Source organism: Astatotilapia calliptera, chromosome 7, assembly GCF_900246225.1.
Source record: "Astatotilapia calliptera chromosome 7, fAstCal1.2, whole genome shotgun sequence".
Taxonomy (NCBI): domain Eukaryota; kingdom Metazoa; phylum Chordata; class Actinopteri; order Cichliformes; family Cichlidae; genus Astatotilapia; species Astatotilapia calliptera.
Genome location: NC_039308.1, coordinates 65235174 through 65379352, shown reverse-complemented (window position 1 = coordinate 65379352; position 144179 = coordinate 65235174). Strand labels below are relative to the sequence as shown.

Below are 144179 nucleotides of genomic sequence, written 5' to 3'. Positions count from 1 at the left end.
GGTCTAACTGTTTACATTGTGTCCAGGTGTGGTAGAACTTGATCAGGTCCTACAGGTACTTCTGACAACCAGCATGTTTGTCGGTGGCTTCTTTGGTTTCATACTGGACAACACCGTTCCAGGTACTGCTCTTTGTTACTGTTCTGCATGTATTTAATTCACCATGTTTAAAACACTGAAGCACAGAGCTGAGGTTATGATAAACATGGCAATTTAATGAAACTGATGAAAATGATTTTCAGAATGCTTTTAGGGTATTGAGTATTGTGGACATATTCATTTAGTTTAGTGATTATTCAATTAATTAAGAAAGGGTCAGAATGAAAAGTAATGTGAAAAAGAAAGTTTACACAAGACTCTATGACTCTACAGTGAGGACTATGAGAACTCTGAGGTGAAATAATCATTTCCTTTCTCACCCTCATCATTGTGGAGGAATGTTGACCCACTCTCCTTTACGGCATTGCTTGAGATTATTGAGGTTTGCAGGTATTTGTTTATGCACAGCCCTCTTATGGTCTGACTGTAAGGGAGCACTGAATTTCAATCTGCTCAAGCTCTAAAGTTTGATGGGTCTTTACAACACCTTGATTTTTTTTTTTTTACCTATTCTGGTTTAGATTTGGTGGCGTGCTTGGGATCATTATCATTGTCATTGTAGCGAGGGTCTACTTTCTCTTTCACAGGACTTTAAAAATGAAAACAGCAAAATAAGTAACATTTTTTAACCTTCCATTAGTGTCTTTCACTTCAGCTAAATTTAAAAGAACAATGTTTTAGAGATATTGTATTAGAGAATCAACAACACAGTGTTGTCAACATTTATGATAAACAAACCAAATCAGGAAATAGAGATAATCCAGAGTCAGGTTTTTTTAAAAACATTGAACATGTCCAACAGGATCGAAGCATGAACGAGGTATCCTTGCCTGGAACAAGGCTCATGAGGATGACTCCAGCAACACACTGGAGAGCGGAAAAGTCTACAGCCTTCCCTTTGGCATCAACTCTCATCTGTGTTCTTCCTCCTGGTTCCGGTACATCCCCTTTTGTCCTCCTACCATGCCCAACTCCTCAGATGGATGCGGGGCAGTTGCTAATTCCGTGGAACCTAAACAGCCATTGGGACAACAAGAGCCTGCACAAGTTATTACTGGAGCTGGCCTGTGAGCGGTGCACTCACTCCAGCGTGCCATTTTGGGGATTTTTCCAAAACCAGTTCCATCACAGGCAGCTCAGTTTGGACCTTGTAAAGGGCACTCTAATATAACAACACGGTGCAAAGTATTTAAAGGACCTTTTAAGGTGACGTTTGCAAATTATATCCTGCACTGGGAGGTACATGATCAGCCACAAAGTTACAACCACTTAGTGGGTAAGTGATCGTTTCATTACAGTGCAATGTTCTGCTGGGAAGCCTTCGTTTCTGGCATTCATGGGGAAGCGACTTTCGCTCGTTTCAACCAACTAAACATTGTTGTAGACGAGTAACACTTTCCTTTAAGGAGGAGACTGTTTTACCACAGCGTGAGAAGTGGTTTTAATGTTGTGGCTCATCTTTGACTGGGAAGGTAGTATAGATAGACTTTTTTGTAAACTGGTGATACTGGTGATATGATAATTGTTGATGATGTATATCTTAAAAAACCTGAGCAGTCATCTGAATCCAGACCTGCAGTTCTCATTGGTTCAAAACTTGATGTTTTATTCTTTCATATTAGTCTCGAAATGCCGTCACATCTGGGTGCTAGTGAACAAACGCTGAAATGACAGGAACATGATTAAATCCACAATGTTTAATGCTACATTCAAGATATGAATTTGTTTCATATACAGTACCTCATGTTTGGATGAACATTTGCTGTAACAGTTAATATTTTACAATGATTGTGTTTATTTTCTTTCTGTGCACTTTACGAATTCATGCTGACGTTTACTGACAGGACATTTCCATCAGGATCTGTCAGCCATCCAGCTGCAAGCTCCAACACTTCAGCTTTTCATCTGTGTGCATATTAAACAGTGAGTCATTGTGTCACAGCACCACTGCTTACTCAGTTTCTCAGTGTCAGATCCTTCTTGATGGATTTGTATAGGCTTACAAAGGACTCTGCCCACACGTCTCTTTGGTATTCAGTAGCGGAGCTGACCATCTGATGGGCAGTGTACACCAAAGTCAAGACAGTGCGCTCAAAATCGTGCTGATGCAGGTAGCCAGTATGATTTGAAAGACCGGATATGAGCCTCAATATGTCTGTTAGCTTTTTCGGAATGATCTCTTCGCAGATGAAATCCAGGTTTCTTGTCTTTTGAAGGGAAGCTAGTTCAGCATCTGTGACCGAAAACGCTCCACTGGATTCAAACTGTATGCCAGACATCAGTATCTGTATTTAGTGACAAGAAAAGAAGTAACTGTTAATAGTTACATTGTCAGTGTTTGCTTTTTACTCATAAAAACTCAAAGGTTTGTTCTTTTACCTCAAACAGCAGGTGAGCATCACTGATGGAGCTGATGAAAGTGGGGTTCACCGCAGCTGTCACTCCTCTTTTTATACTACTTGCAGCTGGAAATAAGGCTGGTGCACCAAGAGACACAGACAATGAGAATCAAGGGTGTTATGAAAGCATGCGCAGTTTCACATCTGGATTATTTCTATGCATCCAAAAGACAGTTTAAATCTTTTCAGCTGGAAATCCCTGTGACAAGTAAGCAATAATCCCTGCATGGTACAATGAAATGCAGATTTTACTGTGAGGTGAAGCCTGTGACAAATGTGAAATCCAGGTTCATCCAGCTCACAGCAGCAGATAATCTATAATAGGTGTTTTAAAGTCTGTGATCGGTAACCTTTCTTATGAATCCTATCAGCAGACAATGAGACATGACCTCAAACTTCAAAGGAAACAGAAATCAAAGGTGGAGTGGCACATGGATTGTACAACAAGTTCCAGATGATTGTACAGAGCTGTATATGGGATTCCTTATGCTTATGATTTAAGCCAGGATGTTAAAAACAAGTTGATGGGTCAAATGCAATTCAGAAGCTCTCGTTTTTTAACTTGAATATGAATTTTACAAAAGCAGAATTGTTCCTTTGCCTTACTTTTAACTGCTTTCCCTCAGAAAAGGCTCACTAATTAGGATTAAACTCAGCGAGTCTAATGGAAACATTAGGTATCTGACAAAACTCTGTCCAGGTGTTGGTGCCACATGTCAGTGTGTAAAACCACCAGAGTTCGAGAGCCTGCGTTGTAGGGTGATGTGAAAATCTCATGAAAAACAGAAAACAACATGAAAAGTCCAGGAGGTCACTGGATTAAAACACTGAAGAGCATGAATGACTACACAATAATTCTATCAATCTAGATTACATGGTCAAAGTGGTGGACCCAGTGAGCTGACAGTGATGGAACTAACATGTTTAAAAGGAACAAAGTTACAGTTTTCATTGTCCAGTCTCTCACATCCAATAATGGTGTGGTTTTATTAATGCCTAAAAGTGGAGTTTCTGCAATTCCGAGATCCAGGTGACAGAATTTCTTTTCCTAAAAGCATGAAAACAGGAGGGAACCGTGCAAAAAGACAGACAGCAAACTGCTCCGGCATGCAGTAATATCGGCAGAGTGGTGATTCAGTTCAAAAAATAAAAAAGGAAGCACATTAAGAAATTCATTGCTATTGATACGCCAGAGCCACTTACCCAGTGCCAGCACGTTCACAGCATGTGTTTATTTCAGCAGATGAAACGAGATGATATTTTAATAGACTTTAAATCAACCGAGCAAGTCGGTCATTATGTTAAGCTAACGATCTCCATTAATCTCAGTTCAATAAGGCCGGCGAGAGCTTGCATTATTGAACAGGATAGCGTTTCCTTTTTAGTAACTTCTCCAATTCACAGCGATTAAACACTTTCATGAAACATATTACTCTGAATTACATGTTTAGGTAATTACGATTATGTCAGGACATAATTCATAATTAGCTGCATAAAATAGTAATTAAACGCCAGCATATCCAAACCTGTTTTCACTTTTATGTTCTGCTGATAGAAGATATCACAGCAAACACTGTTTTCTCTTCTTTCTCTCTTATTGCACAGTTTTACATGAAATGTTTTCATGTACATACATGTTCCTAGTTATTAAATAGCATATATTAAATGATATAATTATATATATATTATATTATATAAGCAAATTATTAAAATTAGCATTTTTTCAAGCACGTGAGGTTGGATGAGGTTCCACTTGCATGGTTTTTACTGGTGCTGCGCCATGGTAAGTTATTCATCTAAGACTTTAACTCCAAAAAAGATCCTGGACTTTAACTGCAGTCTTAAATCTCGATGACCAACTTTATTTCTGTGGCAGCTTCACATCGCAGCGGGAGGAAGTTGTTTGAAACACTGGGATAAATGCCCAAAGCGGTGTAACATCATAACACTAAAGTGCACATGGTGCCCATGTTTATCAGCTGATCTTAAAAAAGAGCCCAATAAATCTAATCCTGATGATTGCAGCTTCTCATCCCTACTTGCTTTCATCCTTGCCTTCATGTCAGTGACCCACACTCATCTCTGCTTTTTAATCGCTTTCCTAGAGTGGCGTACTTTTTTTTGAATTGCAATGAAATCAAGATTTACAAAAACACTCAAACTCCACAGGCAGAAAGAATCATCTGTCACAAGCTGATCTGATCATCTTTGCTGTAAGCTTTTTATTATTCACAGTGTTTCCTCCTTCTCTCAGATCAGTTTACAGCTAAAGCCACTGTTTCCCATTAGAAACAGGTGCAGCTGATCTGTGATCCCAGAGCAGCCGCCAACATTAAAACATGCTTTGACTAAAAATAGACATTTAAAACTATTTAACTCACATATTAGGTGCTGGATTACAGAACAGGTGAGGAACGAGGATCACTCTGTGTTCAGCAAAGATTCCCAATACTCAAAAAGTATTTGCAGAAACTGAACTGTTTGCTTTTCTGTAGCAAACTTACATACATGCATTTTGAGTCTTACCATTAGCCTGATGTTGTGTGGCACCTGCCTCGATGCAGCAGCAGAAAAGAGCAACTATAAGCATCTTCCAGGGCAGCATGGTTGCCTGATGTTGGTTGCAAAACTGCACAGAGGTCTCTAAATTTACTGAGCATTTGGAGCCACACACAGCATCAGACGGCACGCTTTATTCATCACTCGTGTTCTCGGATTCGGTCTGCCTTCAGAACTGTGTTTTCTCTCCACCTCCTCTCTCTCTTTTGCTCTCATGAGCAGGATTACAATGCTTCCATCTGGTTATCATTAGGTTCAAAGGCACCCTCTTATTTTTGCACCATTTTTCTGGTCTCCCCTATTTCTTGTACATGTGGACAACTTTGATGTGTTTGTCTCGTGTCCTCTTCATGGATGCAGCAGCGATTTTCTTTGTTCAAATATGTTCTCACTGAAATGTCACAGAAAAACTTCGTATCAAATCTAAAATTCTCATCTGTATTTAGTGTAACCTTTGCAATTCATGTCATGATTTAGCTGCAACCAGAAAAGCATATGCTGATTTCCAGTATGCACAGTGTTCACAGGCTCTTCAGCCTTAGAAACAACTTGCCATGTAACAAAGTTGTTGTCACTTGCTGTTAAATGAAGAGTTATTTGTTCATCCAACTGTCTCTAGAAAGAATGTGCTTACATACATATATTTTATAAAGTCATGAGCTATGTATTTACCACCAACAGTTGGTGTACCTCAGCTGGAGCATATGTGACGGTGCCAGGATGAGCACTGAACAGCTTGGTCTCCGTTCTTCAGTATGAGAAATGTAAAAAGTTCACACTCCATGAACATGAAACTCTGCTACGTGATTATTTCTAACTGTATAATGTGTACACCCTGAAGTCCGCACTGAAAACATCTGCAGAAACCACAAAGAGGCACTTTGTTCACTGCCTGGCACCGTTCACCTTCTACACAAGCCTGAGGAACACGAACCAAAAATACAACCGTGTAAAATATCACTTATCTGTTGTAGCGCTATTTTAGTCCCAATTTGTTCCATGTAGGAGTTCAAATTGATGCCAACGCCTGAGCACAGCACAAAGTTCTGGTATGCGTCATGTTAGTGCAGTCGAATGTGTTTCAGTGGCAGAGATGTGGCGGTCGTGTTGCTGCAGAGGAATGCAGACACAGGCTGTGCTGAAGCTGGTAGGAGAGCTATGACCTCTGTAAGACCTCCAAGAACCACAGCTCTAGAACTTGAACAAACATACGATTCTTTCACATTCAATAAAAAATGTTATTCTGGGCTGTACAGGACCCCAAATAATTTGCTTTCTTGCTGTACTCAGTGAGTGACTCAGAGGTAGATGTTTAGTGTTAAGACAAATTTGGCCTTTTAGATTATTAGGAATAAAACAGATAATTCTCTGCAATGGCAAAGAAAAGAAACAGGATTGCCAGACATGCCTGAGGACTGACGACATCCATCACACGACAGGGAAAGAGACTGTCCAGTGGTTGCGACTGCAGTATATTATGAACTGTGCACCAAGTGACTTCACATCTCTCCCAGTAGCATCGCACGTGAAGTAATACTGACCTTTCATGTTACCATTTTGAGCAACACAGATAAATACTTATCTGGAAAACAGTAAAAAAGCATTGCTGCAAGATGTAATTCTTGGAATTTTAATATCACAGTTATGCAGTACCTGTTACTGGTGACTCGGGGATTTAAAACAGGGATTTGGCTTGCTCCCACAGCTTTTTAGGTTAACAGGTGATTATAAATGGCTCATGCATGTGAATGGTTGTCCTTCTCTATGTCCATGGTGAACTTTGCCGCCTGCCCTGTGGCAGCTGTGATAGGCTACAGGGCCCTGGATTGCTAAACTGGATAAATGGAAGAAAACGTGCAGGACTTTGGCTTGCATTGGAGTATTTTTCTTAGTCCAGGGGGATTCCTGCTATTACCAAAGTAAAATAGCTACGTGAGTCTTTTTCCATGGATAACAAGGCAATGAGGTCTCTGTGTACTATTACACAAAGGTGTCCATGAAATGTGTGAGCCTCAATAGTGGTAGATTCCTCATATGTTTAAAAGAGCCATCTTTGATTTTAACAAGGATTTGTTGTCTTCCTGCTATGAAAAGAAGAGTTTGTGTCAGTAGATATTTTTGAATTGTATTTATAATGTTTTGAAAATGATCATAGAAAACAGCTGTTTTCTAACACCACCAAGCGGTACACAGAGCGCAGCGGCATATCACAAGATGGTCAGATGAAAGAAGTCTCAACATTATATCTTATATTTGAGAACTAATAGATCAGCAGCTCTCTATAAGGAACGCCTCATTGACAAGAGAAGCCATGAAAATGGCCAATAGAAGGTCAGAAAACTGCTCATTACAGCTGTAGCGAGAAGAAATGACTCTTCGAATTCACAATCTGAGCCCGAAGTGATCAAAGAGTCAACATAACATTTGATACAGGAGTGTTTAATGCATGAGTGTATTACTTTGACTGAGGCTGCAGGTGGTGGAGTTTGGCTCTGATATCAGCAGACGTTGCTGGTGGTGTTTTCACGCTGTGGGGATTATTCCATTCAAACTCTTTGGGGCACAATCAAGTTTCGTGTACCATGTTGTGACCGCCATTCCAGTACTACTTCACGATTCGATGGCAGTAATCAGATTTGAACTGAGAAGACTACCTTTGGGATCTTGTATACTTACAGCACTAACAGCATGCTGACAAATCTGTCAGCATGAACTGGAAAGTTTCCTGCACAAAATTCAGCCATACAAGAATAAATAAATATGTGTTTCCATCTGTCAGATCGTATGACACAAAATATTTACTTATATTCGTCTAAATGTCACTAAAGATTACACCGTAATCATAGCTGTACCAGCCATGTTTGTCCACTAGATGGCACCGTATGCCAGCATCAATTTCCAGCTAGCGTCCTGCCACAGAACGACGTCCAGATAAAACGTTGACCTGTTTCCTCTGTTTTTATTTTCAGTTATGTGAAAACATTTGCATTTGCAAATAATTTTTGCAACTTTCATTTTATTTGTTGTCACTTGCAACAAGATATTCAGTAAATTTCTTCTCAAGTCTTAAAAATGTACATTTGTAAAAATGTCTCTAAAAACACAGTGTTGATAATTTCACATTTTCACATCGACCCATCAGCATTTTCTCTTTTCGGTTACTATATTCAGCATATCACGGGCAGTTGCCACTTCACAGCCTGGCAGCAGACATCCCAGCTTTTTCACAGACCATCTGTCATCACTGTGCTGTATTGTATGCTGCTGTCCTCAAGCCAAACCCATTTTATGATCCGTTTAGCCACCCTCCTGTTTTTAAAGGGATACTGACTCCTCATCATTTCTGTCTTTTGGGACACTCTCCTGGCCTTTTGCTGCAACGGTAATACATCACCAGCCATTTAATTCAACTTCCATCTGTTTGTTATAGACACAGACCATAGGCACGACTGTAATTAGCTGTATGGAGAAGTTCAAAATCCCCTAAAATGCAGTTGAAATGTGACTTTTTGGGACAGTCTGCATCCAAACTACAAAAATAGCATTGTGGGAACAGAGCGGACTTTGGATTCCAGTGGGAACACAATTACCATACTTTGACAAATGACCTATGTTGTTGCATTTGGGTTTGGGTTGCAACAAATATCCACTCCCATCATGAACAACAGCTGGATTGTCTCAGAATAAAGAGAATACATGTGATAAATATGCTATCCTGGTATTCTTTCTCAAAGCTTAAATGCAATGGGAACAAACAGGAGACGTCTCTTGAATATAAAATAAAGTACAGATAGTAGAAATGTGTGTACTGTCTTCTTTACTAAAGCTGTGTCATTGTTTTGGGTTTCTGATAATAACTGCTTATTTTGTCTGTTATTTTTCTTGGTTACTGAGCAATGACAATTTCACTTCTTTTTCATCCACCGTCATCACTCTCACATGATGAATTCTCCACACCAGCTCTCCCTCTCTTTATACAGTACCTGTTCATGCGAGCGCCTTTTTCTTTCCTTGAAACATGCGCATCAACACAGCCTCGATTAAAGAGCTAAACTTCAGATCCAACGTGATTTTTGGTGTCCCGCATTTTGGCTGTGGTCCCCGTGGTTCCTACAAGCTGAAGGTGTCCCATGGAACAAAGCTCATTGTATGCATATGAACATGTAATAAATCATGTACTATTTGCATATAATTTTATTTTTAGCAACAAAATTAGAGTTGCTTTACAAAATCATATATTTTCACATTGATGCTAAAAAAGTTACGCTTGTAACGCTTTCCTGACGTGTTGCCGCCACATGGACGCACTCTTGCACAAGCGCACTAAAACCATAAAATCATCAAGCCGCTATAAAACCATCAGGTAATATTTTGGCATTTCGATAATCTAATAAAAATTTCAACTAGCTGCTAATAAATTAGAAATGTTCTGATCTTTTTTAAATCTCCAGTTTTTGAACTTGCAGTCGGTATATGTGGCACATTAACGCTTCCTGAACGCACCGACGTGTTATGGTCTCAGTCATGGAAGAAAGATGAAAGAAATATGTGCTATTTTTCATAGATATTTTAATGCGTACATATAATAACATACATTTTACATTGACTGCATGACATCCATCTAACATTGTCAGATCTAAACTGCAAGAAAATCTTTGAATATGTAATTCTGCATAATGCCTGTTGTTTCATTCGAAGCTTTTATGCAACAACTTGCGTCTCGCATGCTCAGCCTGCAGACAGAAACAGTCTGAACCCATCGTGCCTGAATCCCTCTCTTATCTCAAGGACGACAGATGAGCCGTCTGCAGTGGCGAGGCCTCGCACCCCTCGTTGCTCACATTCAGTTCTTTGAGTCTTTGTTAGAGTTTGTGGGTGTGTGTACTTGTATTAGAATATCCCGTGTGTGTCTGTAAATCCTTAGCTATATCCACAGTCTTCACTTATGTAAATCCTAGGTCTTTCGTTTTTTTCCCTCTTCCTCGCCATCCTCTTATCCTCCTCTTCCCTCTTTATGCAGCTTCCCCCTCATTTGTCTCGACCTTGAAATTGAGAGCACTGACATATATGCAAAACTATTTTTTTATATTTTCACACTGCTTAGGGATGACAGTTTACAACCGCATCCCTTTGAAGTAAGTTCAGTTCCACTGCTTTCTTGTAGTTAAGCTGTAGTAATGGCTCAGTAATCTGAGCAAGTGACCGTAGGGCTCATTTTCAGGTTGCACAGACGCCTGCAGTTCAAGGCCATTACCTCACTTATGACTGCAGGTCCTGCTGGGAGCTGGGAGTCTGCATTTCACCCCACTGCCCATAATGGAAAAGATTTCTTTAATCGTTCTTTTAATCTTTTACTGCCCATAACAGAAGATATTGAACAAGAAAACTGAAGGAAAAACTTCTCACAGACGTCTGAGCACACACATTTTCTCGATTCCCTCCCTCAAGCTCACTTAAATGTCAGTAGGAGCTCATCAGACTATATGTTTACCAGTTTCTTTGACACTGTGATCAATCTTCTAATGGACCTTGATTCTACCATTAAGGCTACTGTCTTGCTGTATAAGGTCTTTCACAGGCTGATGGGGACTGTGTTAGCCCCTTCAGCTTTAATTGTTTTCTTCAGCCTGTCTTCTGCACTTTTCTCCACTTAACCTGAATTTTGCTTTCCAGCCTTTTTCATCCTTCTTAGCCATGCCAGAGCCATGGCTGCTGGGATGCAATATAGAGCCACTGCTTTGCACAAATACTATGTTGCAAAGATGTTTAAGAATTCAGATCCCATCTCACCAGAGGTCTAAGCCAACATTTCCACTACTGCCATTAGCCTGTTAATAATTTTGACTTTTCAGAAAGATTTATCAACAATAGCTAATGCTGACGGACGTGGGTTACTGACCTGGTAGCCTGGCTGGCCCTGGGTGGGTCCGGGATGGGCGTGAGGTTCTGGGGGCTGGCCCGGGCCGGGCCTCGGGGGCTTGGGTCCTGGTTGGTGTGTTGCCGGGGTTGTGGGCGGGTGGGTGCATGGGGGCCCGGCCCTGGAGCGGGGTGCCGCTGGTGCGTCGAACCGCCTGGGGGGCTCTTCAACTGGTGGGGGAGATGGTCACATCTTGCTGGAGCTTTCCTCTCTTCAGGAGCTCCCTCTGCAGGAGGGGGAGATACAGGAGAGGTGGAGGAAGATCTCAGCCTGGGCGTTTACTGTCTTATGTAGTCTGGAAGATGAGTGGATGGTGGGGTGGGTGCAGTTTTCTCTGTGGTGGGGTTGGGTGGACTGTCCCGGGCTCTGTGGGGCCGGGAGGCGCTGCTGCACTGGGCCCCGGTCTGGATGGGCCTGGGCCCCCTTTCCCTGGCGGGTCGCGGAGTGTGGGAGTGCCTACTGGGGTCAGCGGGGGAGCTGGCCCCAGGGAGGGGTTACCTGCCCCTCCCTTCCTTCCCTCCCCATCTCCAGCTGCCTCCCTCTTCCCGCTCCACCACAACCACCCACACATGCAGGGCCTTGGAGTAGGGGTATGCCACCAGGGTGCAGAGGAGGCTACCCCGTTCTCTGCGACCTGCTGGAGCGGGAGGGCTAGGTGGAGTTGGCCGTCCGACTGCGGTCTGGGGTGTGGGGCCTCCCTGCTGCTGCGGAGTCGGGGTGGTCTGCCTCTCCCCACCGCAGGGAAAAGGGTAACACCACCTGGGTCTGGGTGCAGTTCCCCCCTCCAGGGGCAAGGGTACCTAGACCCGGGGCGTAGAGTACGCTTGGGGAGTGTGATCGTGTGTACAGTGTCTGTCTCCACGTTGGTTGAGTGTGGAGTAAGTGCATATGAGAGCATGAGGGTGGGAATGGATGTTTGTGTCTGTGTGTGCCTGTATGTCTGTGTCTATATGTCAGGTTGGGTATCAGACGCCACCTCTCTGGGGACACCTCAGGCCCTCCAAGGTTTGGAGGCCTATCTCCACCCACCACCACTTCCCCTGCCAGTGGCGGACTCCCTCAGACGTCGGTGCGTTGGTGGTTCTTTGTGTCCGGGGATGGGCGTCCAGGTACACACCGGCTCACTCCTTGGCGGCCGCTTATCGGGGCCTGGAGCCTGGGGCTCGCTCGGGCCACTTCGGAGGTGGGGTGCCCCCGGCCTCTCGGCCTGGGGCTCGGTCACTCAGGCACGGCTGGCTGCCGGCGGAGCTCACGGGCGCGTCACTGCAACTCCCCCTGGCTTCTGCTCCGCGGCTGCTGAGTGAGCCCTCATCTGGGACTCTCCTCAGCTCTTACTGGGACAGTGGCGCGGCTGCCCCTCTGTTGGTCTTCCTTGGTCTCTTGTGTTCTGGGGGCCTCTGGATGTCTGGAGTTTTGATCTCCTCCATACCTGCTTCACACCCTGGAGGACGGGGCTGTGGCCCCCCCACACTCCCTAGCAGATCGTTACATGGAGAAACCTTTGGAATACAAGCGCGCTGATCCACACAGGTATGCACACGGGTGTTCACTGCTCGTAGACCCAAATTACACCTTTCTTGGCTGCTACTTCGAAGCACATCTGTCCTGCGTGCTGCACAACAACATTGAATATTTAGTATTTACTGCTGTTTACACTTAGCTAGATTAATGCGATGGTGTTGTGTTTAGTATGTTGCTTTGTTTCTTTTTTTTTTGTCTTTTTTGCTTGTTTTCTATTCTTCTCTCAACAGGTGATCCAGGAGATTTTTATTTTTTTTCTCCCCCCCTTTCTCACTGTCCCTCTCCCCTTCTGTTTTTCCTTTCCTTCCTCTTTCTTTCTCCCTTTCCTATCTCTCACTCATGTCTGTCCCGTCTGTAACATCTGAAAATAAAATATAATAAATAATAAAAACAAAGATCGACCAAATGGACCAATACGGCAATGCCACGATGATCCATTTGGCAAAGTAAATCCATTGGGTATCCTTGTTGGTCTTCAGACAACAATTCTGATGGCTAAAGAACCAAATGGGACAGGCAGAAAAAAAACAAAAAACAAAACAAAAAAAACAACAATAGTTAATGAGCCGACTTTTCATTTATTTATTTATTTTTAAAAAGCCCTTCGTGGTTCCCAGATGAAATTGAAATTTGTGACAGGCATTAAGGCATCTCTAGCATGGTTGTAATCTCCGAGTCATGTTAGGTTATGTCTTCTTTCACTGTGTGTGTCCATCTGAACATCTTCCTGTGCGTCAGATACAGGCTGACCTTGGGTTATTAAAGGACAAGCCTGACTTTGTCCATCTGTTAACACAGACCTGCTGAAACACAAAAAACACAAATGATCCAACGCTAGAAGGACTGGGAAATAAATGTGAAATGATTGTTTTCAAAGCTGTGCCCTTGGCAACGAAGCTTTATGCTGGAGTGAGTGGTATATATCAACTTAAGATCAAAACCTGCAAGGAGAACTTGCAGTGTATTCTGACAGTGAACAGGACGTGAAATGAAGGTTAGTTGTAAGTGACTGATGGTGTTGCCCGCAGCGCTGTCATTGAGTAATTGACCTGAAGTCATTTGAGTTGTTAGTATTGAATTAAGCATCTGTAATGAAATCATAGACCCAGGCAGTGCTAAATGTAGGGATCCATCTCTAATGCAACGAGAGTGATGAGGTTACTGCTGCACTCGGGTTCCTGCTGTGTGTGCGAGAATCCAGGGTGGTTTCAGCGAAAGGCACAGATGCAGTTACAGATGACATCTTGAATATATTCTTTAAAAATAACTTCTGACTTTTATGCTGAAGAGCTGCAGATTAAGATGCTTTCACAGCCCAAAGGAATACAGTCATTTTTCATGACTTGGAGAAATCAGAGTCATCATAGACAATGTTAGAGTGCTTGTGTTGATGCCACTAATACAGAAATGCTCGACCTGCTTAGTTTTACAGTATTTAGCTGAAAGAGAGAGGGAGCATACACGCGTACAGCTGTCACTTCACAAACTTGTTCTAACTGTATATTCAGTGTTTTATCTTTAAATTCATTCAAGTTTTTCAAGGTGAATGACAACAATGATGAAAATGCTCTACTGGGATGACCGTGCTGGTCTTGTGGCATTGCTTTACTGGAATCAGATTTGTGCTGTTTTAGGGATAATTTCTCATTCACATGAAACTGGGTCAAAATAACTTTTCTGTCTACGGGAATGCCGGCTCACTCTTTCTGTGGTCTGACCTCTAACTGTGTCACGCAGTCAAAGGAGGGTTAGTTCACTCTGAGTCTGTATTTAGTTCTTTGGTTTACTTGCCAAAAATTACCATCTCGAGTAACCTGTTAAATTTCATATCCTCGGGGAGCCCCCGGTTGCACATTGAACCTTTACTTTGTCTGATTTAGCGAGGCAGAAATAGCGTGCTATAAACAATAACAGATGGACACCACGGACAGTGGGTCTCCTACTGAACGGACAGCAGTGTGACTAATGGTTTGTCGAGGGTAAAAACAAGGATGTGAGCAATACACTGACTGTAAAAAGTGGATTTTTACTGTTATTGGAGTGCTGACGAGAAACACATCAATGCCAAGTCAATGAAAAAGATATCCACCACAACTTTACATTTAAAAAGCACAATATTTGCTCTAATAAGGGATTTAATTAAAGTGCAATTGGAAGATCCAGATTAAAGCTGGAGCATTGCTGTTTAGTTGTAGGAAATACTAAAAGTATTTTGATACAGGTGGGCCAACAACATGTGCAACATATACGTGACTAAAGTGTTACTGTCTGCAAAGCAATATTTCTTTGTGTAATTTCCTCATCTGCTGCAGTGTCTCATTAATCGTGCAGTCGGACCGGTTGATAGTTGCAATTTTAAGTGGATGGAATTTAAAGTAGGGAAAATGGTTGGGATTATGTTTGAAAAAAGGAATGCTACGTAAAATAAGGCCCAGATCGTCTAGGCTGCTGTAATCACGAGTGTTATGCTATTAGAATACACTGCAGATGTGGATTAAAATAATAAATGAAACCAATTTAGCAGCGTCTGACTGTTCCAGAACAAAAACAGATCACTGTGCACGGTGTAATTACATTTTACGTTATTACTTTAATCACCCGATTTTTATACTTTTGAAGGAATACTGCTTTTCCAAACAAAAACGTGAAGAGGTTCATGTGTGTTTTTGTGGCTTTGATGGTATGCTTGATGAGCTCGATTAACATCCAGTGGGGAATTGTGACCTTTCCTCGCTTGCTGTGTCTACACGGATATTAGCAGGCCCAGAGAGTTCCTCCTTTGGTGTGGTAGGGAAAGGTGATATGTGAGAGCAGCTGGTTGGTCTTCACAGCCAGCGTGGACTCCAGCAGCTGATGAGAATCTGTGTATGAGAGTCACTGAGTGTCATAATCGCATAAATCCACCACACTGCTGGGGATCACCCTGTGTTACATCATTACTTCATACTTTCCCGTGAGATGTTTCCTAGCGTGTCTGATTAAAGGCACAAACACAAATATCTTTCTTTGAGGGCGTCTCTAAACACGTTAGCAGTACATTTAATGAAAGAGCAGAGTTAATAAGTATTTAAAAAGATTTAAGGACAGCGTCAGAGTGTGTATCCTGTTTGAAGTGCCAATCATCCGTTGCTAAATTACTATAAAATTGGTCTCTGAAGAGGTCTTGAGGAAGCAGTTACGCTGGTTTCACTGTCTGTTTGACACAGACAGCAATAAAACTCCAGACCTCACACTGCTTAAATCAAACGTTGCCACAACGTGACTTTTCACAGAGTGCATGCTGGGATTGATACCAGACCCCATGAAATGGAATAAGTGGGGAAGAGAATGGGTAAATAAAGGAATTAAATTTTGCCACATTTCTAAGGCAGCGGTGGTTTTTCTTTTGTCTGTTCACTTTAAACCTCAACACACTGGAGACAGCGCTGGTTAGGGAAACAACAACTTGAAATCTTACCTTAAATATCAACACACCTGCACTTTTGAGGTGAGATTTGCATAATTGGCCATATTACAAAGTGTTGGACAGGTTCACATCGATGCAACCCTCCTCCACCTGTTTCCTCTTGACATTGCCTCAGAATTAGTGTCCATGCTTCCTCCCACCACGTTTATCACCGGTTTCACATCACATTCATTCAGATCATAAGCATGTTTCTTCTTATAGGGGCGGTTGTAGCTCAGGAGATACTGCAGGTCGTTTACTAATCGGACTGTTGGTGGTTCGATCCCTGGCTCCAGTCTGCATGCTAAATATCCTTGCGCAAGATACTAACCTCAAGTTGCTCTCCGACGCATCCATCGGCGTATGAATGTGTGTGTGAATGTTAGTTAGAAAGCACTTAAGTATGAATGAGGCATGTTGTATAAAGAAAGGCGCTATGTAAGAATCATTTACCATTCATTCCCTCATGACTCGGACTAATAGCCAAGGTCTTCTTCTTTTGCACATCATGTGAATTCATCCAGTTAATCTTAAAATATGTTTTTCATCTTAACTTCTCTACGATGTCAGAATCGACCCCAAAGCTGCTGAGTAACTTAAGACTTGTCAACTGCATCATGGCACTAAAGGAAAGGTTAGGGGATCATATATCCATCATTACAGCACTCCATCGAAAAGTTCTTGTGACCGACTGTATCACTGCTGCAGACTGACCAAAGGACAAACCCCATCACAACCACAGAGTGCCATGCAGTATTGAGCCATATAGAGAGCCAATGAAAGAAAGAAAACAAACCAAAGAAGGTGCACATTTGAGCAGCAGTGCAACATGAAGAAATAGTAATAGAGTAATAGAGTAATAGAGTAAGAAACAGAGTTAAATCAAATGGATCCGTCCCGCTCTTCCTCTCTAGTTTACCATGTAAAGTATTGTCAAATATTGCTGTTAAAGGCAGAAAATGTTAGAACTGACTCCTCTGAGATTAGTGCTTAGTCCATCTCAAACAAACAAGATAGTCCACTATGTATTTAGCTTGGTGCACTCCTTGTTATTTTATGTATGTCCAACATATATCACTTTAATATATGTGCTATTGCAACGCATATTTTGCAGTAAATTAAAAGTTACACAAACTGCACATAGGAAGGGAGGAACAGTATATCTGGTCATCTCACTGGCTCTTTAAACATAGTTCCACAAAGACAAATAAGACAAAAGTGCTCACTTTGTCTGCAGTCGTTTGCTGTGCATTCCCAGAGCAGTTAGTCTTTGCAAATGATTTTTTAGAGCGATGGTGACTTTGGTTTTTGTTGGCTTTACTTAGAGACAAATGTGGTGCATATCCATTACAATTTAAGGTCATTATATCATCATAACAATTTCCACATGTTTAAAAACAATGCAGTCTCACCCTTTCACCCTCACCCTCTAAATCGGCTCATTTAAAAACGGCAGACGATGCTTACGTGTTGGAAAAAGGCTTCACATGCATATTTGACATACACATATATTGCGAGTTCATTTATTGAAACAAATCTGTGCTTTTAAGTCTTAATTGTCCTCCGGTAAAGTTGCTTGACCTTCCCTTCCCGCTGGATGTGGCAAAACATGATCAACGCTGCAGGCAACAAACTCTTTATTACATCCAGCCATGCTTCATCTGTTGTGAAACTCTACTGTAACGTTCCCCTGCTGTGCTGAACTCTCCACACCATTTCTCCCCAAACATGATGAGTCTTACCCAAAGCACATTAGTCTTAATTAAGCTAAAGTGTTTTCTCTCATCTCACTGCATCCTTCCTCTGCTCACCCCCCCCCTTTCACTCCTCCCCGTTCCGTCCCTTCCTTATTCACCCCCCTTTGTCCTTCCAGCAGAGCTTCATCACATTTAATGACTTGGTCTCATGGGAGGTACAACCAGTTTACATTCATTTATTCACAGAAAAAAAAAAACCCACTTTCAATTCACAACACATTGGGATTCTGCCAAAGCGTTTGCAGCGACTCTGATGTAAATCACTGGCTATGTATGTAAAGCCTGGTGCAGCTTTTTGGGCTCTTTGCAGAGCATCACAAATAAATACAGAAAACATGCAATGTAATTTTTTTTTACATTCCTAGTAGATACTTTCTGCATTGTAAGTAATGCAGGGGGAGTAACCTCTGTCACTGTAAGTATCATGACATATTTTGTTCAGTTATTACTTGGATTCCAAATAACTTGAATATAAACACTGATTTTTATTGTTAAAAGATCCTATATACATCGCGTTTCTGTAGAAAACAATAAATCCCATTGTCTGTAGTCTGTAGTTTAAAAACATTTCAGTGCTGTGTCTGCCAGCTTCCTTCCTGCCCCTGACCTCAGAGGTCAGAGCTGCATAATGAGCCTCGCTCTCCAGTTTCTCCCTCTGTGTTGTCCATCCTGTCACTGTGTCTCTTGCAAAATAGCACACTCTCAAAGTTGTTACTGTTATGCTGCTTGCATTTATAATTAGCAATAAAATCAGGCATGACGATGACTTGTAGCAAAGGGAAACGGCAGCAATGTCAGTAATTACGACGACCCGCACACACATTAAAGTAACATACCGAGCCGAGCGCGCTACCACTTCAGAAGAATGTTTGTAGCTTTAAGGCCATTTACCCAACAAACTATCACCAAGTCCTGTAAACATCTCAAAGGTTTTTTGAAATAATGAAATCATCTCGAGCATCAAAGAGACTGTTAGCTGTTTGGGAGACCGCGGTAACTTTGGGTTGCAAAGTTTGGCAAACCTCATTAATGCTGGCCAGATGGAAACCCTGTTTTTAAAGCCATAAACTGCGCTGGATCAATAGTGTCTTTATTTGTATGTACGTGGCCTGTCAGCAGGTTCTCTGTGTTGTTTTCTTGACAGTCACTTTTGATTTAACACATAATCCATTTTCATACAGTGGAGTGAATTTAAAACAGTGAAGCTTACATGTTATCCTGAAAAAAAGATTTGCAGGGGAAATTCAGGCAGTTTTAAAAGTCAGTGCACACAGTGTGATTAGATTCTGGAGGATTTTTTTTATTCACAGCGAAACCAGAGTTGTAGCTTCATGTAAGGTAATGATCAACCCTGCTTTTACTGTATTTCTTATGCTGTAATCTGCTAATTCTTATTGGTGGCTTCAGATTTCTTATTGTCTGAAAAAGAAAGAGAGGTTTGCAGTCCAGCCTTACTCTATAGTTTTTCAGGCTTCTGAGAATATTTCACAGCTACATGCAACATTGCATGATATGGTGCTTCACTGTGAGTGTTAGAATGAGATGTAAGGAAATTGCCATCAAAATAAAATCCACAAAATAAAACGTGCAGAGGTTTTGTTTGACTGTGTTGTAAGCTTAGCAAAAGTATAAAAAGGAACCTGCACACTGGGTGGGAGAGCGGGTTTGTGGTGTGAGGGGACACAAACAAACAAACAAAAATTCAGACTGATAATGAAAAGATCAGACAAAGGAAGGGAGTGGGCAGTGTGTACACAGAAGGCTAATTGCAAAACTGAACAATGGCGAGGGCAGAACAGAGGACGAAAGCATCGCAGGTGGAAACAAGAAGCAGACAATCAACAGAAAGAAAGCAGCAAAACTAAAATGAGGTAACACAGAACAGCAGCTTTCAAATTAAAACAGGAAATGACCAAAAGAAAACTTACACTTAAGTAAGCTAGCACTGAACAAGAGGTCAGGGACAAGTACACAAAAAAAAAGTACAAGCATATAAATGAAACATAGATTAAAACACAGTGAAGAGACTGAAACAGCAGTGGAGAATTCAAATAAAACAAGAATTGTTGCTCAGCATGAGTAGACGTGTGGTAACCACCACAGGGATCCATAACTCAACAATCAGCACGAAACCCTGGCACCGTGAATGTTTCACGGACTGTGAAAAAGGCCAAAAGAATTAAATAATTCGATTTAATTATAAAGGACAGACTACACGGTGGAAGACAATGACCATGTGAGCTGTCAGTCAGGATTATACCCATATGGAAAAGATATATATAAATCTTATAAAGTTTGTGTCTGTCTTGTGTGAAACTTGTATGAAAAGCATACAAGAGTGAAAACAGATATAAGATCCCTTGAAAAATTATATAATGAAACTTGTATGTTTTGGATACTTACTAAAACAATATATGAAAGTAATGAGAAAGTGGCCACTTTCATGAGTAAAGTTTTTACTATTTCTTTTCCATATGGCTAGACTTGCAGTTCTAAACATGATAAATATATGGGGGAGAAAATACTGATTAATCCAAAAAAAGAGTGTATTTGAAGATATCAGTGCGATTGTGTTTACAGTAGCATGAAACACACATGATGTGCAGTAATTTAAACAACTTTGATGCAACAAGGAGAAATCAAATCACCCAGATGAAGATGAAACTTCAAGAATAGGAAAGAACTCAGTGGTTTCTATAACAATGCATGCACATGTCTGGAATGTCTGTGGAACGTTCACAAGTAATGCTTGCTGTCCCACTGTGCTGTGGCAGACAAACCCCTCCGTCCCTCAGTGGCCCTGCAGAGCCGCTTTTGTCTATAATAATTGTATTCCCTGCCCATGTTTTTCCCCCCCAGTAAAAATGCTTGGTGTAGCTGCACAACTCATCACAAGCTCACAGTGTAGGTTGAGGCCTGGTGAACGAGGGCAATAGTCTGCTGGTGGATGTATGCGCAGTTACAATGTGCAGCGTAACTGAAAAATGACAAAACCTTTGCCTTCAAGGTTGTGTGAGCGGTAGTGCAGATGCCTTTGTGGGACTCTATGAACAGCACGGCAGCTGAAGTCAGAGAGGTGCAGCACATGCTGAGATGTTAAGAGGAATAAGCTGCTGATGAGGATTATTCTAAAGGAGGTTTAGAGAAGTGGGTGGGCAGATGAATAAATACGTTGTTTGTATTTTTTGAAATAAAGGGGCTAGTGTTCTTTCTGAAACCCCTCCTGGTGGAAAACTATGAAAAGCCTAATCCAAAGCAGAGCTTTTAGTACCACAGTTGGCATTTCCCCTCATCTTAAAATGATCACATGCCACTTTCAGTTTTTTGTCTGCACTTTGTATATCATCTCTCACCTCAGCTGGATCAGGCTGGAGGTCTGGCACCAGCCATCTTGATAATGAGGAGAAAATGAGAAGAGCGGAAGCTATGAAAGGAAATATCCCTTCAAAATGCACCCCTTTCTTCTTCCCCCTCGCCTCCACTCCCTCCTTTCTGTCCCCACTCCAACCTCTCAACCTCTATTCCCGGGCTACACACCAAGCCGGGCCCTCCATGGAGATCAGGAAGCTGGTCTGGGAACTGGGAGCCTGCTGTCTCCAAGCCAAAGGCAAGTGGGTATGAGATGTCTGCCTAGGAGAACGTGGACACTTTCCCAGCTATGAGCCAGAGTTAAGCTGACAACCATGTTCAAGAGACCTGGGGGAAATTACAAAGTCTGAAACCCCGAGTGCAAAGGGGCACAACATGAAAATCAGCACCCAGTGGATGAGCATAATAACACACATTGTGCTCGCTGGTCCCGTCATTTGGGAAATAATTAAACAAATCTCTCTCTGGCGCACAGAAAATCTGGGAAAGATTTGTTGGGCTTATAAGTTATTTAGGAGAATTGGTAAACCACAATACAGAACTTTAAGAATCCAAGTTTTGCCATAATTACAAATGCAGATCATCGTTTGTTGTTACCCTCTTTATGCACAGTTATGAAATATGTTGCTCATAAAAGTCGCGTGAAAGTATTTATGTCTGTGGTGCCGATACACGATGTCAAATACTGCTGAATCTCCTTCTTTACACCAAGGAGTTGACTTACTGACATTATTCACTGCTTTTCCAGTGTAAAATAATACCATATGTAATGTGAAGATTTCGTAATTGTTACTGTGGCATTTTCTTTTCTTGGATCCCACAAAAATGTGCATTTTGCCTGAAGGAGGGAAAGTCTATTTTTGCGTGAAAGTCCAGTAATCCTCAGCCGGTTTGATCTGAAAATTAGAAGCTTGTGAGAAGTTTTTCTGTCTGATTAGCAACGAGGGAACAAAAGGTGTGTTTTATTTCTCAACTGTGATTCTGTGAGGAAAAAGAGCATTATGTGTACTCGGTAACAGGCAGCTAAATGAAGCAACCAATGGTTGAGCTGGTTTCATGTAATTGAAAACATACTGTTCACTCACATTCTTGTGGGTAGGAAGAGGCTGGTTTTTAAAAGGCCAACCTCTCTCTTTTGTCCTGTTTTTCTTATATGTCGAGTGTGGTGCAGATATAAGATTTAATAGCTTCCAGTCTGTTCTCACCCCGTAAGCCCCTTTAGGATGTTTTTAACCACACTGCCATTGCTGAACGTCTAAGAAATCAGTTTTGCATTGAAAATTATTCAAGTGCTATTATGATTTTGTTTTGTATTTAGTCCAAGGGTTTTCCATAAAACATCTTTTGGATTTGAGTTTTAACTTACCGTTAAAACTCAAATGTGAGCCCTGTGGGAATTTGGGGTTGATTTAGAAATAGCCCTCAGACTCATGACATTTGCAGATCATTTCAAAAATCATTCACATAACACAAGAGACTCTAACATTCACTGGATCTGACAATTTGTTGTATGGTTTTTGGTTTGTAATGGACGCTCTTCTTTTTCTCCTTCCTCGATTCTGGTCAGCTAGTCAAAAACAGCAGCGCACTCACATTGGCCTACTTAATTTAGTAATCTGTGGCTGTTATTGTTGATGTGTGGATGCCATGGAGAAACTAGTGCACAGTTAGTTGCTTGGTTACAGAACAGCATTTACACTTTTAGGTTTCGCTCGCTCCGTGTCGGATAACCTGTTGTGCAGTTTTCGTTTTGTGCCTCGGTGTTTTTGAAACCTACACTCTATTTGTCTTGTTTGAGAATTTTTGTGGCAAAGCTTCTCCATTTGTTTGCCTGTGTGGTTTCTGTGTGTTTTTTTTAATTCTGCCTTAAGCAAATAAAGCTTGTGTTGTGTTTGGCACACTTGCTTCCTGTCTCATGCATTTTGGTCCGTTCTTTGAAATGAACCTCAACAAATTGAATTATACTGATGTTTTAGCTCCCTGAAACTCACTGCCTCTGTCTCCAAGAAGCATCCAAGGAGATTTGATTTTAGATTAAGCATTGTCATTTATCTTTCAGTCCACCAGAGTCTATGATTGCTCTCCAAAGAAGTAAAGGTAAGAAAATGTTACAAATGTTAAGGGTACATGCTGCTGATGACGCTATAAACCCTTTTAAAGCTTAAATGGATGATAATTTATGATAAAGTACAACTGGCTAAATACATTTTTGACAGAATTTATGATGCATAATTACACCTCTCTCTCTCCTGTCTAACTAGTGGCTAAACCTCAGCTGAAGTGGTCTGACAAACAAGACAAGACATCGAACAAGTAGACCTACAACAAGACAAGCCATCGCATGGCATCTGACTACATTATGTTCTGCTGCTGAACTATTATTCATACTCCAACATGTGTTTTTGCTGGCATGCAGTATGTGGAGAGTTTCTTGGGAGTTTGTGTTCAAAAGGGTGCCATCAAGTTAAAACACTGACTATGCCAAGAGTTCCTTTTCCTCTTGCACTAGTTTTAGGTTTATTCAGTCTGCAAAGTTGGTTAGAAAAAGCAGAGATGGCTAATGTGATTGTGCTTGCCTTTAGCCGGAGGTTGGTCTGTCCTTCCCTTGGCGCAGGGCTTTGTGCCCTTGTTGACGTCATCTGATGAGCTCTGGAGATTGTACCCACACAGTCAAGCTACAAGGTTCTCCAAGCATTATTCAAGGGTAGTTGCAAATGAACGAGATTGCATTTGGTCTTTGTTTATGTACGGCAAGGTGGTTACATGTTAATGCATCAAACGTTTACTTCCCTAATTTCTCATTTTTTCTAAGTGCACTCTATTGTGTTATCCTCTCCCTTATTTTCCCCTCTAGCAGTCAAAAGAATTGACGGATTATCTCATTGTCCAGCGAACTGACACTTGCTCCCTTTTTTCCCTCTGTGGCCCGCTTACCCGAAAACTATAATCAGCTTTGACTGAAAAATATCAGTGCGAAGTGCAAGACGAGGGTAAGGTGTCACGGCTGTGTTATGGCAAAGATATTAAAGAAATCTGTCTTCATCTTTATCAAGGAAGAACTGCCAACCTTGCATGCCTTTGCTCTTATAGAATATTAGTGGTTGATTGATGAATATGAGAGTCTTGACACACACTCATAAAGCAAAAAGACCATTTTTTGGTTTGAAATAATACAGTATTTCCAGAAGTGATGTGGAGCTCATGTAATATGTGCCGACATAAACTTTCAGATAGCTGAAGCAACAAAATCCCATTTCAACACAGACTCTGAAATAAATAAGTAAGTGAGTAACATGTAACACCCAAGTTTCTCACTATTTTTGGAATATATTAACATTTTTGCGCAATAAAAAAAAACAAACAAACCAAAAAAAGAACTTCAGCAGTTTGACTACACAGAGATCGAGAAAGGATGACGAGATCTATAATTTACAGTGTTCTGCACTCTTTTGCAACGGAAGCAGCAACACAACAAATCCATCTCTGCCATATATGGACTAATACATAATTCATGAACATATTAGAACAGAAAAAGAGTAAAGTGAAGACAGGGTAGAGCAGTAAGCACGATCAGATTAGCGCATAATGAATCATTATGCACTGATGGACTGGTGCAAGAGGAAGCTGGAATGAGGCCTTTTGACGTAGCCTGTCAGGCTGGAGTCTTCAGTTACTGTGATTTGCGAATTATCTGAATGTTCCTAATATTTCAAAGCGTCTTATTGAATGACAGTGACATCCAGGGACGGGTGCAGCGTCGGGAAGACTTCTGAGGAGATTATCGTATTAAATTCTTGATCTGCAGTGAGACTAAAACCAAAAGCTAAGACCCCACTGGAGCATGTGTACAAGATAGAGTTGAGTAAAAATGCTTGATTTGAACCTCAATAAGGGAATGTCTCAGTTTTACTACCAATCCAACACTTGACTCCATATCTCCATAACCTCTATGTGTCGAGATATATCTTTAGAGACTCGTAGTAATGTTTAAGCATAAGAAGCAACAGAGTTTCTCCTTATGTGTTGCTATAACAGAGGGAAGCTTTGAGGATAAATGAAGGCACTTTATTTGTATTTGACTTCTACAGGGTCATGGAAGTAGGGCAGTATTTATAATTATAAATGTCTTTTTATTTCGTTTATTGTATAGAGTCGGGCAACCATTCTTTCTTTTATATCCTTTTCTTGGGAAAACAGCTGCAAAACTGGACTATTACTTAGATCTACACAAGATTTACACAAATCTAAGATTGCAGTTTTTATTGGCTTTAAATAACGTATTACTTTGTATTATATTATATTACATTCAAAGTCCTTCTATCCATTTATTTGGTCCGTAGGTGAACCTCGGACAGGTCGCCAATCTGTCACAGAGCTCATCTCAGTAACGCAGCAGTACAATCTTCTCAGAGCATGTTATTATACTTAATAGATTAGCATTTATTATCCTCGTTGACCCTCTGCTGCTGGAAACTGTAACACCACTCACATCATTGTAAACCACATGACCCTTGGATGTAACGCTAGAATACAGAATGAGAAACTTTCCTCACCCACAAACATCGTAAAGGGACAGAAGAAAAACATGCTTAAAAGTTTAAGAGTTTTAATATAGACTGCAGGTTGAACCCCTCCCAAAACTGGAAATTCTGACAGACCGCAACATAATTGGGATTTGATGAGGGATATAATGCAATATTATTTAAGGAACATTACTGATTCAGGTTTTTAATCAATTTAATACCACGAGGAGGCTTATTCTTTAGCTTTTTTCATTGGGTGGTTCTGCTTTAGCTGCACAACAAATGTTGGCAACTTCATGGAGCCTGGATAAGTCATCTTTGAACAATTTAAGGGTAAAATCAGATAAGATGAAAGTTGTGGTGGTTGCAATGGATTTTTACAGCAACTGTATTAAGAAGAATTTCTGTGGGCCACTTTACTTCACTTCTAATTTCACATGACTGATTTAAATCCTTTACTGGTCTGCTTGATTGGATTTAAAAGATTGTAAGTAAAATTGTGCTCCAGGTAAGTATATTAGCACTTTAAAATATAATTTGATCACACGTGTAACCTAGGTTACGTACACAGACAGTATCAATGTTACATAATAGTTCTTACTTAGAAAAACTGTGCAAGTGTCACCAAATCTGCTGTTTTTTCTCAAAAGCAAATGTTCAGCAATATTTAGTCGATACCACAAACCCACTCAGCATTTATCCTACTTATCATCATTTTTCCATCTCAGCATTTTAACACAGTTACTTATTACTGTAAATGGCACTGACACAGACCACACTTAGAAATGGGGTTAATTCAATATTTATGAGGTATATGCAAAGATGGAGTATCTTTAAAGATAATGCGAGCCATGTGTTCTTCATAAAACATCATGCTCGAGATGATCCAGTAGACTTTCTCCTGTATCGGGGAATTTCTCGCTTCTTTTTCCTCGCCTGCAGCGAGCACCTACCGTTCATCTTCTGTAAATGCGGCTATACGGGACACAAATATATGTGAATTTGCTGAAGGGGAACTTTCAGCTGCAGAGAATACTGCCACTAAGGTGTAATTACTCTTCTGGAGAGCTTTACAGCTTTGACTTCAATCAGGCCTTGAGGTGTTTGATGAGACTTCAAGCAGCTTCCAGTGAAAGCTTCACAAATGTGATGATACTCAGACTGCATGAAACGGAGGAGAGGAGCTTTGTGACACAGGTAGTTTGGCTCATTTCTTTTCATCCTGTCATCTTCTCTATTACAGGCATTTTCACTGTAATCTAAAAACACTGCCCTCTTCTTTTCTTTGCAACATTAAAAATAAGCCGACCGTGCTTTTAGTGCCAGTCATCCAAGGGTACCGCTGTGCCGTTTCACAGCTGCTGCCCATTTCCTCTTGTTTAGGACTCTTCCCACTTCACTTGGCAACAAAGATCTGCTGCATCGTCATTGGCTGATCGTTGAGTTATTATGTTGCATTTTGTACTTGTTAGAAAACTTTAATGATGAAGTATATACCTGCATATTTAGCTTGCTAAGGCCAAATGTCTTGAAGTTGGAATAATGGCATCGCTAAATGAATTAAAGGTAAATTCACAGATATTAAAACAAGCCCACATAGTCAGCCAGCAGCTCGTATAAAAATACTGCAGCAAGACACTTGTGGCAACATCTCTGCTGTATTTGAGAATCTAATATTACACTCACAGACACTGTGTGATAGCACCCGCAGGCTAAGACATGCTGAGAAGCTCATTAATAACCAACCTGCAGTCACTGCGATAGATTTCAGTGCTAAGACAAAGAGAAGTCTCAGTCGCTGTGCTCGTGTGCTACCCGTGCAATGTTTTCTATGAGCACATTTAACCCTTTCCCTCATTATGAATAAACTGACAGCTCATGCCGTGACTGTGCACAAACAGGGCATGACTTACAGACCACCTCGAGGCAGATGGTGATTCTGTTAACATCTGCGTCAGGCTGCCCCTGCTGTAAAATATATTTCCCTTCAAGGCCTTAGACATGACTGTGCTCAGGAGCGCTAACATGCCATGTAATCACACGGAGTCTGTGAATGTCATTAGCCTCCCTTTGAAATGTTTGGGGAAGGAGGAAGCAGGTTTTAGTTTTTAAAAACAGGTGTGCGCTCGTTTACTCCTTCCTGCTCGAAAAACTAAAGAACCCAGAAAACGTACAGATTTTAAACTGCAGACTGCAGTGTGACCCGCCTCTTTGCAATACACACACTTAAACTCGGTCACAGGAATAAATCAGGAAGCACGAATCCAGCACTGTTTCTCATTTATTCATCCTGTGGTGAGGTCTTAATCAAACCGGGGCAGACGTATACCATACAGAATATGAAACAATCTATGATTGTATACTAATGAGCTGTAAAAAGAGTGTATTCCACAAATGTTTGACCTTAATTTATCAAATCAATGCTATTTTTCCTTTCCAACTACTTACGCATGCCACGAACGAAACAAACTTTGCTCCTCACTCTGGGCCAGTCTTCTCTTCTGTGGGCTTGAAATTTACGATGCTGAGGTGCAACAGGGGCGCTTTCCCTGAGTACTAAAGGGAGGACGGTGGAAAGGGCATTTTTGTGAGCTGTCCTCTGACACGCCACCCACACAGTCCTAAGAGGGGTGTTATCCTCTGCCATAAATCACTCGGGTCATTAAATCACACCCCAGACACTCTTCTGCCCTTTCTCATCACAGTGGTTTCTCTTCATCTTTATTCAATTAGGAAGATTAATGGCCCAGTATACAGCGCCCAGGTTGACATTCTGTTATGGGGGACATGACTGAAATGTCACAGTGTGAGTGGGACACATTTTGAAAAGATGGGCAGGGGACACTCATTTACCTTGGTTACTCATCATTCTAAGCCAGAGATCTTTATCTCTGTGCATTAAGCCACCTGTTGCAGTGTTAGTGTTCCTGTTTATAACACAAAGACATTTTTTATTGTTCCTATTTGAACCCTGGATTCAGTTAAGGAGATTCCTTCTTTTCTGCCTAACGGCAAACAGACTAAAACTTCTGCCTCACACTGAGTCAAACGTCATCACACGCTGCAATCATGCTTTCAGTCTAAGCAGGAGCAGTGCTCTGTGAAGCTGTAATAGACCTGAAGACATGGAGCTCGCTCAGCGAGTCAGCCAGACAGCATTTCCCTACAATAGAAAAAGGAAATGGAGTGGGGATTGACCAGTGCTTCATCTGTCAAACAGTGGACCACATCTGAATAGAAGCCCTGGGCAAAGCCTTTGAAGGCTCCTTGTTAGTCTTTCTCCAAGAACTGCCACTGAAATGTAAATTAGGTGGTCAAAGAAACCCTGTTAGGGAAAAATATGAAAATGTGAAAAGGAAAGACATGAAGCAGGAGCACTCGGTTTCCTGATGTATTGTTCAGCTGCTAAGGAGAGCATAGCACCAGAAGGGTCTTTCATCCTGATTTTATCTCAATATAGATGTAAAATACGTATTTTATATAAGTCTTTTGGTAATGGTCTGGGTTTGAAGGACAAGCTACAGTTGAAGGGCTATAATGATAAAATAAAGCCTTTCATTTCCCATTAAGTGAAATTCTCAGCCAGCCATGTCATTGTGCAGTGTCTGTCATGTACACGATACACAGAGAAAATAGGATTTTTGTGGATGAATCACCAATGCTCGATTGCATGAGAGCAGCTTCTGTTTACTGTGGTTTTCAGCCATGCTGCTGGCAGAGATCCAGACGTGGCAAATCTGCCTGCTTGCTGGTCACTCGGTGCATCCACCAGAGGATCAGATCACTCTGACTGTGGAGATGACTGGGCTCTTTCCTTAATGCCACCATATGGCTGTTATTTGTAGTTTAAGGCACAGGAGCTATCGCATGAATGAGCATAAAATTTGATCTGAACACAATTTCCAGAACAAATGAATTCAATTCAATTTTATTTATATAGTGCCAAATAAAGACGACCTCCTATGAGCAAGCACTTTGGCAACAATGGGAAGGAAAAACTCCTTTTTAACAGGAAGAAACCTTTGGCAGAACAAGACTCAGGAAGGGGCGGGGCCATCTGCAGTGACTGGTTTAGGGGCCAGGAGAGGAAGACAGGACAAAGACACAGTGTGGGAGAGCCAGAAATACATGCAGAGCTTTATCAAAAAGGAAAGTTTAAGCATCTTCTTAAACGTAGAGAGGGTGTCTGTTCCCTCAATCTAAACTGGGAGGTGGCTCAACAGAAGAGGGGCCTGGAGGCTGAAGGCTCTGCCTCCCATTCTACTTTAAATTTGTATTCTTTATTTTTAATCACAGGCTTTGTGTGAAATGCAAAGCATGTGACGAATAAAGCTTTGATTGATTGATTGATTGAAATGCAACCTAGCATGGTGAAGAGTAAACATCAAGTTTAATCATGGTAGTCCCCAAGTACAACTTCATGTAGATGACATTGCACTTTGTTCTTACAGAGCTGGTAATGAAATTATATAGTTTAACATTAAATTTAAAGTGAAATATACATTAATTGATTGAATGCATTTTTACCCGTATAGCCATTTTACTCCAAGATCTAAAAAAAAAAGGTCACAAGCCTTTTTGCTTTTGTATCACCTTGACAGAAGTGAGGCAGCTCAGTTGCTGCATGACTCGCCTCCCATCATAATCTGGTATTGATTCAAGCTGCTGCTGAATGTTTGGTCTGTGTTGTCGTCTGACAGGTGACTGACAAGAGCAAACACTGTGGCGGTCTTGCTATTGTTCATTGGAGGGAAATCTCATGGGAACCCCTCAGCAGACTCCCCCCAACATTTACAAGCTCTTACAAACACAGACGGGATTGTCTGCCATTAGTTAGTATTCATTTCTTCTCCTGACTGATTGTAAGGCTCTGGGTAGCTATTATTCAGTTTGTGTAGTGTGGTTTTAAATGTTGTGTAATGTGACAGTTATTATTAGTGAAGCAGAATAGAACCTGGCATTGAGCTTGCTAAAGACAAAATGAGCAAAAAGCATCATGCAAGAAACTAATAAAATGATAAGGTCTTGGAACAAAATGCAGAAACTACAAGACATGATCCTGTTTCTGTGACTTTGAAAGCTACAACTTGTTATTAAGACCGTTATTATTGAGCTTGGTCAATGGGTAAATATGTCTGATAAAAAAATAAATAAATCACAAATTCTCTTTTATGAGGGAAAATGCTCTGCTTGCATTTTTCTGGTCAGTGAACAACATGGCCTCACTTTGCAAAGGCTTTATCAGCCTGGCAGTTCAATTCAGTTCACTTTTATTTATATAGTGCTAAAAAACAACAACAGCTACCTCAAGACACTTTTATTGTAAATGAAATGGTGAGAGAAAAACCCAACAATCAGGCGATCTCCTATGACCAAGCACTCGGTGACAGCGGGAAGGAAAAACTCCCTTTTAACAGGAAGAAACCTTTGGCAGCACCAGGCTCCGGGAGGGGCGGGGCCATCTGCTGCGACCGGTTGGGGGTCAGGGTAGCAGGACAGGACAAATGATGATGATGATTAATGAAAAGTGGCGTATAAACACACAGAGTGGAAAGATGTGAGCGAAGAAAAAATGCTCAGTGCATCATGGGAAGCTGTCAGCAGCCGAGGCCTATTGTAGCGTAACTGGATAGATTAAGATCACCTGATCCAAGCAAAGGAAAACACCACAGAGCCTCGTCAACAGCGAATGACACACAGGTGTGAGTAAGAAAAGGCAAAATCAATATTATTTTTCCAAGTCTAATTAATGGCAATGTTGCTTCAATATTGTGATGCTTGTGGTGATTCTGGGATAAAATTGCAGGGGTTTCCCGGATGATAAATTAGATTTAATTAAATGATGTACTGCAGGCCTAATAAATGTGTTTTTTTTTACAGCTTTTGTTTCATGAAAAAATGACTCACTAATCTCAGAGAATATACATTTTTTCCATTTAAATGTATTACATTCCTGCTCCCTCTCCATATTTTATTTGCGTTACCTGGAATGTCCCTACTACGCTGTCACAGAATGAATAGCCAGTTAATTCAACATTTTAATGCTGCTGACAACTAGAAATCCCGTGTGCATTGTTTATATAATTAACCTTTACTCGCCCATATGAACCACAGCAAAACAATTATACAAACGTCTTCATGCGCACAAATAGTTTGGCTCTAATAACATGAGGAGGAGTAGAAAGATCTTCACATGGGGAATATGATTATGCAGGAACTCACAGGTGTAACATTTCCAATTACTGCTGTTCTCAGTTTAATCAAAACACAACCGCCCAAGAGAATCAGCACTGAAATGTTTCTGAATTATAGTTTACAGGCTTGGCTGCGCACTGTGTAGTTATTTTAATTTTGAATGGTACACTGTCAAAAATGCTTAAACAATTATTCTCAGTAAGTCTTGAGTTAGCATAAAAAAAATCACAAATTCCTTGTGTTCAGTCTGTCTTTGTAATGAAAAGAGCTGCTTAGTTTAAGTATTTAACAAATGTGTTGATTTGATTTTGCTGTTTAGTGGGCGTGGTCAGCAGTTTGGCACTAGCTGCTCGTATCCAAGCTGACTGTTTTGGCCATCGAACATTTCAGATGATTCCAAAGCCAAGACAGCAAACAATGGCAACTGACTGCAGCTTATGGTAATGAAGACAAACACTTGCACAGTACAGAAAAAAAAAATCTTCAACACTTTCACTCTGCAAAAGCTTGTGACTTCTAAACCGTGAAACTCACAAGCTTGTGAAACCAGGGGGGATTTTTGTATCTGTGCAAAGCCGTACTGATAATAAATAAATAAAAACAAACGTGAGAGAAAAAGAACATTTTTAAGGATTGCACAGCTTTACATTATTAATAAGATTAGCTTTTCAATGTGCTGTTTCCTTGTTTTCCTTAACATGAGGATATATTACGTTAAAAGCACGATAAGAAGCCCCCACCTGAGTTAGCGTTGCACACAAAAAAAAACAAAACAAAGTGGCAAAACTTCAGCGAGGCATGTGAGAAATTGAAGCAAAAGTGCCAAATATTGCAGTTCTTTAAACGACTGCTTGATGGTTGCTCCAAATATGAGTCAGTCCCCGTAGGTCCCATATTAACATGACCACTTTACACCATAAATGAACTTGTTTACAGCCTGATGCAAAATTTAATGTCTTTACCTATTAACTGCATGGGGGATTTTTTTTTTTGAATTTTATAAATTTCTCTGTCCAACTGTATTAAGGTCTTAACCTGTGCATAATTACGGCTGTGTCCAGTGAATAGCAAATAAAATGGAGAGACTGTTGTCTCCGGGAGGGTAGCTGATTTAGAGTAGCAAGGCATGGTGGGTGTGTTCCAGTTAAAGAACACGGAGGCAGATTCCAAGTTTGGTTGATTCATTCAGCTGTGGTCTGTAGTAATGATACATAAAGCACACCATGCGTCAAACATTCAGTGCATCCATCCATTCGCTTCCGCTTATCCTTTTCAGGGTCGCGGGGGGCGCTGGAGCCTATCCCAGCTGTCATAAGGCGAGAGGCGGGGTACACCCTGGACAGGTCGACAGTCTGTTGCAGGGCTAACACACACAGAGACAGACAACCATTCGCACTCACATTCACACCTATGGGCAATTTAGATAGATAAATTAACCTATCCCCACTAATTCAATGCAGCCAAACATAAGTCTAGAACCAAGATTACAGGAGGAAACTATCAGCCCCCACATCCATCAGCAACTTCAACAATCACCTCACACAAGGTTTATAACTAGCATCATTTAGCTTAATAGCTTGCATAGCGCATTAGCATAAGATAGCATTAGCATACTCACAAGTTAACAAATACACACAATATCATTCAACCTACACAACATAATGTAAGCAGAACCCACCTTCTCGCATTCACACACAGCAATAAACCAAGAAAACACAGGTTGCTGGTGAGAGGACAAAGGGGAATATACTGGCTATCAGTGAGAAGGCAGACCGGCAGCCATCGAGTCCCTATGTATTGTGTTCAAGGAGCGTCAGCATTAGCATAGAATAGAATAGAATAGAATAGAATAGAATGGTGAGTTCAATGATGGAGGACAGCGGTCCCCAACCGCCGGGCCACGGACTGAAGTCGTTTGGTCGTTTGAGGCTCGGGTGTGAAATTTATGGTTTTCAGGATTTTTATTGTTAACTCGGTTTCCCTGCGTCTTTTTTTCCGTGTATTTACATGTTACCATAGCAACCAGAAAGCATTAAGGCAGCGGTCCGGACCAGTTTATGCCCGACAATATTTTCACGGACTAGCCTTTAAGGTGTCGCTGATAAATACAACAAAATAAAACTAGTACCGGTACAGAAAAAAAGAAGATTTATTCATAACACACGTGAAAACGATAACGATAAAAACGATAAAAAAATAACGCTGAAAACCGATAAAAACCCTGAAAACCATACATTTCACACCTGAGCCTCAACTCTCGCGGCCCGGTACCAAACGAGTCACGGACCGGTACCGGTCCGAGGCCCGGGGGTTGGGGACCGCTGCATTAAGGGGCACAGAGGAGGATGTTACTCTCAATGTTGTAGGTGCATTTCAGGAGGACGCTGCTAATAAAGTTACACAGTTACACAGTGAATTCGCGTTTATTATTATATTTACAAAATACCACAGTTTTTGTCTTAGTCGGATCAGTTAATTTTATTGTGTTTATCCGAGACACCTTAAAGGACGGCCCTAAAAATATTGTCTGACATTAAACCGGTCCGTGGTGCAAAAAAGGTTGGGGACCGCTGATTTGGACATATCAATGTCTATGGCACAAATACTATCAATAAATGAACCATAACACTCTAGCCAAGTAAACAACATGTAAACAGGGAGCTTTCTAACAGCAAAGGAGTGCCGTTTTGCGTTAGAGTGGAGTTTACTAAATGCTAACTTTTGGTTTGCTAGGTGACTTACTGATGCACCTTGCTAACCATGTCAGTGCTAGGCTTAGCCTACCCTTTGGAACAGGATAAGATTACACCAAAAAGAAAGAACCAAAATGCCAGACTCGTGGATTCAAACTTGGTACATATGCCAGTCACAATGAAACTCAGCTACCTACAATTTGTTTGACTAAATTAGCTGCTATGTAGCCCTGAATTAATAGTAAGTGTGGAAATTTGATCACTTCCTAAATTAGCTGCAATGCTGACTCAAATGATGCTACTTAAAACACTTAACAGGGTTAACACAGCTCCTTCTGGATCCATCCAAGTCTTTACATAACTTTTTTAATTAAGCTATACTACATATAGCGATGCTTAAAACCAAAAGAGCTCCTTTCTGAAGAAAACACATCTGAAGCACTTTCAGCATTGCTCTAAATTAATGTACTTTTACCAAATGTGTGAATAAAATCCAAGAGATGTTAAGCTTAGATGTTTTTCTTGAGACAGTTTCTACGCTTTTCAAAGTGTACAATGACAAGCGGGATTACTCTTTGAAAAAAAATGCTTTTAATAACAGTTTCCCTTGAAACTGTATTTCCTAAATGCTTGAAACAGTTTGCTGACTTGTCTGCTGTTGATACTGGCACATTTTTATGGTGCTATTTGGAAGGTTAACTCAACTGTGAACAAAATTAAGCGTTGGTTTTGAGTCGAAATAGAAGAAATAAACTGATTATAATTACGTGATAGTAGAGGTGCCAGTGAAAACATGGTTTACTCCCTTGGCTTTCCATCATGACCACCGTAATGGCGACATCACAAACAGTTGCTGGCCTCTTTTCATTAATTGGTCATTTGTCATTGAATAGGAAATTATGCATAATGGCGCATGCCTTTTATGAAGCCTTTTCACTTGCCTTTATGGCCAAGGTGGACACATATGGTCTGATGAAAAGCACAGTTTTTCCATGAATGACAAGAAAAAGTAAATCAGACATTCTCCAGAGGTGAATGCAAATTAAAGGTGGCTGGAAAAGTTTGGGCCTTGCTTAATAAAAGGAAAATGCAGTATCATGCAAGAATATTTGCTATGGCTATAGCAATATAGAACAATGTCACAGAGCAAATATGGAATATAGAAATCGTTCGAAATAAATTTCAGTACACCTACCTGGCGGACCATCTATGTTCATGTGAACTAAGCAATTTATTATCAGCATTGCACTACACCCCATCTCTCAATAAACTCATATATAGTCTAATATAAGGTCTATATGCTTGCGCTGTGCTATTCTTTCATAGCGTTGATACTTAGTAGGAGGAGAAGCAAACTAGTAGCTTGGCAACATCATTAGCATAATTGCATCATTAATTGTGAATCCTTTTCACTGTGAGAAATAGTAGCTGGTACCGGGTGTAGCTTGTAGTCAAGCGAAAGGGTCCACACACAGCGGTTTGTAGCGAGCCAAAGAAATGCCTGCTGCCTCATTAGTGCTAGATCCCTGCAGGCCTCCTTTTCTGAATACAGGGGGGGGTCTGATGCCTGTGAATGACAAACCCGTGGTGTTTGGTAGAGTGGAAGCATTCAGGTGAAAGTTATTACACTTTTCTTCCCACACTCAGCCGCATAACTCAGCTTTAGTGTTTCCCCCACAGGGACACTCCAAGGTTGATTGTATCTCTCCAAGTAAAGCAGCTACCAAACCTTTGTTTGAAGAAGTATTCCCAAACTGCTGTCTCCACTATAATGAGGACACTCTCCCAGCATTCCTGGCTGCTTTTGCAGCGAAACAGAATGGAAGAAAGACTGTGTGAAGAGGATGAATGAGTGAGTAATTAGGAGTGTAAGGCTGATCTTGAATTAGCAAAGGAATGACAAGTGTGAAAGCCAGCTCTTTATTTTAACACAGAGAGAAACTTAGTGAGTGGGCAGAACACGATTCACAGCGGGCAGCATCAGCTTCATTCAGGCAAACAAAGAAGAATGTGTAAAATTACCCCACAATTAAAGGTTGTTCACATCGCTACGATGCTTTAGCAAAATATTTAGTCCCTTGCTGAGAGTTAGCACAGGTTACAAACCTACTAATCGCACACAAAGGCAGCAAGCAATGCAAAGTTATATTTTTTATTAGACAGACATAATTAAACCAGCATAGTTAGAGTAAGGCTGTTTCCCTGTCTTTTTAAAGGAATTCTGACACCACTTTACATTTAAAAAAGAAAGTGATGGGCGAAATCTGACCGTTCAATGCAAACTCTCTTACATCTTGGAAGTATGTTTTAAAAAATAAAATAAAACTAACATTACGGTGCTGCAATTACCTTGTTTTAGTTGTGGTAGCTACCTGGCTTATATGTCACTTCAGTGTCTTCAACGTACTGTTGCTGTGTGATTTATTACTATTACTGAAGGCTGCATTAACACCTGCTAGCTGTAAATAATCATGTGCAATTCTGAAAGCAGACAGAAATGAAACATATTACTGATAGAAAAATAGATTTTCATACGAGATCACTGCAAAAAGTGCAGCCTTACCTAATGTGCACCCTACTGTTACTCATTTTATATTAAGATTCAAAAATCTAGTTGCTATTGCTTTCAAAGCTGCACATGATTATTTGCAGCTAGCAAGTTCTTAATGCTATCCATCAAGTCTGACAGCCTGCAGTCTATGAACTAACCTCAGCTAACGCTAACTAACAATGTTAGCTCAGTGGCGAGTAGCCTTCAGTAATAGTAATAAATCCCACAGCAATAGTACATTCATGTGGTTGTAAAGAGCATGACAATATATCAAATAATCCAAAGTATTCAGAATACGTTACTCACATTGAGTAACTTAACAGAATATATTACAAAATATTTTGGGGCATGCAATCTGTAATCTGTAGTGGAATACATTTTTAAGATAACCTTCCCAATGCTGCAAATATTCAAGTTTGCATACTAGTACAATGAAGCAAAATGGCAAAGCAGCATTCCCAAAAGGACTTTTTGGTCTATTTCACTTCCCAATATTCTGAGCTAGTGAAGTGTGCACACACGAATACGGTCTATTGGGAGCGAGATGAACACAAACGTGTTTTGTTAAAATACTTTTGTCACAAAAGAAACGCAGTTCAAGAATTTAAAAAATAGACAATTGTTTAGTTTTGGCACAAATAGAAACTTTCTCTTGCTCCTCAGGGCATTTCACACACGTTCATCATTAAAATGTTAAATGAAATATTATTTACTTTCACAAGAAGCGTTTACGAGATGTTAATGGTGATTTTTTTTAACCTTTCATTGAAAGCATCCATGTATTGGCTGCAGTTTTTCACTTGAAGAAGAGTCACACAGAGAGAAATGAATAATCCTCTGGCTCCCTAAAATGAACTGTGCACATTTTTGTATCTGCTGTGTCAAAGGGTTACACAAGACTGCTGTGATGTTTGGTTCATTATTCACGAATAACAAATAATGCAACAAGTGTCAGACCGGGTCAGCTGCACATCGACTTGAGATTGGAACAGTATGCATTTAAGAACAGTACTTTTGTGTTCCGTGTGGAATTAGGCTTCTGCAAACTATCAAACATAAGAGAGAAACAAGAGGCTCGTGATTTAATTTTAAATACACAAACCTATTCATAATGAACCATGTCTGCATGAGAATGTGGTCTCCAAGTCTTGGAAAACCAAGCACACTATAGGTTTGTCTGTGCTTGTGTTGGATGAAGGCTGTGATGAAACACTAGGCAATCTGTGATTTTTGCCAGTTTGTAAGCACTCAGGTGTGGGTGAAAAGGAGCCTTTCAAACACGTCTCGCTATTCTACGGTGTAGATCTTCGCCTCTCGGAAAACCGGTGATATTCTTTCATGTTCCTACAAATGGAGCGTCATGCCTACTGGGAACCTTTTAAGAAATAAGCTGTATTTATTTCCCAAATGATTTTTTTTTCTTGGAAGCCGTGGACATCTGTTAAAGCTGATTACTGAACCAGACCTTGTTCATGCATTTGTGCTTTTCTCCCCCGTGTTAACCTTTGGGATTGTTTATCCAAAAAACTGCGAGCAGTGATGGGAAAGGATGCCGATGATAAAACACAGATGGTGAAGCGTCAAATTCTTGTTGATGATCGTGCAGACAAGTGTGTTTAGTAAGTCAGGAGAGCAACTGGAAACTAATATATTTGATTCATGTGCAGAGGTGCATGCCACAGCCTTGAATCTGGGTGCAACTGTAAGTCATGCTTGATACCATCAGCTCTGAAGGTTAAGACAATTTGTTTTACGCTCTTACTGCTGCAAAGACATATGCCTTTTGTCAAAAAGTGTGATAATGATAGTAAATGCTAACACAAAACCTCAAACTACTTGAAGTAGACACAAAATATAGTTGCCTCTTATATTCAGCCATGCAAAATCCATCCATCCATCTGAGAGGCAGAGTCATGCAAAAAAAGAATGGTTAATGCCATTTCTGTCCTTGTTTGCATCCATTTTTTAATGCAGTTAATAATTTCTCTCCTCCACTGTACCTTTTCTTTCTACCAAATGAGTAGAACGTGTTTTTCTTTTGCCACGATCCTTCTAAAACACGACAGACTCTAAAAGCACAATCACCTTCCTGTAATATTTTCCTTCCTACCCTAAATTAAGCTTTTGCATGTGGCAAACTGTTGAAATTAGGGGTGGGTTTTAATAATCGTTTCATCGATTAAAATCGATTCTGGCTTGGATAACGTGATATTGATTCATTAAACTCCTGAATCAATTTTTTTATATAAATGTATTTTGCCCCAAATTCCAGAATCTCAGGTGAAACGTCACAAAATTTTGACAACCACCAATCATTTAAGACAGTAGATGAGAGCAGGTACACAGATTCTGCACAAAGACGTAAACACAAAGCGCAGACCCCGCGGATCAGAATCAGTGAGATGTCGCCTTTCTCACCCGACGGCAGGGACACGGTCGGGGCTGAAAGCCGACAGCTCGCTGATTCTGATGTTTCGGCGGGTCCGCGCTTTGTGTTTACGCCCTTTTTGCGCTGATTCTAAAGCTGTTAGTTTGATCTCCCTCCAAACAATATTGACCGAACAGCAGCAAAAGAAGATCCAAACTACGCTTCACATAAACATCGTCATGGACTCACTCTGACTTTTGCTGTTTTGCTTTCACCACAAAAAAATCACACTTCATGCACAGCTCTCTCTCTCTCTCTCTCTCTTCAAGAACAGTTTCCCGTCTATCCCCGAAATCTGTTTTCTGCATTATTCGCTTGCTTGTCACGCACAAGTCTACCGTTGTTTACAGGCTGTCGGCCGATGTTTTTTTCCCTTTTACTTACTTCCGAAAATAAAACCTAATTTCTGCCGTTCAACAGGCTTCTGAACAAATTTAAACGTTTTAAAATTATGCAAAAGGCAAAATGCTTAGCCGTGTCTCTAACAAAACCGCTGTAACTTCAGAGGTAATGTTCATAAGTTGATTAATGGTTTTCTTTGGTTTTTGATGTACTGCAGAATATCTTTATAAAATCCCAGGCCAGGAAAATCACCTTCATGTTTTTCTGTGTTTTATCTTCAGCTACTTTGACACAAAGGCCTCTGCTGTGATGCTCACACCTTTGATAAAGTCTTGCGAGTGTCAGCTTCCTTTTTATAGATACAAAAATATGTAAATGTACTGATCTGAATTATAATATTTCTGACTGTCTGAGGCAAAATTTCCCAGATTAAAATCGAATTGAATCGAATCGTGGATCGAATCGATTCTAGAAATCAGCGACGATACCCAGCCCTCGTTGAAATGCCTCTGCAGTATGCTAACGAAAGCTAAGCTCACATTTTGAGTGTCTAAACAAACTATGAAGGATTAACATTTGACCAGAAAAGAAGCACGCTTTCAAAAGTAGAGGTGTACATGGTTCTACAGTAGCGGTCTCCAACCTTTTTTCATGGACCGGCCTTTAAGGTGTGGCGGATAAATACAACAAAATAAAACCAGTACCAAAAAAAAGAAGATTTATTCATAACACACGGGAAAAAGACCTCGGGAAATCAAGTTAATGATAAAAACGCTAAAAAAATTATTTAAAAAAAATCAATAAAACCCCTGACAACCATAAATTTCACACCCGAGCCTCAACTGTCCCGGCCTGGTACCAAACGACTTACGGACTGGTACCGGTCCGGGAGTTGGGGACCGCTGTTCTACAGTATGGACAATCGCAGCATAGCAGCTGGGATCCACTTTGGTTTAGTGCAGAATGTGATAAGAAACTCGATCTTCGTTGGTTAATCCGGGCAAAGCTTCTCGGATCTCTGATGCTAAGCTCGCTTTGTTAGATTATCTTCCTTTGACTGGTTGTTTGTTCACTGATAACATCAGGCACATGTAAAGATCTGGCAGAGGAAGTTGACGTGATGGCAAAATGCTAAAAAAAAACCAAAACTTGTTTGCATGTTGGCTCTTTTTCATCTGCTATACAAAATGATCATACAAATTATCCCCCCACGAAGATATTATGTACTCATGTGAGGCAGCAGGCACTGTTGAATGTTTGTGTTTACCTTACAGATTTATACAATCATCTTTCCTACAAAGTTCTAACAATTTCAGTTGGACCGGGAACAGAAAATGGTTTGAATCTTTTACTGATTGCAATAGTTTATTTCCATGAAAGCAAACAACAGAGACACACATCATCCCCCCACAGCACCGGTGTTTATGAAACAAAGCCTGTGAGCTGGTTCAGGCCGTCATTTCAAGGCTTTTGCTACTCTCATATAACATAATCTTATGCTATATCTCCAAACAAGAAGATCAAACTTCCAAAACCACAGAATGGAAGAGTGAAAGTTTGGGTGTGGGAAAACGATTCCGCTATTGTTCTCTTCAGCATCACGTGCCAGTACGACGGCACAAATACCGAAACCGTTCTTCAACACAAACCAGTCACGTTGTTGACGGTGCTACAGCCTCACAGATGACCAGTTTGTTCTCCACACTGACACCTAATGCTTGGTGAAACACATCATCGGTTCTAAGCATTATTTCTCAGTCTTGGTCAGAGACTATTTTCTCGTATTTTAATATGAACAACATTTTCTGAGATACGGATTTTAACACAAAGGGCACCCTATTAGTGTAAATGGAAAATACTGTGGATTTTTCAAGATACAAGACACAATTACACAACCCTCAGAAGAGTCCGGGGCCTGTTTCTGGCTACTCGTTTGCAGCTCTTTTTCCTTTTATTTTTGACTTCTTTTTCTGTTGTTATTAGTTTGGATTGCAGAATTCAACTTGCAATAATGATGCTCCGTTAGGTTAAGGCGCTAGAACTGCTTGGGTGAGTGTAGACAAAAGGCTATGGTTTGGATGGAAATGTTAAAAACATCTTCTTCCATTTGCCTTTCTCAGCATTTTCTTTGCTGCCACACACACACAGTCTTTCGTGGTCACCATGGTTACATGTTCAGCAATGATGATGGGCACAGTAACTCACTTTAGTGAATGAGGAATCTGAACAAATGGGTTTAAGGTGACTCTGACACAGCCTGACCGGATGAGGAGTTAGGATTTCCTTTAAATTATTGTTGACACTCTACAATTGAAAGTGCCCTAATACAGCGGTCTCCAACCTTTTTTGTGCCACGGATCGGTTTATGCCCGACAATATTTTCACGGACCGGCCTTTAAGGTGTCGCGGATAAATACAACAAAATAAAACTAGTACCGGTACCGAAAAAAAGAAGATTTATTCATAACACACGTGAAAAGACCCAGGAAAACAGAGTTAATGATAAAAACGATAAGAAAATAACACTGAAAACCGATAAAAACCCTGAAAACCATACATTTCACACCTGAGCCTCAACTCTCACGGCCCGGTACCAAACGACTCACGGACCGGTACCGGTCCGAGGCCCGGGGGTTGGGGACCGCTGCCCTAATATGATTATGAGAGATATGAAGTGGGGCTGTGGATAGTATCGTGCAAAGTTTGGACTGTCATTAAAGGACATCCCAAAGCTCTTCTTTGTTGTGTTCTCTCTCAAGATGATCCAACACTGCTTCCGTAATGTTGAGGTCCGGGATCCGGAGAGGCCGATCCATGACTGATAGCGGTGGAGTGGCCGTTTGTTAGGGTGCACTGTCATGGTGTAAAAGGCTCAAACCAAGCCTCCACCGTGTTTTACTGATTGTTACAGACACTCACTGTTGTGCTTAACTATGCCGATTTAAGCCAAAGTTTGATTTATCGCTCCATTAGACTGATTTTCATTTCTTGTGTAATCTGACATATCCCAGCCTTTTCTTCCTGTTTCCTGACAGTTGCCCTTCCACTGAGACTATTTCTGATGAGGCTTTCAACCTAATAGCTCTTTCGCTATTGCCTCATTGGTGCTAATGATGCAGTTTTAATCCTGTTATTTTTAGCCTTTTTGTTTTTTGGGTTCAACTAAAGAATTGGGAACAAAATGTGCCTAAAGACACAATTCAAAATTGGTTCTTTGCTAAGTTGTGCCTCAGTGTTAAATGACTTAACAAACAACCAAAACATTTCTCTAAAAACTGTCTGGTACAAGGACTAAACTGAAGAAGAGTGAAAAAGCAGACCAGTGCTCAAGGTCACTTTAGAAAAGCAAAAGAAAGTCTGACTCCTTGGTAGCAAAATCTAAAGGTGGCTCCCACACAGACCTTTGGACAGCACTGTAAATAAAATTAAAACAGATTGATTTCCACATTATCTGATTAGCTAAACTGCTGTAATTGTGGTGGCTAATCTGGTGTCTCAACAACTGTCATTGCATGAGCCTGTGTAGCCGCTGAGGAAAAGGCCAGCAAGAACAAAATATAACAACACCCTCGAGGCAGCTCCCACGGTGGCAGAATATAATTTTGTTTTCATTTCACCTGCACATTAAATCTTTGTTTAGTCATTTGTGAATCACCATCACCTTTCACATATGGTGTCTAGCACTAAGAGCTTGGAAAGTCTGTCCAACATGGTCCACAGATGTTGATTTGAAGGGTCATTTGCTCTTGAGGTTCTATTAACACAAGCGTTTTAGTTGACTGACCCAGCAGTGATTTATGATCTTCTGGGAATTCCAGGAAATTGTGGTGAACATGTAATTGCTTGGGAACATTTTTAGCACCTCTCAGGTCACTGGACATCATTGTCGGGTCATAGGTCTGGCAAACCAAATGGCACTTGGATCAAAAGGGTTGTTGGATTCTAGTGAAGCCACACCTACTTACATGCTGTCTACTAATGTATTCAGTCTAAGCAGAGCCCTAAATCCAACAGTAAATCACACAGAGAAAAAAAGAAACCTCAGAGCGCAGAGCAGCTCTGCCTCTCCACCACCTCCATCCTCCCTATTTATATTTCCACCAGGTGTCCATCATACAAAGAGCTGCTCTGTGAAGCTGACCGTACCTGGGATAATTACACAGCAGCGCTTGCACAATGAACCTCTTTGTGCGGATGGTGTAGGTTTTGATGTATTCAAAGAAGTTTGAAATTAATGAAGAATAGATCACACTTAAATTCAATGCTCATAAATTCATTGGGGTGTGTCAGTTTCACGTGGAGAAAAAAGACAATTAGCAACATAACAGTGATAGTAGTGCACAGGGTGGCTGCAACTTCTAAACTGTGTGTTTGCTGCAATACTTGGTTCTTCTCTTGGTCACAGAGCTCGCTGTCCACAGTATCTTTCATAGGTTAAACCACATTTTGCAGAAGCACACAGAGCAAAATGTTTTACATCAAATACGTTGATGAGTGCACTCTGCGATGACAAAGTGTATTCTGTATGTAAAGAAATCAAAGAACCATCTTTAAAACATTGCTAAGATTAAAAAAAAAAGAGTTACTGTATGTTTCTAACTAACAGAGAATAAAAACTCCAAAGTTGTAAAACATAAATCAGTTTTCAATTTAGGGCCAGCAGTATGTTCCCCTAGAAAATCCTATTAAAGCAGGATTCAATTTTAAAATCCTATTAACTGGTTTAAAACACAAAACTGAACTCAGTGTGACCACTAGACATTACCTGATTCGCTCCTGTGCCCCTTCCTGGCCCACGCCAAGTTATCATCACGTCCAATGCCACATTGTGTCAGTTCATGTTATCATTGTGGTTGCATCTAGTAAAATAAAGGTTGTTGAAACTCTCTGCTGCCTCCACTCTGGGTTCTCTGCTCTTGGGATCGGTTTTGGTACTGGCCATCAGCAGTTTTGACAGATACAGGCATTTCCTAGGACACATGGATGTAATCCCTTTACAAATGTGTAGGCATAGAAATGTGCTTTTTAAGGTTCCTGGTAAACCGACTTAATCTAAATCCATGCAGTTAATTCTTTAGAAATAATTTTACCAGAAAAGATTGTAATTACCTCTTGTAGTGTATGTTGCACCACAAATAAGAATATTATAACGGTGACTTCTAACCAAGAACAGTTTAATTGCCTGTGTATTAAATCATTGCATTTCTATAATATGCAACATGTAAGATATTGTTATACAGTCTTAAAGTTTGTTCATATAAAACAGGGATGATACTTTTCATGTCCATGATTCCAGTAGGTTCTACTTGGGTCTCAGTGATGTAAATGTCATCACGAGACTGTTAGTGTGAAGGTTTGTGTGGATGTGTACATACCTTCCTGGTCTGTGGTAAATTTACATTACAATGCACCAACTATGCAGCTACCTTGGCAGTGGACAAGCAGACATCAAGGAAACATAACAGCAATAACTACGGTTATCTGAGTGTAATCTAGGCTTGAGACTTTTTGTTGAATTCAAGTGCCTGTAAAGCTGCTGACAGCCTTAATGTCAATGATGGTAAGAAGTGAACCACCAGTTGTCTCAGTTCCAAAACAAATAAGCAAATATTATTTTACCAAACATCTTCTGATTGCTTCCACGGCAAGTCTTTCCTCCAGCATGGAATAACACATCAAATCCATTCATGTCATGACTGATACTATAAATGAATAATTGTTACTGTACACAACATCTGACTTTAGGAGAGGAAAATATGACATTACTCAAAAGAAGAAAAAGTGTTTTTCTGGTGTGTCATGACAGCAGACAGCTGGACCCCACATTGGATCTTATTATTTCAACCCCATTCAATATACAACAGGCATTTTTCACAAAACGTGGACTGTGTTTACAAGGCACCGCCTCATTAGTCTTGCGCTCATGCTGTAAATGACCACAATCTACAGCTTTTGCATTTGGTATCTTGTGTTTGACTGGTTTGACAACAGATGCAGTAGCACTCTCGTGATTAGCATCAAACTACTTGCATGGCTGTGAATGGTAAATGTCACACAATCAAAGGCAACAATTACAATCAGTCATGTAGCAAAAAAGAGCCGATGTTCAGTTTTTTTGATCTTTCCATGTGAGAAAAGAGGCTGCATGTGTGTGAAGCTAACTGATGTGAATCAGGTGTAATCTCAGCAAACAGGGAAGTGAAATGTGGTTTTGCATGTAAATCGGGTTACTCTTCATTGGCTCAAATATGAACTGTAATGGTTTCTTCATGCTCAAACGTTTAAAGGTCCAAATGCTTCATGGAGACTCTGTGATAAGCAGATTCCAAGTTTTCAAGAGAAACAATGATGGTCAAAACAATTACACAAGCGAATCTGCTGCAGGAAAGGTATTTGTAGTATTTTCTTCTCAAATGTTTTAACGTCTAAGTTGGTGGTCATGTCACTGATTTTAAGTTCCAGTGGTAAATAGTCATAATCATCAACACGTGAGAATTTCATGTTAAAAGTGTATCAGAAAAGGGAAACATATTGTTTGTATCAGAATTAACAGACCCCTGGATTTTTCTGGAGCTCAGGCAGGCCCACTGGTAGATGTCCAAACCGCAACTTTGAGAGATTTTCCATTGGAATTCATATCAGATCTGTCAGGAGGCCTCTAGACTGGAACCCCAGTGCTTAGCATCCTGAAGCCTATTTGCAAATTACCTCCTTCACCAGTCGAGTGTAGAATAACACATAGCGGCCAGCCATCTGTCCAAGACCAAGCTCCCTGGGTCAGCTACTGCAAAGAGGAGGGATACAGGGCAGGACTAAGGAGGGTGTCAAAGCTGCCTAACCAAACCCTATTGATATGAAACCTGTTGCTGCTTTGACATTCACCCATTGGTGTCCCATTTCTCTTATTATGGGTGTTTTTTGAAGGAAGTGTCCAGAGTTGTTAGCAGTATACTCTTTTTTACTGGTTTTTGACATCCGGGTATAATAAAGCAGACCATAGCAGACTTGAGTGTAGTGTCGTGTTCTAAATTTGCATGATGAATGGTGGCAGTGGCTGAGTGTGACAGGTTGCCTGCTATAATGGGTCTCTGAGGAACCTAATCAGCCATTTCCACTGCACTAAGGATAAATAAGCTGGGCAACTCTACTCTAAGGGGGTCCAGCCACGAAACAGCTGACTGATGGCACTTTTGCAAAAAATACTAAGAACACTAAAGAATTACATTGATAATATATATATATATATATATATATATATATATAGAGAGAGAGAGAGAGAGAGAGAGAGAGAGAGAGCACAGAAACAAAGACCTCAATTCAGTTTGCAAGTCAACATTTTAGAGTACACATGCATGGATTTGCAAGCACAGAAATAGACTTCAGCAGAAGGGAAGACAGAATCATGAGGGTAATTATTTAAGTGAGAGAATGCTGTGCTGTGTTGCTTAAAGTATGGCTGCAGTAAACTGCAGAGGAAGGAAGCCAGTTTCTACTGCCCAACATATCTAATTAATTCACTTGTCAAGTATATCTACAATATGAGCTAATAAAATGAGAAACAGCACAACTGAAAAAAAAACTATTAAAGCTTTTTATTAGCTCATTGAGGTCTGAGGTCAAAGCTCTATGGCTGCAGACCCCTTGTACTAAAGCTTCTTCCGACCTTCTCCGTGCATCTCCATCAACACTCTCAAACCAAACATTTCATCTGTAGTGCACTTTCTTGGCATGAAGTCATACCAGCAGTAACAGTTACTACAGCTTCTCACAGGACCCTTGTTCTTGACAACTTTTCTTTCTTAGGCATCCTCTCACTTTTGATGAGTGCATGAAACAGTCTAAAAAGTTCATTGCCCTCTCTCACAGACAAACCGGTCACCTTTCCACTCTTCACGTTCTTCGTGGTTGGCCTCACTTCTTTCTTACTAATTCTCTGCCTCTGCACTTACTAACTCACTAATTTTCCTCCATCTGTTCTGTTCTCTTCTCTAACATACTCTTTCCATGTTCTGAACACATTCTCTTCACTCATGATTACATTTCCATCTCTATCCTTAATCACCCTATCCTGCTGCTCATCCTTTCCATTGCGATCTCTCCTAGCCAATTAATTCAAGCCCGTTTCTCCTTCCTTAGTGGTCTTGCATACAACTCATTATGAGCCTTTTCCTTTGCCACCTCTCTCTTTGCTGTATGTCCAGCTTCCAGTACTCCTGTCTACTTTCTTCATCTCCCTGACTATCAAACTTTTTCTTTATCATCCTCTTCCTTTGAGTGCTTTCCTGTATTTTGCCATTCCATCGCTACGTCCACCTGTCATCTTTGCTTTGGCCAGAGAATACACCAAACACCTTCTTGGCAGCATCCCTCACCATTTCATTTCATTTCCCAGTCATCTGGTAACGCTCCACTTCATCCCAGAGCCTGTCTCAAAAGCACACGTCATGTTGGCAGAAGCTTCTGGAGATAAATTGCGATATATAATTGTAAGTGTCCCGTCAACAGCGATTATTATAAATACCCAAACTTCAGGGGATGAAAATGTGCTTTATGATTTGTTGTTCAGCATAAGAAAACTATGTTTTTGCTTTTCAGATAACAAGGTACACTTCGTCTAAGCCTGTTACAGCCCTAGCAGGGCCTCCTCCTGTAGTTGCCCTTGTGTGGGTGTGTCCTGCTGTCTCTCCTGCCTCAAGTGCCACCTTTTTTTGTACAGCTGACTCCCATCAGCAATTAGAAGTATTTAAGGCCAGGGAGAGGTGAGCTCCAGGGCCATATCTCATTATGTAATAGATGTGGAAAAAAATTGGTGGACAAAGCATAACAATATTTCTTTTTCTGAGACTGTGGCTTATTTAACTTTAGTTTCTTATATGCTCTAGTCAAGTCAAACATTGATCATCAGTTATGTGTCTTCATGCTCTCTAGTTCTACAGCCTTCACCAAAGCATACATGTGCATATATGTCACTTTCTATTTGAACTGTCAGCAGTCATCCTGCATGTCGTGATGCTCCAGCTCCAGTGAACATCTTTTGCACCCAATCTCAAACTAGCTTGCCACCAACAGCTTAAAACGTAAAAAAACATAGCTGTGACTGAAAGTTACAGATTCTCCATTGACAGTTACCAAGTGGGTGTTTATTGGTGTTTATATACTGTGATTACCTTCTAATGTTTGATTCATTAGGACCACATTATGTAATGGAGGAAGGAGAAATCAGGAGATCAGTGGAGCCTTTGTTTAAGTGAGGTGGCTGTACTCCAGTGACAAGGCTACACTACGCTGACAGATGGGAGACCTGCCCAGTTGTAGAGGCTTAGCCATTTGCGTCATGAATCACTCAGTGAAAGAACTTCTGTTTCATGACTCAGATACTGGACAGAAATGCACAATGCTAAGGCAGTCAGATACAAAAGGATGACGCATAAGACTGGTTGCAGGTTGGCAGGCAGATTTAAATAAAATATGCACAAATAAAGAGACTTGGAACAAGAAAAAACAATGACAGAAGAATAAAGCCAATCTGGCAAAACATTAGTTAAGAGGAGCTTGTAAATATATTGAGGCTGATTAGGTGGAAACAGGTGAGATGGAAAGTAATTAAGATCAGTTGATCTTACTGGAAGGAAAGCAGCTCAAGGGTATTGGCAGGGTTGGAAATAACAATGAAGTAATGAAGTGAAAAGACAAAGGCATAGCAGAATGACTGAGTGCAAGAAAATCACTAAATTAAGACTCAAGCTGCATTCTGAAACTCTATTAATATTACTTAGTTTGTTCTGATGCGCTGCTGAGCCGGAGGAAAGACACCACTTTTTATCTATGAATACACAAAACTATCACCTGTCAGTGCAAATTACTACAATGTGTTTTGGCACAAACGCAAATGATGGCAAATGAAGATACAATACATTTGGACTTATCCTGCAGGATGTGCAGCAGAATGTAAAAAAAAGAATAACTTGCAAATCACCTCTCAGTTGATATTAGGTAGAATAAACAAAGTCTAGGGTGCATATAAGCAAAAGCCATTCCAGGTAAAGAGCTTCTGGCAGCAGCAGCAGTGGCATAAATAAGAAACACATCTGCATTCAGATTGGATGTGAGCATAAAGACGTCAAACTGGCTTCCAAATCACTGCAATTAAATGTGATGTTTGTGGTGAACTGGCTGACAGTTAATACAGCAGAAAGACGCGTGACTCTGAATATCCTTCCAGAAAAAAATCACAATAGTTATTAAGAGCGAGTCACTGTGTGGTTACCGTGTCCTGTTACACCCTTCTGAACAGAATCTCATCCGTCACTAAAAATAGTACTGCCTCCATACAGCATCCTTATTCAACTATGGAAGAGCAGAAAGGGAAGTTACATGTATGACATAACTGTGACAAAAGTACCCAAAAAGAAAATAGATGATAAGGCAAGCTTGCACATTTGGATCTGCAGCCTTTTCTTCAAAGGTACAGTATCAACAGTGGACCCTTTTGTAATTGACTCTAAATTAAACTTGTGCCAAGAATCAAGTAATGAAAGTGTTTTGTAATGCAATACAGAAAAGAAAACAGTCAATAAAACAGAATCCTCCCAGTTTTGTTAACCTATTGATCTCCTATCTCACGAGCGCTGCAGTGGATTAGTAGCGCTGTTGGTTTAAGCGACCGAGGACCGCCGCTATAGCTATCAGCATGTGTTAAATCACCTGGAATCACCCCGGTCAGATGAGTAATTTCTTTTTATCATGCTGCTGCACAGCAATGAGTTTAGAGCCCACACTGGCTCGCACACCATTCACCGATAAATATTATCCCACGGATCCTCTAAGCCTGTGAGCCGTACATGTGACGGTCTGAGTGGAAATCCAGCTGTGTGGGGAAGAGCCTGTTGTTTTGACAATACACTACTGGAACTTCCCATCTTGTCTCTTTCTCTGGAACTAATCAATCCTGACATCTCGATATGCACAGACCGCACCTGCTTTCTCCTTCGCCTCAACACAGACAACATACGCACACATTTGTGCGGTCATAGCTCTACAAAAAAATGGTATTATTCCAGCTTGAGCATTTGGGGAAGAAGTAAGACAAAGTACATTGTGTCAGTGTAGAAATAAAAAACGATACCGTTTCCTGAGATGTGTGAGTTTAGAAAGCCTCTGGGATTTCTTTGTTAATAGCTCTCTGTATGTCTTCAGGGGTGGCCATTTGCGGGACATGGGGATCTGGGTTGTGTCTCAGACTCCTTTTTTCTGCAAACCATGTCCACCTGCACAAGCACACATAACTAGCCATGCAAGATCGTGTACACGCAGGCATGAATGTGTGTTCGCTGCAGTAGCTGGTATCTACAGGGATAAAGTGTATGCCCTGTTGGAGTGGATCAACAACTATCAGTTATTAGTTACAACTCCTTAGGGTTTTGGAGGATTGTGTGAGACGTGGCACTGAAAATTTAAATCTGATTTGTGGGAATCACACGAATCAGCAACTTCAGTTTTAAACTTTTAATAACACATAGTGTCATAGTGCCTTGTCAGTTTGCTTGTGTGAAAGCTAAAGCCGAATGTCAAGCGCTGTAAGTGTTGAAAAGAAGATTTATGGCGTGGACAACAGAGAGCCACCCGATGTGCTCATTTCCTGCGGTGTGCCAGAGCACTCTGTACGCTAATTTCAATGATAACATCAAAAACTCATTCCACTTGGGTATTATTACACTGCACGCAAACATGCATGAAATCCTAAAAGTGAAGGATTTGACAGTGTCACTTTGATGAATGTTTTCTCATTTAATACTAAATGAATGTAGTCGGGATTCATGAGAAAGAATTGTTTGGGGACAAACTTGCAATGTTGTGTGAGGAGAATATTAATTGATTGTTTTATAGAATTATGTTCTTATGTGGCAAAGAGAAAAGAACAAATCATCGCTGAATAATATACGTCTTCGAGCATGCGGTGCACTCATGGTCTGCTCACTTGGTGCTTTCTGGACACATTAGAGAAAAACCAAGTATCGTATTTTCTGCACTATAAGGAGCACTTAAAATCCTTAAATTTTCTCAAAAATCGAGAGTGCGCCTTATGTGTGAATCCTGGTTGTGCTCAGTGGCGGTCCTAGCCTGTTTGGCGCCCTGGGCGAACACTCCCTCTGCCCCCCCCCCCCCCCCCCCCTCCCACACACAAAACATATTAAGGATTGTACATTAACAAAAAACTGTTGTACACACACACACATGTGAAGAGAGAGAGAGTATGCATAGTATGCAAATGGCCACCAAACAGCCATCATAATTCGTCATACAATTAGAACAGGGCAAATCAACAATTAACAATGACTAATTAATATTAAAATCTGTAATATAATGTTTTCTTTGGAGTTTAGTCTGTTACTGTTACTATTTTTACCATTTCTTCTCGGAGCAACTGTAACCCACATAACTTCCTTAGGGATTAATAAAGTATTCTGATTCTGATTGTTTCAGGATGACCTGCCATTATCCAATGACACATCTGCTTACCTGCATCTTTTGCTCGTTTCTCCTCCTCTTCTATTTTTTCTAAACTGAGGACCTGATGGCTTTGAACTTTTCTTGTCCATCTTCCATTGGTTTTAATTTTGCACTCCAGTATGAACACCCATCCCTCAACCCGAGGATCACCACAACATGATCTAACAGACCTTCACCTTAGTTCACAGATTCACTTTGTCTAAGGTTTATTTCTGGGATTTCACACAACCCAAGGTTCAAATCATGAATACATAACGGGCTTGGATTTACAACATTATAAATGAAATGCGCTCTATTTGGAAGTAGCAGGTCTCCCTCCCCTTTTGACGGGTTGTGTGTGAGACTTTAAATCATCAAACTGTAAATTTTAAATTGTTATTGATCCCTTTACCCCGAGTCCTAAAGTGTATATTTATTTTCTTACTCTTCTTATATATATTGTTTGTTTACTTGCACTGCTGTAACTGGAACCTCGTCGTCTCGTCTCTCTATATACTGGACTGTATGTAGTGGACAATAAAGTTTACTTTGACTTCAGCAGCGAGCAGGCGCACCGAGGGTTCTCGCGCTCACTTTTTGTGTACAGAATTTCGAAAAAACATCGGTGCAAATTATAAGTCTGTATTATAATGTCTGGTGTTTTCGTGTTTGTTGGTTTGTTTTTATTTTGTTTTATTTTGCGAGTTGATTATTATTAGATGCTGCTCCAGCCAGAGAATCCCCCGCCGCACCGCCCTCTCCTCCCCCTGCCGGAAGCAGCAGGAGGGCGCCCTTACTCCCAGCAAATGGGCGATAGAAAACCGATCGGTGCCTGTGTCATTCCCTCGCTGACGTCGGAGCAGCATGAGTACGAGCATTTTTATTTTTATTTTTTTTGCCGATGCCCGTGATGCCACCCCCCACCACGATGCCGCCCCGGGCAACCGCCCGTGTCGCCCGTATCTAAAACCGCTACTGGTTGTGCTTACTGACCTCAAACCGATTTTATGTGGTACACGCCGCTCAAAACTGTCAAAAATGTTTTGGTACGACTTTGGTAAGCTACCGCTTGATGGATTGTTGGAACATAGTCAGGGGCCTCGCGGAGTAATCTGGGTCCTAAACTCTGACCCTTTCAGGTCCCAAAGTCAAACGAACACTGCTGTAGTGATGGGATTTCCGGCTCTTTTTAGAGAACAGGCTCTTTCGGCTCGGCTCACTAAAAAGAGTCGGCTCTTTCGGCTCCGAACCGGCTCTTCAGGTTGTTTTGTTGCTTTAATTAATTAATTATTAACAATAATATAAAATTATGCACAAAAGGAATTATTAATGTAAAAAAAAGTGGTTTTATTTATATATGTTTATATATAAATATATGCGGTGGCCCCTAGAGACAAAGCATGTACAAACTCCAAAACACATTCCTAGAGTTAACTGAACTTCAAAACAGAGCTACTAGATCACTTAAATTAAACAATTGAAAGCATATGTGTGTTGTGTATTTATACACAAACACTCATATATATTCAAATAATAAAAAAAAAAAAAAGTTCATTTACCTGTTACTACCACACACCAAATCCGGTCGTTGGTACTTGCTGACTTGTGTAGCCACTAAGTAACAAAAGCTCAACACTGGGCCTAGCATCCTGGAGCACTTCTGTTGTCTTTTGTGCGTGTTTTGGAGTTTTTACATGCTTCTGAGTTTTTACGTGTTTTGGAGTTTGTACATCCTTTGTCTCTAGGGGCCACCGTAAATATACTTTTATTTATTCACTCCACATAAAATGTAATAAATAAATCATATAATACAAAAACCAACTAGTCACAGTTCAACTTTTAACTATTTAAATTTTCAGCTTTTTCCTTGAAAAAATGAAACAACACAAAACACTACAAACCACAACACAATTAAATATAAATTAAAATATGAAAACAAAAAGAAGATGCATATTCTCTGTCATATGGGCCTGCATGAATAATCCTTTATCATCCGCAACTGAAAATAGTTGTGGATGATTACTATACCTTTCTAATGTGATGTTGTTGTCCCTGGCTCTCTTTCTCTCTCTCTCCCTCCCGCTCTGTTGAGAGAAAGAAAAAGAAAAAACGCAGCTGGCGATAAGGAGCCGGCTCGCGTCGTTCACATCTAAGAGCCATTTCGTTCGCGACCGACACATCACTACACTGCAGCATCACTGAGAGTGAAAAACTGTCTAAATTCTTTCATCTTTAATAAAATGATCAGTGTTGCTGCTTTACCAGGTGTAACAATTAAGTTTAACATTCAGGCATCGATGAAAACAGAATTTATTAAATTTAACAGAGTTAGAAGTTAGCAGGAAGTTAGCTTGCTAGTTTCCACCTAAACATGATATAGCATGTTCTGACTGAGAGATTTCTGAAAAATTCAAACGTACAGCTCTGCTCTCACTTCCAACATAAATGAAGACAGAAAACTAAACAGCAGTGACGTTTGTAGGGTTACTGAAGTTGAGCTAGCTGGTATATAATGATGTGCTACGTGGTAGCTAGCTACACAGCTATGTTAGCATAGCATAAACACAGAAAAGTTGGAGGATGAACGCCAACTTTTTTCCACTCGATAAAAGTTAACGTGAGGGTTCCCGATGGTTAGGGACAAATGTAATTGCATGGCAGGATGCTGTAAACGGACCAAACTTCAGTCAGGAGAACAACTGAGATAATTCATCCACAATACGAGGTTAGTCAGTAATATACTGCAACAACATGGGAATAGTGCAGCTGACTGAGAATTCAGCATTAACGAATCAATGGTACGGAAGTGGAGGAAGCAAGAAGAATGAGTTGAGTAAAGTTTGACTTATCTGACTGTTTTGTTTCGCTTAATGTGCCTTATAATTGGGTGCACCTTATGGTCTGAAAAATACGGTAAATAAAACTACAGCCGACAGAGTCTACAGACATGCTGGGTTCTCTGTATGGCTGTGCATATGCTGTAATCAATATATCAGCAGAATGCAAAAACCAGAAAAATTGTGGTTTTAGTGCCAATTAGCCTTTATTAACTCTTTTTGTTCTACAAATTATAAAAACTCAGGTAAAGAAGTTTTTAAAAGGAATCTGCATACTTTACCATATCTCATTTTACCTCTTTGCATTTAGGAACAGTAGCTCCTGTATAAACAGCTGCAGTACAACATGTGCTGTAAAATGCCAAAGAAAGACAATTTCCTTTCTGGACATCAAAACGCTTCAATAATATGAGGCAAAATCTAGATCTCATGGAGGAGCTTCATCCTAATGCCTCTTTTATCAAATAATAACAGTGGGTATTGGGTCCAGAGGGGAAGACTTCTCTGCATCACGCACAGTGAACCACTCCAAACAAGCTTGGTCGGGTGCTGTGAGCGCCTGGCTCAGGTGCTTGAGATCAAAGTAGCGATAGTCCATCGGTACATACCACGAAATGTTTGCTTGATAACAGCAGGCAGATTTGCCAGATCACAGCATAATAAAATGAATTCCTTTCTCCCAGTTTGAACAGTTGGAGAGTGCGAGAGATCATATCAAGCAATGAAGCGCACTAAAGTCATAAGAGCAGAAGTCATATGACTCTGATTTCCTTGGGGCCTGGCTTCAGACAATCCTTTATCTCTTACAATGAGAGAAATGTGGAGCGTATAAAAGAAGCAGGGAAACCATTTTTACATCTAATTAAATATAAAAGCAATTCTGACATACATTGTTAAAGAAATGTCGCTTTTAGCATGAAATATAAATCAGTTCTGTATAATTTATGGTACGGCCATGTCACTTTATATCAGTCTAAAACTCTTAATTGAAATCAATTTGCAGGGTTTCTGCACCGCATAATGACATTGTCAGTGATTTGGCCTTGTTGGTGCCACAGTCATCCAAGCTGCGAAGTACTAATGAGAACTCGCAGTATTATGTGCTTGCATAAACACCCACGTGTTGAGAGCTTTAAAGGCAGATGAGAACCCAGAAACACTACTGTTTGCTTAAAGGCCACTGACACAGAAATCCAAAGTTATGTGCTCACTGTGTGTCTTCTTACCTCATTTTAGGAACACTAGCTTAAGTGTTTTGGCAACACTAACAGACAAGCGAGGAGAGTATTGTACAGTGCAGGTGCACAACCTGGATTCAGGTGCATTACTGCAGTGAACATGTGTTAACCTGCTTTAACTCTAGACTTTTACATCTTTCCTACATGTGCACGGGTTTACTCTTAAGTATTTTGAGACAAAAACAACTATGACTAAAAAAATGGGATGAAATAATTAATAAGCAGATTTAAACAATTATTAAACATTATTTATTTTAGTCAGCTCACTTGTTCAAACCTCCTGAAAATTCAGTGCCTTGTCATAATCTGTCCATTTCCCTTCTTTCCATCTGCTTATCCTTGTCAGGATCGTGGGGGGTGGAGCCTTTCCCAGCTACCACAGCTACACCCTGGACAGGTCGCCAGTCTGTCACAGGGCTAAAACATAGAGACAGACCCACATTCACACCTATGGACAATATAGAATTACCAATTAACCTAACCACACTAAGTGCACGTCTCGGAGAGAACCCACGCAAACACGGGGGAGAACGTGTACACACCCTGGCCAGGTGTGAGGCGACAGTGCTAATCACCGCGCCACCATGTCTCCCTTTTTTTATTATTATTCCCTTTCCTTATTACCAGTGCTATGATCAGAAGTTCATGTTTGCCTTGTTTTAATAACTGCATAAAAATCTACTTGTCTGGTTGCAGACTCCACTGGAAACATGACATTCCCTATTTTAGGGAATGGTAACTATGTGAGCTGACATGTAATTTCACAGTTAGCAAGCTATGGGAAGACAGTCAAATGCCTACTGTTTCACATAGCAATAAATAAAACTACGTCGCATTTGCGGCGTGACTCCACAACCCAACAAACTGTCAACTTTCGCTATTTGATGCAGAGATTAAGTGAAGCGCACCTGTGTTATGAGAAGAAGAGCCAAACTGGACTGTGAGTGCAAGCAGCGCCCATGCATTCCAGCTCGATAAGGAAATCTGGGCACCATGGTGAGCTCAGTTCATGGACGCAGACCTTCCAAGCAGAACATGTGAGAAACATCACAAGGCAGACTGCTTCGTTCACAGGGAAAGGCCCTTTACTTGTCAACGGGGTCTGAATTGTGGGACGGGTGGAATCGAAACACACCGACCATATGTGGCTCCACACTGCTACCCCTTCCATATGGCAATATTTACATGTCTCCTTTGTTGTACAAAGATCAAAGCAGAGGAAATTCATTTGAGTTGATTTTATGACACATTTTAGCAAATTTACAGGGGGCAACTTTATATACCCTGTAAAAGCTGTTCCACAGCATGGAAGATCACCCCATTAACGCTTAATACAACGGAAATTTGATGTAAAACTCAAGCTGTTGCTCCAAAGTGTGACTGGCAAAACCTTAATATCAATCTGTGACCTACACTATCAGCAATAGGGATGGGTACCGGTGTCCGGTGCTATGATGGCACCGGTTCTGACATAAACGGTAGTAACCAGACCGAAAAGCAGCGCACATTTCGGTGCTTTATTTCGGTGCTTTTTTTTCCTGAGCTGTGACACACTTCTAGCCAATCATTTTACGTTTCCGAGGATAGTAGGCGGGGCCAGGTACGTACGTTCTTCTAGAGCAGAGCTACAGATTAAAAATGCCCAAGGCGAAGCGGTCAGAAGTCTGGCTGTACTTCACAGCAAAATATGCAAACTCAGCAGCCTGCAACAAGTGCTTTAAGCTGATACTGTGATACTGTCAAAGGAGGTAACACCTCAAATCCGATGAAACACCTGGCGACGCATAGCGTTTTTTTTAAAGCCGAGAAATGCGCCGTATGATAGCTTGCTGTGAGACCTCACACCGAGCACATCTACTGCGGGTGTGGTGCCTGTTATCTGACCCGGAGTTAGCAACATCCCCCAAAAACCCGAAGGGGAGAGTCCTGGCCCCTAGCCCTGCCAGTGTAGCAGAAATGATGAGAATGATGATGCAGCAGCAGCCGTTCTTCTCTGCGTGAGTAGCTTAATGTTGTTCTTGTGTAATTTACGTTGAGTAGGCTAACCACGTTATTACATTAATGCAGTAAGGTGAACTAGCAAACGCCGTCGTAGTTACATGCGGCTGTCTTCTTGTTTGATGGCAGATACTCCCTTCACCCTGGACAAAAAGGCTAAAATGACCAAAGAAAAAGTGGAAAACAGTTAAACATGAGAGGTTTTTGGATAAAGTTTGTGTTTTTTCCATTGTTTAAGCCCCTGCTTCCAGCCAAGAGTGATACCATATATGCCCCATAGCTGCAGAAAAGGCTAACATTGTTATCTTTTTACAAAAAACCAGCTGAACATGAGAGGTTTTTGGACCAATTTTGTGTTCTCCATCCTTTAAGCACCGGTTTGAGCACCGTTTGAGCATTGGCACCGTTTCAAAAGTACCGATTTGGCACCGGTATCGGATAAAACCTAAACGATACCCATCCCTAATCAGCAATAATGGCTGCACAGGCACTCGTCAAAGCAGAACACCATCAATTTATTGTGGAAAAACAAACAAACAGATAAGCAGACAAACAAAACAAAGAGAAACACCACTGGGAAGAAAGGTCTACTCTGGCACATTGTTCATTTTATAATACAAAAAGGAGAAAAAATGGGGCTACAACGCTCGATAATTTATACAAATACAACAACTTTCAAAAATAAATTTTAATTTAGTAAACGCTCCGTGAACAAGTTTCTGCAATAGCCCACCGCTTGAGATCCCTGAGCAGAGACACAGAGTGAAACATTTTTTTTCTCAAACACCTTCATTAAAACAAGCTGACAGTGTTTCTTCATAAACACTTTATATATACATGTGATAATTACACGATATGTCTGATGTGTGTGACATACGGTGCTAGGAATTAATGTGAACTGTGAATCTTCATCATAGCTAAAAACAGAATGGTGTTATAGCATTGTGACTGTAACAAATGACATAAACTCAAAAAACGTTACCATTCGTTGTAGACGCTGCTCTGTATTTACCCACGACGGGCCACATAACTGGGTATTTACTCCATAATGACCACAGGAGTAAACATAACAGCTGTCGTTTCCTTCTTTTTACATCTAAAAACACAGTACCAGCTGGTTCTGCTGCTAGTTAACACAGAGCAATAACTTAAAATGAAATAAACAAAGGACACGGATAGCTGAGAGGTTTGTGAACCAATAACAAACAAATTATTCTAAATATGGTACATGCTGATACCTCTGGGAAGGTGCTGTTTCACTTGCTGACAATAAAACAAACAAATTACACAGAATATGTACAAATGAGACTGAAAGACTGACAATGTGAGAAATACTGTAATAATGTAAAAAGCCAAACTTGCTCAGTAACGCAGTCAAATTCGTGTCTGGCTACTTTTTTGCTGCTTTCGATGATTTTTTTGATACTATACACTATGTAGGTATATATTAGAATTAATTTATACACACACGCACACGCGCACACACACACACACACACTAAACTTACTTATATCAACATAAAGGCATTAAAATATTTCCCTCAAATGCACCATGACTGTGCACTGTTCTGTGGTTAAAAGGTGTGCATCAGCATAGTTTTTGTATTTGGTTAGAAGAACTCCTTCATCTGCTTAAGGTCCTTACACACTCTTCTATAAAAGCTTCGGGCATGTAGCAAGGCGGTGTACCTGAATCTACAGTACCTACCTATTTTTTGTCTGTTACTTCCACAGGAAGGTAGCTTAACATTTCTATGTATAGTTTCTTAACTGCCATGGTGACTTCTTAACCAATGCAGAGAAGATCTGTAATGATAAAAACACTTCCTGCTACACTCATGAAAAAGATATTACACCTTTTAAGTCATTACAATGCAAATTTTTCTTCACTTTTTGAGCTTAACTGCCAAAATATGCTGGGTTTTGCAAAGCGGAACATTTGCAGAGGCTACCGTTGTGCTGCAATGGCTAACAAATTCAATTCCCTTTTTCAAGTTGTCACCGAATATTAGGAGAGTGCTACAAATGGTTTGCAATAATAGCAAAGTGTGTATATTCTAATGAACAAATTTCATCACCGAGACTATGAATCAGTACACAAGCTGGAGAGTTGAGATATAAATTTAAGTTGTGATTTTGAATGTTGTTAGTTCTTCATGTACTGTCTTCATGATCAAAGTGGAGTATTTGGTCAAACCAAGAACTTCATTTAATGGTGTTGGAAACTACCCGCTCCCCCCCAGTGCAGCGTTATGAGATCCTTTCCTCTCTTTTATCTCTAATATTAAATTTTACCCAGTTCAACAATTCTTTTTGAGAAACCTTTCAGCAGAATTGCTTAGTTTAAGTATAACTCATCTCAAATGTTAAAGGATGTACCTGGTCTTACTTCAAGTGCTTTAGTTATAAAGGAAAAAAAGCCTTAATTTTGAAAAAAGTACTTAAAAGTCCAAATACCACATAACGTCTGCCAAACTGTGAGCAATGATTGTGAGGAAAGCTGCTGGCCTGAGGTGTATGCGAAGCTCAGGAGTCACTAGGAGAGCTGTGTGGTACAGTCACGGCCTCTTTGAGCAAACATTCTCCCTGAGTCTCTTCCATCCTTTCTGGATGACAGGAGCAAATGAGGAGCGTGTAGGCTGTCCTTTTCCCGGGTCTGGTGTGCAGATGGCGAGTAGGCGGGATCTCTTGAGCTCAGGGGCTCGTGGTCCTCAAGCCCTGTTTCTCCATGATGTTCCACAGCTTACGCAAATTGGACTGGGTGATGGCATCATCTGGTTTTAGTTGAAGTGCTCGGAGGTAATTGGCTTCAGCTTCTTGCAGCTTCCCATTGAGGTGGAGGATTGCCCCAAGATTCATCAAAGCTGCAGGGTACTGAAATTTAAGAAGAAAAAAGAGAGCGATCTTAGTTATTTTAGGGTAAGACCAATTGGATTCAGAGATTAAGCTCAAAAGACAATGCAACAGTTTATAAACTAGTGTAGTTGGTACAAACACAGCTGCCTGGGACATAGCAAACGGGAGCTAACATACACATAAGGACAGTGTTTTAACTAGAGATATGTTTTAATAAAAAATTCAAATTTTACTACATCCACGGGCTGATAAATAATGCACATAAAGTCCATCTGTTCACACTTTGGGATGTACATAATTTAATGGAAATGGAAAAAATTAGTAACAGTAACTTGTCTCTTATGACAAAAGCAAGAGAAAATGCCAGAGGTGAGGCTTAAATAAAGAAAGAAATTTTTTAACACAGTGGTTTCTGTTCGTCTGATCACCCAGACCCTGTTTGGAGTTTGGTAATCATGCTGCTTTGCGTGTCTCTGTGTCTTGTCTGTGGCCGTAGATGTCAGAGGGAGCGACCGCGACTTTGAAGTGGGTTGAGATGAATATACTGTTTATTCCCGTTAGTGCCGAGGGGCAAAATCATCAGCGGTGCAATGAGTGAGTCATGAGGACCAAACTACAGGAAATGTGTCTGGGGTGCAATCATGTCAGGAGGATATCCAGGGCTAGGGAAGGGCCACATCTGATCACTATTTCAGTTTGAAATGTGAAAAACATGTCTAATCGTGTAGTGAGGCTACTGCTTCGGACTATTGTGATTTCTATAATTGTAATTCCTAGAATACGAGGATGTTAAAAAAAAAAAAAAAAAGAAAGACTTTTTTACTATAACGATCATCACATGCACGTCTGACTTAAAACATGCATGATTATGATATTTAAAGAGGTGAACAATTTCTTTTGGTCCATTAGGTAACCCAAAGTATTTCTCTTGTTGAAAGAGCGAACGGAGAAATCATAATAGATGAAGACTGAATAGATGACACTGAATCTATATCAACATTTAAGTAACTCTCCAAATAAACAACCCCAGATGAATAACTGGACAGTTTACATTCTTATATTAATGTGAATCTGGAGTTTAAGTGTCACACTTTTAAGCACAGAAGCTCTCCTAAGAGTGTTAGCCTTTGTCTCATATATTCCCAACTACGAGGAATTGTGTGAACGATGCCGTTTGCTGGACTGTTCGCTTACAAAACATTTCACAGTTTTTCCAGTGCCAGAGTAGGATGAGTGATGCTCCATGCATGATCTCCATTTTAATGAGAAGGAGAGTGCTTTTCTCTTTGGCAGAATTCAACCAGTATAGCCCAACTATACCACAGTCCCCTTGAGAGAAAACCATTTTCTGCTGTAAACACATTCAATTCAATTCAATTCAATTCAATTCAATTTTATTTATATAGCGCCAAATCACAACAAGTAGCCTCAAGGCGCTTCATAGATACAGAGAAAAACCCAACAATCATATGACCCCCTATGAGCAAGCACTTTGGCGACAGTGGGAAGGAAAAACTCCCTTTTAACAGGAAGAAACCTCCGGCAGAGCCAGGCTCAGGGAGGGGCGGGGCCATCTGCTGTGATTGGTTGGGGTGAGAGAAGGAAGACAGGATAAAAGACATACATAAAATGTAAAACATAGAACACATGCATGGCCCAAAGGAAGGACTGACACGACCAAGACCTCTACTGTAGCTCGTTGGAGAGGGTCTTTCTTTTAATTTAAAGCATCCTGGCAAAACTAAATTTGTTCTGCTAGCAGCCAGGGTTCTTGAATTTAATGGCTGGGGTAGTTCTGAGGCACTCTAAATTACCTTCTTTTTGACCCATCATTGGATGTTTAAATCATAGAATAACCGCCAGGCTTCAGTTTACAAGTTGGTGCATTTTAAAAGTCTGAAAATTGTGAGCCAAAGTATTTTTTCTTATACAGATGGACACAGTTGACAGTGACAGTGACGACACATAAACGGAGCCACAATGTATTGATGTATTGTGTGTTAACAAAAAACAAAAAATGTCATTGCCCCAGTCTCTAATACATGTGTGAGTTCACTGAAGCAGGTGGGCAGTAAGACTTTAACAAACAAACTCTGTCCAGTCAAAGTCAGGGTTTGAATGGATGGATCCTGGAGAATAGAAGTAAATGTTTTCCAGAAAGCTAACAAAGCTTGTATTCACACTTTTTACCGCTCCCCAGGACACTTGCTGATGAGTGGTGTAACACGTGAAACACTGTGCAGTGACTCCTGGGTAGAAAATCCACAGAGTGCTGGTTTTCTTCTTAGCACAGCTGCAGCATAGCTTCAAAGATTGCTCTTTTCACCCATGCATAACTTAGCAATCCCTGAATTTTGTTTCCCTCCTAAGTCTACCCTGCAGACTCAAAGCTAAAGACTACTAAAAGCCTTTGCTTCTCCCCCTTCTTCATATATCTAAGCCGTTTGTGATTTATACCCCCGTTTCTGCATTCTTCCTAGCCCTTGCAACACACTGCAGAACACTGGCTTGTCAAAAGCTTTTATTTTTTTCTCATTTCCTGCTGCTCTGTAACCTCTCTGCCTCCCCACCCTCGCTGAAATAGGCATGCAGGAGCAGAGGCATGTCCAGATGCAGAGCATATTAGCCTAGACTGTAAAGCAACATATGCTATAGAGGTTGTGAATGTTCAGTGTAAAACCAGGTGTTGAATGACCTGGCTGCAATGACTTTAAATAGCCATTTAAGCAAAGACTATCCATATAAAGTTGGAAACTTTGAAAGGGCAGATGTCATAGGTTATAGAGAGCAACTGATGCTAAGCAACCATCCGACCCGATTTAGTTTATCTAGATTGAGGGAACTGTAGGACTGTTAAATCCTTTGAATGGAAGGAAGTGTCCTCTCTCCCTGAAAGCAAGCAGACATATGTGCCTAATATAAAACACCAGGGCCTTTGGAGAGCAAAGAGTCAAGTCGCAGTAAAGCATGAAATGACAAATGAAGATAGACAGCGTACGTGGCTTAAGTCAAATCACATTGGAAAGAACAAAGGATACAGGTAAGGAAGATGGATGAAGATGCTAAATTATAATAATGCCTCAGCTGTAAAGTAACACAAATAACAAAAAGTTTCCCAAAAAGTGGACCCGACAGGGGCAAAACGATGCAACTGCATGTGGACGAGGACTACGGAGTACACAAACATCTCGAGACTTTAATTTACAGACGAACTGAACAACACTGACACAGAAATGGTGTTGTGTGTATTTCATACACTCTCCAAACAGTTTGAAGCCAACTTGTTAACTCCAAACTGGCTGTAGTTGTGTATGTAAGAGTCTGTTATGGATTAATGACAAGAACCTGATGTGAGACTCCACAAAATCGATGTGTTATCGATAATGAGTTTGTACTCTTTAAACCTTTCAGAACCCAGTTATGCTTTAAACATGCTCATAAATCATCCTGTCATATATCAAAACTGCAATATTTGATGTACAATACCGACGGGTTTCATTAAAAGCAAAAAATGTATAATTATTATTATTGTTATTTAAAGAACAGTATTTCACATCTCATTCCTCACTTAGCTGGGCACACGGAAAACACAGCAGCTCTACCTCGGTCTATTGTCGGCAATGTGGAGCACAATAAGCGGCCTATAAACATCTAATCAACGCTGGCTGTGCATTTTGGGTGGAGGCAGTTAACAGTAATTATTTAGACATCAGAAAAAGTATCAGTGGGAACGGTCAGGGATCTGAACAGTTACGCTCTTTGAATTTCGTCATGTATGGAAAAAACATCGAATTCCTCTGTTATACTCAAGTTTTGGTTGCTCCATTTGTCAGTATTTGTTTGTGTTATCCCAGGGTTTATGTGGTCCTAACACTAGACTTTGCTTTGTCTGTATATCATTGTTCAGATATAGTTGATCATTAATCCCAAACTGATTTCTTTTAATCAAGACGCAGGAATAAACAGGGTGACCACATGCCAAACATACTTCGCTCCTTCTGTGACCCTCACTTAAACAACTTGACCCTCCCTGTCAGAGCTCTCAAAGACTGGATCCCATTCATTTTCAAGACGTCACAGTCCCCTGACTCAGTGTTATTATCATTATTCTTTTCATTCTGCTTACCCTGGCCTCTCCTTTGAAGTTGGTGATGGATGTTGGACAAGCAAATCTCTGGGCATAGTAAAAACCTAGCATTCATCTGTCTGAGCTCCATTGACAATGCATGGTGTTGTGCAAAAGCAGATCAGAGAGTAATAATACTGGAAAGCCACCCAGACTGCGATTGCGCATTGTCCATCAGAGTAAATAGTAACGGGGGAAGATTAGCTAGCTGTGGTTTTACTCACGTTGGGTCTCAGGCTCGCTGCTTGTCCGTAATACTTCTCGGCTGCCTCATTTAGGCTGGCTTGTCTGCAAAAGGAAAACAGAGAGGCGGTCATTACTCATTTTTATTGCTGCTGGCTTCGGATGAGGCCTTGAACCCCTCGTGTTTACTAGCGCTCGAGGGTCAGTGAGAAAGTAACACAGAGGAACAGCATGAGGGATGAGAAAAGCCAATCCAATCGCCCGTAGGCTTCTCGTTCGATAGCATCTTTCGATAACATCTGTGCTGAGCAGTGCACTGCAAGCACTTTCTGTTCTAATTGAACCTTGAGGTCAGGACATCTAGTTCATTGCATACCAAGAAACCGAGGCTCATCTGGAATATTCACTGTACATATCTGTTTACATTTAGTCTGGAAAAATGTGGGTTGCAACACTTGATAGATATCGCGATAGTTAAACTGTGCAAACACCATTTAAACAGAAACGTAATCATACCATCAATAAAAACCCCAAAACCAAAACAGAACAGCAGAGCGTACAAACTGAATGCTCCAAAATATGCTGCATATGCCAAATTGTGACAAAAAGGATTTTTGAGCAGATGGCTTGTCGGCATGAGTCCCTGGAACCAGAAACACACTGTTCCTGACACGAAAACTACAGTTACAACACGGCTGCATCATCTTCTTTCATAACCCACTGTACTACTGCACATAAGCCGGTGGCTCCTCGGTCACAAAACACTTCCTGTTGTTAACTTTCTGGCATATCAGAAATCACCTTTATGACACACAGCTTCAGGCTGTGCCCTTATGGTAACAATTGCCCAATTAAAAACAATTTAACACTGACATAGTCAAGGACGGAGTCAACAGCGGCCGGCTGTGGAGCCCCTTAAGTCAGAATGATCAAAGGAAGCGAAGCTTTTATAGCCATGCTTTCATTTAGGCTGTCGTGCTTTATTATGAGATCGTCATCTGCGTAGTTCCAGAGAAAAGTCTGGACCTGCGTATACATCTATGTTTGGTTTTGTGAAATCTTAATCCTTTAATTTTAACAGATGAAGGAGATGATTTATAATTCAGAGTTAGAAAAAAATACCTATACCTTATATTTTATATAGCAGGAAAAGAGCCTCCAGAAAAACAATGCGATGCAAATAGCTTGTAGCTTTCTGAGGCTAACGTTAGCTACATACTGGTGTTAGCTAAATGCTAATGTTCTGACGGGTGTCCACGTTTAGTGATCATTTGGTGTCAGTCCATTCCAGTTCACTTCAGCTTACGCCGTGAATAAGAAGATCATTGTGGTGCTATAGAAAAAAATCCCCCCAGTCAGTCGTCGTTCTTCCTCTCAAGACTGTTTGTACAAAACTTTATGGTAGTTGTTGATATATTCAAGTCTGTGACCACAGTGGGTCAACTGACACTGCCAAAGTGTTGTAAATGGATCTTAAATAAGTTATACGTTGTGTTTGCTTACATATTCAGATATACAGAAGAATACGCTATGGCTGGGTTTCTCCCTTTTTTGTTTCAGAAAGAAGCATTTTACATTCCAACAGGGATCCAAACACCAACTCGAGTTGCTGAATTTGTCCTGAGATTATAAATGTGGCTTTCACATCCAACCACAACCATATGTTTGTTTGCCAGCATAATATTTAGAAAGCAGATCCTTCAGAGATGAAAAATGCACAAATCTAATTCCATAATATCATTATCACATTTATAAACACATTAAGAGAGGAGAACTGGAAAGCTGCCACACTGTAACCAGCAGAGCTACAGGACCTCCTAGAGCCGTCTGACTGTGGGTTGTGAGAGCACTGTAGACAGTGAAGGCCGACCATTGGAATAGGAGCTATTGTAAGTCTATACCAGCACAGGAACTGCGAGAGAGGCTGATGACAAAAACAGGCATTAATGAAATAAAAAAATAATAAAAAGTTCTTGTCCATAATTAAAAACCAGTGATCTTGTTGTCTAATAATGCCACCTAAAAAAAGGAGATCACAACAAAGACAAATTCTGCTTGTAAGCCTGACATTGGGCTGCAATTTCAACACTTAGTTGCAGTCATCAAATATTTCACAAAATTTACATTTGGTCTCATAGTCGGTTTAAGATTATGGCACGATAGCAGCGTACAGTACTAAGGGGTTATGGTATGAGGTAAACTGCGTGTGGATAAAGTGCTTGTGTGTTTTATAATGTTTGCTTTTCCCAGGGCTGCCTTTGGAAATCTACAGATTGTACTTTACTCTACGACTTCACAGTGTAATTTTTCACTTTCACTGGCATTTGACATACTCATGGGAAGTACAAGCATGTACCTCTTGGCCTTACTATTGCCCAACTTTTCCTGTCCTACATTCGTAGTGAAAAAAATAAAAGAACTCTTAAAACGAAGCAGATGAAAATTATTAGTTTGAAAGAAAAATAGTCAAAACCAAAAGCCCAAAGGGGTAATAAACGACATTTGCAAATTTGAGAGCTACTGCTCCCCCTTTTAATCTCTTCCCCTCTCCTGTGCAGATTCACTTGTGTCCCCACCAACCGATGGGCTTTCCACATCTACGTCCAAGACAAACACATAAAGAACACGAGCTGTGGAGGGAGTGAGACCCCATGCCAAGCAGGCGGAGATGAGTTCAACCCGAGCGCTGCTTGATGCTCACTTAGCTGCCAGGAGTTTGGACTCTAGGAGAGGCTCTCTACGCCTGAAACCGTTGGTGGTGAAGATACTACACGATCAGCAGAGGTACGCTGAACAAAGCTGAGTGGGAGTGCACTGATGTACTCTTAAGCACAGTAACTTTGCAGATCTCTGGTGAGTCCAGCGAAGCACTTGTCCACGAGTTATCTTTCTTTACAGCTGGCAGTCGTAGTTTTGACAAATATGCAGAGAGTTGCCCACGGTGACTAATTAAACAAGGAAATCGCTACACTGGCTAATATAAAGTTGGAGGTTTATTCAGGGGGAGGGGGGAAGCATTCAGTAAGTTGGCACATAGCTGTATTTATACAATCCCACACATGGCTCTCATTCACAAACAACAGTTTGTGGGCTTTCCTGCTTAGCCTCAACAGCTGAACTTTGCACTAATTTGTAATTATGCACTCAAATATGAGCACTGGCCAGTGATGGAAGACTGAGACAGAGTGGTATATGTAATTTGAGAGACAGCCCTCTGAGATATATAGCTACACTACACACTAAGATAAACCAGGAGTTCTAGAGCTGGCACTGCAGCAAGAGAAGAGGATTACAAAGTATAGCCAAGTAAATCACAGAGGCTGAGGAATGGTGTAAGCCCCTGGATAAAACGTGCAGACAGTAGACCTCCCTCTCTCATACACAGCTTTCTTTCTACTCAGCCACAGAAAACTGTGGCCCACCCATCTCATCTAGGCAGAATAAAATACATCCAGTGTCTTTATGCATGCTCTTGCACTAAGGAAATCATCAAACCTGAAGAAAGAGAAAAAAATCACGCCAATCAAAAACATACCTGAGCATGTGGGCTGCATTGAAGACCACATCAAATTCCCCACTGTCAAGGCGTGCAGCTGTCTTTGCCATCTCTGCTGCTTCAAGCAGCCGTGACTCTTCCAACAAAAACTGACCTGGCAGGGCAGAAGGGAACAGCACCATTATTAAAACACTTTGGGATCCCCACAGGGGCACGTAGGGATACACGGCCTCGCAGTGTTTCTTTTGGCCTGGGCAGAGGGACAGACTAGTCTGCACTTGTGACAATATGATGAAACATTAAATATAAGTGCAGCATAAAATCTCTCCTTGGCCATCTTTCAGACTCATTTGTTCAGATTATCAGCCTTGATAGATCTGTTCCCTTTGGATAAAAATGTTTTCAGCAGGAGGGTTATGTCTTATTACGGGTGCGCCTTCCTTGCAGTTAACCTCTGTGGACCAGCCTAATGAGAGGGGATTATAGAAGCCTGACAAGGCCGAGTGCGGGGCGGACCCCTCGGTAAGAGCCAGGTTTAGGGGGAATTAATACACTGTTGATTTTGGTAAGCTCCAATGCTGTGCCAGGATGCTAAACCACCAAGTGAACCCAAGCGCATTTTTTTAATAACTGTGGATGAAACTGGAGCCTTTAGTGCAGGACAAGGCAAGAGCTGTATTTTAAGTGAGTTTTTAGGCTGCAACTGTGCACTAAAAACCTCCAGATCTGCAGTTTTGCACTGTTTTTGATAAATGAAATCAAATCTGTCAGAGACAAACACATCAACTAATAAAACGGACCCGACTTTGATACACAACAGCAAAAATAATATGCTTTTACTTAAAATATAATAATTTTTATCTTTTGCATTATTTCTTAATTGGAGAAAGTACGGCTGTACGACTTTGTCAGTTTAAGCTCATACCCAGATTGTGAGCGGGCTAGCTAATGCTGGAGGACAGATTTCTACGTTTTGGGGTTTTTTCTTTCCTTCGAGCAACACGAAAAAGAACTCGGGCTAAGTAAAAAAACTCATGTTATTTATGTTGAGTATCCTAACAGTTAAAACTAACATTAACACTATATTATTTACAGATTATGTTACACAGTGTATAGAAAGAGAATTAAATGGGACCAAGACCTGACCCCTGGGGAACGCCACGCGAGGTTTTCATGTGACAATTAGGCTGGACAAGAAATAAATAAATGCATGCGTAATTAATTTACTTGACCCTTTAATTTACTAAGTAGTTGGAAATGCAAGTCTAAACATAAAAGTATCACCTATTAATACTATTCCCAGGCATATATGACTCAATTCTTCAATGGAAGTGATTCATTTACCTTAGTAACCAGCAGAATAGATGGATGAAAGCAATAATCAGCTAACTTCTTTACTTATTACATATTTTTTTTAACTAAAATTCAAAAGCCCCAAATGAGGCAGTACACTTCTAATAATGCTGACTGAAACTCCATTTGTAGCAGGATAGTGTATGCCTTTTTTAATACATAGGAAAAAACACATCACTAGCATTGCTGCCTAAGGCAGGCAAGTGAAAATGATCAAATAAACACAGCTAAATTAAATTCATGATTTTTAGTGCACTCTAAGACCTTTTTTGAAGAGTCTTCTTCAGGCCTGAGGACACTCGGTCTCAGAAACAAAAAACATTTTGAAAAACAAACAACTTAGTCAATCTAAAGTAATGAAAACCCAGCAGTATATGGCAGATCTGATGTGTTTAGCTGTGAATAGATATATTTGTAAATTAAACCATAGCTGTGATCTGAACAAGAAATAGAAATTAATTGCTGCATATTTTTACTTGGGCCAACAGAAATAAGATAAATGATGTTATATGGATGTTCCATATGGATATTATATCTCCTTTATTATTAGTACCGTTTAGTAATTTCTTGAAATAACACCGTCTCTGTGCTCGGATCAATGCAATCCATATCCTGATTGGCTGGATAATTAACCTACACACACAGTACTCAACAAAATGCAAAAATCCACCATTAACCAATTTCCTTAAATGTCACTTGCGACCTGGTGATCACAAAGACAAGGCTTTAAATGCTTTTACAAACTCAAAGGTACTATGAAAGAAATTAAATCCAGGAGGTAATACTGCTGATTAATGGAAAGCTTGAGAAGAGGCATATGCTAAAATTGTCACGTTCTGTACACCCATCAAATCAGTGAACAATCTAAGGAAATCAACCCTGCTTCCTGTGACTCTCGACTAATCAAAAAGAATAAAAACAGAAATGGCAGAAGGGTCAGCCAACTCTGTTGTACAAACAACCGGCTAAGGTGCACAAGTGCTCGTCTTGCACAAGTGCAGCATGTATGCGTGAAATTTCCAAATCAAATATTTGAAATGTAAAAAGAAATCTGGTGTGAGTCAGACTGGAAGGGAAATATATATCCGTGCTTACCATAATGCATGTAGCAGTTGCCTTTTGTGGGATCGAGTTGGATGGCCTTGAGGAAGTACCTCTCCGCTTCTGTTTTCTGCCCCTGAGAGAGATGGATTAAACACAGTCATTATTGTTTCAACTGCTCCTCAAAGCTACTCAGTCTAAAAACACCACACTCGACTCAACAGCCAAAATACCTCTGTGTATACCTAATGTCCCTCTTCCAACCACAGACGTACTCTAACAATAAATCTTAACAAATAGACACGAAACACACGGATCGCTACTGTTACTCTGTCAGGCTCATGTGTCGTCCCACAAAAGCAGACGCTGTCACGTTTAGCACAGCAGACCAGACAGGGTAAAGTCTCATTCATTAAACATATTATCTTTGCAAAGAGCACTTCCGGAGCATAGCTGCAGATTGTCAGTGTGTGTGGCCTAACTGCTATTAAACAAGACAGTGAGTAGCGAAGAGGAGAAAACAGAAAGGCTTGTGTCTATAATGCCCCAAGTACAGGTGTACTGCACACATACACATATGATTTTTATTTTTGTTTTTATGTTCCAGAAAGAATCCATACCGGAGGGGGGGGCGAGCATAATATGATGTGAAGAAGACACACTGAAGCCCTGCAGACCGCAAAAGCTTCCTCAGGCCCTTTACACTGTGACATGTAACCAATCACAGCTCTAACAGAACCGAGCAGCTGGCCAATAGAAGTGCCAACTGGGACTCTGACACATCGCTGATCTCAGTTGGGCACCAGATGTCATCTGATCAACAATTAACCATGTGCACTCATCGATAAAAGCTGATGCATTAATAATGCAGCCATCAGTATGCATTTGAGAGAGAGATAAAGCCTTCTCATGAAGACTAATATACTAAGGCATTACTGGATTATGCAAAGCCAGTAAAAACAACGTGAATGAGTGGGACACTTAGCGCAGAACTTCAGTTCAGTCATACAGAAGGAATGGGCCCTATATCGTATTAATGACTGCAGACTTCATTTTCAGTGAGCGGTAGATTCAATAAATACAGAAATTTCTAATGTAAACATCTGAGTGTAGTTTCCATTGATGCTGCAGAAAATGAAGCCTGTGCCAAGGACACGTTTAACAGAGCTGATTGAAGTTTTATTCTGAAAAGCATCACTTTTGTGTATTTTTATACTTATATTCACAGATGGGGGAATGCAGACATTTTACCGCCAGCTGCTTTTTTCAACAAAGACCTACAGTTATTAAACCTCTACAGCTTAAACTTTGACAGACTGAAATGGGTTTTAGGTCTAAGTGCATGAAAGATGTGGGCTGTGACACATTAAGAATATTAACAGAGACCATACACAGAATAAGCGAGATGTTGGTAGGACCTCAAAAATGTAACAACTTTTTTCTTTTTTTATTACTTGTTAAAAAATCATTTATTATAGGTCAAAATTAATAACTGTGCTACCCTTTTTAATTTCACCGAATCCCCTTAATCAGACGAAATGATTATGATTATGATTATGATTATGAGTGGCAATAAATAGGAATAGCTTTCATCTAAGGTACGACCAATGCAGCACGAGAAAGGGATGGAAGGAACCTCGTCTATAAATGATGACTGTACTCTGTTTATTACTCCAGTAAACATATCACTTCATTGGTCATTGTAAAACAGTTAATAAAGCAGGATGTGCTTTAGGACATGAGCTAAAGGTGTAACCAAGTCGCTACCATGTGGAGATATCGTATCTTGGCTTTCTCAGCAAACTAAAAGATAGTTTGATGTGGCTGTTTAGGTTTAATGGTAAGTAGAATCTGTTTAAAGTCTGTTTGTCATTGTCCAACACTAGTTTAGCATGCAAACATACAAACATCTGCTGAGTATATGGGAATACAGCTTTGTCAGATATCTACTTATTAAGCAAGGTGACTTATTGTGCAATATTCTCCTGTTTGTCGCATACTCGCTGAGCTCAGTTGCGCACGCCTCACACCTCAAATCTCCTGATAACATTGGGCAAACTGCAGATGCATCCCTGGCTCTGTGAGTGTCGAGGTTATTATGAATGAAACCTGTACTGTATTAGTTGTGGAAATGACAAGTGAATGACTGAATCCAATATTGTGAGCATTATAATTATAATTATGCACAACCAACAACACATCCTGCTTCTTTAGGGTGTCGGTGAAGGTGCAGGGGGGTCAGCAGGGCTGAGCATGCAATACTGATCTGTGTGATTAACTCTCCCTTTCTTCCCCTGTTTGTTCTTCTCACCATCCACGCCGTCTCTTTGCTCTCTGCGCCTCAGCAGCCACAGAAAGGCTCGCTCCGCCACCCACCACTCACCCTTCTCTGACCCTGCTGCTAAACCTTATATTGCAGCCTCTCCCAGAGGGATCTGAACCTCAAAGTCCCTGACAGCATCTGAAGTGTCTTCATCGCTCACAGTTGTTGCACAGGGAGGGCAGAGGTGGGAGGTGACAGACGGCTGCTCTTCCTGCACTGCTTTGGATCACATTAAACGCCGGAGTCGGTACATATTAAACAACAGCCTGTGTTCACAGGTAACATTTGTCTGACACATTTCAATAAAATCTTTCAGAAATTCCTTTAAAGAATAGAGTCACTGTAAGCCTATCCAAGTAAGTTAGATCCCGTCTTTGATCGCACTTTCATTTGCACTCAAGGGATCACAGGGGTTCAAGACCCCTAAACCATCCATCATGGTCAGAGAGCTACAGAGATTTATCCCCGAAGGTTTGAACTCTACTTTCCCCCAAATCAATAACACTTTCCTAAGTTTCTCCTCACAGCTCACAGACTTCTTCTCTGAATCAACTTTACCAAGTCTTAATACTCTCCTTTAAAGTATTGAGTTATTCCCTGAAACCATCCTTGCTGATGGGTTTTGGTTCCATTGAATTTTTCACAGGGATCATGTCAACTTAATAAGTGAGTTTTATCTGCGTTGCCAGTTGATCTATTCTTTCAGCTGGCAACCGGTCAGCGGACAGAACGGCAAATCAATCCACCGCCAGTGTGCAGAGGACTAATAACAATGATCCACAACTGTACAGCACTTCAGCAACTCAGATGAAAGACAGTTTGTGGTTTTTCTGAAGACTCAAAAAATGCAGAAGCAGTCGGCCCGTCCAAGCCTACAGTCTATACAAAACACACGAAAAAAAAAAGACACATTCTTTGTTTTTTTCTTTAGGGGTATATGCCAAACTATTTCCTGGCTGGGTTCAGTAACTTTTGGCACATAAAAATGTTATAACACCACAAAGTGTGGTTTTTACACCTCAGTTTTTGTATGGATTAAACAGCCCAAAAATAACGTGTTAATTAGTGATCCCCGAAGCCAAGCTTTTTATTTCCAATTCATGTGCTATGCTATGCTCACTAGCTACTGGCAGTAGCCAGTGCCATGCAGATATATAAGTGGTAACTGACTTCAAGTTTATTTCCAAGGCTTTTGGTTTTATATGTGTTGACACAAAAAAGGGTAACATTATGTCTAAAAACTGTGGAAAAATTGGTTTGCCTGTTAAATTCCTCCACCTATCAGTGAGGATATTCACAAAATGATGATTGAGGAAAAACTATAAATGAAACAAACTTGAAAAGAATTCTGTTTCCATGGAGGAAATAAAAAAGGGGCAGGAAGAGTGCAGCCGTTTGCTGGAAATCCAGATATCACTGCTGCCGGCTCCTCTCATTAGGGCCCAGGCAGTGGATGAAAGGGGTGTCTGCTGAACACAAGGCCTCCACCCTTTTTTTGACCTTCTAAGCAAGCCTCTGTCTGACTTGTTTATTTGTCTTCTGACAGTCCTTTTCAGATCAGACTACTTTTTTTCTCAGCTCTTTTCCGAGTATGTACGTCTTGCTGCAGTCGATCACCGAACGACTGCACGACCAGCTCCTCATAAACTCAAGGACTCTGGAAACTGCTCCTATACTGGAGACGCCTCCATTTTTTTCATTAGTAAAACACAAGACAGGTTTCACTTTCACTTGCTGACCTGGAAGATGCCGGGCAGTGTTAGCTTTCTTTCCATTTAGTGTAGAGATTCGAGCGCTCTCTAGGCAGTTGATTAAGAATACTGTTTTAGTAGCTTCTAGTAACACATTAAAGATGCAAATGTGGAGGCACGACAAAATCAGGAAGTCATTTCGTTTGATTAAACTTTACAGAGAAGCTAAAATGACCCCGAGGACATCAGTGTGTTTGTTTTGCCCTGAAACTTGATGTATTTGCTCCAAAGCAAAGAAAGATGCTATAAAACAGCAAAAGTAGAAATTAACTTTAAATTAATCTCATAAACCAAACACTAAATGTGGGATACACCTTTAAATAATAAAGTTGGTCGCAGGGTAGTGTTTAATCAGAACACTCACTAGAACGTATGATAGCAAACTGAATGGAAACACAGATAAGGGAGGATCAAAACAAAAACAACGTTACCGTCATTGCGAGAAGTTTCCCATAAGTGAGATGTGCAGGAATGTGGTCTGGCTTGGCTCGCAGCGATTCTCTGTACCAAAACTCAGCCTCAGTCAGCTTATTCAGTCTAATGTAGGCCTCTCCTGTGATGGCAAAGACAGCGTCACATGAGGGATCAATTCAAGTGTCAGAGGTTAAAACATCACACAGCTGTCTTTTATTCTTTTGATTTTTATTACAGGGAGGCAACAAATTCAGACTATAATCCAGTCATCAAACTTAATGATTTTTCTTCCAGCACTTTCATCATATTTTAAACACATGGAGTAATAAGAGGCTTTGGAGGATGTTGCAATTGCTTAAACATGTTAGATTCATACTGAAGAAATTATTTATGCTCTTATTTCAGGGTTTTTCCTGAAGTAATTCATTTCAGCTAAGTGTGCTTGATTATAGCAGAAATTCACCGTAATGCTTACAGAACAATAGGACAAGATTTCTCCCGTTGTCCTCCTTCACTCTTCCTGACCTGTCAGACATCATCCGATACCTCCCCCACCACCACATCTGACCCTCTGCCTGCTAAAGCAACACCTGAAATAACAAAGCTATCCAGCAACCCTCGCATGGTTGGAAAAAACTGACTGGCTGGTAACGCAACACAGTAAAAATCAACATCATGATGTATTTAGGGGGAAAGTGTGAATAAAGCCCACTTGTTAAAATATGACTTGTAATATGGTTTATATTTCAATCTACACCAAGTCTTATGAACTGCCAAATGACTGAAAGAGTTGTTTAGACAAGAGGAGACTGAGGTTTGAATTCAGTGGGGATTCAGATTAATCGCTTTACTGAAAAGACAGCGATAAGCAACAGGTGACATACGCCTGCCCACAGCCTTTTAGTCTCATGAAAACACACCTCCTCATATAAGTGATAACATAGAGATACCTCTTTCACACAGACGCATGCATGCATGCATGTAAATAATGCAAATACATATTAATTTTATTCCAAAACATGTTAATATGTTATTTTTTCTCCAGTTATAGAGTGTAGTGGTTTACACATTTGGTTAACTAGTGAAAGATCCCTGTTCTGATGATGAGAGGAGCCAAAAATCCCTTTGGGGTTGTGTCAGGTGTAAAAATCCAACATGCAGCGCTACCTGCTGCAGCGATCCCGTGTGTAGCTATTATTGCTCTACCATTACAGCCTCATGCTGCATGTTTCCATCAGATTGTAGCTACATAATAACAAAACTCCCATCAACAGCAGAGTGGATTAGGCAGCATTACACCAAGCTTTCCATTTCCATTGGGTCATAATGAAAACCTCTGTGTGTAAAAGTCCTACACCGGTGGTTATTTTAAATGTATATACTGAATTATTAGTTCGAAGGTTAATAAATAATCATCATGTTTATATAGAGGCTTATCTAACCTGCAGTGACTTATAGCTAATCCAAGGTGCTGAGCTGTTTAAAAATGCACATATTGGTCCATTTTGACACGACCTCTTCCTATATTGATTGGCTTAAAAGCAGCCAAATTACTTGACTCCATTTCCTGGCAGCAGACCTCTGTACCTCTGAGATTAGCACAAACATTAACGTGTAATTAGAAGTGACATCGAATCCAAGGAGCTGAAAACCAGCTCCTCGGAGTGGAACATTCCTCAGCCAACCAGAAAGAGCTGGAGCGAGACCAGCATGGTACAGATTACCACCCAGGTCCGCCTCTGATGAAAGCTTCTGCTCCTTGGCGTCTGACAAACAGCATGAGAGCAGCGCAGTGAGTGAAACTGAAAATAGATATGAGCAGGTGTGCCAAATGTGCAAATCAGCTCAGCGAGGAAACAACGCTAAGCTGCAGAAATCACAGATCTGTGGCTCGGTGCCTCCATTACAGGCGCAACGCTGCTCCTTAATGGGGCCTGAAGCTTTCATCAACATTTTGACATAATCTCAGGAGCTCCGTCGCATTGCATTTTGCCAACACATAAGCAAACCTGTGGCACTGCCTAGTCTGGATTACTTATTGTTCCAGGTTTTCTGTGTGTGTGTATAAGTAGCCTCATATGTGTTTGTGTGTGTGTGTGTGTGTGTGTGTGTGTGTGTGTGTGTGTGTGTGTGTGTGTGTGTGTGTGTGTGTGTGAGAGACAGAGAGAGAAAAACAAGCAGGAAGGGCAGAGAAAAAAGAAAAAGCAATGGAGTGCACAGATATAATGAGGCTGAAAGCAGCTGTTCTACAGCTGTAATGCAACAAGCTGGGTTGCTCTTGCAGTGAAAAGCATCTGTTTAACATGACATTGTAAAGCTTCCGATTGTCTACCTCTGTCTAACTGTATGAATCAGATCACACACTGCCTTCGTTCCTTTAAATTAGCACAGTTTGCTATACGTGTATTTATCTAACTTTTGTTTTTGACCCCCCAAAAAATCTCAGCAACACCAACAGAAATCCTGCTTTTGGCTCGTATTACTAATTTTTATGACACCGTGCCTCACAAATATTTTTTCTTTCTTTCTTTTTACAGGATATTATGGACCTGAATAGTGATTTTTTGAAGTTTTCATGTTTTACTGCCTTTTATAGTAGCCTGCTCTGGAAATCTCAGATCTTTAATGTTTATGCAAGGAATAAAGAAATATAGTCCAAAATAATACACAATATGCAGGAAGTACACGGCCTTTGTACTTTTCTTGTGTTTTGTGAAGCATAAATGTGTGATGACCAGCTGATAATACCTCCAAGACCTCCACAGACTTTTTTCTTCCACAGTAAAAACAGTATCTATTACGCTCATGGTCCTGAAACACGAGCAGCTCTTACCCATCATGTTGTAGAGGCTCTGCGGTGCAAACTGTCGCGGCATTTTCTGTATCGCTTCTTTAAACACAGAGAGGGCCTCCTGTGAATGAAACACACAAAAAAGAAGGTTTGGGACGTTTGCATTAGAGAGCACAGAGACCCCGCTAGAGAAGCCGGCTCTGGGGTAACTCGTCATTCCTCCCATGCAGCCGGGGCCATGACAATATGAATACACAGCGTGGAATTGGGGGTCGCCAGAAGGCTGCTTCATACAGAGCTGAGCACAAAGGCTCTATCCTCAGTGTCACGGCTGTTAAGACAACTAGAGCCGTGTCGCTTGTTGACTTTAGCATGTATAATGTGTTGGTCCGGCAAGTCACCTCAGACTCGCTCAGAGTTTAAATGGCAGAAGGACCTGAAAGTATTTTATTGCTGAAGCAAATGTTGCGGTTAGAGGTCAGAGGAAGTGGGAATGCTCTGTTCCTCAAGGATGCCAACAATTTAGAAAGGCCTTTATTGAATCGGCCGTAGGACCGCTTCATTCCTGATTGAATCAGCAGCATCGGCGCGTATTTTCAATATAAATGTACAGCAAGTGGAAAACCAGTTACTTTAGCCAGCGCTGGAGGTCTTTTGGGGCATGAAAGAGAAAATTTGTTAGAAACAGCCTGAGGAGTATCTGCACATACGCTTTGTCCCCTATGACTGAGACCATTTTGTAACATGTCCATATAAAAGTAAGCTTTTTTTTTTGTTTCCCCAAAAGGCTGCTTGGGTAACTGCCTGCATTTCATCTCAGTTCACTGAGTTCGGTTCCAACATTTACATATGCAGAGGAGTACTGTTTCAACTCCCATGGTAGCAATGGATCTGTTTGTTAGACAAATATAAAAAACAAAGATAAGACAAAAAAACGATTTATATTACTGCAAATGCAATTGAGACATTTCCTTTTCCTGTTTCAAGGGCGGGTTTTGGGGGGAATTCACATAAATAAAAAACAGTATTCTTGCCTCCACTTGGTGTATTTTATTGTATCCTTAACCTTTATTATGACATGCTATAAGGTTATTATTGCCTTAAATATGTTCTTAGCATACGAGATCTGCAATCTGTCATTACCTCCTGGTGTCCCTGTTCGTGGAGCAGCTTGCCCAGGTTGTACAGGCAGCTTGTGACTGAGCTCTTGTGGGCGTGAGGGTCCTTCAAATTCTCATCTGGGATATCAGCACAGGTCAGGAAAGTGCGTTTGGCCTCATCTAGGCGACCCTGATTCATCAGGATGATGCCTGTGTTCAAGTAGGCTGCTGTTGGGATCAAACGAAACACAAACAGAAAGCTTAGACTGTTCCTGTCGCTTCACTCGATCGATAAAAGCTCAGTGATAATTGTGCTTACAATGATAAACTGGCATCAGACGCTCCAGTCACAGTGATATAAAGTGATAAAGCACATAATATTGTAGCGTGGCTCATTTATCTGGGATCCAGGATTCCTTCTCCCAACAAAGTCCTTGTTTTTGCCTCTGTTGATTTGAAGCAACGGCTAAAAAAATCATTTTCATATGAATTTCATTAAACTACTGTTGATGCTTTTCCAGCTTTACTGTATGTTTGATATTTGCACACGTCCCGCGGGATACTTTGAATGTACGTTAAACTTTCTCTTGAACGGTCAAAGACGGCATCTACAGTAATGATCAATACGCAGCTGAAGGGTAATTAGTCTCTGTAGGCCTTCCTCTCTAAACAACTCCCTATCAAGTCTGGCTGCTGGAATAAATTAACTTGAAACAGAAGATCAATCAGGACATATCAAATCAAAAACAAATAGCTAGAAAAAAAACCTCCTTTTTGTTTTTGTTTTTCCCTCCAACGTCCTTGAAAATCGTTATCCTGATGCTTATGTTCTACTCTTCACTCTTCCACCTTACAACAATTTTACCCATTCTGCTTATTGTTGTGCATTTGATGGTAAATATCTGAACCCTTTTCCCAACGACAGGCTGTGCAGACGATGGACGGCAGATAAGAAAAACAGAGACAAAGGAAAACTTTTCCAATTTCGTCAGCCTTCTAACAACTGATTCTTTCTCTCAAAAAAGTGACACAAATCAATAGTGCCTCATCAAAGGCACTATTGGGAGCTAACAGTTTGGCCCAGTTAGCTCCCAATTAGCCAGTGAGTAATAGTGTAACCTTGAAAAAACACACATTAGCTGTCACATTCTCATCCGCCTTCAAAACGTGTGCTGCTTAGGGTAATTAATTAACCTTGTTATCAGCGTTAACAGATTGGATAATTGCACGCTGAATGGAAATTTTCTAGTCTAACTGTGATCTTGATTAGGTGTATAATTAATCTGGGGAATAAAGGAAGAAACTTTCAGGATTGTCTGTTTATCTGTCATTGATTGATGCGCAGAACAACGGGGAGCTAATTTATTTCATGATCAGGTAAGAATGTGATTTACACTAATCAGGGAGCAAAAAGAAAAGAGGTGAAAATATAACAAAAGAAATGGATAAAACTGCGAGGAACTCGTGGTGAGAAGAAGAGACAAAGCAGAGGAGGACAGGACAATGGAGAGAAAAATAAGTAAATGTACAAAGCAAGAATAAAATAAACAGAAGCACCATGGCTTCAATCATAATAAATCACTTAATGTTTATGCTTTATCTGTGGACATATCAGGCTTTGAAAGCAGTCGCACAGCTGCACCGAAGGTTTAATTCAGCTGTACACACACTGGCCTTTGCCACCTCTTCCCTTCCCTTCACATAACCACAGCCAGTGTTCGCTGTTGCCTGGACACAGCACAACCACGACCACAAGTGCTGCAGATTGTCAATAAAAAAAGGAGAGCTGTACTTACAAGCCAGAGTTGGCCGGCTCCCAATGGCCAGCTTATAGTAGTGAAGTGCCTCTGAGAACTTGTTGCTCTCCTGTAGCAGCAAACCACTGGAGCAGACAAAGGAAAAGACAGTTCTGACAATTTAGAGCTTTAAAAACTCTAAAGAGGAGATCGTTTCAGTTTAAAGCCTCTGTTATGATTAAACACCAACATCAGCCAGCTGATAAATGTGAAGGGAACAGTTTCGCAAACCACAGACATTTGATCACACTGAGTACTGGCCGGTGTTTTGTGTTTTCCCCTCAGACTAAAACAGCATCATTAATAACGCTGTCAGGCGGACAGCGCCCCGGGGAATTGAAAACAAGACGGCACTTCCTCTCAGAGGAGCTCTGATCAATGTACACATGAGAAAGGAGAGTTTTTCCAATCATTCATTCACGTTTTAAGACAATGAGATGGTTATAAATGCACAGTAGCATCAACAGATTAAAAACAAACAAACAAATAAAAAATTTGGGGCCAATGTTTGACGAAAATATTGAATGCAACAATAAGTGTGATTAAAAACACTCACAGGTTATAGAGCATGTCAGCCATGTTGCTGCGGTAATACAGGGCATTTCTGTAAGCCTGCTCCGCCCCCTCCATCTTTCCCTGGCTCTTCAAGACATTTCCAAGGTTGCCCCATGCTGACGGGTCACGCAGGGTCACAAAAGAAAAGGTTAATCAAAAGAAAAAGAAAAAAGTCGGTGAATTATAACAGCAGGAGGAACATTTCTATGGCAAGTAATCATTTTCTTTTGTTATTCACAGCCTCATGCTGCCGTGGCTTCAGTGCCTTTTAACCTCTGAGGAGGACGTTGTTCTGCTGCAGCTGGCATACCAAGACAGTACTGCTGAAGAGAGATGGCACACCGGGGGAGCTTTGTGTATAAACCACCAGTTTTTCCAGTGTGTATGAAAAGAAGACCACCACAGCGCCATTGAATAGCTAACGGCATTAAATAGCAAAGAGCAGTAACTGACAGGAGATGTAAGGCTGCCAAGATGTTTTGTACATATTGTGCAGATACTCTGCAGTGTGGAAATACATCCAGAAAACATGAACTAAGTAATAAATACGAAGAGAAAAAGGTACAATAATGGGATTTAATGCTTAATGGCAGCGTGCAACATTAGCATCTCTTCAATTTGCTTTGGAATAATTTATAAAGTGTACAGTATTAAAAATAAAAGACTATTATGACTCAAGAGATGCGCCTAATGAGGTGCACGCTGCTCTAAATGTGTAAGAGTAGTACTTTTTAACCTTGAGGTATTATTCCATCTCCCCTCTCTAATACTCATTCAATAGGAAGATAAAATCCATTAACGGGTGGTTACACTGCTGTAATGTGCAGCGTTTAAAACACACAAGTGTCTAGGATAACAGGAAAAAAATAAAAGCTTTCTTCATTCACCTGCTCTGAATGCTCAGTGAAAAAAGTGTCGTAAACATTCTGTGTATTCACAATTTCACACTTTGTGTGTGTGTGTGTGTGTGTGTGTGTGTGTGTGTGTGTGTGTGTTTGTGTATGAGACTGGGCTCTTTTCTCATCTCATATTAACTTTATTGAATGTGAGTCGTGGACATTTCTGCTCCTTGGTTCGGCTGATGGCCTGCCAAAACAAACAGCTGTCATGCCTCAGCGCCGCTGCAGAATCTGAAAGGGAAATTAGCTAACACAACATGCCCTTCTGCTGCTTTGTGGGGCCCTGTCCTGCTTCTCCGTTCAGCAGCTCCAAGAGCTTCGGTTTGGATAAGAATCATTGTTTGATGACCTTTAATATGAAGCTTTAGAATATTTGATCTTTTACTAAAGGTGCCAGTCACAGATGGTGCCTTTCCAATTAAACAGATTGCATGCCGAGTATAAGAAAAGTGTCAGATCAAAAAGTACAGCTCTGTTGTATTCATTAGAATAATACTAGACTCGTAAGAATATTGAGAGTTAAAATGTGTTATTTGAGTTATTCAGGATGATAGCAAACTAATGGACGGTGCACATAATCAAACCTCACCTAAATATTTGCTTTGAATTATTCAGACAAATAAATATAATGGTTGCATATAAAGTGTGTGTGATTTTACATGTTTACACATATACGAATAAAGGCACACATCTTACCTTTAGCAGGATTGACATAAATCCCTGACTTGTAGAGCATTTCTTCATTTTGCCAGTCCTGGTTCCTCAAAACTGTTTTGACACCAAAAAATAGAACCAGGGCTGCGCTGGAGTACACCAACATTGTTCTGGATGATCTGCGGCGTAGTCGGATGTAGAGGGACCTGATCCCCACTGCAACCAGCAGGCAAAAGCCCATACTCGGGATGTACAGTACTCGCTCGGCTATCACAAATCCCACATAGAAAAACAAGTTTGTGGCAGGTAGGAAAGGGATAGCCAAGAGGCCCAGTGAGAACACCACAACATTTTCAGTGGTAGGTAGCAGAGTCCTGCTCTCATAGTGCTTTTTGGTCCCATTTTGCGTATTATTTATGTGAGCATCCGTATTGGAATTGTTCACGTGCTCATAATCATTATAACTGTAACTGTGCCCATTACTGCTCCCATTTCTGCCATTGGTGTAATGATGCACTTTGCCATTAGTGTCCTTTCCCCTCGGTGCACGATGTGTCCACAAGCCGAACCAAGCTAGCAACAACAGACCAGAATAGAAGACAACTGTATGAAAGTTCCTCCAGTCAGCAAGGCTCCTGATCAGAGGCACGGCATCCATCGACCAATCGAAACTTAGTGTGTCTGGGCAGAGGAGGAGCCAGAAGTTAACAGCAGGAAGGTAGAAGAAGGTCAGGGTCCTGGTGATGAGCGAGGGCGAGTCAGCCGCTGGGTTGTCAGAGTTGGAGAAGTTTGGAGGTTTGTTACCCATCCAGTAGAAGCGACAGGCCAATAGGAAGAATCCCCACGCTGCCAGCAGAAACACGTTGAGCAGCAGGTGGGCGTTCTTTCTCTGAAAGACAAAGAAAACCAAAAGCAGAGATTATACCGTCAATCTGCAGGAAAGGAAAGTAGGAAATGTTACAAAATATACTGCAAACATTAAAGGCTCACACTGCAACTGTTTTCTCAGTGACTGTACATTTGCGACTCTCGGACCTTTACTTTCACTTTGACCCAGACCAACGAGTGGAAGAACAGAATCGCTGCTTCGACTACAGACGCAGCGAGTCATCGGAAAGTGAATGATTCAATAACCATTCCTAAAGCGTTGACTAAACGGAGCAGCTTTGAAATGTGTTTCATCAAAATCTTCAGTTGTGCCCAGTGTGTGCTTCCACAGAAAGCTGTGAAATAAAAGCAATTACGTTTTGTGACACCTTTTTCCCTTCTTTGAACTTCATGCCTTCCAAGAGGAGGAACACCACATAAAGTTTTATTAAAGCCAGAACATTAACACTGTGTCAGTTTGGGAATTTTTCAAAATAAAGGTGACCTTGCATCCTAATGTTCTATTTATGGCCTCTGCAGACATAACAAAATAAACACAACTACATAAACTCCATTCATCGTGTTACAGGCTTAATATTAAACACTTTCCCAAATGTTGTGTGGAAATGCCGATGCAATATTTATAGCGTGTTTGGTTGTTTAATCATTTGCTGGCACAGCGTTGAAGAATTACTGGCTCTGTTTCTCCACGAGCCTGTTCCAAAGTTAGGACCAACCGACCTTTTTTAATGTGCTAATGTTGGAAAGTCTAACTTAAAAAAAACATGTTTGTGTCCTACAGCAGAAACCTGTACACGGCCTGGAAATAAAATTAATGAAAAACTGAAAATATTATTTCACACCCCAAACGCACATAATATAGATCATCAAAATATGATCTATTGGCTGATAGCTCACCCAAAGAGTCTCAGCCACCTGCATATAAATCACCAGGGCATCATTGATGCTGTAATCCAATTATTTAAGCTGAAACCCAAGGCAATCCTGAACCCACAGTGAATGTGATCTTTCTCCTTCTCCACACGCCAAAGGGGATGATGATGTCTCATCTGTGATCATAGACATCATGCCACCACTGCTTAGGGGTTGTACTATTGATTTTCTCGCCTGTCCGTTGTCATTTCAGATTGTATCTGTGAAGAAAGGCTTCAGTAACCTCTGGGGACAGCTGTTGTCTGCTAATGATCACTGCAAATACAAAGAGCTGTCGCTGCCACACAAAGGCAGCAGGAAATTAGGCTTAAAACACAGCAGGCGACACCATGGAAATGATCTACAGACGAAAAATATCACATTCAGCGCATCGAGATGGAGAGGGTGAATATAAAAGACTCGTACATAAAAGGCAAACCAACAGAAGTACTTTGTAACAACTCCCACTGGTGTGATACAGTGAAGAGTTAAATAAATCAACTCCCAAATGGCTTCTTTCACCTTATGCAACAACAACAACAACACACACTCGCAGCTGAATATTGGATATATTATTCAAAACAGTTTGGGGAAATATCACAAGAATGAAAAAAAAGATCTCACATAAGGTCAGCTCTGTCAAACCCTTCACCGGAGGCCTGACATCAACCCCCAGCGATTCAGTATTTTGTGGGGATGTGCCAGGATATGCCACTGTTGGATAAGTCGTTTAGGCGCTTGGCAACAAAAGGTCAGATCCAGACCACAGTTTCTCATTAATCTGAGCAACTGTTGAAAGCGTTATGGTCAGCTCCCTGTGGAAATCCAGGGCAGACGGTAGGATGAAGACAAATTTTCATTAGATGCTATTAAATGACATCAAATTAGGGAAATGAAACAATAAGTCGCTGTGCAGGATCCTAATAGATGAACCACTCAAGTGAAACAAAAATCAATCTAGTTTAGATTTTATGTTGAAAGGCTAGACAAATTCATAAAAAGCAATGACAATTATTTTGACCTAACCACCTGTCTGTGGTAAGGTCAAAATAAAGGTTAGAAGGTCTAGTAAAGAAAAAAAGAAACTATCTATGATCTGCTCGCTGCTGGACGAAGCACAGAACTGGTCAAAATAAAACATAAAACAATGAAATGAGACAGATCCTCAAATATGCAAATATGAAGCTACAGCTAGCAGCTGATTGGCCTAAATTAAACCTAAAAAATAAAACAGCTTTTTAAATTTTATTTTAAACAAATCAAACAAGTGAGAAGTGTTAACTGGGGAGCTTTAGAGTCAGCATGAGATGTATCACCTTTGCACAGAACCAAAGGCTTTTACTTTGTCAGTCATTGTGCCATTAGTTCATATTTGCTGCAAAGACATGATACATGGTATCATTACCTCTGCAAGAAGTCCCAAAAATGAACATGTCGATACCAGTCAGAATAACCTGTCTGTCTCATGATAAGTTCTTAGCGAGCTGCACACTGCACATGTGAATGAATTACATGCTTTTTGGCTTTGGGTAGCACTGAGAATCAGATGCACTTATACATATAGCAGTCCTTTAAAATGATTGCCCCACAGCCCAGATTTAAAAGCTGTCATCTGAACTTCGTATGAACTCTTCTTTTCCCCGGCACTTTTAATCATCTCTAAAATCACAGAAGCTGCGTCCAGTTTTGAATCTAAGCAGGTGAGCAGGAACCCTGCAAAGAAATGAAGTGGACTGAAATGGTCTTTGAGGCCCAGCGGCTGTACTTTGAGCAGACTTTAACAGAGAGGCTTGCTGAGCAGTGTTAATACATCTCAATGACTGCTTCAGGGAGATCCAGCTGGGATTTATGAGGATCTTTGACAGACTCTTTAGATGACTCTGGTTTAAGCAAATCTTAACAAGACGCTACCAAGCTGCAAACTTAAAGCACTGCAGGAGAAACAGGAAGAAAAGCTCCGTCTGTTTTTGACAGATCGTTCAAATCTGAGAGTCCTCGGTCACGGCGCCCGATTCGTACAACAATCGAATGTCCTCTGAGGTGGTTTCAGTGCTGTTAATGAATTATGCTGTAAAAAAAAAAAATCCTTTAAAAACGGTAATATTCCGGCAGCTGGGGCGCCAAAATAATACCAGAAAATAACAGAAAATAACTTTCCCATGAAAATACGGTTATTTTCAGTAATGACAATACAGTTTGTTGCCCTAATTTTGCATGGGATTTTGCCTTTTTCAAGTGCTTTTAAACATTAAATTAGGAACAATTTAATGTGATTAAACAATGAAATTACCTATAAACAAGGTCAATGAATGCAGCAATATGAATAATAATACGTAAATGTACAGAAATACACAGTTGGTTTAAATAACAATGGATTGCATTCATATAGCGCTTTATGAGACCCTCAAAGCGCTTTACAATTCCACTTTATAATTCACCTCTGGTCATCACCAGTAGGCGGTAGGTGAAGTGTCTTGCCCGAGGACACAACGACCGAGAGTGTCCGAGCCGGGGCTCGAACCGGCAACCTTCTGATTACAAGACGAACTCCCAACTCTTGAGCCACAATCGCCCTAAATAACAATAATAATAATTATTATTTGATGTAAAAAAAGTTTATACGAATCATTTTATATATTTTTCCATAGAATTACATTTAACAGTTCAATCTTTCAAATAACGGACAAATATTTGTGAAATTATGATGCATTTGTGAATGTATTTTATCTAAATATGCTCATGTACAGACAGATACATTTACAAAACAAGAAAATTATACTTTATTACATTTAGAGTGATTTAACGTTAATTTACATTTGAAATATAGAATCAGTCTATTTATGTGAATTTAATGATATTCTAGAAGAACAGTACAAAACTGTAAAATACTTTTATATCACGATTTTTTTTACAGTGTACTTTTCTGCAAATAATTTTTGTTCTTGGCGTGATGCAGATCGCTGTCTACTGGACAATGAAGTGGCAACTATGTTTCAGTTCAGTCCATATTCACCTGTGACAGCCCTAAATTCTAATCATTCGTACCTGGAAATGTGACAAACAGATATGCCTCGACTCTTCCCAGAGAGCAGCTAACACTCAGACACCTCCTCCTTAACCACGTCCATATGCCAGTGCTGCAGACTGAGGCGGTGTTTCATGCAAATTCTTGTGCTGCACTGAGGTTCAACTTTTTCTATGCATATCGAAGTCTTCGGGCAGCACCCAAAACATAAAACAGCCCTTTGATTTTGCTTCAGTACACATTTGTAACTCCATTACTCCTCCTGGCATACTTCACCAAATGCACTGACCTTTAAAAAAATATATAAGTGGCAAAAGAAAAAAATGTGAAAATGTATATATTCTGGGACATGAACCCCGTCGCTATAATCTCTGGAATAAACAAACATGTGCATCCTCTATACTATGCCTCCAGTTAAAAACATCTACTGTTCAAAGGCATAAGTTCAATTACTACCAGGCAACGGCTCCCAGGGCGCTACGGCTCTATTATGCAGGAAAACCAAGGCGTTCCCGCTTTGTGTCTTTTGTCAATAATCCAGTTTAGTCTGAAATAGGTGGTTGAGCACAACCCTGTAGGAGGCATGGGGCAGTGTTTTTTTCTTCTCTTTTGTGTTTTAGCAGCAATCAGCTGAGAACTGAAACAATTTAGGCTTTATAAGGCATGCGTGTGAATAAAATATCCTTGGAGATAAAATGCAAAACAGGCCAATTACAGAATCCCTGTTTGTGCTTGCCTTTTTCCATGTCTCCACTTTGATTAGGTTCATTTGACTGAGAAGAAAACTCAATCAGGTTTTTTCTTTTAAACATCCATTTAGTTTTGTGAATGAAGGTTTGTGGCAAAAAAGTGGAAAGACCTCAGGGAGAAATTTAATTAATTTGTTTGGAGAAAAACGCTCTTTTCTCAAGGTACACACAAGCCTTTTTTTGCATTTGGTAAATGGGCATTATTCTATCGCACAAGAGAATAAAAGAAAAAAAAATCAATCACACAACACATATAGGTAGCCCATCAAAATGCAGCGCTGTGACTGGCTTTCACTTCAGCGAGCACCTAACTGAAAATCCAGTGAAAGAAGTGGCATGTCTGACCTATCCCCACCTCTTCATCATTACTGAGATCAATTGTCTGCAGAAGGCCTTTCATCAAGATCCTGCCTCACATTGATAGACTTATAATGAAAGAAAAAATGAGCTCAGGGTACCAATCAGTGAGTATTACCTCTGTCACACGCATGTGCACACACACACTCCCAGAAAGCTCGAATTTAGTACGAGTCCCTAAAAAGTCTGCATAAACCTTTCTGCAGGCTTGATGGATACATTCTGTGCTCGTGCCTTTGATCTTTAACTGCTGGATCAACTAATCAAGCTTGTGGTTGATGGACCACAAATTTACCATCTATCTCTCTGCTGCTGCAGCTGCTGTGCTCTCCCTTTGTTAGACAGACTTTGGGTGTAAAACATGATAGTTAGCAAGTAAGACAAGATACGAGCCTGTCCATTTCCTAACAGTGTGTTATGGATCACCAACAGATGGCTGATGATAAAGCTCAATTAGCGGCTCGCAATTTTCTCTCACATGTGCACCAACTGTTTTATTTTATTATTTATTTAACCCTTTTATTTTATTCTATAGTAAAGAAATATAACAAATGTTTGTTTTTTATGCTCTTTGGCTTTTACGTTTAAAGTTACATCCGTGGCTCGTTTTCAAACTCCTCCACAACTACAAATTTTTGGTGACTGTTAAATTACTTAGGGGCAATGTACATTGAAATGTATTGTAAGATATAACAAGTTAGTTGGATCAAGCTGCGGACTTGATCTGAGAAAGACAAGTGCAACTGTGTAGCATGAACAGTAATTTCAATGCAATTCTATTCTATTTATGCAGCGTCAAATCACAACAACAGCCGCCTCAAGGTGCTTTATATTGTAAGGTAGACCCTACAATAATACATACAGAGAAAAACCCAACAATCATATGACCCCCTATGAACAAGCACAAGCACATGAACAACAGTGGGAAGGAAAAACTCCCTTTTAACAGGAAGAAACCTCCAGCAGAACCAGGCTCAGGGAGGGGCGGGGCCATCTGCTGCGACGTCTATTAACACATAGTGAGTGAGAAAGGTGACTGAAGAAGAAATACTCCATGCATCAATTTACCTGTAAAACGGAGACTCTGTTTTATGGCTGCCTGATAATCACTGTAATACTGGTCAGTACTAAGATGATGATTAGTATTATTCAAAACACGTGGAGTACATTGCAGTGAGAGAGATATGTTTGTAATGAAGAAGGAGGTAAGACAAAGTGGGAAGGAGGCCTACAGGAGGGGAATCCCACCACACTACTGATCAAAGACACTGACATGTTAAATGTGAAAATAACATTTTCATTTGTAAGTTCTGTGGTATCACCTGCTGTGGAAAAACCTGGAATTTATATGATGAAAGCAAGCAAATGTGAGCAAGAATATTTCCAACTAATACATGACAAAATATGCCAGTTCACGCTCTCTCGGTCAGCCTTTATTAACCATAATCACTGCAGCAACATGGGATCCATTTCTCTCAAAACCATTAAGTCAACATTCCAGCCTCGCTCACTCTGTTTCTAACTGAGCCGCTTTAAAGGCCCTTACTGTAAAAGGCTAAAACATGTCATGCTTTCATGCTGCAATCAGAGGTCAGACAGAGTCACTCTCTCCCATTTATTCTGTCATCAACTGCAATCAGACATCTATAGATTTGTAATGGCACAGAGAAGGTGAACCTTATTCTGTACAATCAGAGGGAGCAGCTGAGAGGATGAAATCTACACGTAAAGGGAGGAAGGTACTGTTTGTATCCACGAGGAGGATGACAAACTTGCTGAATGAAGAAACAAAATTTCATTTCATTCACTAACTTCTGCCATTTTGCATTTGTGACGTTTGTGAAGTTTTTCCCAGTTTATTTGCTGGGTCACATCTGAGAAACAAAGAATGAAACGACTCTAAAATCACCTTCTATACTCTGTATACACACTGGAAAAGGCAAAATGGTCAGGCTGCCCAAACAATAAGAACATAATGACAATGGAAAACCAAAGTGGACTCAAAGCCTTAACGTTTCACAGACAATATTTATTGAGTGAAACCACAGAAATGGTTTGAAAAATAAACCGACTGTTCCCGATTTCTGGGCTTTCGTTTCCCATATTTATTTGTACTGCAAGGGCCAACCAGACTATGTGACCGCTACTGCAGATTCGCTGCGACAAGATGCTGATTCAAGCTTGAAGGGGGGGAATTTTTTTGTTGCTGGAGGGAGACGTGTGTGTGCCCCGCGCTGCTTACAGTACAAGTTCGAAACTTTAAAGATAAATGAAAAAAAAGTAAAAATGTTGCCAGTTGTGTCCAGACTAGATTTATTCTGTACATGCTTGGATTCTCTCTCATTACTATGCATTTGGGAGATCAGAGCCATTGTGTTGTTGGGTTTAGAGCGGCAGTAAGCTCCTACGGTGCATGAATGAATGACTCAAAGCCAGAGCAGGGTCCAAATCTAAGCAGATAGACTGTCGGAGGAATGTCACATGCTGGTTGTAGAAATTGTATTCTTCCTTCTGTCAACCACTTTCTGAACCACTCTGTCTGGTGTGTCCTGTTACAGTTGCCCACAGAAATAGTGACAGCATGTCATTTGTTACTGTGAATACTGGCCAGTAATAAGCATGAGAGAAGCCGAGTAAAGTAAAAAAACAAAAAGATGACTTGTTGTGTAATAATGATGAAGAGTTGACACAAAATAAAAAGCAATTAAAAATTAATCTGAGCTGAATCATCAGTTTGTTTTGACGGCTGTTTGTGAGTCTCACTCCTTTCACACATTTCCATTAATCTGACAGTATTCGAATCAGCTTTATGTCTGAATGAGCACCTTGCTCCTGACTGAAACCCTCATATTGCACTGCTACACTCACATATCATCATTTTAAACAAAAGTGCACACCGTTTTCTTAAATGGGAAGGGCACAAAACTACGTCTGTTTAGAATAGAATAGAATAGAATAGAATAGAATAGAATAAACCTTTATTATCCCATAGATGAGAAATGTGGGTGTTATACAGCTCTTATAGCAAGGGGTACATCAAATATAGAATGAAGGAACAAAGTGGTGCTATATACATAAGCAACTGAAATTTGCATATACAGATAACAATGTACAGAAATATGTATATATTTATAAAATATGTATAAATGTATGTATGAGCACACATCAGTGATTGACATTGAACTGGGCATTTTTAGCTTGTTAGGCAAATGTGTAAACCACTGCACTATGGAGCTCTGTTTATATTACTACTACTACAAATGCTTTGTCATAGTTTTCCAGTGTTTTTTAGCCTTTTTTAATGTCGTGTTTTTACAGTGAGTCTTAGGGGAAATTCAATATGTTAGAATTTTTTTAAATTTATTAAATGTAAATGTATTATTTAATTTAAACTATCCTCACTGCCGTGGAGACACTATGGGAGGGTGTGCTTTGCCCATTTTCCTCCTCAGGCACTGTTTCAGGTGTTACAGTCAGACCTTCTCCTTCTTTTTAGCAGTGCAGGGTTCATTCTTCTCTCAGCACTGTCTGCACTCTACCCAAAGGTGAAACTGTTTGCATTGATTTAGAATAATTTTTATTCACTGACATACCACAGTAAATATGCTCATGTGCACATTTCTTGAACACAACAGTATTTTTGTGTGTGCACTTATTTGTTTCATTGAGTACAAACATTTCTACACATTAGAAAAAGGAAAATCTTGGAGTGAGACTCCTGCTCTCAGTCGGCCACAGAAACACTTCAAAATGCTCTTTGAGAAAAGACAAAAAGCAACGAACAAACAAGCACAAAAAAAGAAAATCGACCCATTTCAAACATGTCGGCACCAACAATAATCTACAGACATCAAAGAGTGCACAACAGACACACACCTCATTGGCCTGAGTACACAAAGACGGCTCCAAAAATCACCGTTTATGTTGCGTTCACTACGATAGTGAACTCTATCACAGTGAAAGACACATTCAGTGAAGGGCAGATTAACTATGACACTCACAAGTAACGACTTTTTTAAGAAGCAGGAGAGCAGGACACCGTTCAAAGGGAAAGACTGGGGTTGTGATGAGTACAGTCACCAGACCTTAACTGAGTGATTCAGCTCATTGTTTCACACAATTCACAGAATGCGTCATCTGGTAAAATCCATGGCGAATCATAAAAGTCACCAAAGAAGCACGCAATTACTTTAATTTGTAGTTTTCAGCAAAGACACTAAATCAAAAATGGCCAAGCAGAGATGGGGATCTAGAGAGTGAATTATTGATCAACATTACAAAGAAAAGGATCAAACAGAAAAGGAAAAAAACCTTTAATATTCAGGCATCCCAGACATCTTTCCGTAGGTCTTCAATAAAATATCTCAGTACAGCTGTATGGTGAGATTACCAATGAGTCGGGGAGTGACAGAAAAATTAACAGATGTGCTGGCACAGAAACCAGGCAGGTCTGACATCTCTTTTGCAATAAAAGGATTTAAGATATTACATATTTTACAGCTAAGTTAACACGTTCTAAAGGTATCTTTAATCCATTGAAGCCTCAATACAAATCACATCGTTGAAGAGGCTTCGTCTCACAATCTGAACCCATGTTTACAACTGATGGATTGTTCAATGTGGCTTGGCTTTACCACTGCAACAATCAATCCAGTGTGTCATTACAGAGAAACTAGAACTGGGTGTGGGCCAGATTCCATCCACACCAAACGGATGACTGAATGTTTAAGGACAAAAAAACCCTGCAACTCAGCAGCTAAACAAGAAGGAACGGGAGATTATTAGAGAGAACAGCCAGAAATGAGGGGCAAACAGCTGAGGAGCAACATTTGGCTGCGTTAGCATGCCCAACAAGCTGCATGTGCTTAATCACAAGTTCAGCACACTGGAAGAAAATTTCCTGGCTCCACATGAAACTCTTTGTTTCAATACTAGCTGAGCATATAATCTGAGAGGAGAACAGCAGCTCTAAACGGACATAATTAGATCAAAAAAGAGAGAAAAGTTTACTGGAGTAGTTTGGGAGTGAAAAGCTGAAACAATCAGTTCTTCAGACTCCACGATGTCATCTTTATGGATGAATTTCACCTATAGTTTTATCTTATAACGTTAGTGCAGATAAAACACTATTAATTTGGTCTTATATGCAGGTGTGTGACTTTTAATGCAACATGACTTTGAGGATGAGGAAAACCCCCAAACCCTAAAAGAAAACATGATTTGCATGGTTTGAAAATGCCCAGAGGGATCCTTCATGACTGACTGATTTGATGAGTTCAACATCACCAGCTTGGTGTATTCCTAAATAGCATCCAGTGATTGAAGGCTCATGGGTAGCGACATTCAGACATTGGCTGTTGCATCCATTACCATCGCTCTTCTTTAACACTTCTAACACATTCCAGCCCTCTTCCTTTTTTGCAGATGCACAGTTTCTCATCAGTTCTTGTCCATCTTACTTGGAACGCCCACGCTGATAATCCTAGATTTGGACCTCATGTCATTTGTTTCTCCTGCTTCAGTTTGTGTACAGTGGCAAGCTGCCCAGGTTATGCATGTGAATGATTTTATTTATGGCAGCAGTTTAAAGTTTCCTGGATATCTGATTACACTTGTTTTGATTAGACTTCCTAAAAGCTGTATTTACTGTACTAAGAATACAAACAACTCACTTGAGAAAATTTCCCAGGAGTACTGTAAACCTGCCACACCACTCTGAGCCATTCCACATTTTATATTTTGACTGTGATTTGATTGTTTTGCATAACCATACCTCACAAAACCTCTGAAAACAAAGCGCTTTTGTAAACAACTATATTATATGTAAAACTGAGGGGTGTAATTTTTGGTGACCATTTTCAAATTCCCTAATTAAATTAAACGACACTGAGTCAAGCGTTTCAAAGAGAGGCAAAAACAAGAATATACATGAGATGATGTGTCTATAGAAGGCTTACACAGGGCTGCGCTAGTCCATTTATATCGGCACGTTAGCTGGAAGTCTAGACGAAATGTAATTCTGACTGACTCATTTTATATGCCAGTTGATTTGCTGAGACCATAAAAGGATCCTTAAATAGGAGCCACGGATAAAAACTGAAACTATAGTTTGCAAAACTTTAAAGTCTCAGTCAGCCTTACTGTACTGTATCTAAAGAAGGAGCCAGCTCACTTTAAATGCTGACTAAACATTAAAAACAAACAAACAAATACACTGAAGTTAATTACATCACTGCGACTCCCTGTAATACGTCTGGCTGAATAAATTATTCCTTGTGAAAGCTTAATGATTTTGGGGAAACAGAAGGAACAGTAAATCCATACACATCTCCATCAAGACTGAAGGATAGAGTAGGACACTGGTGCTGTGGGACGTTCCTTTTTAGAGCCGAGGTCTTACATAACAACCGCTATCGATTCGGAGACGTGCCGGCTACAAAAAGAACAAATGGTTTTCAGCAAGAAGCGAGGAAAGGGACAGTGTGAAATATTTCAAGCCCCATGCACTGTTTCACATCTGTTTTTATACCAGCATGAATCTTTTGCTTTTTTGTTTTTGTCAGCATAGTCAGGGCCACGATATTGGCTGTCGCTGGCAACGAGCCTGTCAGGTTCACTTATGTTTAATGATCGGTACGCTGAGCCAAAGCCAGCCAAAGTCAGGTTCCATCACTGTGGTAGCACTTGCACTGTTTTAGCCTGAAGTGAAAGATATTCAAGGGCTGAAAGCCCGCCTCAGTAGTACGCGTGTGGAATTTATCTCATATTGCACTGCTAGCATGTGAGCTGTTTTTTGGCGTTAGACGAGGTATCAGCAAACACTTCCAGTATTTTTTTTTAAAATAAGAATTCTGACTTTTGATTAAATGTGTTGGCATCACTGAGTTGGATGAGAACATCTATGAGAATGTTAACAAAACCAAAATGAAATTTCAGCAAGTGGTTAATTTGGAATAAGATGTCAAGGTTCAAGTCAAAGCTAACACAGTTAGCCCTTCTAAAGCTCAGCTGGTAACATTTTGTTTGTTTTTAATTTTCTTACTGTTTGAGATCAAATGATGTTTTTCCCAATGTATTACTCTCTCCTGGTTAACATTTAAGCTAACCATTTCTTTATTTTAGTCCTTATGCTGAGCTAAGCTAATATAATTGCAGGTGTATAATAACAACAACAATCTTATAAAAGCAGTTCATGTCTTTAATTAAATACTATTTCCCCCAAATGTCCAACTAACATCATAAATTATGCAGCCTAAGCACTAATCCTGGTTTTCTATGAATGTGTTTACATTATCTATGCTTCCGATTAACCGTCTCCCAATCAAGACCAGAAGTGGGGATGTATTTCCCCACGTGAGAAGCAGGTGGGTGAGGGCAGGGGGCACTAGCTGAGCCCACCAGGCTCCATCTATCACACTGTGACAGGAGCCATTAGAGCATGGAGGAGCATCTGTGGAGCCCCAGGTAAAATGTGTGGGGTGGGCTGTGTTTCTAATGCACAGCAAGGGTATGTATGGATGTCACATTTGTATACAGGCTCTATAAGTTTCATACACAAACTGGCATGTAGACACGCACTACACGTGTACATGCTGTATGTGTGCACGGACCTCACATCTCCCACATGCGCCTCCAGTCTCATGAGGTCAAGCCTCGCTGAACCCACCACCTGCACAACACCTGAGCACTCAGTCCAAGAAAACTTTCACCCTTCAGACATGTTCCATCCATGCACACACGCCTTATGCTTGTGCACTTACCATACAAGCGTGAACAGAAAACAAAGAGGTGAGGAAAAAATGATGCTTGTGATTTTGACAATCGCTAAGGGCCAGCTGGGTCTCATCCTAGATTTAGAAATGACTTTCCAGTGGTCTCGTTGTCAGATGTTGAAAGTGACTGCAGAGGACTGTCTCATGTTTCTTTTAAAGATGTAGCTGAACTCTTGTGCACTTGGGAGTTGCTATGGCTTGTGCAATATTGACATGACATCACCAAGACAATTCCTCTTTATCCATTTTACACTCTTAAAGCATCAGATTCCGACACCGTAGCTTCAAAGGATTGCTCTTGACACAGTCGTATCAGTGGTGTCGGGGCCTTAAGAACTCAGGCGCATAAAATGCTCATACAGCATACTTTCAGGAAGGTGAAAAAACATCAAGACTGTGTTTTTGGTTAAATAAGGACATGTTTAATATGGCCATGATTCAAAGAGAAGAAAAATGGGCCCTTAAATAAAAAGAAAGGCATTTCATGAAGGAGAAGTATATGTCCTAACAGGTCCTGTTTTTCTCCACTGTTAGAACTTGCAAACAGGCCAGTTTCACTGTCTTCAATTGTCTAAACATGTATTTTATTGGTGAGCTAACAAAGAAAGAGCACCAGGTCCCAAGAACAAACACTTTATTGCATTATTCTATGGAATAAATTCGTCAGATCACATTAAAAAGCATTCCTTCCTCAGCTAAATTAGGACACTTAATTGCGTTTCAGTATCTCTTATTGAAAATGAGCCTATTAGCTAACACTGTGCAGGAAATAGTCTCATAAAAAGCACGTTTTTCCACATAAACTGTGGTTACACCACACATGCGCCACTGCCAACTATGCTACATTTGAATGCTATAAACTCATTGCCTTTGGAGTAGCAGGACACATAGCAACACATGGCCATAAAAGCTTTAATCAGGCACAAAGCAACTGGTGTGTATCAACACTGTAAAGGTCAACATGAGTAAACAATTTAATGACGGTTTTTCTTTTTTTTTTCTAGTATTAGGAGACATCACACGTCTTAGAAAGAACTAATTAGCAGCCAAGGTAGGCACAAGGCAGTAGTGACAGATATTAACACAGTAAGTGTTGGTACAGTCAACAGTAATCGCACACAGGCTAATGACTGCATGGAGGAAAAGTAAGTGAGGGAAGGCGAGATTCTTCAAAGAAACATGTCAAACTGTAAGTTCGACATTTTCACAACCGCTTATCCAATGTTACATTCTGGAGGTGAGGGCGATGGGACGAGGGGTACGCCTGCAGATACCATGAATCTGGCATCAACGCTCATGCAACACCTGTTGTTGTTGTTTTTTTATTACCGTCTGCACCTATTGTTTCCCTCTAATCTCTTTCATTGTCTTTCTTTCAGAGCAGCGAGCAATATAAGCAGAAAGAGTCCTACACTTTGATTTCATTCCAAATGCAACATGTGTGAAACATTCAATGTTCACAATGCAAATAAATCAAATTCATGAACAATAATTGAATTTAAACATTAGGTTTTCTCTCTTTACAGATTTTTTTTATGCACATTGCAAAAATATGCTTATCAACCCTTGCAACTTCCAGCTTTAGCAGCAATAGCCTATTTTCTTGTATGAAAGTGGGTAACCAATAGTAATTGTGTGGATGCCTCAAAGGGCATCCACACTATTGAGTTCCTGTTTCTCTTTATTCTTGATCTTCAAGTTGCTTCCGTACGTTTTTCGGTGTTCAAATCTTAAAAAATTCTGCTCTTTCTTGCTATGACTTTTGGTGCTCATAACTTCTATACTTTTTGAGATGTTGAATTTTTTTTGCAATATTTTTTGCCCATTTCTTCCACATTATCAGTGGGGTCACTGATTTTCCTTGTTGGGTTGACCTAGGTTTTAGCTCAGTGAGATGAACAGCCGTCCTCAGACTGGGAGGCCCGGGTTCAAATCCCGCTTATGGCAGCATTTCATTCAGTTAACAGTTAAACTTTTTTAACTCTTTTCAGCAAAATTTTCAGTTTTTTCTGCTGTTTTCAGAAAAAAAACTTTTCTGCAGAAATTCTGCTCATTCACCTCTTCTGCAAAATTTTCAGCCTTTTCACCTCTTATCAGCACAATTCTCAGCAGCTTCTGCTCATTTCAGCACCTCTTCTTTGTGAGAATGAGTTTGGCTCAGTGAGATGAGTAGCTTCCTTGAGACCAGGAGGGCCAGGTTTGAATCCTGCTCACGGCAAAACTTTTCATCACTTTTCAGAAAAAATTTCTCCGTCTTTACCCCTTTCAGTAGAATTTTTGGCTTTTCACCACTTTTCAGCAAAAATTTCTGCTTCTTCACTTGTTTTCAGCAGAATTTTCAGTTCTTCACCGCCATACAATTTTTTGCAACTTTTCATCTTTTTCAGCTATTTTCAGCTGACAGCTTCAGCGTTACGGCATCCACACAGCATTTTCGCAGGAAATGCAAATTTTTCTAGTTGAATTACAAATATGCATACCCCCTTTTTCCACATCCAGAGTTTTACAGCAGTTAATATGTCCTGAATTTCATTTTAGTTCCAAACTAAAGTCACTGGAACAGCTTCTATACACAAAGCCTGGGAGAAAGAACTGTTTTATTTGGGGGACAAAAGTACAGGAGGAGACGATCTGTGAACATGCACGATCAGAAAGGAAGTATATTATGAGGCTCAGAGAAAAAGACACTAGTAGCTCTAGTTTTACATATTGCATCATATGCACATAATTCTCATGCACCCAGATCTGTTATGCAAATTTCAACACATTACGAGAAAAAAAAAATCAGTCAAGATAATACCCATGCATTAGCTCCTGCCTCTGATTTGTATGCAGAGAGTCTGCAGTCAAAGTCTCGATGAGATGAGTTATGAACCTACATGGAATTACAGTGACGCCGAGTTTCGACTGCCTGCACTCTTTAAACTGCACACAGAAGCCGCAACGACACAAAGGGAGATTTGCAGCAGATATAAAACTCTAATGTAATTGACTGTGCGCCACAATCAGATAAGCAACACTAAATGTCAAATGACTCCAGCTGAGTGGAGCTTGGCGATAAAATATATAGTGCCCATTACGGCGTGTCAGTCATTCACCGAGCCCGCCTCTTTAACCTGAATGAAGAATAGTTCCTTGAAATCAAACGTGGAAAAAGCCAGGACAGGCTGACAGATCCTCTCTCTTGCATTTTATGCCTAGTTTCCCTCTTATCACAGAATATTAATGTGCCACTGTGGGTACTTAGCAGCCAGATTTTCAGCACCTGATAAATCTCAACCCGCAATTTAAAGCGCAAACTGTATTTATTTTCACTGCGATCGTCATTTGCAACGCTGTATACAATTTAAATTTCATATGGGCGGCTGAAGGCTCAACTCGCCCTGAGGAATAAGTCCCCCTCGCGTACCATTACTCAAAGTGACTGCCTCGCTCCACGGAGACAGAGAGAGACAAATGTACACGGTGCAGTAATGAACTGTTTGCCATTTGGGTAAGCGATTGGGTCACGAGACTCGCATACATACGTACTCACGAGAATACAGTACTGCAGCATTTCATCACAGACGTTCATATAAGAAGGAAACGTCTCGAGTTAACATGATTGAAGTGATGATGACAGGTCTCTGGCTGTTCTTGCTTTTATGTTGTCTGTGGTGTGACTAAATGATATGCTACGATAATGATGGTTGTCAGCTAAAGTTAGGAAAATCAAGCAAACTCACTTCCAAAAAATATGCTTTTTTTTACAGTCTTGCCTCAAAAAAACTTTGTTTTCCCCGTGTGCCTGACAGCCCACAGCTCCTTATTTGTCTCCTCAATGCACAATAACCCACTGCGACCTGACTTCTCTTTGTCTTGCAAAGATCTGTTATTTTTTCATACCAGTTTTAAGCTGTTTTGACTTTGAGTGACTGAGCACCCGTGACACTGCTTTAAAGAAAGGTGATCTGATTGATGCAAACACCACGAGGATACTCGGGCAAAGTTTACTGTTAATAAATTGCATACTTTTAAGTGGCTTTGCAATTCTTGAAAAACAACTGCAAGACAATCTTTGAAGCAAATGACAGATGTGACTTTATTCTGTTATGACAGCTACAGTAGAAATAAACACTTTAGTACTGAGAAAAGCTGACACACCACACCACACCCATTGTAGCAGCATTACACAGGCGTGTCCTCTTTTATAGAGCTGATAAAAAACCTTGTATTTCGATTTTACACGTCTCTGACTGGCTCAGCACCAATAAGACAAAGTAACAGCAATGGGACGGACGGCCTTTATTTGTCATTTCCTGCAAAAACAAAGAAACATGCTGCAGACAAATCTTAACACTTCTCTTTTTAATTTTGCAACCTTGTTTACTTCAAAGAAATACATGACTCTTATTCTATTTTAATATCTGTAAAAAGCTTAAAACATTTTTATGTAAAGCACTTTGGCAACACACCGAGCTACAGAAGCTACGCTGGATGAGCAGCGCAGCAGCAGAGCATATCTGACCCCGGTGATGTTTGCCAATTTAGCTGACCATTATGGCAAACCATGAAAGACATCTATAGGGCCTGCACTGTGCCAGAACTGTAACTATGTTCCAGTGGATTTTGTTTTCCTGCAAAGACAATTGGATCAGCAGGGTTTTTGGACTTTCAATCAAAAGTAGAAAAACTGTCAGCTTTGAGGCATCATCTCCTGCAGCCCTTTTGGCCCCGTTTCCTTTCTGGTCTAGCCATGCCTGACAAGCCATTAGCAGGTCTGTCCGCCTGCCGCAATGGATGGGCAATATTCCAGACAACACCGGGAGTCTGATAAGGCTTAAATCATGAGAGGACAGCTTGGACATGAAGCTAGAGTCCCGCAACCATCATTTTTAGACTATGCTGCACACTAAAAAGGAGAGGCTTCTCATTTTCTTCGTTGCTTTTTATCGTTTCATCTGTCTGTCTTATGTTTTACATACGGCCTTGCTGACCACAGTCCCTCCTTACCACACAGCATTTCCAAAAGAAAGATCCCCTTTCATTGGCTCCTCTGGAACACTTTTGTCACATCTGTGCACATGTCTCATTGAATTTGTGATGATGGGTAGGGATTCAGGGATGTCACAGGAAGTAGACAGCAAATAGTAAATACTTCTGACAGGAGCTGTTGGGGGAAAAGGGCTTCTTAATGGCTGGATGCTTCAAAGGCGACAAGAAAATATAAAATGACCATCGCTTTTTGTTATCTTAGCTGTTTCTCCTGAAAAATATTTTCATTTCCATCTCTTTTTATCGCTGCACGCCATCTGAATACACAAACACACACACACACAGAAAAATGGAGAAAACCTCCAATGTCCATTGCATAAAAACAGCCCACTTGTGAGAGGATTAGTAATTTGCAATTTAAACATAAGAGGAGCACTGAGTGATCCTTCTGAATCGCTGCACAAAGAGACGATATGGAAGGGGGCAGCCCAGTTCAGATTAAACATGGACTTCACTTTTAAAAGGCTTACCTTGTTTTGCAAACATGAATGGCCAAAAACCTCCAACAGAACAAACAGTTTACCTTGTAAAGGAGCACAATGATCTGTCGCAGTTTGAGCCTGTGGAAAACGCAGACGTCATACAGCGCTGATACAGCCAGAACGGTTACTCCGAGCTCCTTCCAGAGCATGCTGCAGGCGGCGCAACCCAAGCTACCAAGGAACCAGGCCACGAGCCGCCAGGACCCAGCACACCCCCGCAGCCTACAGTGACGTATGTAACACAGCAGGGACAGCAAGAAGAAAAGGGCGGCACCTTCATCGGCTCGGCCGACTACACCTGCCACTGCCTCGGTGTGAATTGGGTGAGAGGCGAAGAGCAAGCCAGCCAGTAGGCTCCACAGTCCTCCTCCGAGCAGCAGGCGAGCGAGTGAGGTAAACAGGCCTGTCACAGCCCCATGGAGGACCACATTAACCAGGTGGTAACCCCAAGGCTCCAGCCCACCCACAGCATGATTAAGGCGGAAGGAGAGGGTACACAGGGGTCGGTAAGACTTATGGCTGCCGCTGTGTGTGAGTAAGGTGCCCCAGAAATCATCGTAGAAGATGTTTGTCCAGGGCGTCTCTGGAAGCAGGTCCTGATTGGTCTTAATTGCACGGCTGTAAAGAGAGAGAGAAAAAATGGTCAGACAAGAACTTCTGATTGCAACAAAACAAGAAAATAGTTATCTACACGGACAGATCAATCAGTATTTGATCTGAATGTTGCGTTGAGTACTACAAAGACTACTGGTCTCTGACATTCAACAAACGTGTGACAACTGAAGACATTATTTGCTGCTGTGGGTTTCTACAGGCAATGCCTGAACGTGTGGTCATGTGGCATTCACACAGAAAATCAAACGGCGAACTTTAAGTACTGGGCATCTTTGCCACCACCACTTTGGGATTTAAGCAAGAGAACCACACCCAAACCCACAAATACAGACATCCGGTGTGTAATTTTCTGAAGTTAAGAAATACGGTAGACTGAGACGACACCAGTTTGATTTCTGCTGCAGAGACCGAAGGAACAGATTTTTAGAAAAATCGAGGTAAGTGTCCATGAGTAAGTACAAATTAAAACATTTAATGTGTAATTTTGGCCTCTGCTGGCAGCCGTGGCCACCAAATAAAAGACCAGTTAGACATCCCCTGACAGGGTTGAAGCTACATGACCTATCCTAATGCTGCTACATTAGCCACAAGCTGTGTGTCAGTGGTTGTGGGCACGGCCGACAGGGGTCAAGTAAGGGGCAAAGGAAGGCACATTTCTCCCTACGGGAGTCCTTACATAGATGTAAACTGATTTCCTATCTCTTCTGTCACACTACAAAGTGTCCGACAGCTCGTCAAACCTCTGCTGCTTTTTATCTGCTGATGATTTATCGACTCTTCAAATCAAACAAAGACATCAAAAAAAGCGTAGCGGTGTAATTGCAAATGTGATAGGTGGTGCATGACAGGTGATAACAAGCCAAGTGCACCCCATTGTAATCTCTCCTCACGGTTAACACACGATTAGTCTGGAGACAGATGGGAGAAGGTGAGACGGAGTGTTCAACACCTCATGACGAGCAGTTTTTTTAAATATATGATTAAAATAAACACAAATTTGAGAAGAATTTATGTATAAAAACCCAGTTGTCTCAAAGGTAATGAACTGCTTCCTCGGCCACTCTGAGACTTTAAGCAGAACACCTTGGCACAAGCCCAGCTCTCAATAGCAGAAAGCTCATGAGAAGTTTGGTGAGGTGCACTTCAGCATTCATCAAATCACAAAATGATCCATCACCCAGTCTCTGTGAAACTGGTGAGCAGAAATAGCTCCACCTATGATGGATCTAAGGAAACTACAGGCTGCAGGATGTTGGAAAGGGCATGGAAATAATCAACAGGGATATAATAGAAATGCCTTGAATGTCAGCAGACAAATGACTGGATTTTTTCCCAATCTTCTCCAGTCACACTGAAGAAGCAGGCTCACGAGTCAGTAGCCCAACTCTACACTTCACCCCTCAGTTCGTTTTCTCTGGCCCATTTGTCAAGCGAGATCTTCATTCCTCTGCAAAATCCTCACATAAGAGGCATTATGGTTCAATTACATCTCAAAGCCATTCTGGATAGAGTGTACTCTTTTTCCATTGCATAGTGCGGTGGAGCCAAAGAGGCCAGATAGAATATATATCGCCTCAAAACCACACCAGATTTTTCTGGCAGCAAAGCACAGACAGAAGCCGATGTGAGGCAGGCAAAGACCCACTGAGCCACCGTGCCAGGGCTCACTTCTGAGATTGTCTCTTTCTTATATGTCACAGAGGCAAGTGAGCACCTAACACACTCAACAAGCAGGGAATCGAGGAATACAGAGAAAGAGGAGGTGTGACATCACAATCCACTTTGCAACAACTACACAAACACGCCCAATAAATGAACACGGTTGGATACGGTCAGTTTCTCCGGTGTATTTCTAATTATAAATCCACTGCTTCTTGTCATCATCATCATCACGAAGCCCCATTGCTGCACCAGCTAAGAGGCCAGCTGGAGAGGAAGGTTCAGTTTCTGTTGTTGGCTGGGCCCATTCCTCGGTAGAGCTGGCAGCAGGAAGGACCTCTCTGTGCACTGCGAGCCTTTTCCAGGCGAGAGCACATTCCTCCTCCAACCGCCAGCCTGTACTCCGACTCCCGAAGGAACAGACGGATCATGTGGCCACTAACAAGAGAAGCCTCAGAAAAACTTTTCTACCTCCCATTACTCTTTCTCAATCATCTGCTTCTGGCTACCATCCTCAGTTCCTCCACAAGTTGTCTGGATCTCATTCACGTGCTTTAATCGGTCACATTTGTTTTCTTGTCAGAATGTGGACTGAAACAGGGTCGTGTCAGAAACTGCGCTTTTATCCCTGTTGAGATTTGTTTTTTATATGAGCAAAGTTTTTGATTATTTACGAAACGGCGTGTTTACTTACACAGCATGAAATATTTAACAAGAAGAAAAAGGCTGTTAAGGCTCGTGAGCCTGGAGTGTGTGTTCTACTACGCATGCTGCGACCAATTGGAATAATTGTGGTGAAACTAGAAACCTGAGAGATGTTAAAAACATTTCCTAAACTCAATATTTTTAGAAAAGTGTAAGGTCACCAAAACAAGAATGTGTGTGTGACCCCGCTGAACTGAGAAAATAAAGACAGCATGGAGTCTGTTTATATCACATGCCTGACTAACTCCTCCTCGTCGCTTTACAAAAATTATCATTTCCATTCTCACACCACTTCTGAAAGCTGCCGGGGCACGGACCGATTCTCGTATACATCAGTCAGTCCTTCTGGTTTGTCAAAGACTCTTTGTTCATGGTTGACTTGGAAAGAAAGAAAAAAAATCCCTACTTTTCTTTGTGTCTACCTGTCTGCGAGAACCTACAAGGCTGAATTTTGTGAGATATGGTCGAGGGGTCACGAGCCAGGGAAAAATCCCATTTTGATGCTGTGTTTTGGAAGCAAAGATTATTATCATGGGTTTGGTTACAAATTACATATTAAAGATGAGTGGACTACCGGCCTTGGAAGAGGTCTGCTATGACCACACAATGCAATTATAAACCCAGAATAAAAGCAGCACATCCATGAGAAATCTCCCCATCTCCTTACTCTCTTAGGCAGATCAAGAGAGAAGAGCTACTGGAACAATTTCATGTATAATAAGAATGCAGAAGGAGCAGGGTGGAGAAAAATATCCACATCTAATGACTGCAGGATTCCACGTAAGGCCATCGAACATTCAAGATTGATTGGCTCTTTATGGTTGAGACTAAGCAGCACATAGGAGACGAGCCTGGATATTAAAAAGGAGATTGAAATCCAAGGACATGTAAAGGGAAAATCCTGATGACAAGTACTCAATGAATTTGAGATGAAGCCATGAGGGAAACACAGCTGTATGACCAAACTAAACCCCCCCCCCACCCCCCCTCCTTTTTTAAATCCTCCAAAGCCTGAAGGAAAATGACATAAAAATAGGCAAACCATTCTCCCCACAGAATGCATCCAGGCTGGGCATGTGACCAGAAATAAATTACACAAGAGTAAAGGTTTTTGTAAAGTACCAAGTGCCTCGTATGCCTATGAAGAAAAAATATTCAGCAGCACTCAAGAAGCAAATAGGAAGCATTTCAATAACCAATTTTACAAAGTGGAACACTTGAATTTTACTAGTAAGAGGAATCTTTGTACGAGTCAGGCGTTCTCATCGGATTCTAATTCAATCAGGTGATGAAGATCAGACTAAAGAACTCTCAGCCTGGACGCCGGTACACTGGAGACAAAGTTACCCTTTCAGAATAAAATACTTATTAAGATTTCAGCATGTAAAAAGAAGAGAGTTTGGCGAAGATCTGCCAATTTTATGTCATCGTGGAGATTCGATATCTAAACGAAGCTCACTGGTATTTTCGGTCTCCCCACTCAGACGCAGTGGTAGCCCACTCTCTGTTCCCCAAACGTTCTTTCCAGTTTTCCTTCTCATGAGCACGCTACCCGGTCATTCTCCCACTAGGTTACACTTCGTATATGCATGAGTGCGTTTTCTACTTTTTAATTGACTAGAAGGATAAATAAAGAAATAAATAGAGCTGGTTACGACCCCAGATAAATGGGGACGGTTGCATCTGGAGGGGCATCTGGCGTAAAATCGTTGCCAAATCAAGCATCAACAACAGGGATCTACAATAAATCTATAAACAATATTAACAAGAACGTGTAAGTGTAATTTCAGCTGAGCAAAAACAAGTTATTTGATTTAGCTTGCTTTTACATCCCCACACATTCTGCATCTTAAACCAAATTTCATTATCACTGCAGTTTAAAAGAGCCAGTGACTGATTTCATAGATTATGCATGAAAAAGAGACGACAGTTCAAGAAGACAAACAGAGCCAGTGCCATTGTGGGGTATCTGCTGAAGCCAACACACTGCTGGGGCCCACCATAAAATCCCCATTGTCATGAATGAATAGCTTCTTTCTTCCACTTGACACATGTGATTAGCATGTTTATAACACCATTTCTTAAAACGGCCCGAGTGAACATTACGGATATTTCAGTCTTCTTCATTTTAATGTAATTGATAAGAATTGAAAATTGGAAACAAGTTCAATAAATATTAAAAGAAAATTAAGAGCATTGTCACTCCTTACTGTGGATCCCGTTCAGTCACTTTAATTGATGAGGGTAAGGGTGGATGAGCCGGTGGCTTTGTAGGCAAAGTGGCGGCTAGAGATGAGGGAAATCGTGGTTCCTGCCAATTACGTGGATATAATTTGAGCCTAGCTCTACAGTCTCCTATGTATGTTGAAGAGTTTAATTACTGGTGGTGCACCCAAGTTTATATTGCCCGTTTCCTTTGATCTATATTCTTACTTTCTTCTAATGGACATGCACTCCAGTACTGTGGATAGTTTGCTCTAATCTGCGCTTAAAGTTTAAAAACTATGTTTAATATGCACACACAATAAAAAAATAAAGACAAACTCATTCAAAAGGATCTAAGTGGTCTTCAGAGTGTAGCAAGTAACACTGTGTCCAAATCACCCAGCAGCACTCCTAAGCCTCCCCAGGTCTTCCCCCCGAGCAGTGTATTTGCATTGCTTCACTGGCACAGTCATGGACCCTTACTCCATTTCATGGCACAGTAGACAAGCAAACACTGGGACACTGAGTCTGAAGTGGGCCAGGCTCGTCCAGTGAGCTTGCAGAGAGCTCACTGAATACCCCTGCCTGCTGCCTAGCATCCCTGATCAGCCTTTCATTGGGGTACAGGATGGCCACAGCAGGGTGTGAGCTGAATACTGATCAGCTCAGCAAACCATCGAACCAACCAGTGAATCACACTTCTATTTGGCCAAAACAGAACTGACAAAATAAGAATCCGGCCAATCTAGTACTGCATCCCAAGGGTGTGCTTACTAACCTGTGCATTTAAAAACAGAAGTAAAATTTTCCCCGAATAACTTCGGTTCAAGGAAGAAATGCATCACAAGGATAAAATATTGTCTTTCTGTTTTAAAGAATGATGTTGGCGATCTTCAAAAGACAACACGGACCCTCAATCACTGTCCAAAGCCACAGAATTCTGAGTAAATCATCTAAATGTCACATTTTCGGGCCAAGTGTAAAGTTGTGTGATGTTTATGGTTTATTCCAGGTGCAAGAGACAATTATGAGGAGCTGCCCGTGCAGAGCTGAGTGATATAAACTCTGATTATTGCATCTAATAAATCTGTCAGCATGTGCAGGGCTGAGAGAGACAGCAAAGAGCTGCTGGGTCACCCCTGTACTCCCCTCTCTCACACACATCCCTCTCTTTCTCAAGCACTAACTCTTCTCTTTTGTGTCGACTGTTCTGTAAGGAACTGCTCGCTTTAGCATGTTAACATGTTTAAAGTGTCAGTGCTAATCTGAAACATTCAATCGCGCGGCGTCTTTTTGGGCTTTTTACCAAATTAAGACAAAATCTGGAAATGTTTCCATTAAGTTTAGTTCCACTGAGTGTTTTAAAATAAATGTCACAGCCCAACAAGACTAAAATTGTTATCCTCAGACTATTCCAACTGCATTTTCCCCCAACGCTGACCCATGTCTAATGCCGTGGTAGTCACACAGGCCCTGCTTGGAGGGGGCCACTTCACAGCACTCTTCCTCACAACAGGGGGCTTTTGTCGTGCTCTGACCTTCTTGGGCACACGGTAATAAATTAGTTTGACTTGTTCCTTCTCTCGTGTTCAGGGTGCATCTTTCACACTGCGAAGCAGCAGAGAACCTACTCTTCCTCAGTTTGCGTATACGACCCCTTCAGCCATTATTGGGCTATTTAGGCATTCTCGCTCGGGTTGGGAGTATGATGAAGCATGGAGCTTTTCATTCCAGCCCACATGAGATGGATGGAACAACCACAGCAAGATGGAAAAATCCTGTGGAAGAGTTCATGTATGCAGAAAAGCAACACATGAGTGCATTTGCTCATCTATCTAGCGTTTTGCCATCATACTTCCCTTTTTACACGAAGGCATTTTACGAGACTCAGCAGCCCCGAAGGTTGAGCATGAATCACGGAGCATCACTGCAGAGACCTCTGTTCAGTGATGTTTATGGCAGGGGAGCTTAAGAGCAGGAAGGGCCTTTGAGAATGCCAACAGAGCAGAAAGGAGAAGACATCTTTAGTACCCCTAGCATCTTATATCTTCAGTATTAGAACCAGCTGCGCCTCGTCTCAGATCTCACGGCTATGTCTGTTTAAATATGAAGAAGCTCCTTTAATGCAGCCGTGCTCACAGAGCCCGTCTTCTCTGGGCATAGCGGTTAGTGGCTATTTTCAAGAAGTCTTGCGATCAATCAAATGCGAACAAATATGACAAAGCTGCAGAGGGCGGGGCCTTATATGTAGTAAACATGCTGCAGTCAACAATTTAAATATATAAAGAATCACTGCATTAATGAATGGCAGCATTCAAGGATGCAGCGCTGACTAATTTGATTAGATACTATGACAACAGGCCAGTGTTCTCACACTGCTCTCAACCCAGCCTTTCTTAGTGCTCCCATTTGGACTCCAGTGCTAACTGAATGCACATGTAGCAGATTCACAGAGAGCCCAAATCAACAGCCACGTGATAGTAATGAGGCTGCTGTCGGTGTTAATGTGGAGGGATGGGCCTCCGGTGCTCCGTCAGGACTCAGCACAGATCTGTCTATGACAGACTGGACTGCATTAGTGTTTGCTTCCCTTTAGATAACCAGTGTGAGTGTAAGGCTGTGCACAGTGATGAAGAGTAATCTGTTATTAATTTCAACTGAAACTGGAAACGAAAGATTAGTTTGCTGAAGTTAATACTTTGAAGATCAACAACAGTCTCAGCTTCTGCTTGATAAACGAGGTTTGTCCATGAATATGGAAGATGGGAAAAAATGACTGAAATAAAACGAGGCTCATCTCCGTGGCCTGAAGTTGTCTGTTAATACAAATGGAGCTCACTGTAAATATCTCCAGCGTTGCTTTCCGTTGCGTGAGACTGCTTTGCATCGTAAACTCATAAACATAACCACGAAAAAACCCAAATAGCCTCTTATGTGTTTTTAAATGCTTTGTCTTCCACATGGTGTCAATTTGGATTTTTGTGAGAGGCTCATTTACGCATTTGAATTTTTACAGCCACTAAATCGCACAAACCGCACTGACTCCTTAACCGAGGCCTGTGCTTTTTACAGACCCTGAATTTCCTCATTTACTTTTCCACTTCGAAAGTGCAAAAATCAACACAAGTAAACAATCTGATGGGGCACAGTTAAGCCATACCTTCAATTATTACTGAGGAGCTTGTCCACACACAGTTCCTTTTTTGTTTTCCAGTGTCACAGAAGATTTTCGTACAAAACGTTCACCCCACTCAACTGACACGGTGAATAATTTCAAATTCACTTATCTCACCTTGATTTTATTGGACAGTCCTGTTTTCTCCTGGGTGGCAGCGGTTAGCACAGTGAACTCTTGCATCATCTCCCTGTGCCTGGGCACACCAGCTTCTTTGTACAGTCTAAATATATGCATGTCATTCTAAGTAGTCCAAAGGTGTGAGAGTATGTTTGCTTGCTTTTCTGTGTGAGCCCTGTGATGGACTGTGGGTCTTTCTCAGTATACCCCACCTCTTGCTCCATTCTCGTGTAGCATGAGCTCCGGCCCCCCAGCATGGCCCTGAATTAGACGGGTGGTAAGAAAATGGATGAATGAATCTTTTTTTTTTTCTTTTTTAATCACAAAAGAAAGAATACTGCTACACTGATACAATTACCAGAGCAAACAGAGAAAGACCCATAAAATTAAGCATAACAATCTAATCTAATCTTTGTGCTTTGAAATAGCAAAAAATGGGAAACTTCCTCTATTAACAGCACTGTTTCCTGCCATGTCTTCTTCATGTCTTCTCTGTATTGTATTGTTGCTGCTGTCACTGCTCCACAAAAGACTTTCCACAGCTAATCTTTTTCTCCAAGTCAATAACATTCAGAGGCAATTTTCTTCAGTTCCCTTTGTCGAGCTAAATTGAATCCCAAACTAAGATGCTGAGCTGCTCTGCAACAGTCAGCACTACCAGGCTTTCCAAAGCCAGCTGTTGAACACAGACACTCCCGGGTTACAAAATACAAAACACTGAAATAATATCAATAAAGTAACAGTTGATGAGGCTGTATCACTAGCTTTAATCGTTAGCTTTAATCGTTAGCTTTAGGTCAGCGGGCTTTGAACTAACGTGAGCAGAAATCGATGTGTTTGGGTGGGTGTCTGAGAGCAGGTATCACACAACATCAATCTATAGTCTCTGTCCTAAGGGCGGATCTGGTTGCTAAAGAGGCTGCGTAAATAATCAGCCATGTGACTCCACAGGGGGAGTTGCTCGATTGGATCATTTTCCCTGTGGTAAGCTCATATTTTAAAATAAATAAAAGATAAATGTTACAGATTTACAAAAGTTTGTAAAAGATGGTGTGATGTCACAGACCGTGTCTGGCAATGAAATGTTGGTCAGTAAAGCGAGTTTAACATTTTACACGCTAAAAATGTATGTTTTAAACTGCGTTGAATGCTGCCGACAGCACAGTGACCTGAACGGGTTAAACAAGAAATCCTTTTTTTCAAGGTCTCTTCTACCCAAGTTCTCTTTGAGGTTTCTCTGTAGTGTAATTCTGGTTAGCCGCGAAACAATAAAGGACCATGTGGTGCAGAGGTCTGATGAAATGAACAACTGTATGCTGTGCTTTATTCTTCAGCCAGACTGGCAGCACCAATAAGTCATAACCATTCGTATGGTAAACCAGAGCAAACCGGTAAATGACTCAATGAGATCCATAAAATGACAGTTTTAAAATATCTACAGAGAAATCCTTCTAAAATAAGAATAAGGTTATAAATAAAGTGACATAAATTAACATCCCGTATGCCTCGTGTTAATAACCGGTGCTAGCTGCAGGCCTTGACAGAAGTTTTCTAAATTAGCAATATACTGAAAAAAACCTGACTGACATTTGTGTCAAACATCAAAAGGCTCCAGTCTGCAGATACAAGGAAAAAAAGGAAACTTAATAAGGTTTGCACTTTGCACATAAAGATTTATGCTTGCAAAGTCAGACACCGCAGTAAACGTGGAGACATGAGGGACAGATATAAAGGACGCAGACGCAAGACTGATGCCTGTTTTTTTGGCTTTTTAATTCACCCAAGTACGATAAATATGTCTACAGGTTTGATCAAAAAAGCTGTGATGGGAGTTACGTACTGATGCGGGCTGCGACGTTGTCTGAAGTGCAATTGTACATGAGATTTGAATTTCCTTATTCACTAGGATCATAAAAACAACGAAGGAGATGGTAGTTTAGTCCTTTTATTACATCAATGCTATCAGCTCATCTCAATAAACAGCCCCAATCATCAGCAGAGCAACATGAAGCTAAAAACCTTTTCCCCCTCTTCTTTACTTAGGCTCTGTTCACTGTGACAGAAAGACATGTATTCACTGCATTTCTGAAATACTTGTTGGTGACATATTGTAGGTGGATTGAACAAAGCTGAGGGAGTGGACGCTGGGGCACCGGGCCCCCAGATAGGAGGACAAAGGATCCCGCATAGCTCCAGCTGTGTGAAAGGGTCCTAACAAAAGGCTGAGAAGAAGAGTGCTTTATGAAGCTGGCTGGAAGGAGAGGAGGCAGAGTCGGGGTCTGTGCCCACAAACCGAGGCCCCCGGTCTTGGTGAGTTACTGGAGCACGACCATGTGTGGTCCGTAATCACACCCAGCAAGCAGCAAGGACCACGCCTCCCTCAATGGAAAGACGGATGCCCCCTTCCTGATTGCTTCAAGACTTGGTAAGAAAGGCTCAAGGAACAAAGGAACCTGCCCTGTTGGGAGAGGGCCATTCAACAGGTCGCAGGAGCATGCCTCTCTGGGTTTACTCTTCTCCCGAGGAGGACAATAGATTTGACAGGTGCTGGAGGAAGAAAGACGAGAGAACGCGATGAGAGAAAGAGACAGATGGGTTTGAGTGCAGAGGTAGACGACGAGCTGAAAGAAGAAGACCTACCTAATAAGCAAATGGCTTTCGGAAGGGAGAACAACAATTAGCATGAAGCCAACAACGGAAACCGAGTTATAGGAAGACACGTCGTCAGCGACGCTGCCCATTGTTTGTCCCATTCGTTTATAGAAATCCTTGACAAACAAACATGTTCAACGTTATTTAACGGCCTTGTCAATATTTCCAGCCTCACACGCTCAAGCAGAAACACTTGTCATAACATGACAATAAAGCGATGACTCATCCTTCCGTTTATTCATTTGTCTTCATCCTGATCTGCCTGCAAATGCTGCAGCCTTCAGGAGCAGGAAACAGATGGAACAATGTCCCTCATCACACCATAAAACCAGCGACGCAGTTCAGGCACTTCAGTGCCTCGTCTGCAGTCTCCGTCTGCGTCAGCTGCTCTCCGTACCGTTTCCAGGTCATCTGCCAAAAAGGGGGAAGGGAGCAAGAAGTGTCTCTTCCCAGGAAACCTTTCCTTAAGGAATTAGGGTCAACGGCAAGGAGCAGCTGACCTCTCGAGTGCTCGGGATCAGAAAACGGAGCAGAATTGGAAGGAAGAATGGGAGGACACTTACGTCATTCGCTGTCCCCTCCTGCCCTGCCTTTGGTGATCAGGTCACTTACACAAGAGGCTTTAGAGCCGCATTATCCGCTGCTAACAGTTCACAGAGCAGCGGGCTGGTGATGCTGCTCATGAGATCCCGCAGTCCTCGTCCTGGATGTCTAGGCCGTATCTTACAAGTGTCACTGGGTATCCATCAGCACTGAGCACTGTGTTGCAAATACACACGCACACTTCAAGCAGCACTCAACGGCTTATTACACAGAGTGATGGATGCCTCAGTGTAGCCTGGATGTGCTCAGGAAGCTCAGCAGTACTCCTGTTTCCATGCAGCCAGCCATCTGAATTCAACTCAGATAAGGTTAAATAAACTGCAACATGGAAAATGCCTTTTGCTCTTGGATAGGGTCGTGTGTCTCAGTGCTGTAAAATATGATATTTAATGTTACGCAGCTGTAAAAGCTCCAGTTTTAAAGTCTGTGCTACTCATAATTGCATTTGAGTGAAAAAAAAGAAGTGAACAAGTCATTCTAACCGTGCGTTCACACTCTGAGTAACAAGATCAACAAGTCACCAGAGGGCCTTTCATTTCATACGGAGCGCAAAGAGGAGCTGAGGGAGCAGGGAGGCTCACGCTTGTGCGAGAGGCCTCGGAGTTATTAAAAGGCCACCATATCTGCATCTTTCAGGGCCATCGGCTCGCGAACAGGCCACGGCTGTGTGTCAGATGATATCTGCAGATATGTCAGAACTGATGTTTAAGTCAGACAAAACAAAAACTGGAAATTCTGTTAAGATACTTTTTTAATGAAAAAACGACTCAACTGGATATTTTGAGACAGTTTTTTAAACAGAAAAACAACACAGGAGTAAAAATTGTTCATTTTATCTTTAAAGCTATTTTCTGTCTGTTTTTCCAGTGTTTTGTAAAAGTCCCAGGTTCATGGACACGAAGATCTCCATGAGGTGATTTTATCATGAAGTGGGCAAGAAATATTGTTACAGAATATTATGATGAAGACCTCAAAAAGGCGGTCAGCTTAAGAAAGTCGCCCACATCTACAGAAGAAGGCTCTGATCTTACAGAGATCATCTTCTTTAACTAAAAGTAACGAAGAGTAATGCCTATTTTAAACAACAGATTTGGTCAAATGGATTGTCTTCATGTATTTACAGTATGTGATCATGATCCACATTGTTTTGCTCCACCCCCACCGTCTGGCTTTCATCATGGAAGGCATAAAGGACGGGAGCATCTCTGGGGTCGCATCCTTTGGAAAGGAAACACCTATATGAGAGTTTAGTGCTAACTTCTGTGGGCAGCCAGTTAAATAAACAAACACAAAAACAATATCTGGTTTACAAAAAACAGGCATTAAACGGCCATTGTGAAACATTACCAAGGGTGTGACCACCCATGTCCGGCATCTGGGATTAAGTTTGGAAATGAGTCAAACGCTATCCGGCTGTGTGCAACATAAAAAGAAAAACTGCCCACATGTTCTTCCTGTGGTGCAGAATCAAAGCTCTTCCCTCCAAGATAAATATCATCCAGCAGAGTATCACACACATCTTTCATCACAAGGCCAAATGTGGAGGGGAAACAATCATTTTAGAGTTTGTGCAAACAACATACAGGCTAATTTCCAACCGTCTGGGAATTTCTGGGGAAGAACAATAAAGTCACCCCAGCCAAGAAGACTTCACTGTATCTGCTTCCAGTCACTCCAGCGTGCTAACCTTTGCTGCATGGCTTATTTCTCTCTGGACTGTCTGAATTAGCCTGGGAGATGCTGTATCACACCATCAAGACAGGAACATTTAAACAACACTGCAGAGCCAGCTACCTCGAAAGCCTCTGCGCAATCTGTCTGGCCTAAGACGAGGTGACACGTTCATCCTTATTCAGCCTCCCTCACTCGCTATCATTTCACTCCCACCTCGCCGTCAGATAAAGGCACGACATCCAGATATAAACCGAAAGAGGAGATCAAAGATGCTTGAGGTTAGCAGGCCAGAAATACCATTCTGAGGTGAAAGGTGCTCTCCAAGTATACGTCCGAGTAACAAACTGTCATTTCTGGTATGTGCTACTGAATATAATTGGCTGGGAAGCTGTTCGCAAAGGTATATTTTCATCTTGCAGCACCTCTAGCTATAATTCATGGAGTACACTCGGGCATATGCAGAATATTAATAAATCAAGACAAAAATCATCCAGAGTGCTGCTTTTGGATGTTTCTTAGACACTGGGGAGTAATTTGTTATTGCAGGTGGCCCCTTACAAGCCCAGTGTTCCTTCTCAAGTATCCCAAATAAAGAAAACAAAGGCTCTCAGATTACAACTGCAGTGGGCTTTTTACCTTCGCCTGCACAGGAAGCACAAAACACAGAAATTGTAGGTTTGGGTAATAAAAAGAATAAAAACTGTAAATACAAACAACTTTTGCAACAATTTATTCCCACTCTAACATTAAGCCTATGCCAGGTTTGTGCGGTAAACACCAAAATACGTAAATTCGCAGAAGTAGATTAGTCCATTCCCCCCATAATCCCTTTGTTGCCTAGAAGGAGGGATTTGTGGGTCAAGCCCGTGGCGGCGGGGGGGTGGGTGGGTTGGATGTTTCCACGTATGGAGAAGCTACGATGCTTTAACCAGACAAGGAGATGAAGCATCCGTGCCCATTCCCCCTCCCCCCACCCGCACACATCCAGACACACAGTCAGGCGCATGCATACATCCTGCCTCAGACAGACCAGGAACAAACCATAATGGCACAATGACCTACAAACCACAACCCCATGGGAATTATGCACAAGCTTTCAAATCAGATAGCATTAAAAGTCCTCTGCAGCAGCAACACCAGAGAGAGGGGGGCATGTAACTCTACCCCACCCCGAGCGCATTCTAACACACCATCATTTCATGATCTCACAAAAGGCCTGCTAAACATATGCTTTTGTTTCTGATTCCCTGCATACTCGAGTCATGATTAAACGGCTGCGGTCGGTGACTACATGAATCTGTAAAAGCAAACGCCTAAAAAACAACAGCGAGCTACGTGTGTGGCATTTTTCTTTTTCTATCGCATTAATGTGGAGAAACAACAACATTTGTACTCTCTACTGTGAAATTTATAGAAACAGCTTTATGTACTGTATGTTAGTAATTTGTAGCTGCTTAGTGTGACACAATTACTGCTTAATATCACGCAAACACTTTACACTTATTGTGAAGTCAAACGAACGTTGTGTACAAGCGAATAAACTGGAATTGCAACTGCAAACAATTAACACTTGTACCACATTTCCAGCAACACTTTTAATTGCGCCTGTATAAAATTTGCTGTTTGTAATGCGTCCAAATTGGAGGCGGGGAAAAAGGCAGCGTTTTCACGGCCCTGCTCACACAGTGGTCAATAGCATCAGCCAACACACAGAGCACCTTTCAGGTTTTCTTGAGCGTTTATAGTATAGAACTTGGACAGACAGACGGTCCAAGAAATATCGTATTGATGATTTCATTTTCGTACTGGATGCAGAAAAAACGTTTTGCTACTGGAATATAAATAACCGTCTCTACGCACACACAGCAAACAAGCATTACCCGCTAATTCCTCTTTTCGCCGTGCTCTGAGGGACCACCTGTTAGACGTGATCCTCATTAGACTGGGGACTGAGAGGCCGCCGTGGGGCTGTTCAATCAAAAAGTCAGACTCATCCTGGAGGAATCCAGCTGTAAAACGCACCCTCGCTGGGAAATCACTCAAAAGAGCTCATAAAAAAAAACCACACACACAAGCATCTACTCACATAAGCTCCATTTCTCTCTCACACACACACACACAGCAACAGTACACCCAAACAAACACACATTTTTAAATTCTAACTGCTTTCCAATGAACTCAGAGGCAATTGCTATCGCTGGTCCTCGAGGATTCAAAGGCCCATTATCCAGCAGGCTGGGATTAGATTTTCTGTTCGGGTGGCTCCGGCGTGACAAGTTGCTGGTGGAAATAGATTCTCTCACCAGGGAGTAAGAAATAACTTCCTTCAGCACACAACAGATGATTTCTTGTAAACATATTGCGATTCCGTTCTTTTGATGGGTCCGTGTCATCAGCGTTTATTTGGAGACGACTCGATCCTTAAAGATGTTCATAAATAAAGCGTCGAAGTAGAAAATCTGTGGAATGGGCGAGAACAGCGCAGCTGATAGTCCTGTGCCCTCCCCAGGTAACCTCACCTCTGCAAAGAGTGCTTACAGTAGTTACACATTTCCTGATATCTGCTACATGTGAGGCGATAGAGGCCAAAGTAACAGCAATGTTTATTTTAACAAAAGGTATTTTGAGAAAACAAAGATGCTAATCTGTCCAGATTTTAAAGGTGTTAAAAGGTAACAGATGCCGTTTCTTTTTACGTCCTCTGCTGGACTGTTTCTATCCAACTCGCCTTGGGAAGCGGGAGCACCTACACCAGATTGCGGACGATGTTAAGTCTCCCACAAAATATTTCAAGCTTCAGGTTACACTGTTTTACATGAGCACGGGAAGTTTTTCCAGAGGTAATGAGAATCTGTGCCAGCTCGGAAAAAGTGCAAAGCGCACTCAGCGGGCCCCAGGGGCAGACAAAACAGCATTAAGTATTAAGGTTGCTTAAATGGAAAGAAATTCACTGTGTCAACTCAATTTCCTTGTGAAGGAGCGGGAAAGCCGGAATCTCAAAAATACCATGTTGACAGAAAGTGCGCGTTTAACGCGTGGTATTGACCAAAACGGCGAGGTGCTGAGAAATTGCACTGGCTCTGTTTGTGATGCTCTCACAAGAGCAAGTAGTGATGAAATATTCAAGCCTATTGTATGACTAGCATGTATCCATACTCACAAGCTATTGTGTTTTTTTAAGTTGTGAAGTGACTGACTTTAAGATATTTTAAGTTAGAGAGCTTTAGTCGTCCAAACAAAGTGTCCCAAACCACCCAAAAGCTGCCTCAGGGTCTGGAAAATGGTAAGAAGATGTAAACAAAACAGTGGGATTCAGTTATATGAACCTGCAGGGTTTTATGCTCGTTTTGACCTAAAACAAGTCAGTGAATTAAAAATGGGAGGATGGATTCATTTCAGCCTCCTACCTAGTAAGTCATATATAATCCAGAATTATGATTAAGTCAAACATTTTTGGCTGCATACTACATTCTCTATATCACCTCCCTTTTATATCTTAACTTATGACCCAAGAGCAGACAAATACATTTTTCTTTTTAGAATAATGTTACAGGTGTTGTCATGGTGCGTGATGTTTTAATCAACCTGCACATTTCGTCCAAACATAAAAAAAAAAAATCTATGAAATGTTTCTCGGGAGCCTCTTTAGCAAATTCACTTTAGATTGAAATGCAACAAAAACTAGAACATAACACAAAGTTTGGAGCACGTCTCCCTACATCAGGGGTCCAGGCCTCGAGGGCCGGTGCCCTGCAGGTTTTAGATCTCACCCTGCGTCAAAACACTTGAATCAAATGATTGGTTCATTACCAGGCCTCATGTTGAGGAGGTCATTTAGCCATTTAAATCAGCTGTGTTGGATCAAGGACACATCTAAAACCTGCAGGACACCGGCCCTCGAGGCCCAGAGATGGACACCCCTGCCCTACATGTTTTCACTTTCTTAATCTATCTGCATTGTACCTGCTATTAATGAGCATATTAGCTTCTTTATATTGGTTCTTGTCCAAAGCACCACTGGGCAAAAGTTCACACCCTCCGTCCCACCTTTCCACCAATGCTAGTTCTGTAGCTTGTGCCAGTTTCAACTTTTCCCCTTTTCCACCAAGGGCGGAGTCGGTGGCTAACAAGTTGTTCATGTTCTGCTTCCAAAAATTCCTCTCCCAGTTGGGTAAACTGGGATGCTTACAGCTGCTTTCAGTGGGGTGAGGGCTGAATTATGCTAGCCAACTATATGAACTTTGTGAATGCAAGTGTGAATTTATAAATGGATCTAAGTGTCCTGTGGTTGCTGTGTTACTACAAGCATTTTTTAATATGGGCATTTACACTGCAAATGGCAAATGTGAAATGTATTCAGCAGAGGTTCATTATGAACTAAGGGTGTGTTAAGAACTCAATTAGCTTTAAATCATGCACTGTCGTAGAGTTGCTAGCGTGGCGAGAAACTCTTATTCTTGTTAAGTATGATTTTCACGTTTTGTGATGAAAAGCTCGGTTCTTTGCAACAATGAAACCAAAGCAAGTGACATCAAGGTCATTAATCAGAGCCAATGCTGGTCTCTGGTGTTTCCTACAGCTTAGATGATCAATCAGTATTGCCAATCGTTTGAGCAGTTTAACAAAAGACTCACACAGCACCAATCTGTACACATCTGTGAGAGTAAGCACCAAACAAATGGTCATTTGCCCGTGTATCTCGTCATAATTCATTCAGCGAAGTTCAATTCCAGCTCGGTGCTAAACATGTTGGTGGGTGTTAGCGAAGCTCTGCAAACCACAAAATCAAGTGCAGTAAATGCAATGAGACTCTGCAGTCTCCCAACCCTGTTATTTCAGTGAAACAGAGTACATTCCTGGAGCTCAGCAGATATTAAAAATTCAAGTCATGCAAACTGGGTTAAAATGCCACACAGCACACACATTTTGTTCAGCTCAGTAGCCGAGGGTTTAAGCCAGACTTCTGCATTTGTGGCAAAGAAATACCCTTCTGGCACTTTTTAGAGTCAACTGGCAGCTGTGGACATCCAGAAGGAAAAGACTGCTAAACTATGACTTTCTAAATTTATGGAAGTGTCTCATCATTCTTATAAGTGTGTTTTAAGGTGAAGTACGTTAAACACACGTATCAGTTGTGTGGAGGCAGACAGGATGCACACCACTCCTCTCCACCTCTGAAAGCTTACAAGGATTGCTCTGAGGCTGTCAGTTGAGAGACCTTCAGCATAAGGTCTTCAGCAGCAGCACTTGAGGTGTGCTCACGGACTTTATGAGGTGCAAAGTGAGCTATTATCCCTCCAAACCTTCAGCTGCCATTCCAGAGGCTGAAAAATTCTCTCAAAACCCCAAAGAAAAATACTTGTATATGGATTTTTATGACTTGAAAAGTGCACTTGCAATTGACCTATCCCCTCTCTTGGCTGAGAAATGCTGACTGTGAAGATGATGTTGCCAAATTCCACACTGCATGGTTCGACTGTGCACTGCACCCACAAATAGATCAAAGACAAAATGAAGGTGAACCCAAACTTAAAAAACATGCCCACAACATCGCTGCCTCAGTGTCCTTTGTTTGTATTATTCATGTTATACCAACAAATTATTCAGACTTTGCCTGAAGGCAAATGTCAGTATACGGTGGAAAATGGACGGACACCACGTTGCTCCACATGAGTCTACGATCCAAACATGTGAGCTCAACGATCTCTAATAGTAAAGACGGGCTTGAGTTTGAATCTTTTCAGCAACTTTTAATGTGGGATTTCTGTGTGATGTCTCCCTTTATTTGTGGTGATTCCATGTCATGGTGCTGGATATTAAAAGGCTATTTTGGGCATCCACGTTGTATTTTATATCCTTGATATCACTTACAATGGTGAGCAGTTAAAAGAATTATTCTCGGCCTTGGAATGGAAAAACCACATGGCCAGTGAAAACAAATGGCCTATGTCACTGATATAAGTTTGTCTTTTTTGGCAATTAGATTCCAGCTGTAATGTGGTAAAAAGGCTGGTTGATAGCAAAGGCTGAATGAGAACAAAGGGCTGCAGCAACATTTCCACAGCTTTATCGTGTAGTATTGATCTTCCTGTTGGGTCATGGGTTTTCCTTTTCCCCTCTTCCAGTCAGCTATGCCTCAGGGCTGTAGTTGGCATTTCATTTCACAAAGCCAGGAGGGATCCTGCCACATGTAGTACCAGCCGTACTGGATAGCTGGTTATAGGCAACCAGTTATCCTTGATGTAGGGAGCCAACACAATGACTTACAATGTCTGATTAACCAGCCCATTTTAAGATCATTTTGCTTCGATTAATTAAATTCTATGAAAGCTGAGACAGAACTTGGTAACCTGCATGTTTAATGGTACGTTAATTAACCATGTGCTGAATGCAAATAACCACAAGTAGCACAAAGCATTCTTTCAGTTGAAATCTGCAGAGTTAAAATTGTTAAGTAATCCCAAATACACAATATACAGTAGAGGTGGGAATCACCAAACATCCCACGATACGATATTATCACAATACTTAACGCACGATACGATATTATTGCAATTTTTAAAAATATTTTGCGATATTCAGATTCTGTACATAAAGGTAAACTTTATCAATATTGATTTTATCTAATATCAAAGTCTCGCACTCAGTCTTTCTCTCATTTCAGTCAGTTTTATTGTTGACAAACTGAACGGTTTGTATTACAGTCTAGTCCAACTTAACTGAATGCAACCATCTGGTACAATTATAGCTATTCTGAACTATGCAATATGAAAACTATGCAGCCCCTTCAGCAACTGAAGAATTTGAAAGTAAATTAAAACAAAATATAATTTTACTTTAAATAAAAAAGTTTTAAACTTAATTAAAATAAAACATGTCTTAAATTAAAATAAGTAAACTGTCATGTTTATTGCTGCCAAAAAACAAGTTAAACACATTTGGACAGTGAAGGAATGTCAGGATTCTTGCTCAGAAAAAGGATCAACATGCTTTGAAGTCAGAGCACAAAAACTTTTTTTGTAACAAAATATCGATTTCTGCTGTCCCTGTATCGATACATTATTAGCAAACAAAATATCACGATACTACACAGTATCGATTTTTCCCCCACCCCTAATATACAGTATAGAATAGAATAGAATAGAATAGAATTCAACTTTATTGTCATTGCACATGCACAGGTACAGGGCAACGAAATGCAGTTTGCATCCATCCAGAAGTGCTTTAGTGATAGTATATCTGCAAACGTACCCATTAGAGCAGCAAATTAGTGAATTAAAACTAACCCTGGATTAGTAACATTTTTAAGCAAATCACTGAACTCTAATTTAGAAGCAAAAATGGATGCCTTTACTTGCTTCTGAGTCAAACTCAGAAATTTCACGAGTTTCTTAAAACCAAAAGAAGTTTTAGCTATACCAAAACTCTCGAGGTAAAGTCTGCTGAACATGAAGCTCTTTTTTATATATATCCAGCTCATAAATGTCTAAATTGCCTGAATAGACGTACTGTAAGCTGCTGGTCCCAAATAAACAACTCTAAATCCTGAACAAATAAACACAGTCCCAACAGCCATAAACACATCGCCCTGAGCCTATAATACAGACCAGCGCTGCTGAAAACAACGCAGTAAATATGAGCTCAAACACTGCAGGCGTACCAGAGAAAATACTGATGCTGGTGCTATGCCAGGAAATGTTTCCACAGCAGTGCATCTAGTTATGAACGACGTAAATGAGATTTAGTCATCTTTGCTGAAAGATTGAGGCAAGTGTTTCTGCATTCCTGGAACAACTTATTCACCTGCATCAGCTTAACAATCACCACGAGGCATCGCCTGTTATTTCACATTTTTCCAAACATGCAACACGATCTTCTCTACTTAGAAAGTGTGGCTGACCTGTTAAGCATTAGTGAATGAGGGGAGTTTAGAACATCCTCTATTTCTTTAAAAAAGGGGAAAAAGCAGAAAACTGTAGCATATTAGGAACACAGTTTATCCCGAGGAGACTTAAGGCGAATTTTCCAGTAAAACTAATGCTGGCTACTGCACAAAGATGGCAGGAGACGGATTCAGATCAGACAGCGGTTGCACCACACACGGCTAAACTTGCATCATTGTGGTTTTTATTACGTTGACAAGGTGAACGCTCTCAGCTGCTCCAGATTTTACATCGTCTTGTCACGCTGCAGCGAGTTCTGCGTTGGGATCATACAAAATCTGCCACGAGCTATTTATATAGGAAACAGCTGACTCTGAAATCATTTGTGTTGCTGTTTATTCTCAACAAACCACAATATCTATGCACATGTGAAAATATTTAGAACTCGGCATCCACGTCATCTGTGCTGAGGTTTATGAATATGCGAGTGACCTCTGCTTGAAGGTTTAGAGCTGTCAGAGGGAGTAACTGTGCTGTGGCCATAACGCTGTGCATGCCCACAGAGGAGAACTGGGTTTTCATCCCGTACTGGGACGGAACACGTCGATGCTTTGATCAATGTTTTAAATAAGAACACGATGTTTGACCAGTTCTGATATTCTTTCATCTCACTCATCAATGCTGTGATGAAACCTGTGTTGGAGATCAAATGCACCTTACCTTCAAGGCTTTCTGTTTCAACTCTAAGAATCATGAATATAGAAAAGCCTGATGTTGATTTTATTTTTTTATTTGTATGGGAGAACTATCCAGACTATAGCACATGCACCGGCATAAGAAATCCCTCGCAAAAGGATATGGATTTAATAAAGTAAGAGAAGTAAAGCAGGCAATTAACCACAGACTGAAAGATTAAACAATAATCCACTTTACACTGTGGCTGCAGCTGAATCATCCTTACAGTAAACCAAAGTCTGAGAATGGGCTCCTTTGTAAAAATAACATTTTTATATACACACACACACACACACATATATAACAATTCTTTCTACCACAAAAGATGTAAAATTGTGAAACGCTTAGATATTGATTTCTTTTCTGCACTGGTCTGTTTTATTACAAGAGAAAGCCAAGCTTCTTAGGGAGACAGTCCATACTCAGGAGCTGGGACTGTGTGGTGATGGTGCGACACTTTACCTAGTAGACCATGGAGCACGTTTTTCTTGTATTTTTTTTCTTGTGAAATACTGTTATTTCAAATTTAGCATCATCTTATTTCTACATTTACGTTTCCTATTAGTTGGTTTTTGTATTTGATTTGATCCAGTTTTAGTGTCCTTTCAGGAGAAGCTAATGACCCGCCTGTGATCATGTTTAAATATCCCCAAAAGTTGATTCTGTTCATCTGGACGTAGCGTTTTCACTCATCCAGGTGACTTCTTCAGTCTCAGCTGACTCCAGGTTCATCTTATGACCAGTACATTGCAGCGGTTGTTGGTCAATGGTCATGAGAATTTGCATATTAATGATGAAGGAACCGACCTCCCAGCCCATTGTTCCTTCAGTTGTTTGTTTACTTTTAAAAGACAACGTTGAGATTAAAAATAGGTTCTGATGGCTTGCTTGAATAAAAAGGCAATATTTTTTTGAATTGTCATTTTCTCTATCAATCACACCGTGGATGTTATGTTAAACAGGCTACTTTTTGAAGAAAACCAGAGGTCTTCTTATTAAATGCCATGAGATCATTCATAATGATAATTATGTGATGATGGCAGGGCTAACCATGCGTTCCTTCCAACAATACTCAGACAGCATATTTAAAAACTATTAGACTTTGGCAACACTGAGCATGAGATGACAGGAATTTGAGTAATTTGTTCAGAAAGTGCTTTTTTTTTTCATTCATATTTCTACTCTAAATAATTTCTATTTCCATGTAAAATCTAGATTTTTTTTGGATTATTGCAATAAGAAAGCTTGCCTTGTCTGGAGCCCAAGCATAGCTTAATCGCGGCTCTCAAAGGGGAAATTGTAATTGCACGGAGTGAGAGCCAAGTTTGTAATTTAGTGTAAAACACAAAGTGCCTATGAAAACAACAGCCAATTACACTGAAAACAATACAAATGTGCAACAATAGCCAAACTGAGAATCAGGGATAATTATATGTGTTAAACAAATAAATACTATAAACTAGCCATGAAGGCAAATTGTGTCTAATAACTGCGGCTCAGTAGAAAAAGTGGAAGCTGTACTGACTAATGCTTCATGTCTCTTTTTCTTACCCTGACACCTTCTTTTATGTATTTTGTGTACTTATAAAAGTCGGCCTGTTTAAGGAAAGCTGGACCTAAATAATATATTTTAATAAGCCCCAAAAAAGATGAAGAAGAAAAACAAAGCTGCATGAAAGTAAAACAAGCAATTTATCGGCACTCTTCTATCGGGTATATGAAACAGTTGTTTCGCTCCTTCACAGAGGTCTGATTTTCTGATTTCCAAATACCCATAATTTGCCGATGTCAAGTCGTTACCGCAAATTAAAAACTCATTGAGCAGGAAAACATGCCAGCGTGTGTTCCTGCCAACTCATCTGTTCATAGTGACAACTGGCATCCATCATTCATCCACAGGATTTACCGCCAAACGTCTCCAACAGTAAAGTATCAGATACACAGTAATCCCCTTTATAAATCTGACCTATAATTGTTGGCTACATGCAACAGATCACACGCAAAACACAAAAGAGATTATTTTACATTCTCATGTTAGTGCGTCTATTTGGATCAAGCCATAAAAAAACAGGGGGAATGACCACACGTGTTAAATGGAGACGTAGGCTACTGTGACGCTGCAGGCAACAGAAATATAAGTAGGTAATTTTTACCTTGCAGGGTTACACTTCGCTGAATGAATGAATACGATTTGCACCGGCTGGAGGAAGAAACAAACGACATCCTTATTCATGTAATAAGCACCATCCGTCTGTGGCACTCGCAGGGAAACTATGGGAGGATTTTTCTTTTTCTCTTCGCTAAGAATCAATAACCTCTCAATGAACTGGTGGGTTCCTGTGGACAATCAGCACTTCAGAATGTGTTGTTTAGCCAATTAGAAAACAGAAGCACCAATCAAGGTCTATTCTCCTCAAAGAAAAGGGGCCACGTCTCAATGGAGCGCACAGGAAGGTAGGTTACCTGCCTGCTTTACTTTCGCTCTACTTTACTCGCATTGTTTAAGAGTCACCAATCTTATCAGTTAAAGTAGAGCGACGGGTATAATTAATTAGGAAATGTTTAGGCGTTACATCAAATAAACGGTGGAAGCAGTGAAAGTGCTCATGTTCAGTTCTGATAATGCATTTTTCTTTACACAAGTGAAGGAAATCTGCCAAAAGGATAAGATTTCTCACTTATTGACTTGCCTCAAGACATTTCTTATTAAAATTGTCATTCTTCTCATTTGTCTTTTTGCGAGACGGCGCAGTAAGCTTCATGTGGTGGCAAGAAGTGGGTCTTCTGTAAATGCTGGACTCTTTTGGAGAAGCCACTAAGGGGTTTGGTTTGGGGCACACTTGACATTTCATCAGGTAAGTATTATAAGGCACTGCATAGTTAAATCAGAAAAAGACCTGCACACAGCAAAAAAATGTAGACTTACCACCACACTTTCACAATCCAGAGTCAGACTTCAATTTACTGCCTTAGTATTGAGAGCTTGATATGGTGGTTTTCTTTCTCTGTGGTTGGAGAAAGGGGGGAAAAGCTGTCTTGGACACCTTTGCTAAACTAAATGTTTCTCTGCTGACCAGGAATAAACCTGTGCCAACTGTGCGAGTCCACCTCGTGGTGAAGATGAAGACCTTACTCGGCAGAACGGCTGAAAAACGAAAGTCGCACACGTAAAAGGTCAAAGTTGAAGAGAAACACCTCAGCCGCAAATGCCGAGGGTCAGCGCCGCGAGCCAAAATAAACCGCCGAAATCAACCTTGTAAACAATCACGATCCCATCAATCAGTCACCGGGTTGATTGTGTTCACAACGACAGAGAGAAACAGTGAACTACAGACTTGGCCCCGCGCGTGAAATACTATACAACACAAGCTGTTCTCCATCTGGAGAGATGTCAGACTCGTCTGCCTCACCGAGCCATGACAAGCTACATTAGAAGCAGTCATTTCACACCACATTCGATTGGATTTGGTAATTCCACCTTTACATGTCCAAACACAAAAAAGAAAATTTAAAAAAAAATGCCCCTGATGGCCCCGCAGCTGTATTCAAAATACAGAAAATCATTTATTTAAAAAAATAAAGAAAATACCTGAATACTTTGCAGGTGTAGCTGCCGGGGAAAGCACATGTACCAACAGAAAAAAGAGTAGGAACCTACTTCTTTATCTTGTATGGAGTTTCGTATCGCACACAACTATTTAGAGCGCAGCCCCCCAAGGCTAAGATTACAGCTCTGGATTGGATTCAACTCTTGCCCTCTCCCAGTGAAGCTATTTGATGAAAGGCTTGGCAAAGGCCACATCCAAGTGTGGTGGAGTTTTCTTCCCCCCTTTTTTAATTCACTTAAACTATATGAGGTCCTGGACCAGACTGGTCGTGTGGTTGTAAATAACCTGTGGTGTCCCAGAGGGTGGCATGCTGCAGGCTGTTGTGCTTTGCACGCATTTTTTCAGAGCGCTAAAACCACACTCTGGGTTCCCAGGGCTCAACAGTATCAATTAGAGGCAGCTTGTGAAAAGATGTGCTTCCTCCGTTGCTGTGGTCTGGTAAGAGGTAGGAAGTGAGGGAAGAGAGAGGGAGGAGGCAACTCGTACTGCTGGGACTGTCCGGGTCCGCAAGAATTCAGTCTCCAATTTGCTCTGTCAGCTTCTCCATCCACATATATAGAAAAGGAGTGCAACAACTCATAAACAAGCAGTCCTTCTCAATTTCCTTTTTCTCATCTGAACTGTGCAATAATCTGCCCTCCGTACAACCTCAGCTCAATGGCAAACAGCACACAACTTCAGAATATGTGCCACAAAAGGCTTCTGTTAAGTCCCAGTGTTAAAGGTCCAGGGGGAACAGCAGCTGCAGCAGGTTACCCACAGTAGCTCAACCGGCCAGACCACAGGCTCTACTGCACTGCATCTGACTCACTCACTACACTTAGGAAACACCAGATACTGTAATCATATGTGAAAACCACTTAAACCACAATAATAACAGAAGTCAGAGGATTTCTAACACTTGTTTCCCTTAAAGGAATGAACCTGAACCTGACGAAAAGCAGACAGAAATCCTCAACCCTGCAATGTTAAAATAACTGAAGCAACGGAGCATTGCTCGAACACACCATCTAAATGCAGCAAAGGTTGATTCACAAACATCGGAACCAAAATACAGTCCCGATCAAAGGTTTAAGACAACTTGAAAAATGGCAAAAAAAATCATCATATTTCGCATGGTTGGATCTTAACAAGGTTCCAAGTTGAGCTTCAACACGCACCAAGAAGGAAGGGGAGTGAGACAAAAGACTTGTTTGAGCATGCAATTTATTGAAAACAATGCTTAATACCATGTTGCTTTTTTTTAGCAATAATGTAGTTAGAGCACTGGCATCTACATTACCCGTGTTTAGTGCATTTAAATTGAACTCGGGTTGGTTTTCGTCCCTGAGCACTCAGGTGTGGACCAAAACAACTGCCCCAGACCCTTTACAGGACGTGGTGATGGTACGGCTCAGCTCGAACTCCGGTGCGCTTCGTTTGAACGTGATCCGACCTCGATGTGAAGCGACTACCAGGTGTACATTACAAGTACTATAGATGTGTCACGCTCTGTACAGGCTAGCAGCCATGAAATGAACATAAATTCTGTGTTTTCTAAATATTCTCACACACTGTAATTTTTAGTGGAATTCACTTGGATTTTTCTCTGTGTGAAAACAAACCACAGAGAAAAGCTACAAGTTTACTAACTCATCAGCTGAAAAGAACTATAGGTGTGAAAAAACCCTTAGACTATGAACTTTTCTTACTTTGAACTAATGAACTTTGTTCATTATTAAAACATGGTTCGAAAATGACAAACACTGTAACTGCTATGATGATCAATTTAAACAAATAAATGAACCTACTGTATCTGGCAGCTTTGTTTAAGCAGGTGACTCGTATTCAGTTTGGAAGTCACGAGTGCACTGACAGACGTGATTTTCCAGCAATACAACCAAGACACTGGATAATTTAGCTGGCATATTCATAACAGTCGGGCTTCTTTGGGATCACCAACCGTGAATCCTCTGACCTCATTCCTCTGTCTTCTTACCACTTGAGAACAGCCAGAACTTTGAGAGCATGTAACAGAGCACGTACAGCCGTAATGGGATTGCCCAATTGGTTCTGACAGGTTTGGTGCACAATGCTGCAGCAGTTTTCTGCTCTGTTCAAACAGTGACCTCTGGGGTCTTGATTCTTTGTCCTTCATAAACAACAGGACAACACAAACGGGGATTAATTCCCCTCTATTTGGCGACAAATGGTCGCCTTCACTGGGTCCAGGGAGAACAGAGGGAGCACACAAAGCTTTCTTTTTACAACGAACAAAGGTGCTGGCTCTGAACCGGCCAACTTGTGTCATAACCTTATCGAAATGAGCCAGTGCTTCTTGCCACAGAGATGGTGAGGCACAGTGAAAAGAAGCCTTTTCCTCTTCATTGATGAAAAGGCCAAACTATAGCATCCCTGTTGGATATGGGGGACAGGGAAGTTTTTGTTTCTAATAGCTCGGGGTTCTCTGCTTACACGCCCTCATCCATAGTGCTGTTAATCCCATTAATATGAAGAGAGCCAAGAGCCTGAGAGTGGCCGTGGCTTAAGAGCCATCAGCCAGCATTAGCCCTGGAAATCCAAACCCTTGTCTAGACCCATTGCCAACTTAGCCCAACAGAGTTTAATCATCTGAGACATATTTACAACGACGGCAGCAAAACCTATAGCTGCCCTTTACCAATCGATGCGCTGATTCTTGGCAGCGTTAATGCCTTTCTCACATCACTGAACTGTGGTCGTGAATGTCTGCCACACAAAACTGACCGTGGGTGGGATTTAGACTGGTATTACACATTGTTTAAGGCAATTAGTGTGTGTGTGTGTGTGTGTGTGTGTGTGTGTGTGTGTGTGTGTGTGTGTGTTTCTGTCTGCAGTACACTGTGCGTGCAAGATCTATTAAGCAAGACAGTCTGTCAACTTTAATTAAACAGCCAGCCGAGACAATGAGAATACTCAAAGTGGACTATGGTCATCATCTTGTGTTGTATTGTAAAAACTGATCTCTAATGCCTCAATCCACCACCAGGCAGCACACCCGACAGCTACATATGGACCATTTTTTATCCCACTGCATGGCAGTTGGGTGATTACCCTGCTTCAGAGCCTGATTATTTTAAAGTAGCTATAAAGTATCTCGATCTGGCCTGGTGAGAGCACAGAGGTGGCTTTCAAGGACTCGTGGGCATGCTATATATTCATTATCAGCTTCAATCTTACAATGAGACAATGTATTCCCTTCATTTTAGCATGCAGATATCACAGCGTGCCATTTGATTAGGAGCATATCAACTATTAGAGGTATTTAAGACTCATGTATGTATCGTGTTTCTCCAACGTCTAGACACCATCTGGACCTGTGTGTGTCCAGAAGCGAGGAAGGAGCATGCTCCCTGTGTAAGATGGATTACATATTAGGTTTAAAAAAACCTGGTTTAGCATTACAGCCTTGTTGGTGTGCACAACCTAATCAGATTTAGTAACAATTAGAGCAGGGCGATATGACCAAAAATATTTATCATGATATACATTTGAAAATTTGCGATAACGATTAGGGCTGAACGATATATCGCATTTGCGATAATATCGCGACATGATCAAGTGCAATTTTCTAACCGCAAAGGCTGCAATTATACTCCGGACATGTCCAAATTCATGGGCTGCATCCTCCTGAGGCCGCATTTGTAGACCGATTACGTCACAGCGACGCGCCGAAGGCTGTCCAAATTACTACCATATCCCAGAATTCATAGCGCGGCCCAGCCAAACTCCAGTTTCCAGCAATGGCGGCCGCTACTAAGTTTTAAAATTACTCATACTAATCTTTCTGGGTCACAAAATAAACTTTTAACATATTTTCAGGCGAGAAAGTAGCTGTGTAAACATCAAATATCTGCTCGGTTTATCAAGATATCCCATATTTGCAAAAGTGCTTCGACGTTTTCAGAGGCGTCTGCTACCCACCAGCTCGACAGCTAGCCGGGAGCTCGAGGGTTACTGATGCGGCCGAGAATGGCACAACTCCCGGCACATCATTTTCAGATCACCGCGGAGTTTCGCTGCTCGGGTTAAACGTAATATATAAGTCACTTAGACAACCTAAAAATGTTATTGTTGGGCTTTTTTCAGTGTTTTGTTTGTTCGTGAGTAAATCGGTTTGGCTGAGATTAAAGTTATTAGATTAGATAAAATAAAACTTTATTAATCCCCCGGGTGGGTTCCTCCTTGGTTTTCACACAGCTGACTAAACGTCAAACAGAAAACTTATTAAACAGAAGTATGAGACAGTCGAGAATTTACACCAGTGTCTGGTTATATTTTAGATAGCAAGAAGCAGACGGCCGAGTTTATTAAACTCCACCGAGACAGCGGTGACGCTAATCAGAACTAGACCGTCCAATTTCACGCCTTTAAAGTTTAAAGGCGTGTTTGTGTGTGTGTTTATACAATTGCTATTATGTTTGCACTTTATGTGTAATGTTACTGACTGCAGAGATCAGTAAGATGTGTGTATTTTTTATTTATTAGTTTTATTTATTTAATATTATTTTTTAATTGAATGACTGTCTAGTAGTTCACAGATGTCGAAAAACTGAGTGTGGTAAAGCCACTGATTTTTTTTATGTATATTTCTGCAATCTGCACATTGTACTGACTTTCATTTTAATGTTTACACCAGGGTTCCTTGTCAGCACTTTATGCTCAGATGTTCAAATATACTGTTGTGATTGAAGAAGTTAAATAAAAATGTCAGTCATCAATTCATGCATCACCTCATGTCATCATAACAGAGGTCTGTCTTCCAGGAAAGAACAGTTTAAAATTAATGTAATATAGTATTGGCCATACTATATGATGTATTGCTTGTCTTTGTTTAATAATACAGAAGACAAAGACCTTAAAAAATAATCGCATATCGCAATCGCAATATTGGGGCAAAAAATCACAATTAGATTATTTTCCATAATCGTTCAGCCCTAATAACGATATAACTGGTGATATAATTGACACGAGACAAAATACTTTACACCTCCACAACTTTATTAGTGCAAACCCCCCCCCCCAAAACATCAATGTATTTCCACTTAAACAAGCAGCTTTTTTAAGTACATTTACTGTAATTGTCGGGCTATAAGCCGCTACTTTTTGCACAAGCTTTGAACCCTGCGGCTTTTAGTCAGGTGCGGCTTTTCTATAGATTGTGCATGATTTTTGTCATATCGTAAGACGATTTGTTTTGTTTGTTCCGCTGTTGTACGGCACTACGTTGCCTGGCGGAAGGGCATGTGATCAGACACACAGTATCAGGGTTGAAGAGTGGTATGTTGGTCACATGTCCATCCGCCAGGCAATAGTGCCGTACAAGTAGCGCGAAAAACAAACTTCAAAGTAGCGCTACGCGTTCAGCGGGAGGCGTGGATGACGAGCGGCGATAAACTTGCCGCACATGCGCAGTGCCTTTGTTTTCATACACACATGACGGCGACGCAGAATGAGAAGAGCGAAAGAGGATCGTTGAATGAAATGGATGAACCAGAATTGGTTTGTAAAAATGCTGCAGCTTCAGTGGTGTGGAACTGGTTTGGCTTTCGTGCGTCAGATACACAACAAAGCACTATTTTTGGTAGCGCATGCTAGCGGGCCGTCGTTATTACCGTGTTGTTTGGAAAATACGGCACACTTAAAATCAATCCTTAGATTTTTCTGAAAGTCGACAGTGCCCCTTATAATCCCGTGTGCCTTATGTATGAACTCTGGTTGTGTTTACTGACCTCGAAACGATTTTATGTGCACGGCGCTCAAAAATCTGTCAAATGTTTTAGTACGACTTTGCTAAGCTACGAAGCCGCACCGCTTGATGGATTGTCGGAGCATTACGGCTGTCGTAGTCAGGAGCCTCGCGGAGTGATACGCACTGTGCTTCAACATAATATTACCGTATTGTGTGTGTATAACCTCTTTTTAGGTTTTGTGGATATTATACATGGTTATGCTGAGGATATGTCGGCCAGTTTCCACTGGAAATGCCTTTTGGTTAAACTGTCAGCGAGGAATTTGCTTGTTTAAGTGAAAATACATTGATGGGGTTTTTTTTGCACTAATAAAGTTGTGGAGTTGTAAAGTATTTCGTATCAATTATATCGTCAGTTATATCGTTATCGCCAATTTTCAAATGTATATCGTGATAAATATTTTTGGTCATATCGCCCTGCTCTACTGGATATTTTAATAGTTGTAAGAGAAATTCAAGGCCACTTTGTTGTCATTGTTTTCTGAGGCTATACTCACAGAACAACAATGCTATGAACTAAATGCTGGGCTGGAGTTTATCCCAGCTGGCAGGGTCCACCCTGGACAGGTCACCAGTCTGTCAGCGAGAGATAGAAAACCTTTCATGCTCTCATTCACACCCGTGACCAATTTAGGATAAACAATTAACCTAACATGCACATCTTTGGACTGTGGGAGGAAGGCAGAGTACCAAGAGAGCGCCCGTGCAGGTACGGGGAGAATACACAAGTCTTGGCAAAATTGAGAATTTATCCTCTAAAGACCATGAATACGAAAACCAAATTTCACAGCATTAAATTCAAATTGATTCTTAATCCGTCTTGCTGAAATCTGCTTTGTATTTAATTAACAGTTAGTGGTTTACAAGAAGTCACACAAAGCATTGTGGGGAAAAAAAGTTTCCAAAAAATCCCAAACTTCCTCAGACCGCAAACGCTGTACAGGAAGTTGTGGCTGAAGCATTCAGTGCATCAGCAGGTCCTGCCGTGCCACAACCACACGACCGTTTGCTGAATGTTTTTTACTGGTTCAACCACCAGAATATTCTTTGTGTGCATTTTTACATGTTAGGACATCCACCAATGAAACGCTTTCTCAAGTTTAGTCTCCATTGCATGTTTACAGATATGCAGGTCTTTCTGTCTTATTCCCCCCTTTCTGTCCTCACCACAGTGAATGCAACATAAGAGCCAACATTTTTTAAATGAACTTCAGGAGTTTCGGTGCAGTAACAAAGATGCAGCGTGGCCATATTCTGGGCCCAATGACAGTGTGTAGGAGTGAGAGTAGCATCGTTTCTACTCAGCTGATTCCTATTACCCTGAATATGAACTCACTCCATCCAAGACGCATGCTTCGAGCAATTCTGTGGGGTTTTGTTGGAAAGAAAAGAAACATATCAGAACCCCTCATTAATGGTATTTTTAGAAACAAACGAATTTCTGCCAGGCTAGCTTATCTTGCAATTGTGGTGAGAGAGAAAATAACAATTTCTACCCTCACTGGCTATCTGTTGGAAAACGAGAACTTGGGAAAATTGAGATCCAATCTTTCTGTGGTTGAAAGTGAGCCGATCTTTCCGCGCTGGTGTAAAGGAGTCATGTTTTAAAAGAAGAATCTTCTTTCTTCCTTTTCTCTTTCTGGTACATTTGAAGGGAAATCTGAGAGATACTGTAATGAAGATTTCAAAAAGTTGTCACATTCACCGCACACTGGCAGCGCTCACACGTGGAATGTCAACAGACTCACACTGGAGCTAAAAATCTGTAACTGATAATCAGAAACATTCCTGCTAGAATATTTATTAGAGAAAGTGTGGAGCCACCAGGAGTGAGTAGGATACCTCCCACATGTCTCCTTCCTATCCTGCCAGCAGATTATACAGTCTGGCAGTCGAAGGAAGGAAATGCAGGACCCAAGGTTCTTACCGTTGACAACAGAGTCGCACTGAAGAAAACCATTACAGCTCTTTCATCTGTGCTTTTTTAAAACGAATTCTTTGCATTCTTAACTTGATTTAAATTTGCAATATACCTTTTTAAAATTTTTGTTCTAATATATTTGCGATAACTTTGAAGATAAGAATCATTACATATGTTAATGTCCATAAAATTTCAAGATCACAGAGTCTTTCAAGTCAAACGTGAAGGACTTTGACCCAGGAGATTGGGGTTCATGTTTGTTTGCATCTATGACTGCTGGGTTAGGATTAGGTTAGTTTTAGGAAAAGATCACAGCTTTGGTAAAAACAGACCTATGATTTTTTGGGTCTATTTTAATGCTTTCTAACACGTGTAAATGTTTACCACATGTTAGAAAAGCCCTGGCTGAGTGGAGAACTCTTTCCCGTTAAAGGACATTAAGTTAAAAAGACTTAATATGTAAAGTTTTATTTAACTGAATTTAACAGAACAGCACTGCAACCTAAAACTAACAGATTAAAGAGTTCTTCACATTTACACAGAAGAGCTTTAATTTTCTTCAACTGAATTGTTCGGGAATAGAGGAAACCTGACTCCAATATTATTTCTGCCTCACTTTTTCAGTCTGATACTTGGTGCTGGGAAAAGCAATCGAGGAATATGAATCTGTTGTGATGGAAAACCATATAAGAGCGGCGAGAATGAATCAAAGCAGCTAATCTGAAGGCCGTAACATAAATGATGAGTTGAAAAATGCTGGAAAGCTCTGTGTATCACAGAGTCAGGTGATAATTATGTGCACGTTTGTCATTTTGGTTGCATTACACAGATTCGATCTATTCTAAACAGTGATTATGGCCCCTTTGAAAAACTAAATACATGAGTTTTAATGCATTATATTATTTTGTCTATCTTCACTGACTGTCAGCATGAACTCTGATGTCTCCATCCTGGCAACTACAAGCAACAAACAACCTACATTTGAATCCACTTCAAATGCTCCCCCTGAAACTGGTGATGGGAGAAAAACCCTAAACTGCTTACCGAACGAGACCATCTGGAGACGCTGGATGATAGAAGCCGGGGGCCTAAAGGTTTTTGGGGGGGTAGCTGAAAGGAAGAGAGACGGAGGGAAAAAAAGATGCAGAGAGAAACAGCAGCGTAGCTACATCTACGAAACCATGTCGTGAGTCCCTCTCTGCAGGCAGGACGATAATTACAGGGCGCAGGCTAAGAAACCCTGACTGGGAAAAAAAGAAGAGATATTCAGGCTGCTGGGTTGCCGCCCTTGGGCCCTCAAGATAACCACAATGCTAAGCAGCAATCCTACAGTATAGGCTATGAGAGTAGGGTTCAAGATCACTGCAGTGACACTGTGCCAAAGAAGAGACAGCTATGGACAAGCCTATACTGGGGCAGGTAGGTCAAAGTATTCTGGTCTCCACCTCAGAGGCCAGATTAAGGTTGTCTACACGTCTCTGAAGTTAAACTTGAAGAAAACTTGAATTAATCTGAACTAAAAACAAATATTTAATAGTTTCTTTTTCCTTCACCATATTTACTATAACATTTGGGTGGTGTCAACATGAGTCACCACCCAAACCTCACATAAACTGCCTCAGCAAAGCAGCTTTTGGTTCTGCCCTCAATCCCAACTTCTCTAATAAAACTTTCAGTGCGTGGAGCTGTACGATGACTCGCCGTTACCAACTGTCTGACCATTATAAATCACTGGCCATGCCCAGGGAGGCTGCGTCCTTCAGCGTGACCCACAACCTTCACACATCCTCACACAGTCAAATTGTACACCATAACACGAGGCTGGAAAAATGAGGTGGGTGCAGTTCATCACATCCATCAAACTCCTGACAGTGAACAATAATCCATAAAGCCAGTGTGTGTGTGTGTTTGGGGGGTGAAATATATCTTAAAAACAGTCCAGTGTTTACAGCTACTAAATGGAGAAGTTGGCAGCTTTTTAAGCTTCATTAAAAACACCGTCACCTTGATTAACCTGCGCTCAACAGGTTTTTATAACCGAATAAAAGAATCCTGCAATCAAACCACGGAGGTCTTTTCATTATCACGCGAGTTCCTGGTGCACACGGCTTACAGAATATTGCACCAGTATTTCTCGTCTGACGTTTATCTGAGCTCTCCCATTCCTTCGCTCAGCCCTAACTGTAGATTGCAGCAGTGCTGATATGAACTACATGACGTATGATTCCCATTTTCCAGTACAGGTGTCAAAGCTGTGTATGTGCTAATGATGACTGTGTCCCAGGGAGGGAAAGGAAAAGCCCCCTCCCCGCGGGAATTTGGCCGTGGCGAGCAGGTCGCTTCTCCACGCTGTCATTCGTATCAAATGAGGGGCATTACCGGCTGCAGGGTCAGAAAACTGACTTGCATGGAATTATTTTATTTAGACTCTGGACAAAAATAATTAAACATGTGTAAACAAAATTTTCCCCTCTCCTTTTAAATGTGAACTTCCTTGGTTACCGCCTTGGTTACCAGGCATAAAGTTATTAATGTGTAACCACTGAACACACATATGATAAGACGCATGTGACCGAGGCACTCCTGATACCATGAGAAGAATGAATTTGAAGAAAACAAAAAAAGCACTGCTACAAAGCGACTATGAATCCTCAGGTGTCTCTTCTATGGCATCTTTGTGCCTCCCAGGCATTTTATGCACACTGCAATCTTGAATTTTGATTTTAAATCACAAACTGATTTAAGTCTGGGCATTAGTTTCACAGCCAGCAGCAAAGGAGAAACACAATCTATCTTTTCACCGACAGGAATCAATGCCGCCTTGTGAAAAACAGCTATATTTATTTTTTTCTCCTCAGCTGTTTACCATAAAAAGTTCAATCGAAGCTATAAATCTTTATTTTGGGGCATGCCGTCGTTATATTCTGTAACTCTGGTGTCCTTTTAGTTTATGAAAAACAATATCTGAATGATGCATAAATTAGTGTCACAGTTTAAATAAATCCACTCTAAAGGCTGCAGGGTGTTTAGTAATGGCAAGCTCGAAGTCTGATTTATTGCCATTACAAATTTAGTATTTTCCATAATGACAGCATAAAGACATCATCTTTTTTCAAACCTAACCCAGCATTAGCAAGTCAGATCAGTTTGTATGCCCAGGACTGTTGTACTTAAAATGATACAGCACCGCCGCACACACCCTTCCTCTCTCCTCCCTCCTCGCTCTCGGTGGAGCCCAGGGGGGGACAGGAGACGGCTGCTAATTGCAAGCCTGGAACACACGGTGTTAAAAACAGATAACGCTGGATGTGACAGATAGCCTGCAATAGAACAAGATGTCAGAGACAGAATACTGTACGTCAGAGCAAAACCCCGGCTGGGATGGGCGAATTCGGTCACTCATCTGTTTCACCAAAAAAGCCAGAAAAAATTTGGAGCCAAACTCCTGCGGTAATAAATAATTATTTTACAATTATGTTAACATCTCCTCATAGAATTATCAAGGTTTGGCGTCTGTATTACATTCAAACTTGGAGGGGCTATCCAACAGCCGGCTCTCACCTCTCCACCTTCCTATCATGTAAGTGTGTGAATCACCCGACCTAAGCACCAAGTGCAAAACGCACAGCAACACACAACTGTAAAAGAAAAAGTGTCACACTTTCAGCAAAAAAAGAAAGAAAGAAAAAGACCAGGGGGGATGTGCTCAGCAGGAAATGTTCTATATCCAGAGCAGTGAGCAGAGATGTGCAGGAAATACACCACGTTCAGTGTTTGTACACTAAGCTGTATTCTCTGTGCGTGCTTTACTCTTTAAGACACATATAATAAATGCACAGCACTGCACAATATTCTGTTCAGAGAAAAAGCATCCCAGACTGACAACTATGAATACTGGCTGTAGTAATATTGATAGGATGTTGATACAGTGATAGGAGCATAAAATGTGCATGCAGCTGACCTACATCAAGGCAATGGATGGAGAGTAAGGAGCCGGAGGCACTGACAACCATTCAGCCATCAAATATCAAAAGGCCAGCTATGAGTAATGCATTTCCCTGCATAACAGCGACTGAGCCCACAAACCAATGAAATGGGTTACAACGTTGCCTCTTTTAAGTAAATGAATAAGAAAACGCTCTGCACACTCGTGCATGTGTGGAACTGCTGCAGAGATATGAGGCACGTTTTTTTTTCCTGTTGGGATCAATTGATTCCCCAGCACATCTCAAGACCTTGAGACTTTGAAGAAGTTATTTCTGAGGCGTACGGGCGCGCTGCCTGACTACACTTTTCAACTTACGGAAAAACAACAAGCTGTGATCCAAGACAGATCAGCTGTATTGTTGAAATATTAGCCCAAAGGAATTATCTTTCAAGGCAGCTGCCACACATGTCACAAACAAGCACGTGTCTGGACTGTGGACTCTGACAGTGACTTTCAAAGCAGTGGGACATTTCCATCACTCAGCTTCTCCTCAGAGCACAAACTACCGATACGTGATACCTGCCTTCAAGCGGACTGTTTGTAGTGATAGACACAACGCTCTGTTTTGATGCTGACGCAATGAAATGCCTCCTTCCTCCAAGTTGTAAATCATCGCTTCTCTACAGAACTGATGAGGTTTCCTGCTAGTGGATACAGCACCGTGCGTTTGGATGTCATTCATTCACTCAAGTACCTGTCATCGTAGCAGAAATCGGCGCCCAGAGTGTTGACATACAGGACCAGAGCCACGGCGCCGCACAGCAATTCTGCAAACATTTCTGCCTCGCACGCGCGCGGGGAAATACTAACAAAAACGAAACTAAACAAACTGGGAAATGAGAAAAAATAAAGAAAATTAAAAAGATGCAAAGCGAGACACAGAGAAGCAGCGAGTCCCGGTTTCTAGTCCCTCTCAGTCCCCGTCTTTGTCAGGATGTCTCTGCGAAAACAAGTCCATTCTCTCCCCCCCATCATCCTCGCTGAAGTGCGCAAAGTGGATAATCCATAGGTGGCTTTCTTTCTAACCCATGTTGGGTCTGAGCCCGAGAGCTTTTTATCCCGCTGAGAGTTGGGCAGGAAATAAAACACGAGCAGCGTTTCGTGGATCTGTGACAACACACGCAGCACGCCTCCCTGACACAGAGGAGGATCAGCCTCTGATGCTCAGCGGCCGCTGCTGGCTAAACGTCGCGATTGAGACAGAGGTCAAGTCAGACAGTCTGGAATTGTCCAACATCCGAGTAGACTTTCAAAATAAACTTTCCAGTGAGCAGCGCGAACAAAAACAGGTGTCCAAGTGCATCTAAAGGTTGACAAAAGAACACGGTAGCCTTATTTAATGAAAGTCCTGCGATGTAGTGTGAGGATGTAGATGAGCAGATAAAACAAGGCGTAAAAGACACATAACTGCTTTTTGACCACACATGAGGTTCATTTTAACAAAGCTTTATATTATTCAGTGAGCTCCCCCATATAGGATTTTTATATATAGCCTACTCTTTTAATAATTAATATTTAGTTTTCTAATATAACTTCATTTCTGTCAAACCTTAAGATTTAATATGGACGATTAATCTACTTTCCTTCCGCTCCAAACCTTCGCATTTCTGCAAACTTGACGCAGCTATGCTCCTAACACATGTGGTTTGAGAGAACCCGAGCGCATGCGCACCTCCCCTCCTCTAGAAAGGGGATAAATCACACTAGGTGGGGCTGAGAACCGCTGGTAGGGGTCACTTAATACCGCTAAGAGTAGTCCATAATGTCAAGGTGGTCCTTAGAGTGGAGTTCGAGGGTATGCTTCATGAACGAATATCATATTAAATTTCATAAAACCTGTCACTGTAATCTGTGGCGCTCATCTAATATCTACAAAAGACAATAACATATAATATATTTGCTGGCTACAGCTATTATTGCTTACGTAGGAGAATTAATAATTAAAGAAACACAGGCTTGCTTGGCTGTAAGAAATATTTCCCTCTACTTTAAATGTGGCTTCAGTTTGCTGCACATGTAGACATACAGGGAGCAGCAGCTGAAGCAGACACACACATCCCGTGCGCTTGCCTTGATGACGATTCTTATGACAGAAAAGGTAACAGTTACTTATTAAAAGCTACATTATTGTAATTTATGTCAGTCCAATGACAAGATGGTGTGAGAGCAGAGATCACTTTGACCTAAAAGACTGACTTTCTTAGATAAATGATGACGGGAAAATCTTTTCCTGCTTTTGATGTGAAGAGCAGATTATATGTTTACCACCCTGAACAATGAGTCGCGACAGTGTGTTTTCAGGAACTTCTTTCTCCTCAACAAGGGTCGGAAAAGTTGTAAAGCTGGGCCCAAAGGGACCACTAGAGGGCCCTTAGGCCAAGAATATCTGTGAGAAGACTAAACAAGGTAAATTATTTCAGCCTCTAATATACAACTGAATGCATTGTCCTTAGCTAAATACCGAACATTTCCGATGATTTTCCCGTGATTGCACAAAATTGCCACTTTAGAAGTGAACAAGCAAAACAAAGCTGGGTGTTCTTTTTCATGATGAGTAAATTCAGTGTCTGGTAATTATTAAACTCTCCCAGACTTAGTCTTTTATTATCAGTTTTACATGGCCAGCGTGTTTCTACATTTCCAAAAACAATACATTGCATTTCGAAATTAAAATGATCATCACGACCGTCAACATGATTCTTGGACTTCCTTTGAGAGTATATTGCACAACACAAGGAGGTATTAGACCAGCGGCAAAGAAAGAAGAGAAGAAAAGAATAATTGCAAAAGTGTTGCAGACAAAGTCAGTAGTCTGGCGACTGCTGTTGATTCAAGGTTGTTTCAATAGGCAAGCCCCATCTGTCAGGGCAGCATTTCAATGTAGCCTTTCACAGGACAGCAGCAGGACACTGTGATGTAATACATTTCAGGAATTACTTAGTCTGATCAAAGTTTTTCTGTTTTTTGGCTTAGAGTCTCTGTTGACTGATTATTCATGCTCCTTTTTATTTATTATTTATTTATTTATTTTCATCAGGTCCATAAATACATTTATTTTCAGGTTCAAAGCGCATAGATTACTTACCACACCTCTGATCACTGGATCCTTAAATAAAATTCATAATATATCATTATGAACATAACTCACTTGATATATATATATATATATATATATATATATATATATATATATATATATATATATATATATATATATATATAGTTAGTTCTCAGCGTCACAGTTCTCAGCGTCACACATATAAATGTTTCACCAAAGTTAAAACATGTGCGTCTGGGGGTGAATGAGAGAAAGAAGAGTGTCCTGGCAGGGTGGAGGGAACGGGAGTGTTGCCCGATGTATGTGACAGAAGAAGACCTCCCTGTACGGATCCTGGACGGTAAAAGAAATTACAAGGACACGACTAATAGTAGGTTCAACGGCACATCTGAGCCGCAAATCGCCCGTGCATGGAATGAAAATAATGATGCAAACGTGAGCATGTTAAAGCAGAAAGTGACACTAAATGCAGGCTTTCTGAAGTATGGCTTTGCATGAAGCCAAGCAGCTTAATCCACTTTGTGGACGGTTTGGAGGAATATGCATTCTGCACAATATCAAATAAGAAAACATTTAATATCAGCAGAATGTAATAAATGTTATCTTGACCAGGGTTAGGAATGTGAACTTTCTTTTATTCCTCGTGCGTTCTCCCACTTTTGTCTGCAGGATATCAGACCTCAGCTTTTTAGCAATCAGGGACAACATGACATCATTAGTTCGAGATACGAGCTCCGAATATCATCTCGACACTGCTTACTCAGCAGTAAACTATCTTGAGCAAATTACTTTTCGCTTGAGAGCTGATGGTGGAAGCATCAGTGGAAACATAATGCTGAGTGGAGGTAAAAAAAAAAGGAAGGTGTCCATCAAATGAAGAGGAGTGGCATTT

The 144179-nt window shown here is 41.0% G+C and overlaps 3 protein-coding genes across 5 annotated transcripts in view; 1 reads left to right on the top strand and 2 right to left on the bottom strand.

Moving 5' to 3' along the window:
- slc23a4 (solute carrier family 23 member 4) overlaps positions 1 to 2053 on the top strand; it is a 7575-nt gene extending 5522 nt beyond the window's left edge. For all 3 annotated transcript variants that reach the window (XM_026176647.1, XM_026176646.1, XM_026176645.1), the window contains 2 exons: positions 27 to 122; positions 902 to 2053. In XM_026176647.1, the coding sequence (XP_026032432.1) occupies positions 27 to 122; positions 902 to 1170 (365 nt within the window). In that variant the 3' untranslated portion in view covers positions 1171 to 2053. The remainder of the gene's footprint in view (positions 1 to 26; positions 123 to 901) is intronic.
- On the bottom strand, positions 2038 to 5247 carry LOC113027119 (protein FAM180A-like). The gene is made up of 3 exons (XM_026176648.1): positions 5025 to 5247; positions 2479 to 2576; positions 2038 to 2384 (listed from the first exon to the last, which is right to left on the bottom strand). Exons 1-3 carry the CDS (start codon positions 5101 to 5103, stop codon positions 2055 to 2057), a joined length of 507 nt encoding a protein of 168 aa, XP_026032433.1. The 5' UTR covers positions 5104 to 5247; the 3' UTR covers positions 2038 to 2054.
- Positions 5248 to 58854: 53607 nt separating this feature from the next.
- Positions 58855 to 141411, bottom strand: tmtc2b (transmembrane O-mannosyltransferase targeting cadherins 2b). Its single transcript, XM_026176644.1, has 12 exons — positions 140924 to 141411; positions 102958 to 103534; positions 83740 to 84586; positions 82146 to 82260; positions 81590 to 81675; positions 79837 to 80021; positions 78736 to 78814; positions 75920 to 76041; positions 71469 to 71550; positions 69060 to 69174; positions 65566 to 65629; positions 58855 to 61233 (listed from the first exon to the last, which is right to left on the bottom strand). Exons 1-12 carry the CDS (start codon positions 141004 to 141006, stop codon positions 61054 to 61056), a joined length of 2535 nt encoding a protein of 844 aa, XP_026032429.1. The 5' UTR covers positions 141007 to 141411; the 3' UTR covers positions 58855 to 61053.
- Positions 141412 to 144179: the final 2768 nt, after the last annotated feature.

Coding starts and splice junctions, on each gene's coding strand:
- LOC113027119 (XM_026176648.1), bottom strand. CDS start 5,103: ATGCTGCCCTGGAAGATGCTTATAGTTGCTCTTTTCTGCTGCTGCATC. Junction 2,577..5,024: donor CACACAACATCAGGCTAATG/GTAAGACTCAAA, acceptor TTGGTGCACCAG/CCTTATTTCCAGCTGCAAGT. Junction 2,385..2,478: donor ATGCTCACCTGCTGTTTGAG/GTAAAAGAACAA, acceptor CACTAAATACAG/ATACTGATGTCTGGCATACA.
- tmtc2b (XM_026176644.1), bottom strand. CDS start 141,006: ATGTTTGCAGAATTGCTGTGCGGCGCCGTGGCTCTGGTCCTGTATGTC. Junction 69,175..71,468: donor CAACTGCTACATGCATTATG/GTAAGCACGGAT, acceptor CTGCCCTGCCAG/GTCAGTTTTTGTTGGAAGAG. Junction 61,234..65,565: donor CAGCGAGCCTGAGACCCAAC/GTGAGTAAAACC, acceptor CTTAAATTTCAG/TACCCTGCAGCTTTGATGAA.